The following is a 144,179-nucleotide window of genomic DNA, read 5'->3' on the forward strand; positions in this document are numbered from 1 at the left end:
TGGGATCAAGAAAAATGGGCCTTGGTGGTTCGTGTTCCTGGAGCTGCGTCCATGCCAGTGGACCATGGCAGTTAGACACAGATGATGCTAACACGCTCCAGAAGAGACTGACATCACTGTTGCCGTTGTTGCTGTTATAGCGGTGGTGGCCACTGCTGCTACTATTTCTGGGATGGCTATTTCATAATTGGGTTCTACAGCTAGCACAATGGAGATCCTGGCAGCAAAAGTAGCTACCACAGTTAGTTAATCTTTTATTGGGCATGATAAATTTAATTCAACAGTTATATACATTTAAATTGGCTTTGAAAGTTGTAAAAATTATTTAAACTCAAGTTCCATTTGCGTATGGGATACCACCTTACAAGGACTCCAATTGGCAGTAAGGCTCGTTTAAGAAGGGAATGGCTCAATCGCCTTTAGCCTCCTGGCTATGGGTGGGTTAGGACTACTGTTGGTCTTTTCTGGGTCGCACAGATTGCAAGCCCAGCGCCACTTTGAGATCTTTGGCAACAGTTTACTCTACAGCTCACATGGTTGAGCCTGTATGATAATGAGTATTCAGAGACGGGTAATGCTTGGGGGGCGCTCACCAACCTAAGACAGAGCACTTGCAGGGCCTGGGCAGGTGTCTCCATGACGGGTAAGGTGACCTGCTGACGTCCCACGCAACCTAAGTCAGAAGCTCATTTTTTAGTAAAAAGGGGGGACCTGTAGGGCCCTGGTCTCCTCCCATATTGAGTAAAGCCGTTGCCTGCTTGCCGACCTTGACCAGATGTCCTCCCTATTCTAATTCCCTGCCGGTATCCACCCTCCTGAATGCTTTAGGGAAGTTCCTTGTTTGTGTATCCTGCATATTGGGCGTTAACAGCTTAGATGCAAGAATGTAGAACATTCAGTAGCAAACTTCTGCCCTCCGGGGATCTCCCATTGTGCTGTAAGCCTGTATTTAAGGTTTCCTCCCTCTTTCAATAAACGGCATTCGGCTGGCACCCGGCTTACAGCCGTGGCGAATGACTCGCTGTTTCTTGTCTCTATTTTTTATCCGCAGCCCCTCGCTCGGACATGGTGAACGGGTGACAGTAACGCGGGCGTTACCGTTACATCTGGTGCCCTTTATTTATCTTGTCTAATGACTCTAGCTGAAACTTTCAGTCCATGTAACATGAATGTGGCAACTTCATTATGTTCTATATCACAGAGGAAAGCCTCAGTTTTTCCTGTTCAATATGATTGTAAGTATGAGTCTGGCATACATGGCCTTATATTATGTTGAAGTGTGGTGATATTTTAATTGTGCTGAAATGTGATTTTATTTATATGTTAATAAACAAAGTATGCCTGGAGATCAGAGGTCATAGCAAGCCAGGGACAGCAGTCAGGCTGTGGTAGTCCATGCCCTTAATCCGATCACATGGCAGGCAGAGTCTCTGTGTGGTCAAGGACATAGCCAAGCATGGTGACATAAACCTTTAATCCCAGTACCAACCATAGAGACCAGGAGGTCTGTATAGACAGGCAGTGATGAGGAAGTCATGTGGCTGGGCTTAGAGCCAATGAGAAAGCAGAATAGGAAAGCAATAAAAACACTAGTCAGACATAGAAGGTCTCTCTTGGGGGAAGCTACTGCTGGTGGTTAGCTAAAGCTAGGTGGCTCTTGCTCTGATCTCTTTGGCTTTAACTCTGTATTTGGCTCTGTGTTTCTTATTTAATAAGACTGTTAAGAAATTTGTCTACATTGAAGTATATTTCTTCTATACCTAACAAGTTGAACTTTTAACGGGAAGGGATATTACATTTTATCGAATGCTTTTCCTTAATATATTTGATAATCATTTGATCATGCTAATATTATGTATCACATGTTGAAAATCCTTGCATCTTGCATCAATCTCAGATCGCATGGCGAATGGTTTTTCAATGTGCTACCAAGCTCAGTTCCCTCACACTTTTTCAATTGTTTTATTACATTTATTTTAGGAGGGAGGCTTGTATGTGTTGTGGAGTGCATGTGGAGGTCAGAGGGCAGCTTGAAGGAATTGTTTCTCTCCTTCCACTACATGGCTTCTGGAGATCAAACTCGGGTCATCAGGCACCACAGTGATGCCTTACCTGCTGAGCCTTCTCAGTTTTAACAGACAGGAATAATGCTGGCCTTGTGAAATGATTTTGGAAGAATTTTCTCCTTTTCAAATTTTGGGTCTAGTTTGAAAAGATGTAGTTCTTTAAACATATTTAAAAGAATTTAGCAGTGAATCTACCAGACCCCAAGCTTGTCTTTATTAGGAGACTTTTTATTGCTTATTTAATCACTTTCTGCTTACTGGTCAGCAGATATTTTCTCATTTTTCTCCTCAACTTTGACATGTTGTATACATCCACTCTTTCTAGGTTTACCAATATGTTAGCATACATGATAAATCTTAATAATCATTTGTAATTCCTATGGTTTCTGTTACATTTATTTTTCAGTCCTGATTTTGAGTCAGTTTTAGTTTGCTTTGCTAGAGATTTGGCTTTGCTTGTTTTTTGTTTTGTTGGTTGTGTTTTTGATCCAGGGTCTTATATAACCCAGGGTGGCCGTGAACATAGCCTAGGATGACCTTGAGCTCCTGATTCCTATGTCTCTACTTCCAGGGGTGCTGGGAGAGCATGAACATGCCGCTACACCTTATTTATGTGGTGTTGGGGATCGAACCTAAGGCCTTGTGCATACTAAGTGAACTACATCCCCAACCCAACTTGTTTTTAATCTTAAAACAAAACAAAAAAACAAACAACTGTCAGTGTGATGTGGTCATGCTATGCCAAAAGGATTACAAATTCCGGGCAAGTCTGTTATGACACTGTCTCAAAAAAACAAAACAAAACAAAACAAAACAAAAAAAACAGTAACAGTAATTTTTCATTTCATATGTAATTTTTTTTTCCAGAGCTGAGGACCGAACCCAGGGCCTTGCGCTTGCTAGGCAAGCACTCTACCACTGAGCTAAATCCCCAACCCTGTAATTTTGTTTTAAATATCTATTTTATTTTACTCTGATTGTGTGTGTGTGTGTGTGTGTGTGTGTGTGTGTGTGTGTGTGTGTATGTGTATGTATACCATTGGGGAACAAGTAAAGTCCTAAGTGAATGTGTATTGTTGACATGGGTGTGGCCGTATCACAAACCTAATATCTTAGACCCACGGGAATGGCAAAGTATTCTGCAGGTCAGTCTGGCAAATCCTTCCCCAGGTCAGGTTCAGGAGAATGGCAATGCCTTCCCCTGGTGGTGTGGGGATGTTGACAGTGTGTGCAGAAAGTATCAACTGCAGCTACTCCCTCCCTAGTGTTTACAGCCTCAGCCTGCTTCCTTTAGGGACCTCCTACAACATTAGCTAAACTCACCTCCTTGCTCGACTGGATCCAACAAACTCACCCCCTCGATTCCGATGTATAATATAATGTGCTGAAGTTCCAGCCACTGCCTTCTCTATCAGAGCACGTGGCCCACTTGATCCCAGCTTTTCTGTACGTGTGCCATTCCCTCATTTCCTGTCACCCAGCTAGATCTATTCCTAAGCTGTTCAAGTCACAGCACACCTGAGCGTGTGTTCGAGTACGTATGGGTACACTTGTGAATGTAGATATGTGTGTATGTATGTACATGCATGTGGGGGTCAGAGGTCAAGTTCAGGTCTCCTTTCTCAGATGTCATCCACACAGTTTGTTAAGATTGGCTAGGAGCTCACCAAGTAAGTTAAGCTGTCTGTGAGAAACGGCTAATAGAATGTTTATATCCCTGACTTCCAAATTTGAAACTGAGGCATAGAAATAAGGGAATTTCATTAAGGTCTGCAACCCAAATGAGGCCCCCAATGACTGTACGCACAAATACACATATGCATGCATAAACATTAGCCTCATAAAAGTTTACTTCATGGTCCATCTAAAAGGAGTCTGCAAAGCACATATGTGTTCTGCTGTGGAATAATCCTTCTGTACACTGTGAAGATGTGTTGCTCTCATTGTTAATAAAAAGCTGATTGGCAGGATAAGGTTAGGTGGGGGAACCAGACTAAGAGAATGCTGGGAAGAAGGAGGAGGGCAGAGTTGGAGAAGTCTTGAGCCAGACTTGGAAGAAGCAACATGGAAAGTTTATAAATGAGATAAACAAGCCTCCTCGGGGCAGCACATAGATTAATAGAAATAGGTTAGTTTAAATTGTAAGAGCTGGTTGGAGACAAGCCTAAGCTACCGGCCTAGCATTTATAATTAATATTAAGTCTCTGGGTAGTTATTTGGGAGTGACTGCTGTGACACAGAAAAACTCTACCTACAGCATTCAGCTAGCAATACAAGTGATGGTGTGCTGCCTTGGAACCAGCAAGCCTAAAAGCATCCAGAAAATAGGTACGACTGATCAGGCTCACTCACCTAATGGAAAGAATAAATTGAGGCACACATCTGAATCCCAGCACTTGGAAAATGAAAGCAGAAGGATCAAGAGCTCAAAGTCATCATTAGCTGCATATGAGTTCTATGCCAGTGTGGGCTACCTAAGTTAGTGTCACAAAAACAAATAAAGAGAACAAACTGAAAATATGCTATGAATAGCCCCAATGTACTCTGAGTGTTTAAACACATGTAGGGTATTCCTTGCCTGTAGATTAAAGTTTACACTGAATGGGGCATTTCAGGCCCCATCTAACGATCTCAAGTCTCTACCTTAAGCTTCATTTTTTCCCTTCTTCATTGCCACATATACTCTAACTACACCAAATTTGACCAAGTAAAATGCCCCATCATGACTTACCGTTATACCCACAGCATAGTGGATCTCTCAACCCTCATTAGAAACGCTTCCTTTAGCAGTGTGTGATAATCAACACAGAGACCAACAACTGGACAAGGTGCAGAGAACAGGAGACTTTGGAATGCTGAGCCCGAATCGAAATTCTGTTATCATATCTCCTGCTTCCAAGACTCAGGGATCATCACAGAAGGGAGGTGGAAAGATTGTAAGAGCCTGAGGTGGTGGCTGACTCCAAGGAGACAGTGTCTTCTGGACAGTTGCATCTATAGCAGGGCAGTTGCACCTATGGACTCACAGCAGTTGTGACAACATGCACAAGTCAAGCCAGTCAAAATTCCAGTGTGAAGGGGACAGCGAGCACCCTACCTGCCCCGGCCATTGGGGTCCTCAACGGGGACCTAAAAGGAGGGCCGGCGAATGAGAGGGACAAGAGACACAAAGAATGAGAGCAAGACAGGACATCTGATCAAGCTCCAAAATTTTATTTTTCTCTCAAGGCATATATAGGTAGGCAAAGGGGGTTGCGAGCAAGAAGGGACTTAATTATGGGGGTTGCAAACAGGAAGGGACTTAGTAATGGGCTGTTCGGCCAGCAGGGAATGTTGCTCTGGGGGTTATCTATCTACTCTTGTCTAACTGCCTAATTGCTTAACTGTAGCTCATTCACCTGATATCTGAGAAGAGGTTCTGGTGCTATGGAGACTTAAGCAAGGCCTAGATCTAAGAAAAGAGGAGAGAAGCCCAATTATGGCAGCATGTGTGTCAAGGGTCGCTTAGGCTTATGGCTCCCGTCACTACCTAGCTAAGGAGTCATTGGCAATTGGCAGCTGCTAGGAGAGGGAAAGCCAGCTTTCTTTGAGGGTGTGGACTCAGGGTAGGTGGACTATGCTCCAGCAAAAGGGCACACATCCAAGAATGTAAAAGCAGCACCAACTACTTGATGGGTTTTTAAAAAGAAAAGTACGACACAAAATTGGGTGGGTAGAGAATGGGGGGGCAGTGTGGATCTACGAGGAGTCAGGGGAGGAGTAAATATGATCAAAATACACTGCATGGAATTCTCAACAGACTAATAAAAGAATGAAGGGAAAAGCTATCCTGCCATGCCATGCCATTCCATCTTATATTCCTTCTGCCTGGAAAACACTCTCTCCTCCTTTTTTTTTTTTTTTTTCTTAACAGTCACTTCCTCTTTGAAGGCATTTCCCTTGGTAGTATTAATCCCACCATCTGTGAGCACACAACATTTTCATACAACTCATTCCTTCAGGGATGGATTGCTTCCAGAGCAAACCACCTGCCTGTCACAATGCTGCAGGGAGGAGCCCTGCACAGTCCCCATCCCGGGAAGCACACTATGTAGCGGAGGAGAGAGAAAAGAGACAGGATTACAAATGCTACCACAGGGGAAATGAGGTGCTATCCAGTCCATGGCACTTTGACAATTGCCCAAGAATATAATCTGGAGTGAAACTTAAGCCTGTGACAATTAAAAAAAAAAATCAACTTGAAAAACTGTGTGGAACAGAGATTCTGGGTAGATAAAAACACGAATGAAGGACCAAGGTGAAAGAACTTGTGACGAGTTCAAGAGTAAGACGACACACTTGAACACGGGGATGTATGCAGCACACAAATTGATGACTGGACCACTGGAAAGTGAGAGTCCTACATTCTTTTCTCTTTTTTTAAACATAATGTTTTACTGATTCTTTGGGAATTTCACATCATGCACCCCCAATCCCGTTCATTCCCAGTCCTTCCATATCTGCCCTCCACCCTTGTAAAGCACCCCTGCTCCTGAAAAGAAAAAAAATCAAAACAAAAAAACTGTCTTAGTTTGGGGTCTCGATTGCTGTGAAGAGACACCCTGACCACAGCAACGCTTATAAAGGAAAACATTTAATTGGGGCTGGCTTACAGTTCAGAGGTTTAGTCCATTATCATCATGGCAGGAAACATGGTGGTAGGCAGGCAGACATGGTGCTGGAGAAGGAGCTGAGAGTTCTACGTCTTGATCCACAGGCAACAGAAGCAACTATGTATCTCACTGAGCATAGCTTGAGCAAAGGAGACCTCAAAGCCTGCCCCCACAGTGACACAGTTCATCCAAGAAGGCCACACCTAGTCCAACAAAGCCACACCTCCTAATAGCGCAACTCCCTATAGGCGCCATTTTCTTTCACACCACCACACTTACTGACCCCTCTGGCCTTCTCTCGTACCAGTCACAACTGCCACGGCTCCAGTTCCGCTGTACTTGTACCACTCCACTCCTCTGTCTTTCCCACCTCCCATATTCGTTCATCATAGTGGCATTGGGAGCTGCCCTGGGCCATGGGGCAGGGGAGAGTGCTATTTCCTATATTCAAGATCCATCACAGTAACTAGCTCCTTCATCTGACGCCATCGATGGAGGAATTTCTGCCAAGGGCGTTTGTATCTAATGCATTCTCCTATTGTCAGGTTGTGCTTCGTTTTCTCTAAGAATTCTATTAAGATCTGTGTTATTAATACTGTTATATCAACTTTTATAGTTAATCTAGTGTATATGCTATTTTTAATTATTCTGTATAAGTTTATGTACAGAAGCAACACAAACTATATTTTACTTCTCAATGCCATTAGAGGTTTCTGTAACCAGTAGTTACAAAAATTAGTAACTAGTAGTTTAACCCTTATTCATTTTCGTAATTATTGCTATCTTCCCTCTTAGTATTTTATTCTCTGCTTTTGTTTCTCTTTGCCAACAAGCATTAGACAGATCCATTTCTTAACCTTCTTTCTTTTCCCCATGTAGAAATTATGCAACTGATTTTATTTTTAGCATATATAGTCTTCAATTTCTAATAAACTGGCATATTCAAGTAATCAGCATTCCTTTCTTCACTAAAAAGGGCAGGGCCTTTAGCATCTGTAAATTCTTTCCAGCTTCTACTTCATGACTCCCCTTTATCGCAGAGTATTTTGTTTCTAGTTTCTTATGAAATGTAAATAGTTCTGAAGGGACTCTAGCTAGCCTGGGCATGGAAAATGTGGCTCTGGTAGGCCTTGCCCTTCTCTCCCATTCCCTCTGCTAAAAACAGTTAGATTACTTTCTGAAGCTAGCCTAGCTAGGTCTATTCCTTTACTTAGCCACTTCTTCCTCCTGAGACTGACTACCAAGGTCCAGTTATTAAAGTATTGAAGTCTAGAAATCAAAAGCCCCCTTTGGCTTACCTAATTAACATGCTCAATTAAAATTAAACACCTCATCTAACATGGAGTTTCCCACTTTACCTTTATAAACCTCCATTTTCCTATGTGTCACATCTGTCTCTTCTGTATTAGAAGCAGTCCTTTCCCTCCAGGACAAATACCCCTGCCCCCTTCCCCCTGCTCCTTTCCCCTTCTCCCATGCCCTCTGTCTCCTGCCTGTGTCTCTTATTCACTGCTCTCTCCCTCTGTCCCTCCTCTGAGGTGGGAACTTGGTCTGGGGGTCCTGAGCCGATACCTTCCCTTCCAAGTTCTGTCATTTTGTTATGATGATTTGTTAGATTTGTGCTCTCTGTTTTACTCCTCCCATTCATTGTTCATCATTGTTTCACTTCATTACTTTGCTCGGCAATCATTTTCATTTCTATTCAAGGGTAGTCCTCATGGTGACGCAGCATGCCATTCTCGGGCCTCGGCTAACACCCAGCACTTAAATGATAATCTTAGACAGCCATCCATCATCTGTCTGGGATATGAACAACCAGCCCTAGACCTTTGCACATGCTAGGCATGTGCTTTGAGTAGTATTTCTCAGCATCTTATAGGATCTAAGCATAGCGCCTGCTCCCAGGAATCAAGAAATCTGGGATTCCTAGAAGACACCCCAGCTACACATGGACCTTTTTCTTACTACATTCCCAAGACCTAGGACTCTGGGAGCTTCCTGGCCAGATGGCAAATGCTATGGAAAGGCTTTTGGTAAAGTTTTCTGGTTTCCATGGAGCTTTATCTCCTCATTATTACTTGGTAGTGGTTCTGTCCTACTTTCTAGTATGTACAAATTTTCCTTTGCTCATTCTGAAGTCAGCTCTGTGGAAATGTGGGTATATGTGTTAATGTGAAAAATATCATAGCTAATAAATCTAAATCCTAGACTGAACAACAGAAGGGTTGTTGAGAAGGGAAAGTGATCTTTGAATTCACTGTACTCACTGTCTTAATTTGACATGTCAATTAAATGTAAAAGTAAATGAAATAAAGTATTTGAGTCACACTGATTTTCAAATTATGTTAAGATTAAAATTATCTAATTATGGATTAAGTAACTCTTCTATGGTCCAAACCATACCTTGGACTGTGATTAACCTGGAACAAATCACTATTGTTTTATAAAGGAGATTGGTATGGGTTGCAGGCAGTGATTTCCTTCTGAAGACTTTAGCCTGGGAGAGAAAGGAAGGTTTGTAGCTGAAGTTTTCTTGGTTTTGCCCAGCATACAGAGTGATATCCACAGCAAGGGTTGTCCAAACAGTGGTGTTGCCAGTGAGACCTGACAGGGTGTCCCCCACTAGCTGGTCAAAGGTGACAGCAACAGCATGTCATGTTAACAATATGTACACTTTGCCATGTGGCACTTTACATTTACATATTTCCTCCTCAAATTCATTGCAAATACAAGAAAACTATCAATCAGATGCCAATGAGGAGCATTCTACAGAATAACAAAATAAACTCTCAAAGTCATAAAGAAGCAAAATGAATAAAAAATAACCCAGAGGAAAGGCAGGCAGATTATTACAATTGAGAGGCTCCTAAAAGGCAAGAGTAAGAAGTCAGATGTGGTATCCTAGATGGGATCTAAGGCCTAGAAGTGAAAATCCATTAAACACACACAATAGACCGGCAGGTGTGTCTCAGTAGGTAGAGCACTCGTGCAACATGTGTGAGGCTTTGGGTTCCATTCTCAGAACTACACAAATCAATGTGTTGTCACCACCAGCCTCTAATCCAAGCATTACACACTTACTGTAGATATTCAATCTGTTCTGTAATAATAAGGCTACAAAAATTTTATGTGGCAAAAATACTTCCACTAAAAAGAAAGCCAGCCAATAGAAAAGATCTGAGGGGCTGTGAGGAGCAGGCACGTTGTTGAGGCTCAGTAGATCTTACTTGTTTTGTAGTTTTCTGTCAATTAATTTCAACAGAGCACATAGCAAAGGAGGCATCTCCTTCATTACCTTCCCTTATTTAAGATTCTGTTGTTTATAAAACTGGATCAATTATCACAAGCTAGTATTTGCATAATTAACCAGAAGCCTCTCACAAAGCATTTCATTAGTGATATCAACAAGTTCAGAAGAATAGAAATGACTAAGAAATGAGTTTTGTTAAGCTTCCCAGCTCCTTACATATTACAGGCTGTGATGCCACTTCAACTTCTAATTAGAAGATTAATGACATACATAAAAAGACTGACCAATGTAAGCATGCAAAACTCAGTTATTTTCTAGGTGCTCTGATAGTTCATTTGGTAAGAAAAGAACAACTGAGCAAGGTTTATACACGTTCCAACAACGCTTCTGCACTGTCGTGTTCCACTTGAGGATGCGTAGTTCTTCAGCAATGTTCCCGTTGTCATCCAAAAGCTTTAGGACAAGGTCTGAACCGCGAACGTACTTGGACTTGAGGGGACCTCCCCAATTTTTATCCACAGACTTCAAGGATAGCTCCTGCATACAGCTTTTTGGTTTCAAATTGAGATTCTTCCTGATAGCACCCTCCGCAAGCAGGATCCAGCTGAAGCAGGTTAAACTGTCCAAGAAGGCCACAAGAGCTGCAGAGCAAGTTGCTGGAAACCCAACTCTCTGCGTGCCTCTGATGAAAACTCAGCCCCAAGAGCAGAGACCGCTTGAAGTGCAGTCGCTAGCAGCAAGCGCAGCCCTACAGGGGCTGCAGCCACCCAGCCTGCGCGGCCGCCATCCCTGTGGTCCCCTGTCAGTCTTGAGGTACTTGAAAACCGATCTTTGAGTTTTAACCCAAGATGCTAATACACTTCATCTAGAATATCTTCAGTTCCAGCTATAAATCTATGGGTTCAGGTGGAAATGTCCCATAAACCTTACTTTGAGAAACATAATCCTGGGTCTGTGAGATTGCTCAGCAGGAAAAGCACTTTCCATGCAAATGTGAAGACCAGAATTCAGATCCCCAGTACTCATGTAAATGCCAGACAGGCAGAGCTAGCTGCCTTGATCCCAGCACTCAGGAAGCAGAGATGAGACCCCTGGAGCAAACCAAGGCGAGAGAGACAAACTCAGTCAGAGAGTTCTGGGTTCAAGCGAGAAACCCTGTCCCAGTGCCTAAGGTGAAGAATGATATATCAACCTCTGGCTTCCATACACATGAGCACATGCATTTTCAAACGCACATACACATGTGCATACCACATACATGAAAGAAACATGGTCCCAGGCATTGGTAAACATGCTGTGTTAATAGTCCAGAGGAAAATATTCTAGAATACAGGGGTTCCTCCTTTTCACAGCCCATTCTCTACCATGTGGCACCTGGCAATTTAACACCCACCAGTCAGCAGCTCATTTCAAGACAATTTGACTCACAGAAATCTAATCAGAGAAGCTAAACCATCCTTCATGATAAACTTAGAAAGTTTACACTAAGCAGGTGGGTATATCTGAACAGCTAACTTCAGCATAGTAATTAGCAGGAGACTTGACTCTGCCCTGGAACAGGACTTTCTCCCACACACAACTGTGTAACATTACCTCTGTACTCCTCAACAAGTTAATGACATTGGCACAAGAAATAATCAGACATACGAGCAAGACATGCGCGCGCTCATGTGTATACACACACACACACACACACACACACACACACACACACACACACACACGAGGGGGTGATTACAACAGGCAGAATTTGCTTTTGAAAGTCTCCTATCACACTCAGAGCAAACTCAGAAATTAAGCAATTAGTCCATGGGCTCCCACTTGCTAATTTAAAAGTAAAAATAACAACTACTTAGAAACTGCTTTTGCTAAAGCGCACTGACTCATTTGGGCCCACGGGTGACTAAAAGCTGGGTACAGTCTGGGCATCCCTATCTTCATTTTGCATCTCTCATCTTTGTCGTAAAACTGGGTCAGATTCTTGCTCAACTCTGCACATAGACACATCAATCACTCCAGGAGTCTCTGTCCAAGCTGCCGATATCTTACCTATCTCATACCTCTTCCAGGCTAAAGGCACCAAGATAAAAGTGACTGAGGTATGTTACCTTTTACAGGATCCTGTCCCAGATATCCAAAAGGTACCCAAAGGTCTCTAGTCATTATCCTAAATCTGTAGTCACCTTGGATTTCAGGAAGAGCAAATCCTTGCAGACTGGTCACCCCTGTGCTGGAGCAAAGGTCTCTTGCAAACCTGCTTAAACCCACAAAACAATGATTTCTTCCAACTACCTTTCCAAACCAGAACTGAGATGATGCTCAACCATGCCACACCTTGACCAAGCTGGCTTAATTATGCCCCCACCCCCAGCCCAACGCTTTCTTCCTCTGTCTGAAACCTAAAGCTCGGGACAGTGTCAGGAAAACTGGCTGAGACCCTGAGCCTTGTACTCCCAACACAGCTCTTTGATTTAAATCCTTTCCTACAGTTTCTCATCACTTTCAGTTGCTTTTAAGAATTATTTTTAATATGTGTGTGCCTGTGTATAGGGCTGTGCACCTGAGTGCAGGTGTTCAGAAGGGCTGTTGGAATGTCTGCAGCTGGAGTTACAGGCAGCTGTGAGTCCTCCTCTACCCACCCTCATGGGACATATGGGTTCTGGGAACTGAATTGGGTCCTCTGCGAGAGCAGCAAGGGACCTTAACCATTAAGCCTTGTCTCCAGCCCCTCTGTTTGCTTTCTTTGGAGGCACGCAGGACCCACCACCGTTGGAATAACCTCCCTCTCTCCCAGCAGAAGTCAGAGTCATCCACTGTTCTTTCACGTCATTCTTTACTCCAACTTTCTTGTTGGACAGGAGAGACGGCTCTGTAGGGAAAGCATTTACTGTTCAAGCATGAAGACCAGAGTTTTGATCCCTGGAGCCCGTGGTAAGCTGGGTGGACTGAAGCTACAATGTCAGTGTTTCTAGAATGAGATGAGATGAGGTGGGGGTGCGGGGGCGGGTGGGGGGGTGGGAGGTTGCGGGCAAAGATGGGATAATCTCTGGAATCTTGCAGGCCAACTAGCCTGGAGTACACTCTACAATTTCAAACAACAAAGAGACCCTTTCTCAAACAAGGTGAGAGAAGACCAATATGGAAGCTGTCTTCTGATCTCCACCCCAGCGCTCTCTCTCGCTCTCTCTCGCTCTCTCTCTCTCTCTCTCTCTCTCTCTCTCTCTCTCTCTCTCTCACACACACACACACACACACACACACACACACACACACACAACGGGGGGGGGGGGGGGCGCAGACAGACAGAAAGAACGAAAGTTCCAATGTTATTATCCATTAAATCTTCAGTTGGCTAACTTTGCATTTCCCAGTAACCATGTGTCTCATATAAAGAGATAAGGGACCAATATAAAAGTAAATAATCCTGTGTCATTTCTAAACAGGTCACGACATATGTATTGAAGGAATGGCTTAGAAGATGACTACCTGATATGTCCAATAGTTATCCAGAGACTTTGGTTTCAACTATTTTAGATACTACATTTTTAATTGAGATAAAATCAACTCGTTCCAAGGAGTTTACAAGAGCTAGAAATTACAGAGCAGTAAAACAACCCCTCCTCTGAAATCATTCATGTTTGTAACTGATCCCCTCTTCATGGATAAACTGCACAGAAGAAACTCCTTGATCCTTCCCGGTCTCATCTTGCTTGTGTGGCATCTCCCCACTGGAATCCTTACCCAGCCCTGCTGCCATGTGTTTCTAATATGGAGCTGCAACGGGGAAAAGTTGTAATTACCAAATCTCTTCCTTTTAGCTATTGAAATAAGGTGACTTAGAGAAATGCAAGACACTACAAACAAAGAGAACTTCCAGAAATACGTCGGGGTAAGTATGCTTTCTTGTGGCGAAATCCCTGGGCTCAAATTCAAAACGACTGGATGATTCAGAGCCTGTCAGTGGTTTTTGTCTGTGTTCTTGGACCATTACCTAAAACAGGAGGAAAATCGGCTATCACCTACAACATGCCTGGTCAACAGAATGGACCCGTTTCAAACCCAAGCGCTCACATGCTGTTGCTGGTATTGACTGAATTCCTCAGTGACTCATTCTCCAAGCTGTATCTCTTCCAGGTTGATAATTCTCCCCACACTTAGATGGCTGCACTTCTGCATTTAGGTCAATATGTGGGAGGGCAAATTGCCTTACAAATCAACCAGATTAGATAATTAAAACTTTCAGGTACACGTTACTTTTAGCACTGTAGGTATTGTGGGCAGATATTTAAATGGAATTATGGCCCAAATGAGAAAGCATTTGGGATATGGAACCCATTTCTGAATTAGTTTAGCCAGGACTAAAAATCCTGAGTATTGAACAGGGAATTCATAAACAGGATGAAGTTACAAAAGAGGTCTGGGAATTCAATCTTGCCAATAACACATGCGCGTGCACACACCACCACCACCACCACCACCATCACCCCACACATACCTCTTGGAACCTTGAACAGAGGGCAAAAGGTGTTGATATGATGTGACCAAGAAGAAATGGAAGGCAGGTTTGTTGCCAACAGCATTCCTTCCCAAGTCTGCAATTTAGTTTCAGCTTATTACATAAAGCTTAGCTCAAAACCAGTATGCTGAATGCTAGTGATTTCTCCTCTTGGGTAGGAAGTAAAACATAGGTGACTGAAAAGCTGAGATGATCAATCATGAATTTTCATTCCGTTCCTTTATGGTAAAGGGGGTTGAAAGAGATCACCTATTAGCTAGACTCGTTGCCCCTCACCAGAATGGCAAGAGCAGAACGTTACACAGCCCAGCGGTAGAATGGGTGCAGCCATGTGTTTTCATTGCAGAAGAGTCATTTCCACATTTCCTAGCTCTGCTCTGTAACATCTGGGTTCCTGAGTTGTGGTGCCCTCAAAACCACCAGCATAAATGCAATCCTCCTGTGGGTATTTAAACCAGTCCCCTAAACAAGCACTGCCTGCCTCCAGGTGCTGCTGCCCAGATACAAGTAGGACAAGGGCAGAGGCTGAGCACAGGGCAGCCATCTTGCAAACTTGCTTTAAAATTGAGTTCCTAATTCTTAACTGCTATAAAATACTAAAGAATTTACCAGTATCGGGAACTCTGATGTAAATTTTTAAATGACCCACCAGGTGTTTCAGATTGCCAGCTGTTTGCGAGCCAAAGCCATTCTCATTTAGTGCCTCTTGTGATTACACAAAGTGTTTATAGTCCCACTTGCTAGTTGCGAAGGCAGAGAGGGTCAGAAGTAGGACACTGCTCCCAGTAACACCACTAAATGCCTCCACTGGCATCAGACCTAAGTAGCTTACTACAACATCTACCATAGCATTAGCAAATAGCTACCAAGTTTCACTGCCTCCAGCCCGTATCTACTAAGAGCTGGCTTCCTTAAGCTGTCTTCAGAAGTAAGTGTGTGTGTGTGTGTGTGTGTGTGTGTGTGTGTGTGTACACATATATTTTTTTAAGGTACCAACAAAGTTTCTCTTCTAATGGGTCTTCTTTACCGTCAGAACTTACTTCTCTCTCCAAGGTTGGGAGTTACTCATGTTCCTTACCTTCTGAGACATGTTCTCCTCCTTCAGAAGCCTTCTTGGCCCAGGTGCCTCCCCCAGGAAGTAGGTGCTGATGAGCTGATGGAGAAGAGAAACTGGATGTGCCCACCCAAGGTCTCACCCTTTCCCCAGACAAGGATCAATTTCCTTATCCCCAAGTCCATCCAACCACTTCTTGCCAAGTTCCATAAAGTTCTTGTATTAAAAGGCATTTGCTTACAACACATTTGTATTAACAGATTTGATACATACAAGATAATTCTCTCTATAGCCAAAGCCCAGACACCTGTGCCTGTTATTCTGCATTCTAATCATAGCTAACTGAATATTTTTCTTTCAACTCCTTCCAAATACTAAAAAGAATTGTAAAATCAAAAAAAATGCCTGTGATTTCTAAGCGGGAATAACCATAGCCAAAGGAATAATTTAAACAGCGAGAATCTCAGACATCATTAAGGGGAAACCTGATCATGGGCTTCATATAAAAGCTTGCCTCGGTAACTGCCATGTATTTTGGTGTGCATCAAATCTGGCTGGCAGTAATCAAAGCAAATTCTGGGAGAGACGTAGAAAGATGAAACCAGCGAGCTAAGACTGTGCAACACTGCATGTGTTTCCACTGTGGGAAGTGTGGGAAGAAATGAGGGGCTTCCGGGGTCCTGTGGGGTTTCCAAATGGCAGCCTTCTTAATCAGCTCCTGGAGAGCCTGTGATGCAATTTCATGGCCAGCTCCACCTGCTGGGGAGGCCGGTGGGGTGGGGGAAGGGCAGAGCCTGTGCTTTCAAGTGCCTCATGTGACTCTGTTGCAGGTTTTTTTTTTTTTCTCACTACTTTTTAAGTTCTCTAAATGTTGACAAGTACCAAGAACAAAACAAGGTGCCTGACCAGTGGTCCCTTCTCCAAGATCAAGGCTCAGTAAACTCTTCCAGGAAAGAGTTTAATAGTAGGAATCTGGGGGCCTTGTGGGCAAAAGCCTCCTTCAACATTACCAAGTCATCATAAAATTAGCAGTAGTCAATATAATTTGCATATAATTTTCACATAATAAAAGGCCTTCCTTTTCATAACATCCCTAATACCAAAAACCATTCTTAGCTCAGAACACCAGAACTCACTCCTCCATCAACAATAATGCATTAAATATTTAAAGTGATGAGGAGTTTGAATGTATTCGCCATAATGAATGATGAACCATCAAGTGATAGATATGGTCATTACTCAAAGCAGATCATTAGCTAATGTATACATATCAAAACTTTATAATGTACCTTGCACGTGCAATTATGACATTTAAACCACAAGAAAATAAAAAAGCAAAAATTCACCATTTTTAAATGTAGAGGGAGGACCTACTGGGTTAGTTTGGCAACTCAAATTATGGAATCATGATCATAACTCCTGACCTTTTCAGGGGGAGGCCTTTAAATGTGTCACTTTTCTTATATAAGACAATCATTTTGTCTATTTAAGGAAATTTAAAAAATAATCTATGAATATACTTCCCAACTTTCATAGTATTTTCAACTAAAGCATTTCCATCTTGAGGCTGAGTATTTTTAAATCAGCTAGTGTCTTCACACTGATGCTAAATAAAAGTGAAAAACCTTCTTTTCCCAATGGCTTGACTCATCCACCCAACAAACTGTGTGTAACATCTTGTCTCTTGTAAACAAGGAACCGGATGGGCTCTCAAGGACATTTTTCATGGTTGAAAAGGCTTGGGGTCTAGATTGGCAGTTAGAGCATTTGACTAGCATGTGTAAGGCCTCATATTCAACCCCAGTACTAGAGGGGGGAAATGGATAAGATATGCTAAGAGGGAAACAAAAGGGAGAGGGAGAGAAGGAGGGAAGGGGGAAGGGGGGGAGAAAGGAGCCAGAGAGAGTGAGAGAAGGGATTGGTGGAGAGAGAACACAGACTAGCTCCAGTCCAGAGTGTCTACTTCCATGTGTAGCAGCCTGAGGTAGGTCATCAGCAAGTCAGAGCAACAGTAAAGATCCAATCTGTGACCCTATTGAAGATCTTCACTCTGGAGTTCCTCAGGTTATTAAACGTGGCTAAATAAGGACCCGAACCTCAACAAGAATTCCAGAGTCCTGACTTGTACAAAGTGTAAGGATTTTGTCCTTAATTACGTCATCAGCCTTGGACGGCGTCCTAGCCTAAAAAGCGGGTGGGCCCTCTGTGCGTTCCTTCCCTCTCTTTCCTTCTGCTCCTTCCTTCTGTCTGGACCTCCTTCTTCTCTTTCCTCTCTCTCTCCCTCCCTCTCTCCCTCTCCCCCCCCCAATAAAGCTCTAAAAAGGTAACTATGGCTCGTGACTCTCCTCCAGCACTCTCCTCCGCCAGCATGGCTGCTGTGGGCAGCAGCCAGCCACAAGGAGCAGCGCTGTTTAACCAACATTGGTGCCAAGACCCGGGATAGACCACCAAGGACCTGCTGACTGCTGCCGCTTGCCACCTCCTCCCCCATCCAGCGAGACCACGGCGTCCCTTTCCTTCGCTGGACCCCCACACAGCTACCACTACTGATATCCCCATGATTCTTCACAGTGAGTCTGCTGTTCTTGCAGCTGTAGTCTGAGCTATATTCTTTGCAAAGGACACCCCGGGGGTTGTCCTCAGGCGCTACTGGCAACGGCAGGCACATTTTCGTTCCTGACGAGGGGGTCAATGCTGTCTCAGGTCTACCGGGTAGACAGACCCACTGCAGTGCAGCCACAGCCCTTCCCATCCCTTGATGAAGAGGATGGCGAACTTGAGCTGATTCTTAGATCTCTCTTCACTCCTCGGGGACGCCTGAGATTGGAGTCTGATCCTGGTTTGTTATTTTAATATTTTATTTTTCTCTCGGCTACAGCCATGAGACACCTACATTGGCGGATAGGGGCAGGCACAGCGTAAACTTGGCCACATAACAGTGTAAACCTGGCTGCATAATAGCATAAACCTGGCCACGTAACAGCATCACTTCTGCCAGCGAACGGGCAAATAAGAGTTACTTTATCTCCAAGCTTTCTGCTAAAGTTCTAAACCCTTCTCCTTCCCCACTTCTGTGTCTGCCACGTGCAACCTTTTCTGTCTGACTTCCCCCGGCAGTGGGTGGGCTCAAATGGGTGGGCTTGGGCAGTTTCTACGACTCGCCCTAACTCACCTTAACTCCACCCACTCATTCTCAAATTGCCTGTGTTTCTCACATGCATACAGACAGGGCCCTGATCTTTGCCTTGCCCCTAATTCCAAAAAAAAATAAATTCTCATGCACCACAAGCTTTTCTCTTCCCAGTCCCCTGTTCTAACTCACTGTTCAGCTAATGGTACAGGACTGCCACAGAACCGGAGTCCAGAGACCATCAAATAAGAAACTGTAACAGCTAAAAGTTTTTTTCTGTGTCACCAGCATCTTGTCAAACAAAATGTTCCCAGCCACAGCCAAGAGGGATACATGTCTCCAGAGCAAACGGATGACAGACAGCATCCCACAACACCTGTCTACCTCAGAAGACTCCCCTTCTCCATTCCCCCAGAGCCAACCGACATCCAAGAGTCAGGTGGAAGCAGTTTTTGAGAGGAACGACGCCCCTATTCCCATCTACCTGCTTTTTTATAGTAAGTGAAAGTCTAGAATGTAAGGATTTTGTCTTTAATTATGTCATCAGCCTTCGATGGTGTCCCAGCCTAAAAAGCAGGTGGGTCCTCTGTGTGCCCTCCCTCCCTCCTCCCTCCCTCCCTCCCTCTCTCTCTCTCTCTCTCTCTCTCTCCCTCTCTCTCCTCTCTCCCAATAAACCTCTAAGAAGGTAACCATGGCTGTGATTCTTTCAATCAGCACACTCCTCCGCCGGCATGGCCACCTCAGGTGTTGACCAGCCACAAGGAGCAGCGCCTCAGCATAACCAGCATAACCAACACAAAGTCCTTGACAAAGCTGAGTGTTGGAACTACCAGTATCTCCAGTACTCAGAAGGCTGAGAAGCAAAGAACTCCTTGAGCAAGAGGCTAGCCTGAGCTACATAGACAGAACCTACCTTCAAACAGTAAATAGAAAGAATTGCAGAGGACAAACTCCAAGTCTGCAGAACAGAGCTAATAAGCATTCTCAGTGGGATCCGAGCACTTGTCTGCCAGAAGAGAATGAGCACTGGGGTTAAGTGCATGCCTTCCTAAGGAATGCTTTTCCACTGGGCTGCTTCAAACATTCCTTCACCCACTAAGGAATGAAAACCCTGTTATCAGGCGCACTCAACCCTTGCCCATCTCCTCCCAGCCCTGCCCTCCTCCACACAAAAGTAACCCGCTTAATGGCATAGATATGCGAAGGGTGTGGTGAAGTTGGAAAACAGAGGAGCCCTGAGCCTGTCTCCACCCCACGCTGTGTAAACATCAGCCTGGAGGCAGCTTGGGAGTTATCGCCCATGAGGCCATGCACCTGCCTTTCATCTTCCCAGACACAGTCTTCACTTTTCAAAATAATCTCTGCAGTGCTGGCTCAGGTGGACCCTCTGTCAAAGACATAAAAACAACCATCAGTTGACATCTGAAAGCTACTGTGTTTCTCCTCAGTCAGCTGATTTGTGGACAGCTTGGTTTCTGGAACCCAGGGAAGCCCCTTGCCTGATAGAAAATGCCCACCAAGTTGTAAACCACCTTAGAATACAATTTCTCTGCACAAAAAGAACACAGTGAAACCTTGGCAGCAGTTTGTATGACTAATAAGCAAAGACTATTGCTGTAGACTGAAAACTATTTTTAAAAAAGCCCTTCAAATCCATGCCCCACCTGATACAGTTCCACTCAGATAGGACTAGCCAGTCAGGATCCTCAAGGCCCTGGCTGTTGGAAAGACACCCATGGGTAGGCTGGTGGGCCTCGTTATGATAAACAAATATGTGGTGGAGAAATGAGAGAGAAAGAGAAGCCAAATGGTTCATAGATACATTTTTGACTTACCAAAATAGGATAGATAATGGAATTATTTTCTCTGAATTTGTCAAATACAAATGGACTAGACATTGTTTAGGTATTTATTACTTGTATATATTGTATATAGTTATTGTACATTTGTATATAGTTTTTCTTATGTTAGTTAAAAGCTTTTTCCCTTTTTCTTTTTATTAAAATAGAAAAGGGGAAATATGGTGATATTTTATTTTGTGCTAAAATGTTATTTGTATGTTAATAAATAAAGTTTCCCGGGGGTCAGAGCTATTAGCAAGCCATAGAAAAGCTGGGCGGTGGTGGTGCATGCCTTTAATCCCAGCACTTGATAGGCAGAGCTAGGTAGATCTCTGTGTGTTCAGGGATACAGCCAGCATTGGAGACACACGCCTTTAATCTCAATACCAACCATAGAAGACCTGGAGGTCTGTACAGACAGTCAGTGATGAGGCGGTCATGTGGTTGAGTTTACAACCAATGAGAAGGCAGAACCAAAAGTCTTTATAAAGACTTTAACATAGGAAGTAGCTCTCTTTCGGAGAGGTAGGACCACCGCAGGAGGAAGGAGAAGGTTTTAGCTTTTAGCTCTGACCTCTTGGCTTTCTTCTTTGCATTGGTTCTGTGTTCCTTATTTAATAAGACAGTTGGTAACATATACAGCTTATACACTGTGAAAAGACTCAGAAAGGAAGAAATGAGGGCAGTGAGTGGTGGACAGATATTGGAGGTCTGCTTGCCACTCGGGGTCATGTTGATGTCTGGGCCAGGCTATTGCCAAGGCCATGTATGGGTCCCTGGTCCTATAGTAGCCAGAGTCTGTGTTGATGTCCATGACTCCTGTCGCCATCGAGTGTCATCCTGATTCCAGTGGTCTGGGCTGCCTCCTGGGGCCATGTTTGGGTCCAGGGACCACACTGCTGCACGCCAATCTGGGCAGCCTTTACTGCCATCTGGGGCCATGGTGACAACCAGACCCAGGCTGCTATGGAAGGCCATGTCTGGGTCCATGGCCCTATAGTAGCCAGGACCCAGTGTTGGATTGACATACATGGCTCCTGCTGCCACTGAGGGCCATGAGGATGCCCAGAGTCAGGTCAGCCACCTGAGTCCAGTTTGGTGTGTCCAAGGGACAGGATGCATGCAGGTTTGAGTGGCCTGTGCTGTTTCTCAATGTCATGATGTCCAGGTCTGTGGCGAGCCACAAGAATATATTATAGACATTCAGCTGTGTGCTAAAGCTATACTTTGACTGGCCAAGGGTCTGTCAAAAGGCAAGCCATTTATTATGAATATTTGGTGCTATCCAGCTTTTAGTATTTCAGCTGTCTTCTGCTATGAAATTCTTGTGTGTCCAAATATTCCCAGACCAATTGGCAAACAGTTCAGCTCCTCAGACCTCAGACCTGCTGAACTTCTAGGTAACTAACTCCCCCGCTGAGCCTGGGAGACAAGCTGGCTGGAGACACATAGCTTTGTTTCCTGTGCTAGTGAAGCTCAGACCATCCCCTTACTTTGAGGCCTAGTGGCTCTCCAGAGCAATTGACTGAGAACAAAAGAAGTTTTTACATATCAAAGTGGTAGGGAGGATGGACCAATATTCCTGAGGTGGCAGAGAATGTGAATGCATGGCTAGGAGAAGAAGGAACAGGTGTTTTCTGTACAGACAGACTGAACAGCATGACCAGGGAGAAGGGAAGAACACAGAGGTTTCACAGATGGTAAGGCAGAACTCTTGTAGAGTTCATCAGAGCCAGGAGTAGAGAGCAAGTAGAGATGGAGGGCGAAGAAACAGAGGAGAAAGATGAGGCTGGAAGCATAAGGGCTTAGTTGTTAGCAAGACTATGAGAGGGCAGTAAAAGAAAGGACAAAAAGGAACTGAGTGTCAGGACGGAACTGAAGCTATGTAGACAGGATTTCATCCTAGAGAAATAAAGTAGACGGACAAAGAGCTTGGTGTATCTAGATTTATTCCTGCCCTGAATGCCTGACAGAGCTGTAGCTATGTAGATAGAATTTTGTCTTAGAGGAATAAAGTTAACAGACATAAGAGCATAGTGTATAGACTTTTTCCCTCAGATATCCCACAATGGATGTAGCAGTTTCCCCAGACTCTGGGTAATCTATCCAGGTCAGAACAGCAGTTGAAGGCCATGTCAGGGTCTGTGGCCCTACTGCAGCCAGGGTCTGTGCTGATGATGTCTGAGGCTCTTGTTACCAGGAATGCTGTGCAGACACCCAAGATCGAGGACCATGTTGGCGTCTGAGGAACATATTGCTGCTGTGGCCTGTGCTGACCTGAGTGGCCTGCACTGCCACCTGGGGCAGTGATGACATCCAGACCCAGCTGCTGCCAAGGTACATGTCTGGGTACTGAGGCTGGGGTCTGTGATGAAGTCTGAGTCCCATATTGCCACCAAAGATCACATAGAAGTCAAGGGTTGGGGCTGCAACCTGAGGACTTGAAGGTATTCCGAAGACATGTAGCCACCAGAACCATCCCTGAGTGGCCATTGCTTCCACCCAAGGCCAGGATGTCGTCTGAGCCCAAGTTGCTACTGAGGGCCATGTCTGGGTCTGTGGTCCAGCTGCATCTAGGGTCTGTGTTGATGTCTGTGGCCCGTGTCACCTCAGGAGGCATTTGAAACCATGTGAGATGAAATCAGAGGGCCATGCTGAACTGTCCCACCCTTCCCTGGCCCAGGGAAAACTGGCCTTGCCTCTAGCTGGGCACTAGAGCAGGGGTGCTAGCCCCTGCACTCAGGAGAGATGGCTCCACCCCTCACCACAGCAAAGGTGAACCGCCTCTGAGGGCATGGAGGTAGGGGAGCTGAATCCACCCCCTTGCCTGAGGTGGGTAGCCCCAGTGACTTAGACTGACCAGCTCAGCTACCACCCAGGCCCACATGGCCCACCCTAGCATCTACCCCATCTAGGACCTGCTGGAACTCGTAAAGGGACTGGTCCTGTGGAACAATATCCAAAGAATCTCCAAGACTCATGGTGATACCAGGATATCCCAGAGGAGTTCCGGTGAGGATCCAGTGATGATGGTGTACCAGAAACCAGAGGCCCTGAACCAGACTCATTGCAATGAACATTTGCTAGTAAAGCTGATAGGATAAAAGGGTATACTGTGTGACACACCACAGCCCCTAATGCCACCACGACAAATGAAGTGTTAGAAAAGCAGGAAAGAAGGGGAAGCAAAGAGAGTTTTGTGGTTATTGTTCTGGTTTAGGTTTTTGTGTGTGTGTGTTTTGTTTGTTTGCTTTGTTTTGTTTTCTTTTGGGGTGAGGGGAGGATATGGGGGGACAAGGAGGTGAGTGGAATTGGGATATATGATGTGAAAGTCCCAAAGAATCAATTAAAAAACAAACTTTCAAACTGGGTAGCGGTGGCACATGCCTTTTAACCCAGCACCTGGGAGGCAGAGGCAGTTAGATCTCTGTGAGTTCGAGGCCAGCCTGGGCTACAGGGCAAGTTCCAGAGAACAAAGAGAAAGCCTGTCTTGAGGGGGAAAAAGCCTTTCAAAAAGTAACAACAGTAAAATACTGTTTTACTGAGAATCCTGTGACATAGGGATCTCAAAATAACATACAGATACATGCAAGTGTTTTAAATAATTTACTTAGCTTTATTTTATGTGCATATGGTGTGAAGGTGTCAGGTCCCCTGGAACTGGAGTTACAGACAGTTATGAGCTGCCATGTGGGTGCTGGGAATTGAACCCAGGCCCTCTGGAAGAGCAGCCAATGCTCTTAACTGCTGAACCATCTCTCCAGCCCCATGCAATTGTTTCTTAATTACAACAATTTTGCAGATGGAAGCTGAACAGTGAGGTTGTAAGTAGTGTTTCCAACATGGCTGCATGTTAGAATGACCAGGGAGCTTAAAAAAAAAAATCAAAATAAAAACACCTTACATGCCCCAGCTACACCTAAAATCAATTAACTCATTAACTCTCATCTGGGAGTAAGCCAGTGGGGTCCAGGCCTGTGTATTTTCTAAGGCTCTCCAGGTGATTTCAACACACAGCCAAGTCTGGGCTCCTCTTCATGGTAAAACTTGTTCCCTTACCTTTTAACTCAGTCTTGCAAATCTGTATAGATGGTCATCCTTTATTTCTCCCAATAACTTCTTTAAAAATCTGAGATCTGAACAGCTGCAGAGATTCACAAACACACATACACAAAATACATGCACACATTTTTATTTACTTAACTTAGGCCCTAATTATTAGTACATAAATCAGAAAAACTGAGTGCCTTGAAACTTGCATACCCTCTCCAAATATTTTTTTAAAAACCTGAATTCTAAAAAAGCACACATCAAATATATTTAAGTCATAATATACACACACACACATCCCCACACACAATTCAATCACCTTCAGGAACCATTACCCAGTAATATATTTAATAGGTAAGATCTTACTGTACAAAAAAAAGAAGAAAAAAAAACCCCACATCTGAAAAACCCCAAACAAACAAATAACCAGACTTTGATTAAGACACGTGCCCTTCCTGTGAGCACTTACAGTCGGCATGGTTTGTTACAGCACTTTGAGGTAGCATGTTCTGTAAAGAAACACAAGTCACAGAGACACAGAGTACGGCATCAGCCTCGGCCTTCACACAGGAAGATGGGCTTGTCTGTATTCATTGCTAACGTCACCCGGACATGCCTGGCTAGTCATCCGCCCACCTGCATGCTGCCCAGCAGCATTCTGATGCATCTTCCTCCTGTCTGCAAGGCCAGCCTCCTTTGCCATTTGTCCCTACAGGCTGGAGAAAAGCCCAGTAGCAGGGGCACTGGGCATCATGGCATCCTTCTTGTGTTTGACAACTACATTCACTAAGACAGACTCTTCTTTTTAAGGCTACAAAGAGGTTCATATTGTCTCCATGATTCTGACCTAAAAAGGTGCCTCCTCCCTCTTCCCCTTGGATACAATATTTATGGAGAAGCAGTAAGCTCTCTGGGATTTTCTGGAAGGATGATGAGCAGAGACAATTTAAAAAATATCCACACACCAAAACAATAAAACACCAGCACAAGATCAAAACCAAGGACAGGTTTCTTTTTGCAAGCTCATTTTTTTTGGGGGGGAGGAAAGGTTGTTTTTTTTTTTTGTTTGTTTTAGACAGGGTTTCTCTGCATAGCCCTGGCTGTCCTGGAACTATGTAGACGAGGCTGTGCTAGAAGTCAAGAGATCCACCTGCCTCTGGGAATTGGAGTAAAGGCATGCGTCACCACGCCCAGCTCCCTTTTGCAAGTTAAAATGACAGAAGTTTACAGTTTGGGAAGTGGCTTGCTTCTTTCAAAGAAAAGTCAGTTCAGCTCTGCATTTTAAATACAAATACACAGTCAAGACAGGATAAGGATTAAAGCTGCAGAAGGTCCACCAACTTCAGATCTGGGTGCAAGTCACAGGGTTTGTTTTTTGTTTTTTGTTTTTTGCTCAATGGTTACAGATCAAAAAGATTTCAAAAGCCCTTTTGTCCCAACATGGTTCCCTCTTTGAAAGGTGAACCCTCAAAAGAAATCAATATACAAGTCAATAAAAAGAGTACATGTCCAGGCAAGAAGGGCATGTGCCGGGCCTGAGTTGCCACTTAAAACGTATCTGGCGTCAGATAAAACCCTCACAGGCTGTCCAGAAAGGAGCCCCCAGGCATCACTCAACAGGCCAGCCACTGGTGTCGACTGCACAATAAGCATTAGACTTCAAGTATCAAGGCGCTACAGCAGCCGCGTGGAAGCTCTCCCCGCACCCCGCTCCACAAAGAGGAAAGCCCTGCTGATTGGCTTATCGATGCGAAGGACGAGAGAGCTGCTCTCCAAACTCAGCCGCCTCAGGAAGACAAAGGGTTCTTAATGTGGGCGGCGGCGCAATGCCAGGGTGCACGAGCTGGCACGCGGGCGATTGCTTTGAGTTCTTCTCTCTCCCTTTTGTATCAAACAGGAAAACGGTTCCGTTGGGTTAACAGTGTCATCTTAAAATGCCATAAATTAAATAAGTTAGTTCACATTTTTTTTTTCTTTCCCAGCACTTAAAGTACAGTCAGTCTCTAGCGCGCTTTCGAAGCCTGCTGTAACAGCTCGAGGTCTCTTCTGTGGACACTGGTCCTGGAGCACCCATAGTCTTCCATCTGCAAAGGGAGGTACTGCTCGAGCACCCCGAGGCCCTGCTCAGCAGGACTGGTGAACAGCTTAGTCCATGATGGTTTAAACTTTCCGCTGAATCCCAAAAATACAACACTGCCTATAAAAAGAAAGAGAGAAAAGTTGAAGTGTAGAGCTACCGGTTCCAGCAAGATAATGAGGGAGTTGAGTCAGAGCTGAGTAAAACAAAGACACACACACACACAGACACACAGACACACACACACACACACACACACACACATATGTATTGATAAAACACCTGCACTTCTTTACATCAGCAACAAATTCTTGCCACCCAAATGACAGACCACATCCCAACACACTTCCTCTGACACAGTCCTTTATGAAGAAATTATTTCAATGACGCTCAGTCTGGGGAGAGCTCATGAAAACAGGCTAGCACATAAACAGCACCATAAAAGTATCTTCACTGCCACATGCATCATAAGAACATCATAGGATACTGCAAATACAAACCTTTGCTATAAAGATGTGCTGGTTTGACCAATCCCAGAAGTACTAATGAATCAGAGATATTCATCTGCTTTAGTTCTCCTCTTGTGCTCAACAGAACGATTGACCTGTGGGTCAAAGTCAGAAAATCAGAACCGATGGCAGCCACTCAGCATGGATTTACTGAGACTCCGTCTGGACTGAGAGCAGTAGAGGAGTATTAGATAAAAGCAAATTTAGAAAGGAGAACAGTCCAGCCGCTTTTCATCCCCGATGACACAAGTCCCAACTCCCGCTGCAAAGGGAACTTCTCATGTTCTTAGGAGGGGATAGTAACACAGGGAAACAGAAAGGTGTGTCTTTCCAGGATTGGTCGATTCAGAGAGGGTGATTTGGGTTTCTCTCAGGTGCTCTAATACGCTGTGTGTCATTACCTCTTTATTACGAATGGGTAAACAACCTTAAAACGGAAAGGTAAGAAATGGAAAGGTAAGAGTTGGAGTGCAGATCGCTGGTGCAGTCACTCGCCAGTGCTACAAATAACAGCAAGAAACAAGTACAGACACAAGCTGTTCTCGATGGTTTGAAGGAGTGGTTTTGTTTGCTTGTTTTAACCGCCATCTTTAGGGCTGCTGAGGTGGATCAGCAGTCAAGAGCAGTTGCTGTTCCACCAGAGGACTGGGGTATGAGTCCCAGCACCTACGTGAACGCGCACAACCACCCGAAGCTCCGGTTCTAACAGATCTGATGCCCTCTTCTGGTCTCTGCAGGCACCAGGCACACACATACACATAAAATAGTAAAAATTTAAAAAAAAAAAAAAATTGTCATCTTCAACAGTACTCAGAGCTGTTTGTGGATCCCTGTTTTTCCTCCTGGTATAGCTGCTATGGCTTCGTAGTTTATTTTGTATCTGACCAACAAGCTCTTTGAATTTCTTAAAATAAAAAAAAGCTTACTGTAGTGGACTACAATACCAGCTGCCAAGCACAACAGGAAAGTACGCTGTTTGCTCCCATGTACAGAAAGTATGCTACTCATATAATTTAATTTAGTTAGGGGCGTCTTGTAATATTAATTTCCATTCAGAAAAAGAATCCCTCCTTTAAACTCTGGCTGTAACTCCTTTCGCAATGCAGATATTTTCTTAATTTGGGCTTCGACAAGTGCTTAAGACTGAACTATGGTGTAGGCTCTTGGTTGTATTCTTCCTAAAGCAGTGATGACTGGATTCAGCATTACTGCAGAGGACTGGCCACAGAAGTCCTGCACATCTGAACTTCAACAGGATGGAATTATCAGGCCAGTCTGGAGAGATCCTTACCAGACAGACAGACGCACGCACGCACGCACGCACACACGCACGCACTCACGCACGCAGTCCACCAACAAGCTCTCAAAAAGTCACTGTCAGTTGCACAATAACTTCATTCTGAAGCCCTGGCTAGCTGGATCTTGCTAAGTAGACCAGGCTGACATCAACCTTATGGTGATCTTCCCGTCTCTGCTTCTAGAATGCAAGATTACCACTACTCCTGGCCCTTGCCCTATAACTTCTCGACACTGTATTAAAATGTAACATACACACGTAGCAATCCTAGGGTCCAATGCATAAGCTTCTGCAAACTAAATACAGTAATATAACCAACAGCCAGCTGGAGAAATAGCTCAGCCTAAAAGTCTCTCCTTAGGTGGTGGTTTTTAAATCTTCAGTGTGTAGGGTACTTGCAAATCTATGTTTTTTTATTTGGTGAGACTTACGCCTGGGTTGTTTGAGGAAAAGTAAGTACATGGGTTTTTAAACACTGAGAAAAGCCTTGAAATCCTGAAACCTCAGAAAACAATCCTCTAAAATTATCCTGAACAATAAGATAGCTCTATAGCTGATCCTCTTCTCCACAGGTTCTGCATACATTATTTCAATAAGACATTCATCAAAGTTACTTGGGAAAAAGCGCCACCCAGATGGCAGTGGGTACAGGTACTTGTTGTGTAAGCCTGATAACCTGAGTTCGATTCCCAGAACCCACACAGTGGAAAGACGAAGAACTGCAAGACATTCGCTGATCTCTGTATGTACACCTTAGCATGTGTGGGCACCTTGGCATGCGTGGGCCTACATTCCTGTCACATAAAAAGGAAACATAATGAAGGGTTGTGGGGCAAACCTACATGTGTACTGGATACAAACACACTTCTTCCCGTCACTGTTCCCTAACCAATACAACAGAACAAGTATTTACATGGCGTTTACATGGGTCCACCATTATTCAGAGGTTAAAGTGTACAGAAGGACTATGAAGGTCATATGCAAATACTACACCATCTTAAATAAGAGAACAGGCATAAGAAGATTTTTATATTTGCAGCGGGAACTAAAACCAAACTTCTCTGGCTACTGAGGGAAGACTACCTCCTCCACACACATCACCCCCCACCCGCAAACAGCATGAACATATGCACACAAATGTTATGCCAAAATATCCTAAAGACTTTATGGGACTTATTGGGAGCCAGTTCTGCAGGCTACCACAACATATATCATCAGATCAATGGAAATGACTGGAAAGTCAGGTTAGCCTCACTCCACAGGAAACTTATGTTCTTTCTATAAATGGCTGCACTTAAAGTCTACCACAGAGCAGTGAGAATATTCGATTCATCTCCTTGTCCTCACACACAGTCTGGTCAATCCAGAAAAAAAAAAATTTCTCCAGTGCCTCTTTTTTTCAGAGATAAACAACAACAACAAAAGCCAGACCCTGCTCTTAAAAGAGAGCTGGGACCCACAACCTCTTAAAAATTAAGTTACTCTTTTCCAGATACCACGTGACCTGAGCAACGACTTCCTGAATCCCAGTCACTGTACAAAGCCATGTGAGAGTCCATCAATGGGACCAATGGCCACTGAAGAAAAAAATATCCCACAGAGCCTGAAATGCTCATGGAGTGAACAGAGCTCAGAAGTAGGCATCGTAACGAGAAGTCATATCTTAAGACAGCTTTTCTCTGGTGCAGGAATAGCTTGACCTACCTTGGAGGGATGCTAGCCTTTAAATACTCTTCCATGTGGCTGACATCTGCAGGAAGGAACATCTTCTTTTCCGTCAACCGGAAGGGAACACTGCAGGCATCCACAACAAGGAGGAGAACACCCGCACTCCGGAAGGTAAAGTCTGTGCCATTGACCTGAGAATGCAAAAATATCTCATGCTGTCATCTCATTTCAGAAAATCCCTAGGATGCTTGAATTTTCTCTAGCTCCTTCTAAGCCCAGGATTCAAAATACATTATGTTTGGTCTACTGTTTCCCTGAAATGTCTAAAATTCTACCCATATTCCTCCAGATTTTAGCTTCTTCTACTGTAGGTCATAATCTCCATGTAGAGTCCCATGATTGGAAGGTTTCTGGATGCACAAAAACCAAAAATCCATTAAAATATAAAACACAAAATGCATCTGGGGTATTTCTATCTGTGTTCAGTCATGTAGCATCCTGTGTTCTGAACACACAACATGTATACTTTATTTTACACTGTGTGTGCTCTCACTTACATAGTCCCAGCAAATGCTGTTTCAAACACCTTAGTTGAGTCAAGGACACTGCATCCTATCACCTGCAGTATGTAAAATGCACAAAGTTTTCTGCTCAGGTAGAAAAAATAAACAAAAGTCTTCAATATTTCCTGCCATCATTCCTGTGTATAAGCATCAACTTGCTATATCTTTGGATTGGACTGTGTTAGAATGTTTGATTTTAAAACTTTGTTTGAGGTGCTGACTTGTGTCTCATTAAGAAAACTTTTCAAATCATCAAATAAAATTTGGCCTGGGATTAGGACAGAATTCCCAACAGTTTCTAAAATGTCCCTAAAGATCCTTTTGCCATTTTGTACTATGTATGCATGTGAGATGGCATTCTCAGCATTGATGACTATAACATCAAAATATGGATAAACTCCAAAAAACACTGAAGATGTTCTATATCTAAAAGTATCAGAAATGCAGCCAAAATTTCATTCTTTTTGTGAAAATGAACAAATCCACCCATCTCACTATTCAAATTCACTTTAATCTTTGACAATAGTTAGTAAGATTATGTGCAGATCAAAGAATTGTTTTGAAATACATTTCTTTTAGTGTTTGATTTGTTTTGTTATATGCCCAAGTTTTTACAAAAAATTCCTTTGCAAAAAGAAGGCTATGAATGGGAAAAGGTTAGGATGTCCTGCTAGAATCTGCCCTGGGGAATCATTGCTGCCCTGGGGAATCATCGCTGGCCACATAACATACTCTAAGCAAGATGGGGCAGGCCCCATTCAGCCTCACAGGTGACGGGTCTGGAAGTCAGAGCTCAGGTGTCCAGGACACAACCCTTCAGCATCTAGGTCTGGAATACCAAAGCTGCCGAGTGCCTCCTTTCTCCTCCAAATACAGCTCTCCTCCTCTGACATCAAAATAGCAAAGTGGGACTTTTACGAACACTTAAGCTGTGAGGTATTGAAGCAAAATAGAATGAGGGGACAGAGGAAACATGGGAAGAGAAAGGAGCCCTCATCCTGGAATCTGGCTGAGTCAAGACACTGTAAGACAACTGATGAATCAAAACTGCCCACTAAGGTAGAACATGTCTTCCTAAAGATACCTTTAAGAAGTGAAGCCACGTAGGGTCAGAATGTGAGTGACTGTGAGCTGTACCATGTTAGCATCCTACCAACCCTAAACCCCAAAAACACATCTCACAAAACTCCCTTACAGGTTCATTTACAGAAAGAATAAGAATGCCAACTTGTATGTTTCCTTCCATTTTTATGTTTAATCTTTGAACACTGCTGCAGATGAAGTTTCATGAGCAATATAAGTTAGAAAGCCTCAAAGCTGAAAAACAATAAAGCCCAGCTCTCCTCAGAAGCCTACAAGTCTTGGAGTGTGTGCCTTCTTTTCAGTTTGTTCCTCCGCCCTCCACTGCGCACACACCCTCGCTCTCCTGCCTGTGCTCAGCTTACATTTAAGGCACAGAATCTCCCCTGCCTCTGAGGTAGTTTAAATGAGAATGGCCTGGATGCTTGCCCCCCATTTGGCAGAATTCTTTGGTGAGGATTAGGAGACAGGATCTTGTTGAAGGAGGTGTGTCACTGGGGGTTGGGCTTGAGCCCATGCCATTACCAGTTAGCTCGCTCTCATGCTCTCTCTCTCTCTCTCTCTCTTTCTCCCTCTCTCCCTCCCTCTCTCTGCCTTTTGGCTACTGTTTTACAATGTCAGCTCTCAGCTACCTCTCCAGTGCCATGCCTGCCTACCTGCTGCCATGTTCTGGGCCATGATAGTCACATGGTCATGGACTCACCCTCTGAAACTGTTAAGTCTCAATAAACTCTTCTATAAGTTGCTTTGGTCATGGTCTCTTCACAGCCACAAAAACTAACTCAAACATTCTACTTAATAAATTCATTAATTTTGGCTTCTTGTCCTATAATTATTTTGTATGGCAGTCAAAGATCCAGATTTGCTGAGAGACGGTCCCTAAGGCCTCCGGTGGCAATACTGACCTTCCTCTCCCTACTGTTGACAATGTCACGACACTTTCACAAAAACCTTCCCTACATCACGCTCTGTGATCTTGTCAAGAAAGAGAAATGCCAAGCAGGACATGAAGGCACATGCCTGTAATCTCAACACTCAGGATGTTGAGGGAGAGAATCATAAGTGACAGGCCAGCCTGGGCTACTTATAAAAATCTTAGCTCAAAAGAGAGAAAGAGAGAGAGATATATAATGAAATAAAATCTAAAATAACAAGAGGAAAGCCAGGGTTCTGGAATTATTAAATATTAATCTCTCAATGAAAAAATAGAAAACGAAACAAAAAACTCCACACTAAGCAGCCATTGCCTCTGTCTGTTAAGAGTAAATCATGCCACACTGACAGTTCACAAGAGCTCGACAGGTTCTCTGTGCTATGCCTGTCCTTCCTGAAAAATTATTTCTAACCCATGACTTAGCTCCTGAGAACTCAAAACTATTTGTTTAGCTATGTTTAAGTCTCTCTAATTCAGGAAATAGTTCTGCATATTCCTGACATAATCTTTTCTCTTTTAATTACATTTTATTTATGTGTGGGGGGGTGTGTACTATGGGGTGAGTGTTAAAGGTCAGAGAACAATTTACATGAGTCAATTTATTTCTTCTACTATGTGGGGTCCCAGGGACTGAACTCAGGTAGTTAGGCTTCATGGCAATTGTATTAAGCCACTGAGCCATCTTGTCTACCCACTGTAAATCTTACATGCAAAAAAAAGGGACACGATCCACTCTTCACTAATACCAGAATATTTAAATTTTATGTAACATAAGAAATTCCATAATGATTCTCAGAAACTCAAATTGTGCTTGCAAAAGGCACCACCCCCTGTAAAAACAACCCCACAGAGGGGGAATGCAGCTTTCAGAAGCGGCTACCATCATGCTGAGGCCTCGGAAGTGGGTCATGATGTGAAAGTTCTGGGGATAAATGTGCCAACTGTTGGTGAGAAACACTGGGAATCAGAGCTCAGTGGGGGTGACAGCAGCCCAAGATGAATATACATCATATAACCGGCATAAGAGCAGGTAAGATGGCAAATTTCATGTTATGTGTGTGTCTCTTATTGCCTTAGAAAAACAGGGCAGGTGTAAACCTAATTTTGTCCCCACACACTTGGCTTTGTGATGATCTTAACTCATCACTTTAGCAAAATGAATTCCTGCAGAGACCACAGGAGACTGTGAGAGGGATGCTGGACACCTACTAGCAAAAAACTCCTTACAGAGAGCCCCAGACCACCCTGACTTCAGACAGACTGCACTTGAGTCCTAGTTCCTAACTGGGCCATCAGCCCAAATTCTAGTGCTGACCCTGTGACTCGCATCTGCTCCACTGATGCCCTCAGAAGAGATGACACCCTGTCTCTTTGTTTTCTTCACTACTGTCCTTAAAAGAGACGTGGCCTTCAAAGAAAAGGCCAAAGGAATTTAGAAGCCATCATTTCCCATATCTTAAACAACCTGGGAGTTTATTTTAATTCACAAAACAAGATTAAACATGGGTTTCTCCATATTTAATGAGCATGAGAATTAATCTAACTAAAGATGCCTTTCCTGTGTAATGGTGAATGAAGAGTAATCTAAACAAATTTTTAACATTGGCCTAAGACAGTGGTTCTCAGTCTTCCTAACGCTGCGACCCTTTAATACAGTTCCTCATGTTGTGGTGACCTCCAACCATAAAATTATTTTGTTGCTTCTTCATAACTGTAATTTTGCTGCTGTTATGAATTATAATATAAATATCTGATATGTGACCCCAAAAGGGTCACTACCCACAGTTTGACAACCACTGGCCTAAGAGTAATCAATAAATAATCCGCTTGAAAAAATAACTTTAAAACACAACCGTTTCAGAGGCATTTACACCTCAGCTGCATTCCTGCCAGCAGTAAATCAAATGGGATGACAAACCCATGACTGGTCCTAGAAATAATGGGTATCACACTGGGACTAAAGATCAAAGCAAGAAGCCACAGCAGTTCAGACATGTGGTGGTCTGCAGTTGGCCAAGAAGTGATGCTGTGGGTCGTTATCTGTGCTCCTAAAATTCATAGTCTGAGATTCTGATCCCCAAAGTGATGGTATTAGGAGGCAGAGTCTTTGAGGGATGAGGGGGAAGCCCTTGTGAATGAGGCTTAGGAGCCAAGCTGGAGAGACAGGCACAGAGAGGAGGTGCTACCTATGAGCCAGGAAACTGGCCCTCCCCACAGTACTTTACTACTGCCTCCATCTTGGACTTCCCAGCTGTAAAACTGTGAGCAGTAAGTTCTGTTGCTTCTAAGCTACTCAGTCTATGGCATTTTGTTACAGCAGCCCCTAGAGACTGAGGCAACACCAGACTGTACTTACAGAAATAACAGACGGCTCTCCACGCTGAGTTTCTGCTTTACCGGGTGACTGGAATCGTACAGGGAGGTAGCTCTTGTGAGGGTCACTGCTGAACACCATCTAGACAAGAACACATTGCATCTTTGAAGGCAACTGTATCCACATCCCACAGGTCCCTCAAAACACAATTATCATCCCAAGTAGCTATTTCTTTATCTGAACTTTTATACCCACTTCATGACCTGTAATTCTATCTCATACATGTAGTACAGGAAGTGTATGCTTCTGGGTTTCTGGAATAATCAGTTTCAAAGAAGTGTAATCTTGTTAATGAAATCAACAGGGGCTGGGGGTCTAGCTCAGTGGTACATCACATGCTTAGCATGCATTCCCACACACAATCGAGTCAATAAAATTAACTCAGTAATATGTGCTAAATGTAAATCTTTGTAAACATTTCATGAAAAAACAGGCACACATCTTTTTCAAAATGATTTCTTTTTTATTTTTATGTATTTAAGTTAGTGTGTGTGTGTTTGTGTGAGTATGCATGTGTGTACAGGTGTCCAAGCAGGCTCAGAGTGGGCATCAGATCCCCTGGAGCTGGAGTTACAGATCGACGTGAACTGAGCCACCCTGTATCAGTACTAGGAACCAAACTCCTGTCTTCTGCAAGAGCAGCAAGTGCTCTTAACAGCTGAGCCATCTCTCTGGCCCTGGGACACATCTTTTTCAAAGATCTTTTTCAGATTATCCTGAACTGGGGTTCATCAATCTAGGACCAATGAAAGTCTCTAACATAAGGACGGCTATACTTTTTACCAACTTCTAGTGTCCTGAACAGGGCCAGGTCTCAGCCCCTCTCCACTGTCTGCAAAGTGCTAGTGTCCATAAACAGAGCTTACATTACATTCAGGGCCCCATTTCCCTCTGTCCTGTCGCCCCAGGGAGTCAGGGCAGCTCTCCACTTCCCACAGGCACCTACTTCCCATTCTTCCCTGACTCTGCTTTCTCTGATGCTGTCCACTCCACCTTCTCCTTTCCCTTTCACTGCTCCACTTTACTCTCGGTCCCTAAAGTCCACCTCCCCTGACGAATGTGCCTCATTTCCAATCCCCAGGCATGAACAGCATACAGTCCTCATAAATCACCATCAACAATTTCACACAAGAATCATCATCGTTATACCAAGCAACATTTGGAAGCTGAGTATTGCTTTTGAGCCTTAGTTTAGGGCAGAGCTGAGTGAATCTAATTATTTCTAATACACATGTGTTTGGCTCTACAACACAATACAAACACTCCTCAAATTTCCAAGGAACCACGATGCTCCCAAACACTTGAAACGCTTTGCAGCTGCACAACCAAACAGCAGTGCTGTTTCTTCCTTCCTTTTTAATTTGTGAGATGGATTTTCTCTACTGTAGACCAGGCTGGCCTCAAACTTGAAATCGTCTTGACTCAAGTACTCAAGATTTGAGGCATATATCACCACACCTGGCATCAATATTTTTAAATGAATTCTTCCAGATGTATATGGCATAGCAACTAAGAATGCTAAAGGTAGGAGAGGAAGACTGGGACACCAGTGATGATCAAGGCATTTTGAAAAGTTATCAGGTTTATTTAGTAATGAAGGACATTCTGAACACTGAGCTAGAGCACTCAATGTCTTCCCCCATATTCATTAAAAGTGAAAATATTGCATGGGACTTGGAATCTCAGTGGTAGAGTATTTATTCTGGTTGAGTATATGTATTTAGAATATTCTAGGCCCTACATTTCGGAAAAATATGGAAAAGAAAAAATTTACATGAGCCAGGCAAGAACCCCTATCTAAAAACATATACCCACATGCAAGTACTCTTCATGCACATGGAGTCTGGGGTTTGTGGCTGGCTTTCTGTTTTACTTGAATGGGAAAGCAGAGATCGTTAACGAATGTGAGTGAGGTGGTGATAGTGAATTGCCACTAAAAAACTGCTAACTGGGTGTGGTGGCTTAGGCAGAAGGACCTACATTTCACAGTCAGCTTGGGCTACAGAGACTCAGGCTCAAAAAACAAAACAAAGTAACAAGGTTAGAGGGTACAGAGTGGATGATGATGGAAGACAAGGGAAGGGGTACAGAGTGGATGATGGGGGGTACAAGGGAAGGGGTAGAGAGTGGATGATGTGTCCCTTGTCCCCCATCATCATCCACTCTGTAACCCTTCCCTTGTCCCCCACATCATCATTTTATACTACTAATAAAACAAAGAATTATGGGGCATGGTGGCATGCATCTCTAATTCTAGGACTCAAAAGGTAGTCAGCATGATCAGGAGTTCAAGGTCATTCTAAGCTATATAGTAAACTCAAGGCTATCCTTCAATTGATGAGACTATGTCTCAAAAAACATTAAACACGTACATACATAAATAAAACAACTTTATAACACTTTTAGACATATAAACCCAACAGTAATATTGGAACAAAATCCTAAACCTAGTAAACAATTTTACAATTCTTAATCAACATTAATTAACCTATCAAGAAAAAAGACACATTTGCTATAAATGGGGACTATTTTGCTTCTTATGAACAACACATTCTAGACTAGACCAAAATTCATGTATCAGCATGAATTAATAAAGTTGCACGCTCTATGTTTCAAAGCCAAGTGATCCTACTGCCAAGACAAGAAAATTCCCCTCCAGAGGCCCCCTCCTCTTCCCTGCTTACCTGGTGGGTGCCGCAGCCCTGACAGAGTCCCGTGAGCATGGCTGGCATGCGCTTGACCGCCGAAGGCTTTTTGTAATACTGTGGGTACGCTTTGGCCATGCAGTTACTGATGTCTTTGGAGTCTGTTGCTGCCTGAATTTTGACTCTTTCGCATCCCTGAGATGAACAGTAACTGTGACCATCTCTGTGGCTATGGGCTCTGAGATACAGAAACAATAACCTGTAAAATAAAAACCAAGCCAACTGATGTTAGTTCCGCTCAGAAGCACAAAATTTCTCAACTTGATTCATGGCCAAGGGAATATTTCTCCAATAAAGAAACTTTTCCTTAAAAGAAAAATAAATTGCAAAGCTGATAAAATGTCTCACTTCCTTCCTTATCCCCTAGTGTTGCCGGTTACTGCCTTAGGGAGCATTGTGATTATTTTGATTGAGTTGTCCTGAAAGACATGAAAGTTGATTGCTGGTTTAAATTAGTTCAAGGGGTTGTCTGAGAGGAAGGAATTTAGCTTGCTTCGAAAACTCCTTGAAAACTATATTTATATTGAGTTTAGAAATGGAACATTAATATCAACTATTCCTTTTGTTGTTGCTGCTCATAAACTGTTGTGAAAACAGGGATAATAGAGTAGTGACTGCGGCTTGTATAACTAAGGTCAAGATAATCAAAGCCTTGCGACGCCTTCCAAGAGCACATGGGTCTGGGGTCCATCCTTCTCAACTGGGCCAACACCAGGCTGAAGGACAGTTACGCCAGTTACAAATTATAGTCTCCCTACCAAGATGAAGGGGAAATCTGATGTCTAAGAAATGCTGCAGCATTATCTGAAAACTTAGTGTTTCCAAAACAATTGAAAGGTAAGCATACAATCAAAATAGATTGTACAAAATTCTCAAAGAATAAATAAAAACATTATAATAATTGTTTTTAAAAGGTAAGAGCCAACCATGGTGGTACATGCCTTTAACTCTAGCACTCGGGAGGCAGGACAGGTAGATGGATCTCTGTGAGTTCAAAGCCAGCCAGGTCTATACAGAGAGTTCCAGGCCAGCCAGAGTTTATAATGAGACCCTCTTACCCTCCAAAAAAGGTAAGAAAATTGGTGACTGTCCCAACATCTAATAATTTTAGTACAAATACTTAAAAAAATAACAGGGGCCTAAATGGGCAAGAGCCTTTTAGTATATAATTTAAATTGTCAAAATGAATAAAATTAAAAAGAAATAAATCTTCAAAAGCTGGACTTTTTTTTTTTTAAATAACCAAACCAGAAAATAATGTCCCATCTTTGACATGCATAATCACTAATTTGTGGCTACTGGAATGTACTTACAAATATGGTCATTCCTTTTATTTTCAACTTAGTTGAATTTTCAACAAAGAATGTGGAAATTCTGTCATCAATAAAATCCAGTTGGACTATTTGTATTTAATTAGAGATTGAAATTTGGAGACTCTCAAGCTTACCACACTGGCTGCTGGGAGTACTAGAGGGCAAATGAATTGCTTCGTAAACAGAGGTTAACCGGATAATTAACAAATGAGCTCCAACTTCCTTCCCCCAAGCAACTCTGCTCCCACTTCTTCCCACTGAACTTTTTGTCTTTCCCAAACATGCCATGCCAATGTTAGTCCATGCCTCCATGCATCTGTGTGCTGTTTCTTCTACCGGAGACTCCTCACCCAGCTGTTTGTATCTCCCCCAACTGCTCAAGAACTAGTTAGCTGGAACCTTGCAGGATGTCACTGTACTCTCGGCTAACCTGTTAGTTCCCCCCTAAGGCACATTAACTATACTGCTGTCAGACTTACGGCATTTAAGCTTTTCGCTCTCTAATAACTTGCTTCAGTGACTGAATTTCCTGCAGAGATGAAGCCTATCTCCACGAGTATCTGTATACCTAGCCAGTAGACGGTCAGCTTAAGGATGGAGTTGGAAGGAGCATGCTACTTGCTGGAGAGAAGAGGAGATCAAGCCTACCATAACCCCCAGGCTGAGAGCCTGTAACAGGACAAAAGCAGACAAAGCCACCAGGACCCCAGGAGAGCAGGATAGGAATTAAAAAGTGGAAAGACGCAGCCTAGAGAAAGTCGGAAGCAAATATGCCATGGTTACACAGTGAGGTTTAAAAACTCATGGTCAGCTTGAGAAATAACCTTAAGTTAGAAGGGGAAAATGGGTTTTCAGTGAAATATAAACAGTATCTTATACAAATAACTATTACAGAATTGTTGCGGAAGAACAAATTACTTTTGTTTTCAATTGGACCTACTGATGGCTCTTGACAATGATAATCTCTTCCCCTAAATTGCCTTAATAAATAAACAGCAAATATCTTGAGTCCTACTGCCAACTATAATTATGAGTCATCTGAGCTGTGCTCCTAACCCCTAATAGTGATGTGCACAAGTGCCCATGCCAGGTGCTCAGCTAAAGGGCCGTTACATCCCATCCCTTCTTAGTTATGCTAAGAGAAGCAGCAATTTCATCCTTAAAGAAAAAAAGCATTAGTTTTCAGTCACTGCTTCATGAATTACCCCGTGCCAGAGTCGAAATAGAATTTCCTCTCCGATGGCTTCCTCTGTAGCTCTTCCATCGACTGCGCAGGCTCATAGTCTTCAATTCTGGATAAAGAGCCATTCTGCCGCTGCAGAAAGCCGAAGGTGACCTGAAAGCTCGTGTTGGATGGGTAACAGAGGCCAACTCGGATCCAGTCATCCCTTAAAGGAAACACAGAAAAACAAAAAATTCACACTTAGGCTAATATCTTTCTGAATGCTGCAGCATATGGAACTTTAAAGCGTGATTTCTCTCTTTCTTTTGAGTCCTGAGCCTGATACACTCAATTAGTTCCCAAATATCTTGGATCAATACATATACAACAGAAATAAGATCTACCAAAAAAATATAAAAAACCAAAACTTGGTTTCAAGAGAAGTTGGAATTTATTTGTGAATTTAAGTTAGATAACATTCTTCAAACAGATGTTCAAGTTGGGTATGGGCACACAACGTGAAACCACCAATCTCCTGACAATGGATTTATCAGCTAATAAAATCATTTGAGAGAATATCTGGCCACAAATATATCTATCTTTTTTTTTGTTGTTTTGTTTTTCAAGACAGGGTTTCTCTGTGTAGCTTTGCGCCTTTCCTGGAACTCACTTGGTAGCCCAGGCTGGCCTTGAACTCACAGAGATCCGCCTGGCTCTGCCTCCCGAGTGCTGGGATTAAAGGCGTGCGCCACCACCGCCCGGCCTCTATCTATCTTTTAAAACGTAGTTAAGTGACTTTTCTAGTGGCACAGTTGAGAAAAATGAAGGCACATGTCCGTTGTCCATACCACCAAACTACTATGATGGTCTTCCTGAACATTCTTAGATATAAAATTATTTCTTTAAAAAAATTAAAATATTTTCTTTTTGGTATTTTATTTTGTGACATTTTTATTGTGACAAGATAAATACGCCCTAAAATTTACCATTTTAAACATTTTCAACTGTACAGTTCAGTTCATTAATTACATTCACAAGGTTCCACCGCCACTGTCCTCGCTATAACCTTTCTATATCATTCTAATAGATAGCGAGAATTTAACACTGTTCCAATGAGGTATAGTTAATAACAGCAGAGGGGGGTAGAAATCCTCAATGTTCATAATTATTTAAAGAGCTACAACCCATCCATAGTTCCAAAAAACCTGAGGCTGAAGGGCAAGGGGGCCATAATGTTGATCTCCCTTGCTTTAGTTAGGATTAAGGATTACCTCAATTTTCTTTTCAGTTTGTCTGTATTTTCCTTATTATGTTTAATAAGTGTAGTATTTAAAGTTTTAAAGTGTTATTTTCAGAAATAGTGCTATGACTTCTCTGTAATTACACTAAATTCAGAAAAAATTTTCATCTCTTCCTCTTGCCTCTGCCCATCATGTAATTTTTATGAACTTTAAGCTAATTAGGCAAGGAAAAAAATGACTTTATTTCAAGCTCATGTTGATTTTTGAAATTTCTAGGCTCACTCTTTTTTCCCTCTAAGAGTCTTACTTGTCCAGAATCGAATGAAAAGTTTACTTTGTCCTTTACAGAACCTGTCCATCATTTCACTGGAATATCTCACCTTGAACCCATGATCCAACTCCATATAACTTTCCAGAACACCGATTCTCTTTGGCACCCCTCCCCATCCTCTCTACTACTCTTTCCTCATTGGCTTCTTTGCAACTCCCTGGCAATCGGAGGCTGGGCCTGAAGAACTCTTTTACCAGGAACACAATGTGAACTCAGGACTGAAGGTGAGACTGAGCAGGGGGCTGCTGCAAGGATCTGGACAAAGATGTTGGGGGCCTAAATTCAACCATAAACCATGGAGGCTGGACTGGAAATATGTGAATGGCATTAAGGAGCCAGAAATGAGAGTTTGCTGGCCATGGGATGGAAAGGGAAGAAGGATCAGCGTAGGGAATGAATTGGGCACTGGGGCTTGGCAGTATCAGAAGGACACAGGTAAAGAGCAATGTTAGAGAAGAAAATGATGGTTCATTTGTAGCACCCACCAATCTCACACCAAGGGCATCCATCATCATGACCACTCAGCCTTGGAAGTGAGCTACTTATACCCAAACTCCCTGTCCTCTGTTTATCTCAACTGCTTATTAAGCAAAGCCAACAATTCAAGGCTTCATGACTAATAGGATAAACAAGCTAATCAATTTTCAGCTACAGGTTTGAGCAACTGCATGGAATCCCAAGAGTTTGGCCACAACACAATGTGGCTTCCACATAATCAGATTCAACTAACCAACTGCAAATTGAAAATATGTAGAAAAACAAACCAAATCAAACCACTATAATTGTTCTGAAAATATAAACTTTTCTCTTGCCATTGTTCCTTAAACAACATAGTGCAACAACTTCTTATAATGCTTTAACATTGAAAGCAATCTACAGATGATCAAAAAATACAGGAGATGTACACGTGTGGATTATGTGCAAATATCATGTCATTTTATACAAGATTGTGAACATCTATGGTGTTTAATATTTGCAAGATTTTCTAAAAAAAAAAAAAAAAAAAAAAAAAAAAAAAAAAAAAAAAAACAGCTCCCCAAAGACTACTGCTCGCCTTCCTTTCTAGTTTAAACTTCTATCCTTTCTCTGACATCCCCTATATTCCTATTCACCAAATCTACCATTCTGAGCAGAGCAGGCCCTTTCTCAACTCTGGGCTTCCGAGCAAGACTGACAAGTTATAGAATCTCACTACTTCTCTGTGTCCTGGCTCTGCTCCCCTAGGCAGAGTGCAGAATTAGTATCCCCATCCTGCGTCCACTAAAGAAGGCTTGAAAGATGCTGAGGAAGAGGAGGAAACAGACATCTGCTTACTTGATATTTTTCCCACCTCTCTAATGTGAGCTCATTCATCTTTATACCAACTGACATACATAATCAATAAATTAGTGAGAGATCGCGGCCTTGGATTAAATGTGACACTGTGAGGACAGACAACTGGTTAGTTGAGACACTGTGGTGAGACATTGTTAGGAAAATCTCTCTTACATTCTAAGAGTCGAAGAGATTGGATTTTTTTTTCCCCTCTAAAAGTAGTATTTATTTAAAGAGAGAAAAACAAAATAGGATGTTCATCCCTTGGGTCCCTTCCTTCCCCATTCCAGCTGTTATTCACTCCTCCAGGACTGAACCCTGGTTAGGGCCAGGTAGCAGGACAGCCCTTCAAATGAAGTCCACAACGCTGGTGGCAGCGGCAGCGGGGGGCATCTTTTCAATGGAAGTACTGTAGAAAGTCTCAATGTTTTAAAGAGTCTTCTTGTCTTCTGCTGTCACCATGTTAAAAGCCACACCCTTATGGTCAAACTGACCACCACCACCAATTCTGTGGATGTAGTTTGCCCTATTGGTGGGACAGTCATAATTGATAGCTTCTGGACAGCAGATCAGTGGTAATTAATACTCTTCTAGAACCAGACTGGAACTCCCTCATGGTCATATCTCATATCTCTACACATGGCAGAAAGAGTGAAATCATGGGCACGCATCTTCTCAGTGAGCCAATCCACACCTTCCTTCTGGTATTGGTAAAGATTACTGCCTGGGTATCGTACAAGTCAGTGTGTCAAGCTTCCACTCCTCTTGTTCCACACTGAGGTATATTGGCTGATACCCTCCAGGGTCAATTTTTGCTTCTTCACAAGAATCTGAATGTGAACTTCTTGGTGACCTCAAGGACATCAGAAGGCATTGCAGCCGACAACAAAACTACCTGGTACTGTTGAACTTTTGGAATATATCATAGATACGGTCCTTGAACCCATGGCTTAACATTTCATCTGCCTTATACAGTGTACACATCTTGATGTATTTGGGGGATAGGAATCTCTGGTTAAGCATATCAAACACCAGGCCAGGAGCACTCACAATGATATTAGGAAGCTTCCATCTACAGCTTCTGCATCTAAGCATATACATTGGTGCTCCCCAACCAGGCAAGACAAGAGGCACCCATGCAGTCTCCTAGTGCCATAACTATGCTTTGTAGCTGCTGAGCCAATTCATGAGTGGCCTTTAGATGTAATTCAATGTGCTGAAGGATTGATATGGCGAACATAGCTGTTTTTCCAGTCCCAGAGTGGGATTGAGCAATCACATCATAACCCCCTTGACACAAGAAGAATGGTTCCCTGCTAGCTAGCAGAGGCATAGATACTGCAGAGGAGGTATTGTGACAGATTCATGTCATTAAACCTCATTCCAGTTACTCTTGATGATGCCTGTGGACTCCATCCTACCAGAGCCATTATCTCTGGATGGAGAATCCTGACTCACAGACATGATCCTTAGTGTGACTGGAACTTTTGCTGGACCTCACAGCCAAGTTAAGAATACTCCTTGAGGCCACTTATAACTTAAGACTCAGCCTGTCTGATTAGCCTGCCTTTAAGAGAACAATGTACCAATCAACCTTACTGGCCTTGATTTCCTATGTAATCAACTTTTTACAAACTAAGTTGTAATTTTAAGTTAAGTACTCTGCCATGTTCCTGACCCAGGGTATGTTATGGTAATAAATGCTGAAAATAGTAAATAGGTTGAAAGCAACCTTAGAAAACAAATATCCACCCCCTAGACGCTGGAAGCCACATTAATACAGGCTGGTAAGACTGTCTACACTGATGCTTACAGTACTATTTGTTATCTGGGACAGTGGGACTCAGTGAGTCAGTAAAGCCTCATTCCTTGTGAAACTCTGTCTAAGGTTTCTCTAAAGTGCCCCCCATTCCTTCCCCATGTGAGGCTTTCTGTGCTGTTCAATAAATAGAGTGAAGCCCTTTGTTAAGGACAGACATGCACACTCAGGGACAGGGACAGACAAAGGGCTTCAGGCAGGCAGGCAGATTCAGACTCATACCATGGGCAGATTACAGAGAGGAGGCATGAAGAAAGAGAAGTGGGGTATCCCAATCTGGGCTTGGTAAACCTCCTGGAAGGAAAAGTGCTTTGATTTCTTTTCTTACTGCACCATCAATGCATTGCGGTGACTCAGAGGTTATTATTATTGCACTTAAAGTGACATGAGACAGGACAGAATGACACGTTAAGGCAGGAGTGGGAAATGCCTGTTATTCATTCCCCGACATTCCCTCCTCTTGTCCTGGAAGCCATCACCAACTAATCATGTCACTTTCTTTTGTCCAGTCTATGCTCGGGCTCAAAATTCTTTCCATTTTGTCAGCTCCTGTGATTCATCCCATAATCTAGCACTTTGAGAGCTGAGGCAGGAGGATTGTCACAATTTCAAGGCCAGTGTGGACACAGCAAGGTTGTGTCATTCCTCTTCCCCACTGGGGTGGGGGACGGGGGCGCGGTGCAGGAGAGTGAAAGAAAGAAAGAAGAAAGCAAGCCAGCCTCTTAATTTAATTTTCCACATGCTTACTCAGAAAACCACATAAAACTGGGGCCAGCTTTAGGAAACTGCAATACTCAGCAGATGGTATTATAACCAATCCTTTGAGTAGATGATACGGTTTTGAGTAGAGCTCTTGCTAACGTACTTGAGGTCCTGGATTTAATCCCAACTACCTCAGATAACAAAAACAAAGCAAAACAGATCCCACTGTAGGGTAGCTTTTCTGTACACAACACCTGATAACAGAGAAAAAGAAATAATTTAAAAAACCAAACCGATCTGTATAATCAGTTTACACAATCATACTTCAGCCACACAGCCTAGACTGCTTCTCCACAAGAGTAAAGTGCATGCGACGCCTTTATGTTATGTCATTCTTTTCTCTGCTGTGACTACCTGCTCAACTGTTTGCAAAGACAGAAATAGAAACATTACTTGTTGAAGTTCACGAGGTACAAGAAAGTGGTACGTGGCGCCGGACCGTTCCAGTGGATGGTGTAGCCCTTCTCCAGCATGACGACAGGCTGGTACTGTGGGGAAATGGCCCTCTGGTTGATACCCCGAAGCACCATTGGGTGGGATGGGTATTCATCTCGTGTGATGATCATGCTAAGATTCGGAGTGTTCCATGTCTGAACATACACCTTTAAGAGAAAGTTAAGAATTGAGGGGAAGTGAATAAAAGATGAAACAGCTCCAAGAACTTACCCAGTCCACGTCAAGGGTCTGTACTTTGAAAAGAGATTCTGTGGTAAGTGCCAGACCAAATAAGCAGTGGCCAAGTGGCCTAAACCATGCTTACAATGCAGCCTGCTTAAGGTAGACATGGTTAAAACCAGACCCCCATGCTGCCAGCCAAGACCATCATCAATTCCACCACCACAGGCCAGCTGATTCATCAGAATGGAGAACGTCTGTGGCTTACACAGCTTGCCACAGAAACCACTCCATCTGAAGAACACCAATCCAAAACAAATCAGCAAACACGGGAAAACTGATATGCCTCTAGGCAAATCCAAGACTCCCCCGCCTGATCCATGGGGTGGAAAATTCATATCGGAGAGCTCTGGCTAAAGACCTCCACTTGCCCAAGAAGTCATTTTTCACCCATTCAAAAATAAAAGCTAAAAAGCTCTCTACAGCATCTGGAAAAACATGTTAAGCTTAGATAAACTGGAAGGTCCTGATTTTTTTCCAGTAGCATTTGAGCCACGTTCCAGGCCAAACTGAAGCCTTCTGCCAAGGAATCCTCCGAAGGACACGCCTCAGAGCAATTTCCTAAAATAAATCAATATCCAGCAACACATTCTCCAGGAGAACAAAATCATACACAGACTCCTGACATTTTATACACAATGCAGTAGACTTCTATGACTTTGTTCATACCAGCTCCTCCACTTTATGAGCTTGGAGTATCTTCTCAACACTCATTCCTGCTGAGAACCTTAATCCTTTGCTGATACCACTCAAAGATTCAAAATAGAAGCAGAAAACATACGACTAGACTAGCGATTATCTTCCTTTAAACACATTTTTGGGGTGTGTGTGTGTTCAAGTGCACACAGTTGTGTACTCTTGCATGTGTGCAAGTGTGTGGGCACATGTATGCATGAGATTGTGAAAGCCAAAGGATGCCCTCAGGGGTCATTCCTGCTCAGCCACTGTCCACCTGTTCTCTAGGACAGGACCTCTTACTGGCATGGGCCTTATCAGTTAGGGTTAGGCTGCTGGTCACAAGTCCCTGGGATCCACCTGCTTCTGTCTTCACAGCATGGGGATCACAAGCATATACTACTTTACTGTGTTATTCCCCAGCCTTTAAATATATATTTAGTACAGATATGGCATACATGATTTATTAGCATAAGTGTATTCGTATTTAGCATATACTTGAGAGAGAGACAGACGGACAGATACACCTCTGCCTTCTGCCAAAGGACAGTCTGAGGTAGTGTGCATAACCGTGGGCTCCCAACATTAGCACTGTTCTTTCTGAGTGCTTCATCCTTCAGGCCAATCAGGAGCAGATGGAAATTCCACCTCAAAATATTTACAAGCAACTGAAGAATAGCAATTCTGAAAAGCCAGGCATGGGGGCACATGTCCTTAATCCTGGCACTCAGGAGGCAGAGGCAGGAAGAGCTCTGAGTTCGAGGCCAGTATACAGAACGAGTTTCAGGATAGCCAGGACTACACAGAGAAACTCTGTCTCTAAAAAACAACAAGAAAAACAATGAAACAAACAAAAACAAGCAACAATTCTGTCTTGACATCCCATGTCAAAAAATGCACACTGTATTACTTCTAAGTGAAAGCAAACAGCCACAGATTTGGGCTTCTGCCTAAATTTCAAATCTTCAGGAAAGGATTTCTGACCTGTGGTTCTCCCATTCTTAGAATCTCCTGGGAAGCATTATGACTCAAGCCTTCCTTCAGCTACAAATAGAAATAAAATGACTACTCTGCTTCCTAAGGTGGAATGATTAGGTTCGTATCTGAAATAGCATTACAAATCCAAAGGGCTAAATGGTTGAAGAATAAGAATATATAGTATTTAGTTAAAAACTGGAACTTAGAAAAATTATGAGCTATATAACTATATACTACATACTTTACAGACACAACATCTTCATTAGTGAGCGTTCACCATTTTCAGTCAGTCTGACATGTACATGCATACATGCGCGCGCGCACGCGCGCACGCACACACACACACACACAAAGTACACATGGTTAGCAAAAAATTAAATAAGAACTGCAGCTACAAAAAGAGTAAAAGCTCCTTATTTTTCTTTTGGTTTTAATTTTTGAGTATCCATAGAGTCTAAACATTGATGGGGACATTTAATGTGGATCCGGGCAAGTCTGAATAAGAACAAAATGAAAGATGGGGATCACATCTTTTCTTTTTTATTATGCTGTAACTAACTCTCCATCCATTCCTCATCCCCTCTGAAGGACTTGGTGCTCTATCACCTTTTTGTCCCCCATCTGTTGAAAGGAATGAAAAATTCCCACAACAAAGGAGTTACAGGAAATGCTGTCCAGTCTTCATCCCTCTGACGCCCTTTACTGCTCTACAGAGAACAATCTAGATTTTTTTTTTTTAATTTAAGAGTAACATTCTTTTACAGCCATTTCAAAGTCAGAAGAGTAATGAAGAATTCTGCTCTAAGGCATTCTAGGCCAACTACAGAAGGCTAAGAGGATGAAAACCACATCAAACTTGGGGAAGTACCGTGTAAGAACCCACAAATGCATGCACTTGTGTTTAGCAGGCTGCTAAGCCAAGGTCAGTAACAGGGGAAAACAAAAAACAAAAAAAAACCCACACACAACAAAGGCAGGCATCTGGTATTGGCCTTCAGTCTAGTGTGACTTAGAGCGTCCTTTATCCCTTGTTCTTCTCCAGTTTCCTTCTTTTTGCTCAAACCAGCCCCTTTCTAATTCTTTTATCTCCTGTTTTTTGTTTTTTGGTTGTTTTTTTTTTTTTTTTGAGACACATTCATACTATGTAGCCTAAGCTAACCATGAAGTAGAGATCTATCTTCATTAGCCCCCTGAATGCTGGAATCACAGCCATGAACCACCACGCCTAGCCTAGCAATCTATTTTAAATCCCACACTTTTACCGCCCTAAACATGGGGCTAAGGATTCGGTCCTCTTTCTCTAAATTTCTGGGTAACTGATGCCTCAGCTCTGTAAGATCTTCCATCATCCCAAATCTCACAGTTAAAACCAGCCTTGTGACTTCCAACCCTGCTCTTCAAATGGCAGCTGGCTCTTCAACCAGCCAGACCACATGCTAAATGTGTTCCCGTCCTGTCATTCTCCTCATTAAAAGGTATTCTTATTAAAAGGTTCAAAGGAATTCTGCATGGCCACGGAATACCTTTTAACACAGCCTCCTCTCATTTCAGCAAATAACAAAATCCAGGGTTCAATTCCAGTCGGCCTGACTTCAGAGTCTGTGCTCTTAACTATGCATACTTTGCAAATAAGCCTCTCATCTGTTAAAATACACCCCAGCTTAATGGTTTCAAAGAAGTATTTTCCTTTTGTCTGTGCTATCCTCTCATGTCCCCACAGACTATCATAATACCATTAAGATTTTCCTGGATTCCTTCCTATCTTTTTATTGCCAAACCTCATTTCTTTCCTTGGAACTTTATACTTTCTCAGTGACTCACTGACGTTCTGTCTCAAAGTTGGATTTCACAGAGAGAAGGACCCTGAAAGCAAAGGACATATCCGGAATGTAGTAAGAAAAACCTAAGGGTCAAGAAACATCAGACCTAACTACCTATTATGGTACTTGCCTACAGTCTCAGCCCACAGGAAGTGGAGACACAGCCAGGAAGATTGGAGAACATGGCTTCTCTTGTCCAAGCTATCCCAACTATATCTGACTAAGTGCACTGACCTCCCCTGCCCTCCTGACTCACTTCTCTGATTTAACTGCTTTGGGGGAGCTTTTAGTAAAATGTTCTTCCCTTCCCTTCCATTATCACTCACTTTCCTCCCCTCCCCCATAAAAACTGTGCTTGGGAAACCTCCAATCACCCTAAGGAGTTGCCACCTCCTCCCAGAGGGTAGCACTGCCAGGAGCTGCAGACCTGGACCTCCTGCGGGCCTACCTGGGCATAGGTCCCACTGCAGACCACTGCATTCCACTTGGTAACGTTGACACAGGTCGGATGGCGGATCAGGTAGTTGTCCATCCTTCCCACGTAGGTATCCCTGTAGCCTGTCACGGAGCCATCAACGTCATGGAAAATGGAGTTCTTATCACCATCCAGCTCACAATCCTCAAACCAGGGGCCAGGCTTTCCAAAGAAGACGTTCAGAGAGACCTGACAGCAGAGAAAACCAGAGACATCACAGAAGCAGATTCCTGCCACAGAGCAGTAGGGGTCACAGGTCACTGAGGTCGTCGACCATGGTAGCTAATTGATCTGAGTTCTATAAAATGACATGCTTGAGCGAAAACATTTCTAAAGCCTCCTGAAGCTCAACTGGGAAACGTTAAACTGCAACTTCAATTTTATTCTATTTCCCCCGCCACTTAAATGATAAAGCTGGGGGAAGAGAAAGTGGAACCAGCTGTATTTACTTGTAAACTATTATAAACTCCACATGTAGCTGAGCATGGTGGCGCACGCCTTTAATCTCAGCACTTGGGAGGCAGAGGCAGGCAAATCTTTGTGAGTTCGAGGCCAGCCTGGTCTACAAATCAAGTTCCAGAAAGGGCTGTTACTTAGTAAAACCCTGTCTCAAAAAACCAAAAATAAATAAATAAACTCCACATATGAGATTCTGTGCATTCCTGCAAGGAAATTAAACCTGAATTAAATAAATATACCAATAATCATTTTGCTTTGCTCCAAATGATGTAGTTACTTATCCATACGTACCACTCTCACCCAGTAAAAAAAATCAGTATAACCCAAAACCACCGCAAGGTGTTGGTGCTGGCTTAGGACGGCAAGATTCTGCTGAACTCACTAGAATACGCTAGAAAACAGGTGCTGCTGTATCTCTTCTGAACACAAAACATGCCTGGCTCTGGAGTTACTTTAAAGCCTTTCCTACGAGGCTGGGGATGTAGCTCAGTTGGTGGAACTCTTGTCAGAGTGTGAAAGGCCCTGGTTCGAATCTCTAGCACAGCAGATAAAAAATAATAAATAATTAAAAAAAAATTAGCCGTTAGCTATTTCCCATTAGGAGCAAACATTTTTCAGGGCACACAAAAACACTTCTGTGCACCCCTCAATCATAGGTGCATGTGTGTCAACAGCACATCTAAATAATAAACACCTCAATGGAAAACAGCATCGCTTGGAGTCGGCATACTGTTCCCACAGCATCCCTACCACAGGGAGGATGGATGAGCCCCTGATGCAGTCACTATGGATTCTCTTACACTATGGCTTCGAAAAAGCTATCTCAAGGCCTATTTTAAACTCGGCAAGTGTTTAAAATATGTGGACATGATGAAAGAACCATAAGCTATGTTCTAGTTTCGGCTGTCTGTGGGTCAGAGAGCTGGAGGCTGTCTCTCTCATACCACTGCTATCATGGAATCAGCAGGATGAAGCAGGCCTGAGGTTCCAAGAAGACTGTCCTGTACATTGTGGGTAATGGAGAAACTGCTAAGAAAAACATTCTGGGGGCAACTGCACCATAAATACAAATTCTAAGTCTTCTTTATAGTATTCTGTCCAAACCCAAATTTCTATCACATTACTTCAATATGCCTCTTAATTTTTTTATCCCCAAGTTTCCTACAAGCCACAGAAAAGTAACCACCAGTCAGGACCCAAATCTCTCAGTGGAGATGGGTCCTCTGTCCAGCTTATTATTCAATGTCCCAAAATCATATGCCATCTTATTCCTATGAAGCTGGACAATCTCCCAATACCATCTCTCTGTCATTATCCTGTTGAAGATATCATCTACTGTCAAAAATAGCCCTCAGTGGGATCAATGTATGAGTTAGGAGTTGCAACTATATACACATTTCTTCCTGTCATTCAGACTCAGTGCAAGTCCTTTGGCTGGATGTTGTCTTTGGTTACGTGTTGTTCCCCTCCCCCACCACAGTCCCTGTGAAGGAGCCATGAGAACATACTTACCTGTGGACCAAATTTCACAAGGGAAACGTTATTCCTGGGTGTCGTCTGCCAGGAATTCTTCATGAGGAAGCCAATTGCACTGCTGTACCTGTCTGGAGTTGGCACATATTTTTTGAAAGTGCTCTTTGTGAGATGAATAGGCCCATCATAAATCTGAAAGCCTCGAATTGGGAATGTCCTATTAAAATACAAGGTATGTTTAATAAATGTGGGCCAATCTCTTTCACAGTATTTCTGCTTTATGAATACTCTAAGTATCCCATAAGCACCAAATAAAATTCCAAGACATAGTGGTAAGCAAGACACAAGTTCTAATAGAGTGAAAAATACAATATCCTAGAAGAGATTACAAAAATAAAATAAAAATAAAAATAACTGCAGATAATTGGTGCTATGGAGACAATTAAGATTCGGGAATACAATAGACTGGGTGTGGAGAGACATGATGTTTGGGGTACAATAGGTCTTTCTAAAGAACTTCCCTGAATCAACTCAGTGGTGATGTTTTGTTTAGGGCTGGGGATGTAGCTTAGAGGGATGCAATTGTAGAGTGACTGCCTAACATGTCCAAGGTCCAGGGTACCATGCCAAAAATGAGGAGGAGGAGGAAAAGAAGGAGAAAAAGGAAGAGAAGGAGGAGGATGTTTCATTTGGTAATTCTGTGTTTTTGTTCTAAAATAAGAAATCTGTGTGAGCAGAGAAAGCCTCCTGTTTAAATTAGAAGGAACCCCAACTGTCTGATTAAAGCTATACTTCATGTATAGACTCTGGTTAACGCAGAACCTGGGTCAGAGGCTCATTTTGGAGGTATCTTCATTATATTTGTGGGAAATCTCAGTGATATTCTCAAGACCCCAGTTCCAAGCTGATGCCATGGTCCACCGAGAATCAGCCCATTGTGGGAATGCTCTCTCTGGGTGTGAGTCATGATGAGGCAGGGGAGTGGGACAGACAGACTGTCAGTTTTCCTGGTGTCCTGTGCTGGACCCTGTCTGGGCTCCTGTCCTTGTGAAACAGTGAGCATGTATGACTCTGTATCAATCCTGCTGGATCATGAATATTACTAGAAAAAGAACTCTGTGTTTTGTATGTTGTGGTGCTGAAGGCTGAACCCAAGGATTCATACATTTGAGGAAAGTGCTCTCTACCTGACTGTATCCCCAGTCACACTTCAAGAATCTTCTGTAGCATTTATCAAATGTTTGCCAAGGCCTGTTCTAAATAGCTCACCTTCATTCAACCCTCATGAAACACAAACACTACTTCACATAGACAATCTCTCTGTGCCACTCCTCTGCCGCAGACCCAGGTGCTCGGTTAAGTAGCTTTGCAGGATATGCTAGTGCTAACTGCTGTTTTAAGAACTCTGATTGTCAATTCAGAACTCAGAAAATTGGGCATCGATCTACCTCAAGACCCAGCTATATAACTCTTGGCCACATACCCAAAGGACACTCCATTCTACCACAAGGACACTTGCTCAACTGTGCTCATTGTGGCTTTATTCATAATAGATAGAAACTAGATAGATAGACAACCTGGATGTCCCTCAGCCAAAGAACGGATAAAGAAAATGCAGTACATTTACACAATGGAGTTTGTGTAACTCAGAGGCTTAAAAAAAAAAAATGACATCAGGAAATTTACAGGCAAACAGGTGCAACTAGAAAAAAAAAAATCATCCCAAGTGAGGTAATCTGGACCCAGAAAGACAAATATGATATATACTCACTTATAAGTGGATATTACAACCCATGAGAGGTTAGGTAGAGAGAAAGATTGGGGGCAGAGGAACATGGATCTCCCTGGGAAGGAAAACTAGAATAGATTCTGAGGGTGATTGGGGGCAGGTGAGGACCAGAATGGGAGGGATCAGATATGTGTCGGGAGAGACAGCTGGAACTAGGGAAGCCTTGGGGGGGTGGGGGACTGGAAACCTAGTGCAGTGGGAACTTCCTGGAATCTATGAGGGTCACCCCAGTGAGGACTCCTAGTAATGGAGGATACTGAGTCTGGACTGGCCATCTTTTATAGCCAGGAAAGGCTTCCAGTGGTAGGACTGGATTATATTCCATTAAGTTGTTGGCCAAGGAAGTCCCGTGGAGATCTCTAACAACCCAGGCTGATGCTAGGACAGAAGGTCGCCCTCTGAAAACTGACAGAGGGGCCACATTGCCAAGGATGACTTCCACACAGCTCAGTGAACGTAGAGAGGTCTAGTTAGTGTGAACTTGGAGCCTTCACCCACACATTCTAGTCTCTTTGGCACAAGAAGGGACTCTGTAGGCTACATTAAGAGAAACCTAAACACCAGCTCAGCCACAAAACCCTCCACCTACGATCTGTCCTGACTGCAAGATGTGCTGGGGCAATGGTGGAGCAGAACCTGAGGGAGTGGCCAACCAATGTTGGGTTTAACTGGAGGCTCACTCGACGAGAGAGAGAGAGCTCATGATCTACACGGCCTGGATGGCCAGAAACCAGAGACTGAATAGCCCAGAGACCTAGGGTAGAACCAAACACCACTGGCAAAGAAAAAAAAAATCAATGAAATGATTCCTAATGATATTCTGCTATATTCATCAGTGCCTTGTCTAGCTGTCATCAGACTGTTCCTCCACTGCAGATGGGAGCAGGTACAGAGACCTACAGCCAGACAGAGAAGAGTCTAAACTGGAGGTCTCCATTGGATCCCTCCCCTCAGAGAATGGGAACCCCACGGAAGAGGTGGGGGAAAGACTGTAGGACTCAGAGGGGATGAAGGACACCAGGAGAACATGGCCCACTGAATCAACTAAGAAGGGGTCACATGGGCTCACAGAGACTGAAGGGGCAAGTATGGGGCCTGCATGGCTCTGTACCAGGTCCTTTGCATGCATGTTACGGCTGTTAGCCTGGTGCTCTTGTGAGACTCCTAACAGTGGAGCTGGCATGTCTCTGACTCTTTCGACTGCTCTCGGGATTCTTTTCCTCCTGTTGGTTTCCTTGTTCAGCCTGAACACGAGGGCTGTTGCCCTGTCTTATTGTATCTTGTTTTGTCCTATCTGGCTACTGTCTCTTGCAGACCTGCTCTTTTCTGAAGAGGAAATGGGATAGGGGGTGAGAGTGGGGGTGTGGCAGACACATGGGGTTGAAGGGAAGCTAGGAGGAGGGGTGGGAGGGGAAACTGTGGTTGGGGTGTACTGTACAAGAGAAGAATCCATTTTCGCCGGGCGGTGGTGGCGCACGCCTTTAATCCCAGCACTTGGGAGGCAGAGCCAGGCGGATCTCTGTGAGTTCGAGGCCAGCCTGGGCTACCAAGTGAGTTCCAGGAAAGGCGCAAAGCTACACAGAGAAACCCTGTCTCGAAAAACCAAAAAAAAAAAAAAAAAAAAGAGAGAGAAAGAGAAGAATCCATTTTCAATTTAAAAAAAAAGTTCACACACAAAAAAACAGGACTCATTATGATGACAGAAAACCTGCCCCATTCTGCCCCCACCCCCTCACCATCTTAACCACACGTAATTACATGGCCTCAGCTGGGTTCTGAGTCGGCTTTGGCATCTACCGACTTTTCATTTTCTAGGGCTCTTTTCAGAGGTAATTTCCCTTTTCCAGTGGCTATTTCTGAAAAAACAGCATCATGAATTGCAGGGAAACTGACCTAATGTCATAGTTTATGGTTTGGCAACTTTTCTGTCTCAGGAAAGAAAAACATCAAGAGAAAAAAAAAATCCACTTATATAAGGTCTTATGTAAGGAATAAGAAACAAGAGCAGCTCCTTCATAAAACTGATAATAAAATCTATGACATGGATAATTATTAATGCTCCAAAATCCCATGAGGATAATAGAGAATAATAATAATGGTAATAGTGGGTACTGTTAATAAGACAGGAAAAGAGGCAGAGTAAGGCAATCTATCCAGGCTTATTACAGGCAAAGGCTCTGTCTCCACTGTTTAATTCTCCACTGCCAAAGTCCAACTCACCTGTTCCTAGGTAGCGTCCGAGGCTTCTGATCTATTCCCCCTGTACCCATGTACTTGTTTTGGCCACCTTGAAATCCGTAATTCCTACTCTCGCCGACAAAGAGAGATTCCGACACCTCTTGGCTTGAACCTTCATCACTTGGGAAGCTCCCATCACTGGTGAAATGAGGACAGTGATCACTCTTGGGGAAGTTTGAACTGCCCCCCAAAGAAGGCAAGCTACCACTTAAAAAGCTAAAAGGTAAAAACTTAACCTAATAGTGAAATCCTTAGAAATTGTCTTTATACTATAAAAATTCCTTTTATCAATTCGTGAGTTACTTGAAAATTATATATAAACACATGAAGTTTAATTTACTAGCAACAGCTGATTAGCCTCAAGCAACAAAGAGTTTGCATAGAACACAGCAATTAAGTGACAAGCATGTGTAATGTGGCCAGTAGAAAACTCATTATCTACAGAAAAAACGAGTTACATAGAAGGCTGGAGGTGCAGGGCAGCTGCAGAATGTATCACCAGCACGGATCAATGTGACCCCCAGCACTGTGGAAACACAGAAACACACACACACACACACACACACACACACACACACACACACACACACTATTTAGTTTGCATTTCTAAGTTAAAGCAGGTTCTAAGAGGAAAGTTATTATTTTTAATCTTCACACTGTTTATTTTCCTCTTTCATTTCATCCTCTATTTTTAAAGACTTTTAGCCTAAAGTTCAAGAGTTTTCTTCTAAACACAGTTAACAACTTCCCTACCCTTCTGTGGAATTTCAGAGAAATTTTGTCAGAAATGCAATTAGTCTTTTAAAAAAAAAAAAAGTGGGTTTTTTTGGCCCTCTAGTGGTACCAGAAAGAGAATGATCTTTTTTCTTTGATTTTTTTTTTTTTTTACTAATAAATTATAAAGCAACCTCCCCACCCCCATTCCCAAACACACAAAAACACTACAGGTGATTTTTTTTTTTTTTACCTTACAGCTTTAAAGTGATCAAATGTTTGAGAGCATTACGAACCTGGCAAAGGTCAATCCCTTTCCGTTATCTGCAAACCTATAAGAAGAAAAAGGTGACAGTACATCTAAGTCATCAGGAAACAGGGGAGAGGCAATCCCCTCAGCGTGTCACCAGGAAACTCCAGAGTCCTGACGCTCACTCTTCAACCACACAGAAGTTCAACCTCCCAGTCACCAAAGCATCAATTCCAAGGCCCTTAAGGGTACCAGGTTCAAATCCCGACTTTGCCAACTGTGACCTGTTTCTCAACCCCTTCCCCTCCCTTTTCTCATCTATAGTTTGAAATAATAATACGATCTTTCTCACAGGATTCTCGAGAGAATTAAATATATTAAATCATTTCAAGTATTTGAATAGTGTCTGGAACATAATAAATACCATATAAAGGTATTAGCTAAGCCGTCTGTTTTTAATCATTATTTTTCAGAAAGAATTATATTTCTTCTATTTGCTTTAAATTTTTTTCAGTCTCAGACCTAAGCTATCCCTACAGATTTAATAGTGTCAAGGTTGGGAGTGAAAACAGTCAGAGATGGTGGGGAAAAGCCAAGAAAACAATGGTCAGTGGGAGAAAGAAAATTGAAATTTTTCTTTCTAGACTGTTGAACAGTAAAACTGAATTCACTATGCACCAGGCCTCTCTTAAAATCATGCAAGTGGAGGGAAAAAAAAGGAGGTACCTCCTGCCTCCAGTAAGATACAAATCAGCAGGCGTATTAAGACAGACTTAGGAAACTTTGGTTTTGAGAGGCATGGCAAGAAGATCAGACAAACTTTAAAGAGTTTCCAAGAACAACAACAATAGAAATAAAATAAAATCAAAATTTAAAACCCCAGGTAGTTTCAAATTTTTATTTAGCTCTTCAACATAAATAGTGTTTGGCTATATAAAGCTAAATTCCGGGTTTCTGGTCGGCCCACTGAAGCTTTCTCATGTCACCAGACAAGTTCAGTTCCCACAAAATGTCATTCCTCCAGAATGACAAGATTCAAAACATCTGCAGTCTGTGAACTATATCATCATCCTCAGAGCTCATCCTGTCTGTTAATAAAAATAATATAATGATTTCGGAAACTACAGCTGTACCTTCATGCTACTCAGTTAAAAAAAAAAAAAATCCAACCAGCTGTGGTGGCACTCACTTCTAACAGTACTTGCAAGGAAAGTGGAGACAGAAAGATCAGGACTTCAAGGTCATTGTTACACAGTGAGTTCAAGGCCAGCCTGGGGTACCCAAGGCCCCATCTTCAAAAAATAAAAATAAAAAACTGAAAAATAACCAGCAGCGTCAGCAGACGTTATCTCTGTAGACAATACTCACGCTGAGTTCTGGACAATAATGTCGCCTCCTCTGACCCAGGCACCATTATCATTGTTTTTAAAAGCAATTAGCCTGTCAATGACAGCAGCAACACGTGGCTTTTCAGGGTCGGCATCCTGATGAGGCCGGAACCTGTGGGGTGAAAAAGTGAAGTGAGCAAAGGAAACAGAAACTATCTGTGTATATACATGCTACAGGTCAAGAAGCAGGATTTAAACTGAGCCAAAACAAACAAATCAAAAAAAAAAAAAAAACCAAAAAGTTAAAGTACAACTTAATCATTTATAGTTCAAATACATAAAACAATTACATTTATTTACATGTAAGTTTCCAGAAAAAGTGCTTTCACGTATTCTTCAAAGATTAATGTATAGAAGGCTTCTGTAAACACATGCACACGGAAAGTCATATGCAGACCAGGCACTCCTGTCTATCTTCACAAAATTTAAATTATGTGTTATTAACATGTGCTCACTGCAAAAACTAATCACATATTTCAACATAAACCTATATGAAATTATGTTATTAATTGTATGCTGTTCAGATGTTTTTAACTACACAGACAAATCTAAATTCAGCAGATGGCTTAGAAATGCCTAAACCTAAAAAAAAACAACTGAATTTTTTAATTACAAAGACTGCATTTCTCATTTCTTTCATTCAACAATATTTACAAGGACCTTTATGAAAACGTCAAAAACTGGTCACATTACTCAATTCCATATGCCTACCACTTTATAAAGATAGAAAAAAGAATAAAAAAAAAAAATTTTTTAATTGAGTTTCAAAAATCAATTCATTGCACTGAACAAATGTTTCAGTCACACAGGAAGGAGCCTTTGCATGCTGCTGCTACTATAACTGTGGGCCCATGGTAGGTGCCCGAAAATGGCAACAAGAGAAGCATCTTTGTGGGAAGAGAACCCAGCACAGGTGCCTCAGGCCTGTGAGCTCCACACTCCATACCAACCACTGTACTCTATACCAAACAAGTCACTGGGGAAGAAGAAATGATGTGGGAAAGAGGGAAACAGAAAGGCACACGTGTGTCCCTTCACTCAATAAGCAATGGGAGGTCAGCGAAAGCAGGAAACCAGGAAACCATGTGATCAGATCCCCACCTCACCCCACCCCCAGCTTCCCAATATATCACAGGATGACATTTGGTGAATGGATTGTAAGACCATACCGAGGCCCCTTACGTATTTCTGATAGATGCTGGTAGAGCAGACTGGAATGGAGCTTCAGGGATGAAGAGTATATCCAAATCTGGTGCCCTAACTAGCTCAGACCGAAGAGGTAAAAGGCCTTACATTGGGCCAATACAAACTTTTCTGGCATTGCACTTACTGTTGAAAAGCTTTACCTAAAGTTGTTACAGAAAGTCAAACAACTAAACGAGCTGGAAGGGAACTACGTAATGTTCTAAATGAAGACACACAGGTACCATAAAGCAACATGTGATCCTCTGCTACAGCTTCCTCATCTTTTCTGACTTCTCCACACTGTCCAATCACTGATCATTTGCACCAAGGCAGTGGCCCCGATTTCAGCACCTTCCTTTGGCATTTAGAAAACACTGGGGCTGGAGTGATGGCTTAGCGGTTAAGAGCACTAAGCCATCTCTCGAGTCCCTTGATTGTTAATACTGATGACAACTTGATGGAATTTACAATCATTATAGAAATACATCTCTAGCCATATCTGTGATGAATTTTCTAGATGGGTTAATTAAAATAGGATGATCCACCTTAAATGCCAGTGGTACCATTCCATGGGCTGGGGTCTTGGATAGATGAAAAAGGAACAGCACCTGCCTGCCAGCATTCCCCTCTCTCCCTGCTCAATGACTGTGGAGTCACGGTGACCAGCTGCCTCACACTCCTGCCACTATGCCTTCCTTCCACGCCATGACATCCCTCCTTAAAATGTGAGCAAATATAAACCCTTCTCCCCTTAAGGTGCTTCCTGTAAAATATATGGTTACAATAACAAAAGTAACTAAGACAACACTCCCCCTCCCGATTTAAATGTACTAATTAGTTATAATGCACTAATTGGTTATAATGTCTCACCCCATCCCTTTTAAAAAGTTCTTTATGAAATCCCCCAATTTCAAATGAAGTTCTCTTAAGAGTTCCCATCTTTGAATTCCCATCATTTCACATCTTGCAGACACGGAGAAAGACTCATCTGATAATTAGTGAGTCAGCTTCTTCTCTGGAACAGACTGAATATGTCTGCTGGATCCTACGATCATGGTGTTCAAGTCACAGCCTGATTTATTACTCATTTGTGTTGTCTGAACACATGTGGGCACAGTCTACACATCAGTTTACACAAAACTAAACACACACACACACAGCTGCCAAGTATCTTACCATTCTTCTACAATTAGTTCTTTCCAGTTACAACTTCCTAACGGAGGGGAGTCCTTACCAATGTGTATGCATTTGAAACCTCGTAGAACTCATGGAGTGCAGAGAAACGTGCTGTGGATGATTGATTGATAAATAAAACACTGATTGGCCAGTAGCCAGGCAGGAAGTATAGGCGGGACTAACAGAGAAGAATGGAGAGAACAGGAAGGCAGAGAGAGACACTGCCAGCCGCTGCCATGACAAGGAAGATGTAAGGTACTGGTAAACCATGAGCCACGTGGCAAAGTATAGATTAATAGAAATGGGTTAATTTAAGATAGAAGATGTAGATAACAAGAAGCCTGCCATGGACATACAGTTTGTAAGCAATATAAGTCTCTGTGTGTTTACTTGTTTGGGTCTGAGCCGCTGCAAGACTGGCGGGTTAGAGAGATTTGTCCTGACTGTGGCCAGGCAGGACCAGAAAAACTCTAACTACAGAACGACTACCATTTTCATAGTTAGGCACATGTCCATCTAGCAAAGACCTTCTGAAGCCATAATGGGTAGTGTAGTTACACGTCAACAGCTTCTTAAATATATCTACTCCTCCGTTCATGTACATACGTATAAACAAACATACAAAGTATATAATGTACTTCTGCACACATGCTCACAAGTGAGGGAACAAACACATGTGGAGGCCAGATGTTCCTGTCTGCTGGCTTCCTCATTCACTCTTCACATTATTTTTTGAGACAGGGCCTCTCAGTGGACCTGGTACTTGATGATTCCGCTAGACTGCCTGTTCAGCAATTCTCCGGGCTCCTCTTACCTCTGCCTCCCACCACGCCTGGCTTTTATGTGGGTGCTGGAGATTGAATTGACGTCTCATACTTGTGAAGGAGGCACTGAGCCAGCTGAGCCCTCTGCCTGCAGCCCCGTATCAATTCTTTCAAGGCAGGAAAAGGAGCCAATTGTTTAACACTGTTTCTGGCAGCACCAACTTGACAAAGCATACCTCACTAAAACTATCAATTATAGAAGACTTTCAAAAAGCAGGTGTGGCCAGGTTTGGTGGCTCCTGTCTATAATCTCAACACTTGGGATGCAGAGGCAGGCAGTTCCCTGTGAGTTCCAGACAGAATTCCATAATGAGACTGTCTCATACACACACAGAAAAAAAAAAAAAAAAAAGCAGGGGCAACTTTCCACAGCAACTCTGTTATTATTTTGGCTCTGCCAATATACTGATTGGTTTTTATTGTCAACTTGATATAAAGTACAGTTACCTTGGAAGAAGTACCCCCAATTGAGGAATTTCCTAGATCCGACCCGACTGGCCTGTTGGGCTGTCTGTAGGGTATTTTCCTGATTGCTAAATGAAGGAGGGCCCAGCCCACTGGGGGTGGCACTATTCCTAGGCAGGTGGCCCTGGGCCTGTAAGAGGCTGTATAAAAGAGCAAGTTGAGAGAGGCAGGAAACAGCAGCTTTCCTCCAGGTCTCTGCTTCAAGTACCTGCCTTGAGTTCCTCCCACGGCTTCCCTCAGCGTGGCCTGTAACCCGTAAGCGAAAATAAACCCTCTCCTCCCCAAGTTGCTTTTCGTCATGGTGGTTTTTTATTTTTGTTTTTGGTTTTTCAAGACAGGGTTTCTCTGGCTGTCCTGGAACTTGCTCTGTAGCCCAGGCTGGCCTCGAACTCACAGAGATCCACCTGCCTCTGCCTCCCGAGTGCTGGGATTAAAGGCGTGCGCCACCACCGCCCAGCCACGGTGTTTTTTATCACTGCAACAGAAAGCAAACTGGACAGCCAGTACTTGTGGTTCATAATTTTATTCTCATCTATTTGCTCCCCTTTCTTAAGCTTTTCTCTTTTTTTCCTATTTTGGGTTGATCATCCAACAAGGTACACCTTGTGTTTTATTTATATAGTGATCATCTTGGGCCTCCTTAAATGTTCCCTGGTTACTGCTCTCGAAGGTTTCATGCTTAACTTGACCTTGAGCAATCCCGATAGGTGATTCACCAAGTGGACTTTCCCATTTTCTCCTGACCTCACATCTTAGTCATGTATGGCGAAAACCCTGCCTTGCACATTAAGTCAGATTCACCAGCCTCCAGTGTGGTTCCTGCTTTCTTCTCTTAACAACTGAGCCCGCCATCATTCTTCCAAGTGTCTAGCAAAAAGCCTTTGCAAGCTATCACCCATTCAACCTCATAATCTGGTCAATAAACTTGAAGTATAAAAAAAAAAAAAAAAAAAGTACGTTCATGGTTTCTACTGAATATGGCTTCAAGTTGCCACATTATCCAGAGCACTTTATTTCTACCCGAGACGTTTTGTTTACTTTGGCAGGCACACAGCACACGAGAGAGCCTGCTGCAAAATTGACCCACATCCCAAACACATTATGTGGTTACACGGGAGAGCAACACAGCCTGCCAGGAAGTGAACCTGAGGCTACCAGCAAAACCAGAGGCAGCTCGATCAGCACATCTGGGATCATTCCCTTGAAATAAATCCAATGCAATGTTCCATCTGACCACTAACCATGAATTCAGATACTTAGGTTTGGGGGACTGACTTGTTTTTCAGTGACTCAGACTTATTCCCAAATTGGAAACCTTTGTTACCTCTCTTCTGTTTCCATTTCTTCCTGTAACTCCCTCTAACACAAATTTCCATTTTGAAAAAGAAAAAAGGCATCAACTTCCTTGGCATTTTGTTACGATAAAAAGTACCTGTGCTTAGGACTGAGACAACAGAGAGATTTCCCCAAACTCTTATACAAGCTTTCAAAACTTCATCTACGTAGGCTGCCATCAGAAAGACCACCATGTACTTGAATCTGTAAGTGCTGCCCGGAGAGGATAAGTCTGGCTGTAAGTGAAAAGGCAGCCCTACCTTGCACTGTTATCCAAGCAGAGGTATTCCCTTGGGTCGGAGGCACTGGAGTTGGTTGTTTTGACACCTTTGTCAACAAATAAACCAGCCTGAAACAGACAACAGTGGGCTACAATGAATATCGATCTAAGGTACATCCACACGCACAACGAGGTGTGAAAAGATTTTTCAGCCTATCATTCACCTAAAACTGGGAATGGAGGTGGGGATCCCCAAAGCAAAGGTGTTGTGAAAAGCAACAGTCTTCCTAGATATTTTTAGCTTATTCATTCAACAGACACTTATGTATTGTACACTTAATGGTTTATATGTTAATTCGCAAGTAAAATATATTCCCTGCTGCTACTGATATAAAGACTATGTAGGGGGGGCATGCAATTAAACAAACAGCTGTGGTCCAATTCTATAAGCACGAGGACAGGGAAACAGAGACACTGGTGGCATAAAGGCACTGAGACGAAGCTTCCTGGGGCAGCGAGAGGACTCCAGATGTGTCTCCTACATGATGCTGAAATCCTCAAATGGGGAGGAACTGAATGAGCAGAATGGGCTGGGAGTGAGCATGAAGCAGCTAAAGGTCCCAGAGAAAAGTTCTCCCGTGAAGATTCTGTACCAAAAATGCCTAGAGAGATGAGATGGCATGGAATATTAGAAAACATGTCCTAGACAGGACAGACAGCACGAACAAGGGAGGAGACAAAAGAGATTCGCACACGTCAGGGCATGCACACTTAACACCCGCAGACTCGATTCTCTTACAACTAACGAGAGAAGTATGTTTGTTATGGCATATGACACCAAGAATTAGAGATAGTTTTCGTATCACAAACGTAATTTATAAAGGGTATGCTGGAGATGTAAGACCATGGGGATCTGAGCAAAGCATCAAAGCAATTCTACAAACAAGAAAAAAGTGCTCCCTCTGAAGATGGGCCAAAGGGGGCAGAGGGGAAGAGACCACACAGGAGCCGGGAGACACTGTCAGTCATTCAGGAGGAAAATGAAATGACCCTGGTTTGTGGTGAGCTGAGAGTGATGCCATGGCCTAACTGATGAAATATCTGGGGCCAAGAAGAGCAGCTTAGTTGTTTTTTTATTATTAGGTCAAACATGGAATTAACTAGTTGTTTGATTCACTGAAATAGAAATAGAGAAATGGGGCAAGCATAAAAGGAAGGACTTCCAATTTGAATGTGTTTCTAATGTGTCCATAAAGCACTGAAGTGTAACCCCGTGAGCGTCACATAAACATGGCTGACGTGGACCCAAGCAAAGGTTCAGGACACTTCAACAAGCAAAGCCACAGGGGATGGTCAGAGTGTGCACATTCGTGACAAGTGATCCCAACATGGCAGGTATCTTTTTAGGACTCCGAAGATTCAATTTCCTTTAGTTATAAAATATTCTGCATAATCATTCCCAAGTTCAACAAATTAAAACCTAATTAAATGCTCAGATTTAATACTCTTATAATTAATAAGTGCATCTCATCATGTCATATGACACTAAGAATTAGAGAGTTTTCATATCACAAATGTAACTTTAAAAATTAAAGATTTTTGGTTGTGAGCCTAGCCTTTAACGGCTGAGCTATCCCTTTGCCGGGCAGTGTTGGTGCATGCCCTTAATCCCAGCACTCGGGAGGCAGAGCCAGGCGGATCTCTGTGAGTTCGAGGCCAGCCTGGGCTACCAAGTGAGTCCCAAGAAAGACGCAAAGCTACACAGAGAAACCCTGTCTTGAAAAACAAACAAAAAAAAAAACAAAAAAACAAAAAAAAACAAAAAAAAAAAATTAAAGATTTTTTTTCCTTCAAATATTAGCCTTAGTCAGTTGCCCATGTCACAGCAATCACGGCTTCTTCTCACTTCTTCTCACAGCAATCTCACTTCTTCAAGTGACCCAAAGCTTCTCCTAACACTTAGATTTGGGTGTTGGACCGTTGTATGTGCACATGTGTGTGTGTGGGGGGGTGAACCTGTGTGCACATGTATGTGTAGTGGGTGGTTGTTTGCGCCATACCCTGAAGCACTGCCCCTAGTCAGGCAGCAGGTAGCTGCCTCTGGGGCGTGGCCACCAGGGGGACCCTTAAGACCTGGGATGCACATATGTGCTCTCTCTACCTTATAGATTTTGGATGCTGAGACAGACCAGGGCAGAGCTTGCCAGAGAACAGCTTGGACCTTGCCTCACCCTTCCAGGATCCTGCTACAATCCCTTATTTCTGTCTTGTGAGTTAACCCCCAAATAAATTCCTTTGATCATTAAGCTGATTCGGTGGATTGATAGCAATTTAATCGAATTATGTATGGAGGTCAGCTGTCCTGTCTATCACTCCTCACCTTATTCTTTTGAGACAGGATCTACTGCTGAACCAGGCTAGTAGCCGGCAAGCCCCAGGCGGCCTCTTGTCTCTGCTTGCGACAGCTCTGGGGTTACAGAGTCACACAGCCACAACCGGCCCTTTGCACAGGTGCTTGGATCCTAACTCAGGTCCGCATGCTTGCACAACAAGCATCTTACCTACTAAACCATCTCTAACCCCATCACTGAGATATGTTTTCAAGGATCCTCTGATGGTCATACATGGAAAGGTTCATTGAACTCTGATACGACTCATATCACAGCAAAAGATCTGATGATTACATACACAATAAAAAAGATTAAAGTGACTTGTGAGCAGGAAATGAATCACGGATATTCATGACGATGGAAGGGAGGGGTGAACGACAAATACCACAGAAACCGGACTTTCTGAATGACCTTTAGGTGACTTCAATTAAGCGTAGTGTTCTTACATGGTATTTCACCATTTCAATACTTGGTAGCAGTAAATGGCCAAAAGGCACTCAACGAGCACTATGGAGAGAAGCAGGGAAGCAAAGCAGGGGTCCCAAGCTCCAGACATGTATCCTCTAACATGTACGATCCCAGAAACCCGACACTGAAGACAGGAAGGTGAGAAAGAGGGCAGGCAGGCGGGCGGGCAGGTGGGCAGCAAAGGACAAGACAGAGGAGGACTGATCAGTGAATCTATGACAGATTTACACAGATCGTATGTGCAAATGTGTGCTGTCTTGGGAGGATGTGACTAGACTAGCCCTTCCCAGATGTTGGCCCTAGGTTAGGAATCCCAGGCCCCAGAACCCTGAGCCAAGTGAGCATCTGCTCATCATAAATTCCTCCATCTGTACTACTCTGTCACAGGAAGCAGGAAGAGGAAGTCCCGATTGCAGCAGTGGATCTACCCTGTGCATCCCACGACTTCAAAAGCCAGAGGCCTACCTTAAAATTTGAATGAACCCTGTTGTTATAAAATATTCCTAGTGGAGTGAGTTCCGGTTTCTCCAGGAGCTGCATCCCACTGGATTCCCCAGTGGGTTCCTTGTGGAATAGATACCATATTCCAGCATCCTACAAACGAAAGGGCAAGGTCATTAAAAACACTATCTCTAAATTTTTTCAAATGTATAAAATAACAGGTTTTGTTATGACATTTTCATACGCACGGATCACTATGCCTCACTCATGTTCATCCCATCCACCTCTGGCCCACCCCCAAGTTCCCCCTCCTCTCTGCTTAGATATTATATACACAGACACACATGTACATATGTACAATCCAGATTCTTTCTATGAAGAAAATGATGTGGTATTTCTCTTTCCTCCTTGCTTCCCTTCCTTGTCCCCATCCCCCCATCCCATAATAGACTTCCTCCTGACCCTTGCAGTCCTGGTTTCATGTCATCTACACACATATTTGTATTATATCTGGATTCTGAATATACAACATTGTCCTTTCATGCATGTAAAGCCTCAGTTTTTATGAAGCCACCACGTGAAACAGCCTCATAAAATACTCCGTAACAAATGCTTTCCATTGTTTTAAGAATTGAGTGCAAAAAGTTGCCCACATTATATAGCATCCCCCAAGCAGTTATATCTGCTTATTTTTCAAAGCAAATACAGTTTTGCTTGCAGGATTGGACAAAAGACGTGGTTGGCAAGGACCCAAATCCAGCTTTCCCATCATTCCATGTCTACAGTGTTATGCAGATGGAGAACTCTGCTTGCCTTCTGGATGCCCGGGACAGCAGAGCCTTTGAGCAATGTGGTTTTTCATGTTTACCTCCAAACCTGATCAATAGATGAGTCATGCCTATTAAATAACTGTCTGCTGGCAGACAGAGCTCACTGGCTTCTTTCAAACAACTCCAATGCCCTTCCTGTTCTCGGGCAAGTTTGTGCCAACATGGGGGAGAAAACGCCACATGTATGAATCAGGGTGCTGTCTCTCAGTGTGGACCCTGTCTGTTTTACTGAAGGACTACTGGCCCTAACAGCAGAACAGTTTAAAAGTTTCTGACATAGAGTGAGACATGAAAACAGAAATAAAAGTTCTTATTAACTCCATTCCCATTTTTTAATTTTGTAAATGAATTAATAATTAGCTCAAAGTGAAGGATAAATTCACGCTCTGGAACATTGATAAAACAGCTTTTTTCTTAAACATACAGCATAAAAAGATACTGGTTCAAATTCAGCAGTGTTTATTTAGTGCCCACTAAGTGCTTATGTATAGTAAGACTACTGTCAAGTAATTAACAATCTAATGAGGGGAGAGGGGTAGGGGGAGAGAATTAAAATATGACATATGTAGTATCCTGTTGTTACTAAAATCCTTTAGGGACACAGAGGATACACAAAGTGTAGAAAGTATACATACCTACACACCCAATGACTATAATGTCAACATTTTTCCATGATGGAAGTTTACAAATGGGTCTTAGTAAAACAAACTATTATGAAAAAACCATTGGTCACCTCAACATTTTGGATGCAATTCAGACAGTAGAAGAAAATATAACAGGGCTGGAGAAAAGGCTTGAGACTACACCACTGCAAGTGGAGGGCAAAGCCAGCCCTCCCAAGACGCCATGGGTTTGGGGGATGAGGGGTACAGGCACACAGCAGCTGTTCACTGTTAGGCACTGTCATGTCTAAACAGGTAATGACAGCTTTGGGAAAGGCAGTGGTAAGATGTAATGAAATGGTTTCGTCTACTCTGGGAGCAGAAGGCCCTGACAAATGCTATCTTTACTGAAGCAATTTTTCTAGAGAAGATAAAAAATTCAAGAGTGACCAGAAGAACATGCATGCTTGCTCAAGATCGGGAGGGTGTCTCACAGCTTTGCCCCAGGCTCTTTATCAGCTATTCACAACTGCTCTCCTCTGTGGTCCTAGCTGCTGGCAAAGCTAAGAGGAAGCAGCACTCTGGCTGCTGACTTAAAGCAGGCCAGGCTTGTCTCTCTGTCCTAACTCCAATAAGAAATGCTAAGCACAAACCCACACAAGTTCCTCAGATACTTGATGGAGAATGAATGAATTGAAATATGAAATCATCAGATGTCCAGTGTCTGCCCAGTCAAAAGACAATCTTCAAATGTCAGAGCCTTTCAAGTTCTATTTCATGTTTTAAGGACATCACAGGTGCAGATTCAGCGGTTACACAGTGATACCTGCATCCTGGTTTGCTCAAGGAAACACTCTCTTCAGTTCCCCTCTTACATGTGTCTCAGAAATGATGTTCCACATTTCTGTCCTTGCCAACATGTTGAACAACTGTGATGTGTACATATGGATATTTACATATTACTGAATGTTCACAGACCTACACGGTAATTTTCAGCCCAGTTACAGTTTTGATAGTTTCGTTAAAAATTCATTCATATAAATCAGTAGTTTTGAACTACACTCAACTATAAGGATAACTTACTTCATGTTTATCCATGGGACAATTTCTACCATTTAAAAATAATGTTTTTTTTCTCTCCTAGAAATTGTTCTCCTGTGTGTATATGTGCTTATATGTCTGTCTTAAACAAATCATAGCTGCTTTATCAAGATATCCCTAAATGTAACTAACCCCTGCACTTCCAAAAAGATGTGTATGTTGGCCAGAATGACACAGTATTCTACACACTGACCCATTCCCATAAAGACATGGAAAGGCTTTTCCTTTTCATGAGCACTAGCGTTGGAAGTGATATGTTGCTTGTTCACCAAAGATGTATGTATACACAAGAAGCCAGAAAGATGACATATGACACACTACCAATCCATCCTGGAGATGGCATTTCCCTAGAGGCCAGCTTACTTCTGTCCTTTCATTTGTCGTCTGTCTATAGACAGAAGTTCCCAACTGCCAAGGATTTAGAGAAATAGCAGAACCACCCCAGTTAGCTCGCTCTCACTCAGACAAGCAGCACCAGGAAACAGTATCGGGCTTTCACCACAAACATCACACCCATCTAAGAGCCAGAACAGCCACAAGCATGAAGATACCCAAAAGAGTGTGATTTACCTGGGAGCCTGCAGCTGCGTTATTGATCAGATGGTTGTTGGGGTGAGCAATCCAGAAAGTTGAAACAGCCCTGCAAGGCATTGTTGAAGGTGACTGAAGAACTCTTCACAAAAAAACCCTGTCCACTAAAATCTCTCCAACAACAGCTTCCCCAAAAGTCAAAGGCCTTGACCACCACACAACTCCCTGTCCACTAATTACTCACATACAGTCTGTGGTAGGTACAGGAATGTAGTTTCCAAACACTCCATCACGCATGATGGTGCACATGGAGCTGTTCCTGTCCGTGGGGAGGAGAGTTCCCGGCTTGGTAAGAAGCCCCAGGTTATGGAACAAAATATTTCTCTGTTCAACACCATCCTCCAAAAAGAAGCAATGACCTAATGTGTCAAATCCAATGGTGTCTTTGATCTGCAGAGAAGTAGGTGCATAATGTCATTGGACACAGACTGCTTGGGAATTCTGTGAAAAGTGATCATATAAGACAATTTAGGCGACTAACAAAAAGACAAGGCTTCTACAGACAGAAAGACAGAATCTCCAGTAAGAGCAGGTTGAAGCACGGCATGTGGTCAAACTATTTACTTGTGTAAAATGGAGGAATCCTGAGAATCAAGGAGAGCTAACATGTCAATAACAACGATTGCGTGTCAGCACAATGGGAGGCTACTTACCAGCAAGCCGTTGGTCCCGTGCACAGTGATGCACCTTGAAAAACTATGATGAATCGACAGGCCATCCACAGACGCTGGCTGTCTGTACCCTCCTTTCGAATCTACGTCTCCGCACAGGTGAAAATGTACAGGGTAACGTCCCAGGTGCTGCTGGCCCATGTGTTTTAATTCCACATAAGAAAGGTGGACTGAAGTAAAATTCTTCTCTATCTACAAGGCAAAGTATTTCAAATCAAGTGGAATCTTTTTCAGGAAGGAAAGAAGCAATAAGTAGGCATATATATTACTGAAACGGAAGATGTCTACAGAGGAAACATCTTACATTTTGGGGGTTGGGAGGATGGATCTGTTGGCAGAAGGTCTGCTATGCAAACGCAAGGGCTTGAATCCAATCTCCAGCCCCATGTAAAGAGCTAAGAACCGGAGGTAACTGTGATCCCAGTACTGGGGAGGCAGACACGGGCAGATTCCTGGGGCTTGCTGGTCAGCCACTCTAGCCTAATTGCTGAGTCCTGGGTCCCAATGAGACCTTGTCTCAAAATCAAGGTGGACAACTGAGGGACAACCCTTAAGGATGACTTCTGACCTCTACATACATGTAACACACACACACACACACACACACACACACACACACACACACACCCCTGCACCCCCACACAAACACACATACACCAATACAATAAAATAAGTATATTTCTTTTCCTTTTGTGTTTTACCAGAGCCTCCCTTAATAACTCAGCACTTTAGTAGCTAGGGGTATAGCTCAGTAGTAGTAATTAATTGCCTTGTGTGAGGCCCCCCAGTTTAATACCCAGTACTGTGAAAGGGAAAACAATAGTCAATGCTTTTTTATGCAGGTACATGTTTCAAAGAGCCATGGGACTAACTTCTAATCAGAAAGAAGGAAAAATGAAACAAGGAAAATCACAAACTGCTTTCTGGGGCTAGGGGTGGGACAAGGTAGGATAGAGTTTTTGGGTGGAGCTGGGTTTCATTCCTCAGACAAGGCCTAGCTATGTAGTCCTGGCTGGCCTGGCCCTCAATATGTAGCTCAGGCTGGCCTTATCATCATCCTTACAGAAATTCTTCTACCTCAGCCTAGCAAGCCCCGGGATGACAGGTGCACACCACCACACCTACCTGTGTATTCTGTTCAAGTACACGGAAGACTCAACAGTGTCAGCAAGGCTGCAACATTAGAAAGCCACTGCTGAACTAAACAGATCAGAATCTAAAGACAACCGCAGACCATCCTCCACAGTGAAAAAGATCCAAGTTCTAACTTCAGTATACGGTGACTGCTAAATGCACTCATAATGAAGCCAAGATAATCATTAAATTAGACCAGAGGCTGTCTATATTTTGGCCATTCTTTCATCTCTATATTCTCCACCACAGCTGGATAGCTACTAAATTTCTAAATCTGTACCCGTGTTCAGTTTGTGAAAACTCTCTTTAAAAATTCCCCTATGGGAAAAACTCCCCCATGATACAAAGTTGGAGCACTCTCAATGTCTTCAAGCACTTCAAGCACTTTATTTTCACATAACTGAAAATAAAGCAGTAATACTGCACCAGCATTTCTGAAGCCACAGATTCAGAAGCAAAGCTAATAACCAAAGGCCACCCAGCACAGAAAGAGAGCTCAGACACACACAGCCAAATGTGGATCAGACCCAATGACTGGGCACACAGAATACCGTCTACCACATGGTAACTGCTTGTTTTTCTTCAGAATCAAAATCTGCACTCAATAACTTTTACAGAACCAGATTTTGATTGCGCATATTAGTACTGTCGACCCTTTAGTAGTATCTGGTTCTTAAGAGGCCAAGAGATTCTAAGAAATTGCAGGCATGGGATCAAGATCATCATGGTATTCTCTGTGTGACTGTTCTTCCTGATGCACAGAGTTGATAATTCACTGAATAATTCTTAATGGATGAACTACAGTCCAGGCTATCTAAAGGCACAACTTTCTTATTTATTCGTGTGTGTGTGTGTGTGTGTGTGTGTGTGTGTGTGTGTGTGTGTCAGAGAGAGAGAGACAGACAGAGACAGACAGACAGACAGAGAGAAACAGGGTCTCACACAGCCCAGTCCAATATAGTAGCCAAAGCTAGCTTTGAACTCCTTGATGCTCCTGGTTCAGCCTCCCAAGTTTTGAGATTACAGGTATATACAATCACACCTTGCTTCCTTTTATGTTTATTTGGTTTTGTTTTTAAACATTTTCTAATATTTAAAAAAGAATTACAATGTCTTTTTAATATCTATATATATGAAAAACACACACACCCACAAAACACACACACACACACAACCTCTACCTAACTTTACCACTCAAAATTCCTTAGCAATTTGAAAATTTCTTAGTACTTAGCTACTAGGTTTCAAAGAAGTCATCAAATCCTTTTGCCCACCATCACATGTCCTCCAAAGGTGTCATATTCAAAGAACTGGCATTGATTTTCAGCATAGCACGAGTCCTCCATTTCTCCTTGGATCACAATGTTCCGGGTGAGAATTCCAACCTCAGCTCTCATGTCTATCCCATCTATGATCTCACCAACATGCAGGTACTGGGGGGTCTCTGGTGACATGCATGAAGGAAGGACAATGTCAGAACAAAGAAAATGTGAAACCACCCAGAAAAGCATTTTCCATCATTTGACAATCCCAAGACATCTAACACCTCAGGATGACAGACTCCCAGAAGCAGGGATCTTTAAGACTGTCAATCCAACTGCCCACCCAAAGCCAGAGCTCCTGCTGCGGCTCCACCCTCTGTAGCTCAGCCCTTCCGTAGTGAGCACTAAAGCTGGGGGACTGGTCTAACACTTTCTCCCTAGTTCCTGCCCTTATTCTGCAGCCACTGGACGGACATATGAAGAACCAAATGCCAGGATATCTTAGAAATAAACGCTCCTGCAGCTCTTGCTATGGCAAGTCACATTGTGCTTCTACTTCAAAGTATGTGATCAGCATCTGCATACTAGCCAGTGGAGATGGCCATCTTTTTTTCCCTGGCTTACTATCTTTTAAATATCTTCCTTTCCTGGAAGTTTACAAGCAATTTCAAAGAAGTTTGTTTTCTCCCTCTGATGTTTTTCAGGAAGGAGTGTGGGACTTTCCACAGATAGTGATGATGGATAGTATCATTGTAACTTGGGAATTTCCTTTTTTCTTTCTATGTGTCTAGTATTATGAAAAGAAGAAAAGTAGCATATTGAACAAACATAGGGAAAAAAATGCCAACTCTAAACTGAGAATTTTACTTAACATTCTACTTATTCTTTTTTTAAAGCACAAAAATTTCAAACTTCAACATTCTTTACTCAAATACAAGCAAGTACTTCTTGAAGGGCATCTGTAGCTTCTGCTTTGTGGCCTCACAGTGTAATCGTGAGTACAGAAACAGGAAAGCAACATTAAGAACACAGTGTGCTAAAACCCCCAAAGGAAACACAAGGGGCTGTGGGCAGGACCAGTGAGCAGAGGACGAGTAGGAGTGAGCACCTGGCGGACAGTAGCATTCTTTCCACTCGCAGCTCACAAGAAGAATCACGTTGCAAACTGCTCTCTTCCAAAAACTGTACTACTCACAATTACAGTAGGAGATAAAAATCCAATCAAAATAGCTTATTTGGTCCATTTTAAATATGACTAAGGATCTCTTTTCTTTTTTAGTCAAGCAAGTAGGAATTCAAGAAATACTTTCTTCACTTAAGAAAGGCTAATATTCAACGCCGGGCAATGGTGGTACACGCCTGTAATCCCGGCATCCCAGCACTCAGGAGGCAGGCGGATCTCTATGAGTTGGAGGCCAGCCTAGTCTACAGAATGACAGTCCTAGTCTTCCAGGACAGCCAGGACTACACAAGAAACCCTGTCTTGAAAAATCAAAAAAAAAAAAGGTCTAGTATTAAAAATTAATTAGTTGTTAGGCGAGTTTAGAAAACCCATTTGCCTAGTCCTCATCTTTTCCTTTAACAAGGAAATGGAGACAGAGGAGCACTGATCACCTGCTCTGTCTCACCAGTGGCGGGAACACTGCCCATAAGGGCAGCATTCTATGCACCACCCTCTGTGCACTCACACTGAGATCAATGTCCATGCTGATATGGGGTGGTCAGGAGAAAAGACTGCAGGAATCAAAGGCCGAGAAAAGAGTGTGTTTCCAGAGTCGAGGGAGGAGTCCGGTACCTTTAACTTTGACCTGAAAACGGCTGCACTCCGGGCATGGGAGCAGAGTGAACTCCTCGGCTTGGTACATGGAATAGTCGGTGCTGGCAACCACAATTCGGTCTCCAGCTTCCCAGCCGCTAACGTCGTCCAACAGGTGAAGCTTCGCTCCATCTGCAATCTCCACCCGGAAACCAGAAAGAGATATTCCTAAACAAACAAACAAACAAACAGGCATCAAGAGAAGTGTTTTCTTAAATAAATAAATGTGTCTCTGAGTTACAAATCAAAGACCAAAATAAATACAATTCAATAATTTTTCCCCTAATGCTAATCATTTGTCTCTGAATAATAAAAATAAGAAGATATAGATTCTGGCCCCTGGAAGGAAGAGAGCCCATACACTACCGGCCATGATACAAATGTTACATCAGTAAACCTTCTTTAAAAGTCTGAAGATTCTCAGTGCTGGCGTCCTTTGCTTACTTCATCTCAGCACAAAAACTGCTGCCACCCCCAAAATACTCACCTACACCAGGAAGACGTCTCACTTGAACAGAAGTGGCCAGACACAGAATAGGTCTGAAATAAATGGCTAGTGACTTTATTTGGTCCAAGTCATCAGAAGAGACAGGACATTGGTACACAGACTCTCTTTGTGCTAGGAATGAAAGTAAACTGCAAAACATGCCTCATTTCTGTGCTTTGTGCATGCTTCAATCATTTCTTTTTAAAAATTTATAAACAATGAAATCTATTTTTCCAAGTTCTAGAGACTGTAAGGTCCAAGGTCCAGGCACCAACAAAGTCAGCCAAGGCTGGCCTCCTCGTGAATGTCACCTTTTCTCTTGGTTCTACATAGTGGAAGGGCAAACATATTCTGCATTCTTTGCCTAGGAGGAGTTTCCACTCTTGTTCACCAAACTATCTACCCTGTTGTTGGAGGTTTTTGCTCTTTTGGGGGGCCCATCACCCAGCTCCCAAATAAATCACACACGGAGGCTTATTATTACTTATGAATGCCCGGCCTTATCTTGGCTTAGTTTCTAGCCAGCTTTTCTTATTTTATCTTTCCTGTCTACCTTTTGCCTCTGGGCTTTTCCTGTTCTCTTACTTCTGTAAATCTTACTCTGATTCGTGTCTTGCTGTGTAGCTGGGTGGCTGGCCCCTGGAGTCCTCCTCCTTCTCTGGCTCCTAAATCTTAGCTCCCTCCTCCTTCTATATATTCTCTCTGCATGCCAGCCCTGCCTATTCTTTCTCCTGCCTTGCTATTGGCCAGTTTTTTATTAGACCAACAGGTGTTTTACACAGGCACAGTAACACAGCTTCACAGAGTTCAACAAATACAACATTAAAAAAAAAAGTAGCATACCTTAAAATAATATTCTACTACACTACCCCATTTATAAAATGTTGGGAAATTGCTGGGGAGGAAGCTCAGTGAGTAGAACGCCAGTCTAGCACACAAACTGTGCCTGGATTTGGTCCCCCAGCACCTCAAACTGAGCTCACAAGAAGTCTTTAAAGACTTCCAAACCATCCTTGCTGGAAGTAACCTCTGCTCTGGGCCTGAGAAAACAGTGGCCGTTTTTATAACTTTCTCATCTTTGCAAGGGGTATCAGTGAAGGCAGCAGGGCAAAACCCTTCATGTATTCACCACACTTTCTTCTTCACAGTATAGGTTACTGATGTTTGCCAAATGGATGATAGCCTGTTTGATACACTGTGACCTAGGAGTACACGGCTGTGACCTTTCTATCTTAGCTCCTTTGGAGGATGACATATTGTAAATGATGGAACCTTCTGACTACTAATAGGTGGTATGAAAATTTGAATGAGGATGGCTCATATATCTGAATATTTGGCTTCCAGTTGAGAAACTGTCAGGGAAGAATTAGGAGGTGTGTCATGGGTTTTGAGATTGCAAAAGCCCATGCCATTACCAGTTGGCGCTCTCTGCTTCATGGTTGTCTCAAGATGTGAACTCTCAGCTACTGCTCCCACCTGCTGTTGCGCTCCCACCAGGACGGTCATGGACTCTAACCCTCGGAAACTGTAAGCCCCAGAGTAATGCTTTACTTTTATAAAGTTGCCTTGGCCATGGTGGTTTATCAAAACAATAAAAAGGTGATTAAGACAGGTGGTCTTTCCAAACATTGCCTTTGAAAGTCAAAGCTGATTCCTAATCAGGCAGAGACAAACTCAAGTGCTAATCCAGTGTCTCTCTAGCTTACACTTCGGTTTGCTGCATTCAGTGCAGTGTTGAAGCATTTACTGTTCCTACAATATCTGTGATTCTAAAAAAATGTCATGAGCAGAAAGCTGATCTCGGGGAAATGTGAACAGAATCAAAGACAGCTACTTTACAAAAATCAATAGACGAGAATGATTCATGTTGAATAAATGCTTCTCCAGCATCATCTTAACTAGCAAGATGTTGCTGACTCTAATGAACTGAAGAGTAGGTCTACTTGAGTTGGGAGAATAAAAAGACAGGAAATGTTGGCAAAGAACAAGAACAATCTGGATAGTCTCACAGTCTTAGTCAACTGCCCAGATAAAACCTAACCTGGCCAAGTCACGAAGTCTGTCACTGGAGACTAATCTGCCCTGACTGCCTATTTTCTGCAAAGTACACATGTGTACACATATATGCAAACATAAACATACACATAAGTATCTAGTAAACTGGGAGTGCATTCTCAGTATGTTTCTTGGACTCACATTAACTAAGATAAATAACTCCAGCAATTATAATAAATTTTATTTATAACATTTTGTTTACAAATGAAAATGTTATAAACAAGAAATGTTTATAACATTTTCATTTAATATATCCTTCCAAAAATAGAAATAGGCAACTTAAGAACAAAGATCATCAGAAATCCTACCACAAATCACTACTCCAAATTTAAGGTTTTATTAAAATAAAATACTTCATTAAATGGAACAATGAGGAAATTTTCAATTTTTTTCACATTAAATTTCAATTCTTTTTTTTCCAAGATAACGATACTAAATAAATTTTGATTTGAAAAGTCATTAGAATTTATTTCTCTTAAAACAATAAAAGTCAGAAAGATCTTGGGAACACTTTAGTGTTTGTTAAATTCTCACTTTTTTCTAGGCTGAGGAGATAATCCTGCCTATGATAATCTCCTCCTGGCACTCCTCATTGAAGTCTAAAAGGAAGTGAGTTCAGTCTCCTGCTTCCTAGGGAGAATTTCCACCCCTTCCGGAAAGCAGGAGTCACTGAGGACATCAGCCCATGGTAGATGTCAGGGGTTCCCACTTTCAGAAGTGAGCAGCCAATATGATGTGGAAATTAAGGTCCCTACGCAGGAGAAACTGACTCAACCCCTGGTGCAGTCTCCTCCGGCCTGGAACTTTCCTGGAGACGGGACTATTGAACACATACAAGACCAAGCTGCTAGGGCTGGTGCTTAACACCTCTGCCTGAGACTGCTATTGGGGCCAGAAGCCGGGCTTGGTCCAGCTTCTCCACCCATCATAGCGACCACATCCTCTCTGAAACCCACACTGCTTAGAAGCAATATGGGAGAAGTTCTTGTCACATCTCAGACATTCCATTTATTTGGCTTCTTAATATTTTATTTATTTCTATTTTATGTGTATAGGTGTTTTGACTGCACGTATGTCTATGCACCACATGCTCTATGCACCACAGGCATGCAGTGTCCACATAGGCCAGAAGAGAGCACGTCAGATTCTGTGGAAATGGCATTGCAAACAGTTCTAAATTGCAGGTGGTGCCAGGAACTGAACCCAGGTCCCCTGGAAGAGCACCAGTTCTTTTAACCGCTGAGCCATCTCTCTAGCCCCTATTTACTTGCTTTAAAACAGAACATTGTGTTCAACCACAATCATACAAAAGATTTTATTATAACCCGAATCATGTTTGTGGCAGCATCAATACACATTCAGGGCCTGCATGTACGATGTTAAAACTTCAAATGTGATATGTATGGCAGCCCTAGCTAGTGTTTCTCTTCTTATCCTCATTCTTCAAATGAGAAGACTGAGGTTAGGAAGTGAATCCCATGTCTATGATCAAAAGGAAGTAAAAGAACCAGGATAGGATCCCAGGCACTCTATCAACAACAGTCCAAATTAATGGAAAATTAATTGGGTTGCTACACAGATGAGAAAACCTGGGTAACTGCAGATACAGTAAGTACCTCTTAATTTTGCTCAGCTCACATTCATTTCATACCTCATGTGCTTGGAAGAGGCAGGTATTGAAAAAAACAAAGACAGGAAGGAGCCAATCCACAACTAATGCAAGAAAAGCCCTGGCAGCAAACAGGGAAATTAAGAAATCCCACAAAGTCAGACACTCCCTAAATACCCAATGCAAAGCATTAGTCAAACAAATCATAGCAGCTTGGGCTGCACAATGAGTGATAGGCAAGCCTGGGCTACAGAGTGAGAGGCTGTTTAAAGAAAAAGGTTTTAAGGATTACAGTAAAAACTTATATTGAAGAAAATTTAGCTAGAAAGACGGCTCAGCAGGAAAAAGCACTCGCCATCAAACCTGACGACCTGAGTTTGATCCCTGGGTCCCACATGGTAGAAGAGAACCAACCCTCAGCCGTCTTCTGACCTCCACACGCATGCTCTACATGCACTGTGCACACACATGTGCATAATAAATAAATAAATAAGCCGGGCGGTGGTGGCGCAGGCCTTTAATCCCAGCACTCGGGAGGCAGAGCCAGGCGGATCTCTGTGAGTTCGAGGCCAGCCTGGTCTAGAGAGTGAGTTCCAGGAAAGGCGCAAAGCTACACAGAGAAACCCTGTCTCGAAAAACCAAAAAAAAAAAATAAATAAATTAAATAAATAAATAAATAAATAAATAAATAAATGCAATAAAAAAATAAAGAATTCAGATAACTCTTTAGGAGCCTAAGAGATGGGGCTCAGCAGTTAAAAGCACTTGTTGATCTTGTAGAAAACCTGGGTTCAGTTCCCGGCACCCACATAGCAGCTCACAACTACCCGTAACTCCAGTTCAGGAGATCTGATGCCCTCTCTGGCCTCCTCAATCATCAGGTACACACACATGTGGTACACATATGCTGTGGGATGTATGGCAAATGTGTTGCTAATTAATCAATAAAACACTGATTGGCCGTTGGCTAGGCAGGAAGTATAGGCGGGGCAAGGAGGAGAATAAAGCTGGGAAGTGGAAGGCTGAGTCAGAGAGACACTGCCAGCTGCCACCATGACAAGCCGCATGTGAAGATCCTGGTAAGCCACGAGCCATGTGGCAAGGTATAGATTAATGGAAATGGATTAATTTAAGCTGTAAGAACAGTTAGCAAGAAGCCTGCCACGGCCATACAGTTTGTAACCAATATAAGTCTCTGTGTTTACTTGGTTGGGTCTGAGTGGCTGTGGGACTGGCAGGTGAGAGAGATTTGCCCTGACTGTGGGCCAGGCAGGAAAACTCAAGCTACACACATACACACAGGTATTCACACATTCACACATAAAATAGGAACAAATAAAATCTTTGCTTTTAAAAATAACTGATTAAGAAAACAGGTTAAAAAATGGGAAGGAGGAGTGCATATAAAATTTAAACATACAAGAATAGCTTCTTCTTCGGGAAAACCAGAAGACAGGTGTCTGTAGAACTCATCAAGCTGACAACCATGATCAACTATCACACTACTTAATTAGACACTATGACTCAGGATCAAGAACACAGTCCAAGGAGGGCTGCCAAACCTAAAATAGATCAGTAGCTAGTCCAGACTTCCTGAGTCTACAAGATTTAAGTTTAGTAGGGAAATCAGCTCCAACTCTGACTAGCTGACAAATCTGCCAAGACAGACTGATGTCTGAACAGTAGTACCCTACAGCCATGTGTCACAGTTCTTACCCATGTCTCACCGAGTTCAAACCCTCTTTGCCTACCTTCAATCCATTCACTATAGGCCGTCACGGAGAACTTCTGACCATCCAAGGTGTAAAATTCTCCTTGAGCCAGGGCCTTCCCGCCAGTACTATGGTTTTCATAGTTTCTCACAGATTCATTGCAGGAAGAACTTCCACCATCGATGACACCAACTAAAGCCCAAGCTTGCCTATAAGGAAAACAGCAAGCACATCTGGTCATTTGTCACAGAAATGACCCAAGCCCCAGACATGGATATGGTGGGAGGCTGGTTTTCAACATCTGTATTTCATTTCTCACTTTTCCCATGAGGCTGCAGTTTCTAGGCTTTTGCTGAAGTAACTGATGTCACAGAAGCAAATGCACTTGATGTTCAAAAACTTGTTTTTCCGGCTCACTCACAGGTAAAACAGAGATGACTATGGCATCAGTTAATCATGGACTTCCTTCCTGGACACACACACATGAGCATGTGTCATTCTAGACATAAAACCCTTGCTATCTCCTAAAAAGACTGCCATCTGCTTTCTTGTAGTGTTTGCTGGTTGTTTTTGTTTTTGAGACAGGGTCTTGGGTAACCGAGGCTGGCGCTGAATTATTTAGGTGGGAGAATGATCTTAAATTCCTGACCCTCTTGCCTCTGTGACCAAAGTGCTGGGACCGCCATCACACCTGACTTCTCAACTTGTTTTTTTTGTTTGTTTGTTTGTTTGATTGCTTTCATGATATTTCTAGGGATGGAACTCAAGGCCTGGAAGCTTTAAAAGTTAATGCTGGGGGGTCTGGGTACCTGGATGTTCAAGTAGATCAACACTGAGTTAACAGTAGCTCTCAAGCCTTAGCGTCAGAATGGCTTGAGGGAAGAACTCTTAAATCAGATCACTGCCCCACTCCCCCACCACCCCGACCTGAGAATCAGAGGATCAAAGAATCTGCACATCTAGCAAATTTCCCAGTGATGCTAAATGATGCTCCTAACCATACGTTGAGAACACTTAGGGTCTAGGGAGAGGGCTCAGTCAGTAGAGAACCTACTGGAAAGCATAAAGACCTAAGTTCAAATTCTTTTTTTTTTTTTTTTTTTGGTTTTTCGAGACAGGGTTTCTCTGTGTAGCTTTGTGCCTTTCCTGGATCTCGCTCTGTAGACCAGGCTAGCCTCAAACTCACAAAGTTCTGGCTGGCTCTGCCTCCCGAGTGCTGGGATTAAAGGTGTACGCCACCACCGCCCAGCCCTAAGTTCAGATTCTTACCACCTCATAAAAGGCAGGGTCCATGCCGGGCGGTGGTGGTGGTGCACGCCTTTAATCTCAGCACTCAGGAGGCAGAGCCAGGCGGATCTCTGTGAGTTCGAGGCCAGCCTGGGCTACCAAGTGAGTTCCAGGAAAGGGGCAAAGCTACACAGAGAAACCCTGTCTCGAAAAACCAAAAAAAAAAAAAGGCAGGGTCCAGTGGCACACGTCTGTGATCCTACTGTTACAGAGGCAGACACAGGCAGATCTCTACAGCTTACTGGCTAGTTACCCTAGGCAAATCTATGAAGTCCAGGTTCAGTGGAAGGTCCTGTCTCAAAATATGAGGTGGAAAGTGATTGAGGGAGACACTAAAGGTTGTTCAAGGGCACACACACACACCCCTAATTTAGAGGTCACAGTTTACAATGGTAATTATCACTCTTTTGACTGTTGTCCTACCCTTTGAAAACCTGATCTAAGACACCTTGGGCATTAGCAGTTTTTAATGTCTGTGTATTTAGGCACAGTGGAGAATCACTGAGTTTGAAGTTTCTAAATATCCTTAAAGCCACAGAATTGCTATCTAACAAATTTTCAATTTTACAAACGATTACCTGGAGAAAGCAATGTGTTTTTAAAATGCCATCTGACTTCCACAATAACAAATATTTAATGGACTCGCCCCAGCTTGTATCCAAAGTTAGTCAAAGAAAAAATGTATAGCAACAAAAGCCAGGAAACTTGCCTTAAGCCCCCTGGTTCAAACATGAAAAGAAAAATGTGAACTTCATACTTTGAGAAAAAAAAAAAATACTAAATGTAATCTATGCCAGACAGATGGCTAGATACTCAGAGAAAAAGTGCACTAAAGCCAGCCTCCAGCCTTCCAAGTCCAGCAGCTGCCCCGGTGAGGATTAGGGGCTGAGAACCAGTCAGAGCTGTTTACATCCCTTGATACAGCAGAAAGGATCAAACAAAGACTGTCTCAACTATTATCTCCCAGCAGAGAGGAGAGGAAGAATGTCAGAGGCTCCCTTTCCTGCCCAGAACTGCTTCAGCAACTATGAAACAATGTTCTGTTCTATTAACATTATCTCAAGAACACTCCCACTTCCTCCTCCACTTGTGGGAAATTTCAATGCCCTAGAACACAGTCTTCAAGGGGTGCCTGCTTCTGTACACTGGAGATAATGTCAATACCATGGAAGGCTGGTGAACGCCACTCTAACTTCTCCGTGAACTGAGCAGGGATATTTTAAAGGGAATTTAGAGAGCAGTTCCGTACAGGGAAGAAGCAAAGTCAGGGCAGTTATGGTGACACAAGATCAGAAGCAGTGATGACACAGAGGAACACAAGCTGCCACACCAGGAAACAAAGGAGGTGCTCTGGTTTGGATCTTCAGTGTTCCCCAAAAGGCCCAACGTGTTGAAGGCTTGTTTTCCAGCCAATGAGGCTACTCAAGAGTAGTTGAACCTCTAAGAGATGGTGGGGAGAGTGGGGTTGAGGTGGCCAGGTAAGGGCTGCAGAGAAGTTAAGAGCACTGGAGGAACAGTCTTAAGTACCCTGCACCTATAGGTAGCAGCTCACAACCTAGCTCCATGGGATCTGACACCCTCTTCGGGCCTCTGGGGACATGGACATGGAAACAAACACAGACACATACATGGGGATAGACACACACACACACACACACACACACACACACACACACACACACACACGCACACGCATGTATACAAGTGCACGTGTCACTGGGGACATGCCCTGGCATGGCTTCATGCACTCCAGGGCCCCTCTTCTCACTCTGCATCCTAGGCGTCATGGGGTAAGCATCTTTACCTACTATCATTACTGTGATGTTCTCTGCCTTGCAACAGGCCTAAAGCCACAGGGCCAAGTGACCAGGGCCTGAAATCTGTCAAACTGTGAGCCAAAAGTAAGCTCTCCTTTTAAGTTAGTGAATGTCTTAGATATTGCTTTTGTCACAGTTACTGAAAGTTGACTAATACAATAGGCATCTAACTTTGCCAAGAATATGTTTCTACTCTTCGGTCTATGCATTATAGGAACGGGTGCACACACACATCAGTAGATGGGTAAACACATCTGATAGTAGCTTCAAGTTGGAAAGCCATTCTGATATCCACAGTAAACAAACTACAGTATACTCATTCATAGAAAATAAACAATGGGGGAAGCTGGGCATGGTGGCGCACGCCTTTAATCCCAGCCCTTGGGAAGCAGAGGCAGGCAGGCAGGCATGAGTTCAAGGCCAGCCTGGTCTACAAAGTGAGTTCCAGGAGAGTCAGAGCTACACAGAGAGACCCTGTATTGGAAAACAACAAATAAATAAATAAATAGGTAGATAGATAAATAGATAAATAAATAAACAATGATGTAAATAAAAAAGGCCAGCCCTATGTGCAGCAGTATGAACAGAACTCATGATGTGAGCAAAAATAGCCAGACACAAACTATTTAGTCTCTTATCATTTATATGAAGCTCAGAAAAGGACTAACCTAACCCTTAATGTGCTCCCTACTTCAGGAGAATGCTTATCTTTGGAGAGGAAGGGATTATTAGAGCCTAGCAGTGGTGGTCGGAGGGAATGCTGACAAGGTTTTATTCCTTGGCCTGGGTGGTGACTACATGAAATCGCCTTGTAAACTACCATTAAGCTATATTTTCTTATTTTAGCACTTCTCCATTTGTGTGTTATCGGAGTAAACCCTGAGGCTTTGCTCCTAATAGCCTGTGTCTAGACAGCCATTCTCTGCTACCTAGACAGCACACGCCTCAAGTCCTGAAGGCCTCTGGCCTCTGCAGCATGCCTAGTTTTTCCCTAGGCCGGCTTATGGCTGTTGGTTTTCCTTCTCGTGTTTTGATAGCTTATAAGAAAAAGTGGCTGGGCGGTGGTGGCGCACACCTTTAATCCCAGCACTCGGGAGGCAGAGCCAGGTGGATCTCTGTGAGTTCAAGGCCAGCCTGGGCTACCAAGTGAGTCCCAGGAAAGGCGCAAAGCTACACAGAGAAACCCTGTCTCAAAAAACCAAAAAAAAAAACAAAAAAAAAAAAAAAAAAAAAAAAAAGAAAAAAGAAAAAGTGAGTAAGAAGCAAGTCAAGATGATAACAGACCTCTTTCCTTCACTAACATCATCTTCAAGAGTTTCTGTAGACAACACTGTGCCTAGGAGAATCTAAGTGGGTCATTTTAGTGTGCAGTTTTGAGGCCTCTATTTCTGTCACTGCAGACATTTCCTAAAGTTCCTAAGAACATTCAGCAGAATTACAAATTTGGGCTTTTTGCTTTTCTTTCTCCTTTCTTTCTTTCTTTCTTTCTTTCTTTCTCTCTCTCTCTCTCTCTCTCTCTCTCTCTCTCTGTCTTTCTTTCTCTCTCCCCTTCCTTCCTCCCTCCCTCCCTCCCTCCCTCCCTGCCTTCTTTCTTTCTTTCTTTCTTTCTTTCTTTCTTTCTTTCTTTCTTTCTTCCTTTCTTTCTTTCTTTTTGATTAAATGGTGAGCCAGTCACTTCCCTCAGCCTCCAGACAGTATCAGGAAATCAAGGGTGATTAGTAGAGAATCAGTAGCGGTAACTTCTGTATGAATGATTAGCTTAGCTCTCCAACTTTTGGCTGCCTCTCCTATGCCAGAATTCATCAGAACTGAGCCAATGAAGCAAGTGGAATCAAAATAGCATGTAAAGGATTCCAGTCATATTAGCATGCAAAAGATTCCAAAAGAGAAAGAAAAAGAGACCTAAGCCTGCCTACCCTTAGGGCTTTTATGACAGGCTTTCCATGGAACTGTGCCCTAACCTCTCAACTGCTCAGATGTCTCAATTAGCCTAGGCCTCAGCATCTTCAGTTTTGTTATGCTCAGAAGGTAATGGTGAGAGGAAGTCTCTTCAGAAGCAAGTTATCTTCACTCTACCCAGTGTTTTTCAGAACCTCATCTCTACGTTTTCCACTGGCCTTAGAGACAATTCACAAAGAGCTTCATAAATCAAAGCCAAGACTGTTCTGTGTACCACATCTAGTGGTTTAAAACATGGTGCAAATAAGAGGCAATCTGCTGCACCCATAGGAGAGGCCTTCCGGGGCGGCCACGCAGCCAGCTAAATCAGCAGCAGCCATCTGTGGTTCTCTGCCCACCTTCTCTGATTTCACAGGAAACTCCACCAGAGCTGGGAAGGGAGGAACAAGGTCTACCTACCTGTAGCCCAGCCCTTGGATCAGCTTACTTCCCAACCGGTCCTGGATCATCTGGATCGTTCCCTGTAACAGGCTCTTGACTGCTGAATCTCCAACAGCAATAGCTACAATCCGACCGGGATCCTGAGCTCTCAAAAATTCCTGAAGTCGCCGGCTCTCATTGTGGTACTCGTGGGTATCAAACTTCTCATATTCCAAAACTCTGGCTGTGTCTTGGTCAATGACCCTCACATTGAGGCCCCGGGAAAAGTCCTTTTCAAAGGCATAGGAGCCAAAGGGCAAGCCTGAGGAATGCAGAGTCCTTGCCAGCATCGTCCATGATGTCCTCCGCGCCCCATGCAACTCCAGTATCCCACCAGCCTCCACGCCAATAAACTTTTTGCCAAATGTTGGCATACTTTCACCTTCATCTGACTTGCCATACAAGGTAATTGTCGCTTTGGATCTATAGCGGCATTTTTCTGCTCCAATATGAAGCGCCCCACCATCCTGGATCAGGATGTAACGAGTCCTCAAGGTAATGTTTCTGGATCCATCTTTATCATCCCCAAACACAAGCAGTCCTGCAAGGAACAACACTACTTGAACCTTTGGAACTGTGTTCTAACTAGCAGATGCGGGTCACTGGGGGTCGGCCATGGCCCCCTGGTTCCAATCCCAGCTGTTCCCTGGCTGCCATCATGATGTGACCAGCTGCGAGCTCCTCAGAGGAAGACGCACCGGTCTCCATGCCTCCCCTGCCATTGTGAATGGCACCCTCTGGAGCTCTGAGCCCAAATATACTCTCTTAAGGTACTCCTGTAAGCACTTAATTGCAGCAATGAGAAAAAATTGCGCATCCCTTTGTCTTTTGTCTTTCTTTTTTTGAACAAAATCTACTACAGCTATTCTACATGAAGAACAGGAAATAACGCCCACATCACAGAGCATCCATGGGGCTCCCACAGACAGGGACTGTTACCTACCTCCGTCCTGAATGACTATAGAATTCACTGTAGCATCTGAGGTCAGGCGGAACATATCCCCCTCCTTGATAACAACGTGTTTTGCAGAATCTTGTCCTGGATCCCAGTTCCTGAGACGAGGGTTTTGATCTGGACAATTCTCTACAAAACAACACAACCCTGATGTAGAATCCAATCCAACAAAGTGCAAGAAAACCACATGACCAGCCAAGGCCAAGAGTTGCTGTCATTGAGCACAGATCTGCATGGAAAGTATAGAGACACTGATCTCCTGTCCCTGAAATGCAAATCCCACCTGTTCCCAAACAGAAGAGGTATGACTTCTTTACTTTAATATATTAAATAAAAAATGTTAGCACAAAATCAAGTCATTACCTGGTTTAGGCCAAACTTCACAAGATAAAAATGAAGTTCCCCTGACTACCTACTTTGGAAATAACAGTAAGAACAAATTTCTTTTGGACCCACACTATAAAGATGTTTTAGAAAAGAAAATAATAGCCTGGCAACGTAGCTCACTGGCTAGCTTATCATGCCTGAGGTCCTGGATTTGATTCCCATAATTTTAGCCAAACTGACACATATTCTCTCTCTCTCTCTCTCTCCCCTCCCCCCAACTGGACTAATGGAAACAGAAACTGCAGAAATTTCTAACATGTATGTTAGATATTCAAAAGTTTCTTCCTAAACACAGAGAATTAGAAAGTAGGCTATAAGAGCACCTCTTTCCCCACATGGACACTTCCTCAACAAAACTACAGAACGCAAGGGGCTAAAACCATGACCTCTCGTTTTCAGAGATGAGGAAACTGCAGAGTAGAGAAGCCCAAACAAAGATTAGTTAGTGAGTGCAGTGATGTGGAAGCTCTGCCTGAGGAAATGAGGTCCATTAACTTGCAGTCTTCCTAACCAGAAGTGTGACCTATCTCCTGAACAGTAGATAATAAAATGGCAGCTGTTTATGTGTGAAATACTTCTAGGGGAAAGAAAAATCATAGCTTCACTTTTGATCAGCTAACAACTCAAGATTTGCCAGAGATCATTTTGTCCACTCTACAGCAGATACTGTGAATTTTGTAAACTATAGATGGGGGCGGGCATATTTCTACAGGTCTATAAAGCAGCCTGGGAGAAAAGCCATCATGTTTGAAATAAATAAATGATAAATAATGTGGTCCTCAATTTAGGTGCAATTGTCCTCAGACAAAGGAAGAAAAAGCTAGGGGTCCAGAGGCAGCTCCACAGACTCAGACCCCAAAGGGTGGAACTTAGTACTTAAGTAGGAGGAGCATGAAGGGGAGACAAGAACACAAGAAATGTTGGGGCTGGGAGGTGGAACAATGAACAATGCTTCAGAGAGTGGACCACTCTCACAGAGTCTGGTTCCCAGCACCCACGTTAGCTCACAATCGCCTGTAACTACAGTTCCAAGGGATCCAATCCGCTCTTCCGGCCTCTGTGATTAACCCACCCATGTGGCATTCCCTCACACAAATACACACACACATAAGCATAAATTAAAAACAATAAAAATAAACCTATTTCAAAAAGACTAGAAGGAATATATATATACATACATATATACATATATATATATATATATATATATATATATATATATATATCCCACCATCCTTGTCCATTACTCAAGTCAGCTGTATTTAAATTAAGCACCTGTGTTTAACTAAACAAAGGTAGGAATGAGAGGCATATGCTTGAGGACAACAGGAGAAATACTGTGCCAAGGCTGAAGGCTCATGTGTGATAGTGGAGACTCAGATAAAGAAGAAAGCATTCTAAATTTGCCTTTGAACCTGCACACCCAACGCCATAATCGTCCCATTTCTCAGTGCTTAAGTGGCTTATGCTGCCACTCTGAAGCGACAGCAACTAGAATTCAATTAGTCTCATAAGGCCTTGGCAATTATTTGATGAGATTATTTTTCTCATACCGGATCCATAATTACTATTTAACTCTTCACACAATTCATTATAAACCATTATACTAAAGGTAATCCTTTGAAATGGTGGGGTAGCTCAGTGGTAGAATGCTTGTTTAGAACAGAAAAAGCCCAGAGTTCAACCCCCAGCACTACAAAAAAATAGAATGACTTTTCTTCAACCTCCCTATTTTCTCATAAAACATAGAGCTGAAATTCTCCAGAGTGTTAGATAAGAAGCAAATGTCACATGTCACAAGCTACTGAGAAGGAATTCCAATCTGTGGAGACCTGAAGTCCATTGTAAGAGTTATGCAATTCCTCTTCATTGCTTGTAATCAATTCCTAGAGAGCACACTCCATTAGAACGATCACCCAAAAAATTCCCAGAGTTCTTCCTTCCAGTAAAACATTCTTAAATGAGAAAATGTAGGATGTGCAGAAATCATTAACTATCAACTCGACAGCCCCATCTCCTAGGCACATTCGTAAGAGCAAAAGCCACAGTGAGGCTGACCATAAAACACTCCAGCACACTAGATCTTTCCAGCGATCATCTCCACTTGTACTGCCAACATGTGGGACTAACGAGCACTGACTCCAGGACCCACATCTGCAGCCTCGTGTTTTAGATGGACTAAGAAAATCCCAAGGAAAGCACAGATTGCAGCTCTGATTTCCCACTAGTCTGGCATCCCACTCCTAACGATTATTTGGAAAATGTGAATCAGAACTTGGTTATTGTGTTTGGAACCTGGAATAGAAAGTCAGTACTGCATGCAAGGGAAATCAATGTTATAAATTCCCAGTGTGGCCAACTGGCTTGGCCAGCGAAGATGTGGAAAGGCTCCTCTCTCTTACCCCCTGTTTATTCTTTTAGAAATGTTGGTAACTACTTCCTCCAGGACTTTAAATTGACAAAATCCCTAAAGTACCCTGAAAACCAAAATAAAATAATATTTGTAAGTTTTACAAAGGGCAAAGGGGGCCTCAACTGTTACATTATTATATCCGGTTAAGGAGGCTTCTCCTCAGACAAAAACCTGTAGTAGACTTTGTTAAAAAAAAAAAAAAAAAAAAGAGTACTCAACTCAGGTAGTAATGGTCTGGTCCTCTATGTCACAGCCCTGGGGCCTCTGAGTTTTACACCATTCCATGGGCATTTCTATGAAGCTGCTGCTACTGTTTATTGAAAACATACTGAAGTTGATGGGCAACGTGTTTCTCCAAAACCAATCAAAATAAATTTATTACCATTAAATAAATTCATTCTCTCATTTTCTCTCTCTCTCTCTCTCCCTCTCCCTCTCCCTCTCCCTCCCTCCCTCCCTCCCTCCCTCCCTCCCTCCCTCCCTCCCTCCCTCCCTCCCTCTCTCTCTCTCTCTCTCTCTCTCTCTCTCTCTCTCTCGTGTTTGTGTGCGCACACACACATGCCTAAAGATCAGGGAGCGGGTCACGCATGGAGACAAGAGAGTAACCCAGAGAGTCACCCCTCAGTCAGGCTAGACTGGCTCCATTCAGAGTCAGGAATCTTTCTGGTCCCACCTTCCCAGTGCTGGATTACAAACACACGCGAACATACCGAGTTTCGTTTTTTTTAAGATCTTTTTTTTTTTTTTTTTTAATTTTTATTTATGTGTGTTTGTTTGTGAATGTATGTCATGTGTACGCAGGAGTCCAGTGAAACCAGAAGAAGGTATGGGAGCCCCTAGAGCTCAACATGGTTGTGGGCCACTGTCCTACCCCTTGTAGGTTTTGGGAACTAAACTCAGATCCTCACCAACTGAATTACCTCCTCAGCACTGATCATTAAATTTCTGACCTGACTTCTTGACAAACAAATGTCATTTAAGAAATGAAAATTCCCTAGATGATATTTAGCTATGAACAGAATGGGTAGGACTGGACAAATGTATCAACTCACACAGATAGACGTTTCTTTTAAGGATACACTCCATAACTCAAAAGTATTTTACACTGTTTATCAAGCCTGTTTCATATCACAAAACAGTTTCGTTTTTAGTCACTTGTTGGTTTTTTTAAATAAAGTCCACTTTATCACTATACAAATGACCAAATAAACATATTTCAATCCAGAACTCACAGCTCCCACAAAGTACAATCCTGAACTCCCACAAATTAGTAAAGAGCATTTTAAGAGATGCTCCAAGAACAACTTGAACCCTGAGACACAATGGGGAGCCAAAAATGCTAAGAAAGCCAAGCCTTCCCATTTAGTTTCCCACAGATTCCTCAAACAACTGCTCCCATTCACAAGACACTACACCTCATCCTACCTGTGGATTAGGTAGTTAGAGCCAGCCTAAGCAACACAAGGGTTTTTTCTTAAAAAAAGTATTCTACTTCCTCTCCTTAGCTCTTCTTTTAGACTATGCTCTATGTGCTCGCACACACATGTGCATGGGCACGCAGTACATACCATCTGGAGCATATTTTGAGGATATTCCCAAAATGACTGCAAGCGCCACAAAAAACGAGAAGCTGGTTATCGCGAAGCAGATGAAGGTGTTCTTGTGTCTCTTCTGCTTCCGGTTCTCCCTGGACGATTGCTGCTCCTCCGAGGAGAAAGCAAAGGTTGCTGGGGCTTCTTGGCTGGTGGAGGTCAATTTGGCTGAAGCGTGGTTCTTTGGAGGAGGAGGAGGACGTAAGGGAACCACCTTGCCAGGAACGTAACCAGGTGAACGATGGCCGTTTCCGTTTTGAGGTTGCAAGAAAGCAGGGGAGTGTCCCCTGGAACCAGCGGCATACATGATACCTTGTCACTGTGAAAAGGAAGAGAAGGTTTTACACTGTAATGGCTTTAAAACTTTGTTTTGAGACAGGGTCCTGTAGACCAGGGTGGGCTAGAACTTAATATGTAACCCTCAAACAAATCTACAAATAGGCACCATTATCCCCATTTTGTTCATGAAAAAGCTGAGCCCTAGAAAGAGATTCACACTAGCCTAGGCACCTGCTCTAAAGATTGGCCTCTTAACAGTTTGTGGGGGCATAATCAGAACCTAACAGCCCTCAAATAGCATGTTAATCTCTGGAATCTTTCATGAATAAGTTCAGCCGACTAACCATGCGCAATTCTTTTTTTAGCTGAGAAAAACGGTCACACACAAAGGCCCTCCTCTTTATGTTCATTATAGTCAGCACTAAGAACAAGTTGGGGATGAAACTGTTAATTTGGTGGGGGGGGGCAGGAGGGAAAGAATACAGAAGGGAAGGGGGAGGAAGGGAAGAGCCAGCTAGCTCTACCATATAATGTCTTGCTACGATAACTGTTGATAACTATGATGTGCATAACAGCTTCAGAAATATGACACCCAACCTCGTCCATTATATTCTTTCCTTAACAACCAGAGCATCCCAAGTCACCTGACTGCATCCAATACCCTCACAATAAATTTCCCATGTCTACACCAAATAAAGAAGAACTTGGTTGTGCAGGGAGCCTCCAAATGGCTCCCAACAATCAGCAAACCCATTAAACATAAAAGGGCCCACTAGTAAGTATTTCCAGGACCCAAATGACATGGAAATGAATGGGGAGTACAAAGGAAGTCTAATCAGGAATTGGTCATGAGTTTACATGAGGCAAAGACCATTATCCAAGTCAGTGTGTCTGTCAAAATGACTCGGTCTCTGGGGCTCGATGTGTGAATAAAAGCCATTGTTTAGATGAAGCTTAAAGTCATTATTTAGTGGAAGCTCACTTAAGACAAAGAAAAAAACACCGCCATCCAAGGTGCTATTGAAGAAACTGCTGGATGTACCACGCAGCAGACTCAAACAACGAACACAGTCAAGCAGAGTGTGACAAGACGGAAAAAAAAGCCATCCATTAACAAAGAAAGGGATAGAGACAATGTTCCTGAGTGCCAGGTTCACTGGGAGGGGACACAACTGTCATGATCTGCTGTGAAAGGGGTGAGGTCGATGCCCCTGGAGCTTCCATCCTTCCGCCTCATTGTCTCGGGGTGAGAAGGCTGGCATTATTTATCAAGCTGAAAAGCCCTTTTGGGGGATAATGTTTCACACCAGATGTAGCCACAAAAAAATAAAAAATAAAATAAAAAGCAGTGAGAGGCTCCAGGGAATCACCAATCCACTGGAAATAAAAGAATAACATGTCCTCAATGTCACAAAATGGCAACTTCACATGAAAACTCAGAAGGCATCTGCCATAAATGAATCCTTCTGAATCCATTAGCCCACTGGCTGAAAACTAAAAACGAGCCACCATTCTTGTCCTCAAAAGTGAAATAGCACTTCCATGATATTTTAGAATAAACAACGCAAAAAAAAAATCTTATTTTCAATTCATAAAAATCATTAAAATTGTAAAACAAACATGTTTCCTTCAGGTTTCATTTCAAATTGATGGATTTACTCTAGACATGGTAGTATGAATACATTACTTTAAAAAATATTGATTGCCACTTAGGGATCTAAATTATTCATGAAAACGATGTCTCCCTAACTCAGGAGGCAGCGGTGCTGAGACTGTCTTCAGAGAAACGCCGGGGCTCAGACAAAAGCTTTGCAGCATCCTCAAGAAATCTAGCTCCCAAACGCAATTTTAAATCACTTGCTTGGAAGATAAGGCAAAAATTCAGCCAGGAAATACTGCCAAAATGTGTTCAGCCTCCCAAACCCTCAACAATAGCTATTTAATCCCGCAAATCCCGTATCGAAAAGGCACTGAAGTTTCCTCTGGTATTCCAGCTTCAGTGTGAGCATCGGGCGCAGTCTGGGTTTTACTGGAGCCTCAAGTTTTGCTTTAACCATGTGGGCTGGCATTGCCAGTCTTGTTTGACTTATTACCAAGTCTTTTGAGCAAATATTTTTAAGTCATCATATAAGTAAATACTTATAAGATAATTATTTCAAGGACTTGTGAAATATCATCAAACACCAAAAATTAAGGATTAAAAACTGTGGAATAAACATCTGATCTCTACATGAAAGACTTGGATATTCCCATTGTGGATGGCTTGCTTATTTCAGGGGCTGTGCTATGCTGTAGTAGCCTTTAAAAATGTACAGGTGTGTGTATGTGTGTGTGTTCCAAGTATAACAGGGCACATATTTACTCTGTGTATATATACACATGCACACACACACATACTGGAAGGAAACGGGATGGGTAAAAATCTGTCTGATTTTGTGTTAAGTTTAGTCCCAGAAAATCTGTTAAACTACAGATTTTTCTATTTTTCTCTCTTCACATCTCTCCTCTCTCTCCCCATCTTTTCTCCCTGTGCCCCCCACTCCCCACAGGAATTTTCTATTACTTCAGTATTCTTGAGGATCTGAGAAACTTCACTAATCTGTGTCACTGATGCAACTGGGAGAAATTAAGAATATTATTTCAAGGGGAAAAAAGTCAGTTCTTGTCTAACTACTACAAAATACAGTTCTGACCTGAAGCTTGCTGACTGATAGGTTGCTTCACATCTGCAAGCAGGAACTCTGAAAACTAGGTGGCTAAATGTTACCCTTTCACAATGTGCTATAATGGTTTCAATCACACAGCATGAAATAAGGTAGACACCAAGAAAAAAAAATGGAAAACCTTCCCTTCGACTTTTTGTTGACAGGAAGAAATGATGAGATGGATCAAAGGGAAAGCCCTCCATGCGGAGACACCAGACGCACACCACAAGTGCTTATCACAGAGTAATGGAGGACACTTTGCTCCCATTCTGTATCATTAGTCTCCTAAATCACCCAGCCCTTCTACCCACTGTAGCAGCTCCCACTGTCCTTCATCAGACATGCACACACCCAATCATACTGAACACTCCATTAGAATCCAAAAGCCAGGGGTAGTGGTGCACACCTTTAATCCTAGCACTGGGGGGGGGGGGGGGGCAGAAGCAGGATGATCTGTGTGAGTCTAAAGCCAGCTTTGTCTACTGCTGTGGATATCGGTCTGTATAAATAAAACACTGATTGGCCAGTGGCCACGCAGGAAGTATAGGCGGGACAAGCAGAGAAAAGAATTCTGGGAAGCGGAAGGCTGAGGAGGGGAGACACTGCCAGCCGCCTCCATGACAAGCAGCATGTGAAGATGCCGGTAAGCCACGAGCCACGAGGCAAGGTATAGATTTATAGAAATGGATTAATATAAGATATGAGAACAGTTAGCAAGAAGCCTGCCACGGCCATACAGTCTGTAAGCAGTATAAGTCTCTGTGTGTTTACTTGGTTGGGTCTGAGCTGCTGCGGGACTGGCGGGTTAGAGAGATTTGTCCTGACTGTGGGCTAGACAGGACCAGAAAAACTCTAGCTACAGTCTACTGCGTGAGATCCAGGACAGTCAAGACTACACAGAGAAACCCTGTCTCAAGGAGGAAAAAATAAAATAAAATGCAATCCTTTTGCCTTGTTTATACTCTTTCAAGTTCCTCCTATAACTTTTTTTTTTTTTTTTTTTTGGTGCTGGGATTAAAGACATGTGCCACCACTGCCTGGCTCCTCCTATGATTTTAAAGAGAATCTACTTTTTTTTGGTTTTGGTTTGTTTTTTGGTATGAGTGCTCTGTCTGCACATATGCCTGCATGCCAGAAGAGGGCATCAGATCCCACTATAGACAGTTGTGAGCTTCCATGTTGGGTGCTGGGAACTGAACTCAGGACCTCTGGAAGAGAAGCCAGTGTGCTCTTAACCGCTAAGCCATCTCTCTAGCCCCAAGAGAATCTATTTTTAAATGGAAATTTTAGGCTTCTAGAAACAGCCAAGATATCAGCATAGTCTAATCAAAGATTTCCCAAGCAAGGTAGTAATTTTTGAAAAACAATCAACTGAATGGTCAACAATCTTTGCTTCTAAGAATGTCTGTGCAACTCATTAAATCTGGTGAGGCAATCTTTCTCTTTTATTAAGATCTTAGAAAATCTTTACAATGTAATCACTGTTATGTCTAAAATGTAAAAACATACAACAGAAAGTAAAATGTTCGGGAAAGGAGGTGTACACAAATTATAAAAGCAAACAACATATTCTACTATAGTCATCTGAACTTCTGACCTAATCAAGCTGTTGGCTCCCAGCTGCTTTGAATTTTCAATTAAGATTCTATATTCCCAACTTCCTGTCTTAGAAAGAGACACAACAGGGCATAACATCCAAGTGACCTTCAAGTTTGTCCTTTGGTTTATTTTAAAGGGATGATGTTAGGTGTCTCATTCAATTTTTCTTTACACAGAGATTGTGCCTGCTGCTAAACAATGCGCCCAGGCTTGAACACACAAAAGTGTTCAGTAAGAAATGAACTTAGAGCCAGTGGTGGCGCACGCCTCTAATCCCGGCCCTAGGAGGCAGAGGCAGATGGGGCTCTGTGAGTTCGAGGCCAGCCTGGCTTACAGCCTGAGTCCCAGGGCAACCAGGGCTACACAGAGAAACCCTGTCTCAAAAAGAAGGAGAGAGAGAGAGAGGAGAGGGAAGAGAGAGGAGAGGGGAGAGGGGGAGAGAGGAGAGAGGGGAGAGAGGATAAAGAGAGGATAAAGAGAGGAGAGAAGGAAAGAGGAGAGAGAGGAGAGAAGAAAGAGGGGAGAGAGGAGAGAGGGAAAGAGGAGAGAGGGAGAGAAAGAAAAGAAAAGAAAAGAAATAAACAGCACCCAGGGACTTTTTAGGCCCTTTCATTTCTCAAACTTCCAAGTATATTTAAATATCATCAATGTCATAAAAATTTTGTATTTGAAAACATAGAGATTTCTGTGGAACGGAGAGTTTGGAAAGGGGGATGTGTAGTTTAGGGAAATATATATTATACATTGTATTCCCAAAGCATACAGTATAAAATATGTTTTTCTAAAGTAACACTGTGAGGGAGGAATTCAACATGAATCCCACGTCTATGCATACAATGGCTACTTGGAAGAAAACAGCAGGCTGAATTATGTGCACTTTCCTCTGAGATCTCCGATTTGAACGCACACACCCCAGAGAATGCAGGCCCTCCAGGCCATGTGCACGGCTACCACAGGACCACACTACGTACGCCAGGCCCCGCCACCTCCTCATCCGTGCCATTTCCGCCCGGTCTCAACATCGGGGTACGTCACGATCCCTGCAACTGCCTGGCTTTAAAACCTTAGCTGACTTTCATTGCACCTAGTTTACTTAGAGTGACCCTGTCTCACTGTCATGAAGCACTGTGTACCAGGTCAAGGTCCCCGGTTGCAAGAGGAACAGATGGGCTCTGACTACAAATACCCCCCATGAAATAAAGGACAGGGATTCAGAAACTAATTCTTTTATATTCCCATCTGCTTTCTCCACTTGATCAATGTAGACACATAGGACAAATGTCACCAAAATTAAGTACTAAGTAGTATTCATATTATCTTCCTCACAAACAAAAACTCCTCTAAAAGATACTAAGGTTATTAACATACAATACATGGAAACTATAAGGGATCTTTCAAATATCCAACCCTAAAAAGACCAACTGCACTTAAAAAAAAAGGAAAGAAAGAAAAAATCACTACCACTAATCATTTACATTGGAATAAGTATTTTTACTTAGAATTACTTTTCCTACTCCAAAAATCACTTTTCAATTAAGTTATACTGTCCTAGAAAGCTATAGTCAGGATATAGTAAGCACTTAAAAAACAAAAATTAGAAATAATGAGAGGCTGCCCTAAAAAATAACAAAACAACTAAGTACTTATATTTAAAACAGTAAGTGTTCCTAGCAACCTAGGTACAATTTCACTGAGTATCCTTAGCAAGTTATACTGTAACAGTCTGGTCAGACACAGACCCCTCATAGAAAGGATATTTAGGGGCTGGAGAGGTGGCTCAGTGGTTAAGAGAATATGTTGTTTCTGCAGAGGACCTGAGTTCAATTCTAAGCATCCACGTGGTGGCTGCTCACAACCATCTATAACTCCAGTTCCAGGGATATGATTCCTAATTACGACCTGCCTGGGCACGAGGCATGCATGTGGGGCACAGACAATACATGTGGACAAAATATTCATAACATAAAATAAGTAAATCTTTAAAAATTAAAAAAAATAACATTTACAAATGTCTGAGACCAAAAGTCAGCCAAGTGAATACTTTCTAACCATAAAAGTGACCCTTAAGCATTTTAATTAATTCTTATGTCCCTGTTCGTCACGTCATATGAGGAAGCCGTCTAACAATAAATATACTAAACAGCCCTGCTCGTTCAACTCTGCTAATCAAGTCCCTAAGAAGCAGTGAGTGACAACCCTAAGTCCTCAACAGCTGAGACATGCCAAAGGCTGAGGTACACCATCACCCCAGTGTTAGAAAACTACTGCCTATCTAGAGTGAGGGGTTGAGGTGGTAACAAATCTAGCTAATACCACTTGCCCGAGCAGAAGGAAAAGCAGAAGGGGGCAGAGCACACAGGCATCCAGGTGGACTGTGGAGGGGACAATTAAGAATGGTGTTCTTCTAGAATAAGCTCCTATAACAGGGCGAAGAGACCAGACCAGACCAAACTGGATTCAGTCACTCATGTTCAATGCCACATAATCAACCTGTAATTAAAAGAAGGAAAAAAAAAAAAAAACAGGTCTCAAAACAAAAATGTCCCCTGAATCCAGAGACCTTGCAGTCCATCTGAGCCCTTGCAGTGAGAAGGATCCTCCTGTGGCTGTGCACAGAAAACAGGACCCTGCCTTAGGCAGAGGCTAGCCAGTCAGCTTTGACTGACTTCAGTTTCCTTCTTCCTACCCTACAGAGCCCGCTGCTCTGCCTTTCTGCAGAGTGAGAGCTGCCCCCATTCACAAATCCCTAATAAAAGCCAAGCAGATCCATGACTGTGTATTGTGTGGTTCCTACTTCTGACAGAGCTCAAAGGTTCCTCAATCCGAAGAATTAGACAAAGGGGAAGAGTCACTTGCATCTCGGCCCTCAGCTGTTTCTTTTTATCCCCTTACTCTTCTTCAGAGTCCTTCCCTCCCCTGCACCCCCTCACCGTTCATTCTCTTAAAAAGCTCCGCCCACTTCCAAGGCTCCTTAGGCCAGTTCCCACCCTCCCCTCACCCTTGTTTCCCATTGGCTAGAAAGGCACAGAGAGGCTTCCAACCTGCTGACAGTGACAGATGGCTGTGCAGAGGCCCACAATGGAGGCTCCCATTCGTCATCCCCTTGCAGCTGACCTTCCAAAGAAAAACCCAAAGCTGGGGTCTGACCTGGACGAGGCTAATTTAATTAATACAGCAAAGGGCAGGGCTGCCAGCGGCCTGCCTTGGCTGGCTGCATTCTCTGCAGACCATGAGGGACAACCCTTTAAAATGTTGCCTAAGAAGACAGCGCAGGGTGGGAAGTTATGTCAGTAGAGCTGAAAGGTAGGGAAAAGGCTAAAAGAAGAGGTGTGCTTGACTAAGTACAGACGCACCAAAAGGTCATGATCCAGTGACACACTAACACCGAAATGCTATGACTCACAGAATAAAGACTATGCTCTGGCCTGGTTTTCAAACCAAGGACGAGTATCAAAGATGCCTGAAATGATCCAGGCTACTCAATCATGGGACCGGGACCCATGTATACTACCGCCCTTCGCCCCCAAAAGAAGCTTTCTAATCAGAGAACACAAGAACAAATTGCTTTGTTTGTGTTTGTTTTTTGAGACATGGTTTTTCTATGTAGCTTGGCTGTCCTGGAATTCATTATATAAACAAGGTGGCCTCAAACTCAGAGGTCCATCTGCCTGGGATTAAAGGTGTGCACCAACATCTCTTGACACAACGGTGCTGCCTCACAATAGAGACGTGGTGGTTACAACATACACATTTTGACACACATGCACACACACACACACACACACACACACACACACACACTCATGCGCGAAGCATGCAGACATGCCTGCACGTGCACAGATGGCCCTCCAATCAAGAAGCTCCAAGTCTAGCGCCAAGCTAAGGGTAGTGGGGAGATAATGCGAGTCAACACGTAACAGTTCGTGGTGGGACAAAGAAACTAATTTGGTAGATCTGAATTTATACAGTCTCATTCAGTTTCCATGAATACAACACACTTTGTGTTTCCTAAAAGCCCCATCAAACTGGCTCACCCAAATGTAGACCACTCCTGCCAATTCCCTTACCTTGTGAGTGTGCACTAACAGCCACCACTCCTGCCAATTCCCTTACCTTGTGAGTGTGCACTAACAGCCACCTCTCCTGCCAACTCCCTTACCTTGTGAGTGTGCACTAGCAGCCACCTCTCCTGCCAACTCCCTTACCTTGTGAGTGTGCGCTAACAGCCACCACTCCTGCCAACTCTCTTACCTTGTGGGTGTGCACTAGCAGCCACCACTCCTGCCAACTCCCTTACCTTGTGGGTGTGCACTAGCAGCCACCTCTCCTGCCAATTCCCTTACCTTGTGAGTGTGCACTAACAGCCACCTCTGAGCTCTGACACTGGCAACAGCGCACCGCTCAACAGCGACCAAGGTGGTTGGGGACACGGCAGACCCAAGACGTCTCTCGTAGTCTTTGGATCCTGAAAGCATGATGTCACCTGTAGGTGAGTTCTAAGTCAAACTACAAGGCATACTCCATCTTCTCCCAGACCATGCGAAACAGCCAAGCAAAGCAGCCATGTCACATCTTGTCAGCAATTGCCCTGATGGTCACCAAGACTGCAGGCCTGGTACCCTGGAGTTGCTCCTCTCATGAACAAGATGGTGGCTGAACTTCCAACAGCTAAACAAGGGAGGGCTGAAAACCTGAGAAGCATGACCAGCCCAGGTGTCCCAGACTCAGTAACAACAGCAACAAAAACAAAAACGACTAGAAGGTTCCAGGTCAAGTTAAGACAGCGTGGTAACTGGGCAGCTAGGAAAAGTTAGCTACTGGCTGACCCTGGTGAAATGGCTGTAGGTCAGGCCATGTCTACATTTGGCCTTGTGAGCTAGACCTTCATATATATCCCATTTCCTTTCACGGTTCACAGTGCTAGCTCCTCACCATGAACAGCCTTTATTTAGATTTGATTATGCCATACGGTGGTTGGGGAGTGGTTATCAAATGCATTCCCATTCAGCAATTAAAGTCACATCTTTTACTTCTTGAGTACAATCTTTTAAGCTTCATATAGAACTTCACAGTCAAGTCAACAAAGTTGGCTTTACAGCAGTGGCATTTCCAAAGAAAAGACACCCACGATGAATTTTTCTCATTTCTTCTGAAATGGGATGGAGGCATTTTTTTCTGCTACTAATTCAAACTTGCCAAATATTCATTCTTTGGCAAGAATAACAAATAGCCAAAACCAATATAATGCCGAAGGCTTCCAGTCTCCAAAATGAAAGCCAATAACTAAGAACTAAGTAAAAGCTTCCAAATCAATAACTGGTTCACTCAAGAGACTCAGTATCCAGATCTGACCAAGAAGACACCTAGTTTGTGGTACAGTACGTTGTGTGTTTTAAGATATTTCATCAAGGGGCTGCAGAGATGGCTCAGCAGTTAAGAGCACTGCCTGCTCTTCCAGAGGACCAGGGTTCAATTCCCAGAACCTACACGGCAGCTCACACCTGTCTGTAACTCCAGTTTCATGCGACTCAACACCCATGGCAAAACACCAATTCACGTTTTAAAAACAGATATTTCATCAAACTCAGAGTCGATAAGGACAATTCCTTTCTCAGCGGCTCAGTATGAATTGTCTTAAATTGCAATTCTTTCCAGCAACCATACCCCAACAGCATTTCTACATAGTGCTAAAACTATTTTGGTACACTAAAGTTAAGACCACAATCACTCCTCAGCAACCTGTGTAGCATAAAATTCTCATCCACGTGACAGGGGGAAGGAGGCAGACATGGAGTTCAAGATCATCCTTTGCTGTATACAAGTTCAAGGCCAGCCTGAGCTACTTGAGACACTACCTCAAACAAGCAAGCAACAACAAAAGCTCTTGTTAAATACAACTTTACTTCTGCCTGCTGTCCAAACTAAGAAGCAGTCTTGGCATGTAAAAAGGTCACCAATTTCCACCTTGTAAAGACAATGTCTTATTACAAATCTGTCTACAGAGGGAATTTCAAAACAGATTTGTCTCAGAGATCAAAGGACTAATTTGTAAGGAGACAGTAATTACAGTTTCCGGGTCTGTTTCACTTTTTAAAGAGACATTTTACTTGAGAGCCTATGCCTCCCTTATCTATATGATGCCGTGTGCCTTGCCTAGTCTAAAACTGCAATAAAATATTTGCTGAACATAGCTCTTGACAACCAGCATTAAAAGTTTCTCAAAATGAGCAAAGAGAAAAAAAAAAGAACACCCATACTATCCCTAGCATGCTTTTATTCTGTGATTCACAAAAATGTGTTTCCAGGAACTTGCTTCTTACAAAAAAGCGTACTTCTACAATATTGCAAATTTGCATCCTGTTTAGAGAAAATGCAAGTAAAGCTAACATTGTTACATGAAGTTCCTTATTTGACAGGAATGTATCACAAATATCATCTACTACATGCACCATATCATGGATAAATAAACATGGGAGATGAAAAGACAAGGGTCTACCTTTTGAACTTAGGTACAATGAGTTTCTAAGCCCAAGTGAAACTATTTAAACACTTAAATAACTAACTGCCAACAAAAGCAAAGTGGAATAGAAGAATAAATAGGGAAGGTGGGGAAGTTACCGTCTGGAAAGAAGAACAAAGGGGTTCCTGTCCCTGCTCAGCCATTGCTTTACTACATGACCTTACCTAATTAGTGAGCCTCTCAGGTCCCCACTTCCTTGCTTTATCATTATTTTTAGGCTCCCCTGGAACCACAGGCCGGGATTCGGCATGGACAGCAGTATCCAACACCCTGAATCACATTCACATCACCCAAAAAAAGCCACTTTTAACTTTATAGCTTTAAATATCTGAGTCTGGATTTCCATCAAAAGCAATTCACAGAACGTCAGCTGGCCTCGTGTCCATTTCCAGTGGAGAACGTAAGCAAGCACTGCTTACCGTTTCACGTTTCCCCCGACAACAGCTGCTGTTAGGAGAGCATTTAACAGTCTCGATGAAAAGTATACCTCTTCACAAATGGAGAAAATAAAAGTGATGTTCACAGTCTCAGAGAGGCAGCTGCCCCTCCCCCACCCGATTCCTACGTTGACCTTGTTGGGACAGTGAAGTCGAAGGGAGCTAGTTTGGGATACAAACTCAGACAAGGCCTTCTTGAGTGATCCCCCAACCAGACAGCCCATCCCTCTAATCCATGCTTACAAGCCAAAGCCAGCAAAAAGATTTCCTGTGAGTGGGAAGGGCAGATACTTTGACAAGGGAGGTACCTCACAGAATAGCAGCCAGGCGGCAGTCCCAGACACCTGCTTCCATTCTGAAAAGAGCCAGCCTAGGCTATACAGTGAGACCCTGTCTCAAAAAACTAAAGAAGAAAAAAAGTGGCCCTTCCTATGCCAATTTTCAGTCTCTACTATTTTATCTGATTTAACAAATAGTTGCAGAAACTGTTCTACTGCCCAACCTCCAGTAAGCACTTCCTCCTAAAGCACAGGCACAGTGAGTCTCCATTCACACGCTGATAAGATCTTAGGGTTTTGCTTGGGTCCCCAGCTGCAGTCTTACTCATCTCTGCCCATGGAAAACACACAGGGATCTCCTGCCCTCTGGCTTCCCCATCTGTAGCCACTCCTTCACTTCCCTCTCCCACTAACAGAAAGTGCCACAGAGCGTGCTGAGAGTCCTCCAGAAGGTCTGGCACATGATGAGTGATTTATAAGTATTCAGTTAATGGATCTGTGGCAGATGGACAGACGGGTGCATTACTAATAAGTATTTCAGCGCACTTTATAATGTATGGACATTTATAAATGTGGGTCTCAAACTATAAATCCAATAGTGATTTTGGTTTTCTCTTTCTGAAATGTGGCTCATCTCTCTCAGTTTCAGAAGCTTGCTCAGAGGCACACAACTAGTAAGTGGTATCCTTTCACATAATGGCCCAGAAGCCCACTTCACTTTGCCCATTTTCTTGGTAGCTGTGAGGGCAGGCGTGGGGTGTTAGAGCATAACTGGGGTGTTGCCACATTCAGCTTTCATGCGATTCTAGCGCTTCAGGAAATCCACTAGTTGTAGGCTAGATGGAGAAAGCAGACCTTCCTCAGACAATTACCCATGGAAGGCTATTGCACAGAACTTCACAGGAGCCCAAGGAAGAATGTATATCCTAATGTCTTGTATACACACACACACACACACACACACACACACACACACAGAGATACACTCACCACACTTCTCAGCTTACTCTCATCCACAGGCAGAGAGAGACAGGTGATGGATCAGAATTCACTTCTAACCTTAATTTTCTGTCCTGTAAGGACAAAAATCAGTTAAGTCAGAAGACAAATTTCCAGCTCCAACGCACAACCTCCTTTGATTCTAGAGCACATACACATAACTAAGGCGAGTCATTTCAAAGACAGGAGAAACCACCATTGCAAGTGGTCCTCTATTTGCTAAATGAACAGCATGCTGGGTGCACATTCTGCTTCCCCCAGAAATGCAAACTCAAAAGAACTCTTCGATAGATAATGAGCAACACACCAGGGTAGGACACCTAGACCAGTGCTGAAGGTTCAAGCTTCCTTAATCTCTAGGGATATATATATACATAATTGTATGTATTTGGGTTTAGCAACCATTTCCAACAGATATGCCTGGTTGCAGTGGGAATTCAGGCCTCCCTCAGCTCGGATGGAACTTTTTTCCAGCCTCGTCTCCTTCTAAATTCTCTTTCCACTGAAAAGAGCTCTCAAGACATACGCACACCTTCAACATGTGCGACTGTGCGGCATCACACTACATCACTGGCACAAGGGCGTCCAAGACTGTGATTGGAGCCGAATAGTTCCTAAAATACTAGGCACTCTATCTTTAACCCCAACTGCTGATGAAAGGAGACATATATCAAAGCCTGTTTTCCTAACTTTAAGTGGAGGATTTAAGTGAGATGTTTCCGCTCCAGAGAGAGATCTGGTGACAAGCATCAACCCCCAGCAGAGGGTATGCAGGCAAGGCAGGACCTTGGTTTTATTGCTGGAGAGTAGTAAGTAGTATTAAGTGCAGCACCTAAGGGCACTCACAGCGAGAACCCCATTCGTTGCCAGGACCTGAGGGGAAATGTTGGGAGTGGAGTCCTATGCTAAAACTGGTCCCCAATTTTAACGATGCCCAGATCCTGAAGCCTCGCCTTACTACAAGGAGCAGGGTCACACTAACTCAGAGGAGTAGGAGACAAAGATTCCCCCCACAAACTTTACACAAGCGCGCGCTTGCGGACGCCAAGGCTCCACAATACACATTCCACCAATCTTTCACTTCAGTCCGCATCCTCCACGGAGCCTTTCCAGAAAGTTTAGGGCTGTTCACACCGACTTTAAAAGGTCCATTGTTACCCTCTCCAGGACAACAAAGTGGTCAAAAAAGGGATCAAGCCTGGATTCCCAAGGAGCCCCTTTTCCTGGAAGAACACTGAGTCTGGGGGGCGCGTATGGAGAGCCCCGGCGGGGAGGCGCAGGCGAAGACGGACGCTGGGACCCACGAGACGGGGGGCTTCTCCGCAAAAAACGCCAGCGCGGGGACAGCCAGGCCTCCGGGACGCCAAGGTGCGCGAGCCGGGTCCGCGCCCTCCGGGCCCCGGGGACCGCCAAGGAGGCGGGGCTGGGGACCCGCGACCAGCGGAGCCTTACCTTCCCCTCCCCCTCCTGGCGTCGGTCTACTCAGGTGTCTACGCGGTGGCCCGAGGAGCGGGAGAGGAGCTCCCGGAGTCCCCGCGTGCGGATCTCCTCTCCATGGCCAGGAACCCGGGACCCGCCGCCTCTTTGAAGGCAGCGGCAGCGGCAGCCGCAGCCTCCGCCGGAGGAGAAGCAGTCGCGACCGGGGAGTAACGCTCCTCCCTCCGCCTCCGCGGCCACCTCCTCCAGCCAGCCCGGCTTGGCGCTCTTGGATCCTTCCCTCCCGGAGGAAGAGGAGGGGAATCGCCGTCCAGGCGGCGCGAGCCCGTGCGGCCCGGAGACAATAGCGACAGGGCGCGTTCCCGAGCCGCGCAGGTCCCCGGTCGGCGGGCGCCGCGGCTCGCTAGGGTCCCCCTCGGCCGCCACCGGCCACACAAGCGCCAGCTCCGCTGGGCCGAGAGTGCTGCGGATTGGGCAGAGGGCGGGGAGCTAGGGAGGCGGGCGCAGAGGCGGGGCCTACGGTTGGTGGGCGGGGCTTGTTGTCGGAGGGACGAGGCCTGCGGAGGCCCCTCCCACCTCGAGCAGCAGACGAAGGCTCAGCGCCTCCCGTTGCCTCTAGCTGGGAAGAGCTCACGGTGGCACTGCCGGCGGCCAGGGCTCCAAGGCGGCGCCCTGGGCTCGGCTGCAGATGACTACCTGGGCGTTCGCGGGAACCGGCTGAGCTGAAACTGAGTCTGCGCTCCTCAGTAACCTTAGCTGAGCCTGAGTCGGTCGGTTTCCCGTCGTCTCCTACTGACCTGAGCCTGCAGCCCCATCACCTGCAGAAATCTGACCACATTACTGGGTATCCATCACCTCCAGGATTAAGCCGGATCCTCTGCCCTCATCACCCCTAGCTGAGTCTAGTACTGCTTCCCTGTCACCTCTTGACAAGGCCGATGTGAGCCTGCAGTCCTCATCACTCGAAACTGAGCCTGCATTTTCTCCGGTCTGGGCACGCTGCGGAACCCACATTACCACCACGCCCCATCTCCCAGGGTTGATCTTTATTCTCTTCCCTCATTAACCAATAGCTGAGTTAGACATGATCTTTGATCGCTCCCGAATGAAGGTGACACCGCATTATCCCCCAATAATATCTCACAAGCCCTCCCACACCCCAAACTTTCTGTGCCTCAGGTCACGGCGCCTCGATTGCCCCCACCTGGCCAGCATGAGATCTGGGTTCGTAACCCTCTCCGCTGAGGCAGCGTGCTCTTGACTTCAAATTGTTCCGTTGGGAGATTGGAGAAGCCTCAGCATCTCGCTCAGGGGCCAGAATAAATACACCTAGGCCCGGGCCACGCCTTCTACCCACGCTATTCTACAGTGGCTGAAGCTTGCAGGGGGGGCGGGGTTGAAACACTGAAAGTCACTCCTCAGCCCACACTACACCAAAATACTCTGGCAGGGTGGCTTAAGTAGCCCTGCCACCAACTGGTCCCCTCGCGGAAGTTGCTCTTGCAGCGGAAAAGCCTTGCCTGCAGCAAAGGGCGCGACCTGACTTGATCCATTAGACCCACAAGGTCCGGAGCTAATGACAGCTGCAAGATTGCTAAATCCAGACAGTCATCATCCTCTATTTAACTCAGAGTTGGACGTGTCCCCCTGGGGAGCTGTTTCAGTGAATACTGTACAGACAGGATTGTTCATTTTTCAGGCTTGCTTTTTTGTTTGCTTGCTTTCTTTCTCCATCCTTCCAGTAAAAATTCCCTCATGTAACCATGACACACCAGCAGGCTCGAAGGGGAAAACCCGATTTCCAAGGTTTGGTTCAGGACTTTGTAGAACTGAATCAGTGTTTCCAGCCTGGGGCGGATAAGAATCTCCTGAGATCCTGAAAAACTTGGATTCCGCCAACAAAGCACTATGGATTGAGTCAGAGGAGCCTGCAAAACGCAAATTTTGGAACTGCTTCTAGAACGTATCCACAATTAACATAAAACCTTGGAAAGATGCGCCCGAGGAGCAGCTCCACCGTCACAGACTTCTTAACCATCTGCCAGTTCCAGCTCCAGTCCCTTTGGGGAGAGAAAAAGGACGACTTAAAAATAATAGCACAGATGGTTTTCTACGACAAACTGTAAAGGAAGAAGGATACTTCAGTGGCCTCAAAGTGAGATGTTTAGAACTTGAGAGCCCCCTGTGGGGCCCCCTCTTCTTGCTTCTCTTCCAGAGGACCCAGGTTCTATGCCCAACGACTATGTGCCAGTTCACAACTTTCTCTAACTCCAGGGAATCCAAAGCCCTCTTCGGACCTCAATGGTAGGTACACAGACATACATGACACACATACAGGCAAAATACACATAAAATAAAAATTATTCTTAAAAAAGAAGACAGGCAGGCCACACACATACACACACACACACACACACACACACACACACACACACACACGCACGCACATACCGCAAGCGCGCAAATGCACATTCTCTCTCTCTCTCTCTCTCTCTCTCTCTCTCTCTCTCTCTCTCTCTCTCTCTCTCACACACACACACACACACACACACACACACACACACACACACATCCTTATATATCAAGATTCTACTGTTACCTGCTGGATGTGGAAATGGCATCTTTGCAGATGTGATTAAGTTAAGAGTCTTGATTGAGAGGTTTTCTGAGTTACCAAGGTGAGCCCTAACTGCAACCACACTTACGAGAGGAAGGCAGAGAGAAATTTAAACCACAATGGTGTCAAAAGTGTGTAACCAGGGAGGCAATGATGGGGTGACACAGCCCAGGAGTCAGGAAGGGAAGCAGCCACCCAGAAGCTGGAAGGGTCCATGAAGAATTCTCCCTAGAAGCTGACTATACTAGTGAAGCCGAGTTCAAATGCCAGACCTCTAGAAATGCAGGAATCAATTTATCGTTTTGATCTATTGATTTGTCGTCATGTGGTCCTGACTTGTGCCAAATTTGTTCAAAATGCCTTTCTTCTGAATCTTTATTAAGCATCAGGCACTTTTCTTGGAGTTCAGATATGTTATATAAATCCTCCCAAAAGTTATGAAGCCAATTTTGGAGAAGTAACACTGAACCTGGAATGTTTAAATAGCTTGTGCAAGAGTGTATTAGAATTAAGTTGGCCAATTACTCCGTAGCTAAAAATAGTCATCACAAATTCATATAAACCATTTTACTAGAGGTTTTGTTTGTAAAGAGCTCTTCCATTACCTGTATTCATTGCCAAACCAAGGAACATGAGAGTCAGGGAGACTAAGGAGGCAGAGGAATCCTGTGTCTTCTGCTCAGTTTTCTTGTGAAACTGAAGTCTGTTAAGGGAGTGGTTGGATATTTTTTTTTTCATAGACTACTTTTGAGAATTTTATAAACTTTGTTTTAGATGTTCATCTGGAACATGAAAAATCAAAAACTGCTAAGAAAGAAGAAGGAACAAAGGGACAGACTGAGAGCACATAGACTCCACATCAGGAGTACCAGGGAACCAGGTTCTGAGGCAGAGTGTCAGGATGTTCTTTAGGCCTGTCCACCAGGTGGCACCTGAAGTGGAAGGGCCCAGAAGCAGGCGAGAGAGGAGAAGCTGTGTGGCAGTGTGTTCTCAATGCCCACCACCAATCCCACTGGAGGCTTTGGACTAACATGGTTCAGCAGAATGACTGGGTCTAGATGGTGACGTGTTTGGATACTCTTCTGGAGCAGCCATTGAACATGGTCCACCCTGGGAATATCACCCACTTACATGGTATTTGTTGTCCTCACCACTATGTTCAAAAACATCAAGGGGCAAGGGGTGCTCAGAGCACGTCCCCCACCTCCACTCTGGTCATGCCTATGTCTTCCCATTTTCAAGCAGGATAACTCATTGTTTGAGAGTTAAGATCCTTTAGTCAGATTGCCTGGGTTAGAACCCAGGTCCACAGCTCACTACTATAACTCTGGACAAGATGCCCAACCTCTCTGGGTTGCATATTTGCATTTTAAAAGAGGAATAGTAATGGTAACTAGCTGACAGAGCCATTGTGAGAATTAAATACAGAAATGGTATAAGCGGCTTAGCTGGGCAGCTCATAAGTTCCCATCCATTTGTGCTACACAGTGATTTTTTTTTTTAGGGAGGCACAGGAAACCGGTCGCTGTTGGAACCCAGGCCATACCTGAAGGTCACAGATAAATAAAAACCACTACCCACTGCTGCCAACCAGGTGGATGAAAATGGAAGTGCTTTGGGAGAGAAAGGGGAGGCCCCTCATGTTGAGACAGGGAGCAAATTAGGGCCTCTGTGTTCAGCAGTCCGTCGCCATCTCCTGCTTTGCAGTTTCCAGCTTTAAAACTTTTCATGACAGATCATCCCTTGACTTTCATCCCCTCCTCCTTCGGCAGCTCTCCTCCAGTCTGTTAGAACTCAGTTCCTTCAGTCTTTCACCCTGTGAAGGTCAGAGTGATCCTTTTAGAGTTGTGTAGACCTGGTCATACTTGTTCCTGTTAGCCCCAGTGAGTGCATGGGTGTGGAAATGATTCATGAGAAAGGTGTTGATAGGCCATTTCCCATCCACACCTTAATTATGTTTTTTTTAGAAGCAGCCCTGCCCCCACCCTCTGGGTGCAATCACATTACAGAATGTTAGTGTGACCTTTCTCCACCATGGCACAACTGTGTGTCTACAGACCTTCTTTTCTTTATTTATTTCCCTGTGTCCAGCCAACCACATTCTCACACTTCATTGATCCTAATGAAGGCTGTGTGTGTGCTTCCTGTTGAGCTTGCTGGCCATTTGCCTTAACTTATGATGTAAGTAATCCTGGTGTAATTAAAACTCTGACACGGTCTTTTCACAAAAAGGAAAAACAGCCGGGCGGTGGTGGTGCACGCCTTTAATCCCAGCACTTGGGCGGCAGAGCCAGGCGGATCTCTGTGAGTTCGAGGCCAGCCTGGACTACCAAGTGAGTCCCAGGAAAGGCGCAAAGCTACACAGAGAAACCCTGTCTCGAAAAACCAAAAAAAAAAAAAAAAAAAAAAAAAAAAGGAAAAACATGTATGTACTCTATTTCAAACCTCTAAATTCTATTTGATTGATAAGAATTAAATCTCATGCCGGGTGGTGGTGGCGCACGCCTTTAGTCCCAGCACTTGGGAGGCAGAGGCAGGTGGATCTCTGTGAGTTCGAGGCCAGCCTGGTCTCCAAAGCGAGTTCCCGGAAAGGCGCAAAGCTACACAGAGAAACCCTGTCTCGAAAAACCAAAAAAAAAAAAAGAATTAAATCTCTCTTTTTTATATCGAACAATAAACACCTTTATTACATGAGCTATGAATGATGCTTTATTTGCCTTTCCAGGCTTTGATCTTCCTCAGATAGAACTCCAGCTCCTTGCCTTCTAGCACATAGCCATCTGCTCTGCCACACTGGCCTGGTCTTGAGGCAACACAGGCAAGAAGCTTGCCCGGCTGGAACTGCTCCTCCAGAAGACTGCTGATTTTGACGTTCTTTTTCCTTTCATCATATTTCTTTTGGATCTTCTGTGATCGTTTTTTGTTTAATATTTCTTCCTCTTCAGGAGTCAGCTTGGCCCCCTTCTTGCATCCCAGGGGCAGCACCTAGTGAGACTCATACCACTGTCGATAAGCACAGTGCAGTTCTTCACCAGGGTCGTGGTGCAGACCAGCTCGTTATTGGATGCATTGTAGACAACATCAATGATCCTTGTTTTCTGAGTACAACACTCTGAGCCCCAGGAAAAGTTTCCCACGTCCAATCTTAGGGCACAGTACTTCTTATTGCCTCCTCGGACTCGGACTGTGTGTATATGACGAGGGCCAATCTTCGTGTTGGCAGCAGGCCGTCCCAGCTCACACTTCCGCTTCTTGTGGTCGGGCTTTCTCTTAGGTCTTGTGGCGCTTGTGCCAGTTGTCTCGAGAGATGCCCATCGCTCGGCGCTGGCTGCAAGAATTAAATCTCTTATCATTCAAAAAAAAACCCCAAGATTTTCTACTCTGAGGAAAAGGTAGCCTCATGTAACATCTTTAAAAAAACACACAAACTATTTTGTTGTGGTGATGGTAGTGTGTGTATGTGAATGCTGTATCAAAGGTATCTGGGTGTGTGCACACATGCACATGTGGAGTCCAGAAGTAGATACTGAGAGTGCTGTGGGATGGTTTGTACGGTCTGTATGTCAAGTGCATTGCTGATTGGTCAATAAATATTGACTGATTGTCCATTGGCTAGGCAGGAAGTATAGGCGGGACAAGGAGGAGAATAAAGCTGGCAAGTGTAAGGCTGAGGAGAGAGACGCTGCCAGCCGCCATGATGACAAACAGCATGTGAAGATGCCGGTAGATTTATAGAAATGGATTAATTTAAGCTGTAAGAACAGTTAGCAAGAAGCCTGCCTCGGCCATACAGTTTGTAAGCAATATAAGTCTCTGTGTTTACTTGGTTGGGTCTGAGCGGCTGTGGGACTGGCAGGTGAGAGAGATTTGTCCTGACTGAGGGCCAGGCAGGAAAACTCTAGCTATACTGAGTACCTTCCTCTATCCCTCTTCACTTTTTTTTTTTTTAAACACTGGATCTTCTACTGAACTTAGAGCTCACTGATTGGCTAGACTAGCTGCCTAGAAACCGCCCCCCCCCCCCAGATCCTCATGTCTCTGCCTCCTAGCAAGCTGTTACAGCCACACAACTACACCTGGCCATTTACATGAGTGCTTGGGCTCTGAAGTCAGGTCCCTACGCTGGGCAGCAAGCACTCTATCATGCAATGAATCGTCTCCCCAACCCCTTTTCAGTGATATTTTCCTAATTTTCTTTTCCTTTTTCTAGCATTTCTCTTTCACGACTTACACAGCCACTTTTACATATGTGGTATTCTTTGCCGCTGACACCCAGACCAAAGAATTTGAGAAGGGCATCTCTTGCTGATTCCCATTTCACGGTTGAGGACTGCCCTTGAAAGTGGTTATGAGTTGTTTCAGGTCTCTGAACCTGAATGAAGTTGCTTCTGTAGCTTAATTTGGATTAAGATTTTCTAGCATATATGCCTAAGATACATGCAGCCTCACTATTCCTGTATTGTATTGCGTGACATCTGTAAAGAGAACAAAGACTTAAGAGCCATGGCATCTCTTCAATATGCTCATATATACAGTATACCGAGAGATTTCTAATAATGAATTTGTGTAAGAATAGAGAGAACTTGTTTTATGCACACACACATATAAATATGTGGTACAAGTGTGGCCCTCAAAGGCTCACGTTCTAGGTGCCCAAGGTGGTGATTAGAAAAGTGATGGACCTTCTAAGAGCAGAAGCTGAGTAGAGGATCTAGAATAGGTTGAGGAATTTATGTAGTTCTCTCCTATCCAGACTCTGAAGTTAGCTCCTCAAGGGAGTGGGTTATTATAAATTTTAGAAAGTGAGACTAGGGCCTCTGAGTCTGGAGCCTCCTGACTTGCCATGTGGTCTCCAGCAAGAGCTCCTGCCTCTGGGATGCCTCCTCCCCCAAGCCTTTCATCAGCTTCCAGAACTGTGACCTCCCTTCTTTACCAGCTGCCCAGCTGTTTTGTCATAGTAACAAAAAATGGAGTAACCCAGCACACAAACTTCACCTTGGAATAATACCAATATCCTGAATCATGTGTTATCGCGGGACCTCTATTCCTTCCTTCCAGGCACCCAGCGAGGTATAGATACACTCTTCCTCGAAAAGTTAGGAATCCTGTGTTCTCTTCAAACAGGAGAACTAGAAGGGAAACGTGTAATTTCCAGTAACGTGTCACTATTAAAATTCCCCCAAAGTGTGTTATACAAAAGCTCTCCATGTTTCCCAAAGTTATTACTAAAAACCAATTTAAATGCAAAAGTCACAATAGATTCTCTCAGCATTCCCAGACCCTTTGGGTGGGAAGAGTGTTCTCCAGGAATTGTAAGCTGACCTTGACTTGGGAAATTCTAGTTAACAAATTTTTAGTTACCATTCCAGTTAAATTTCACAAGTTTTAAATTACTTTTCTACATTTCACTCTGAAAAAAAATGAGCATGAAACTACTTTGAAAGACAGTCAAGATCACTGGCCTACCATGTGTGGTGAGCCCTCACCCAAGGTCCACGTGTCTCAAACTATCACATGTATGCTTTCAAAATACACTTTTTTTTTCTTTTTTTTTTGTTGTTTTGTTGTTTGTTTGTTTGTTTTTGTTTTTCGAGATAGGGTTTCTCTGTGTAGTTTTGGTGCCTGTTCTGGATCTCATTCTGTAGACCAGGCTAGCCTCGAACTCACAGAGATCTGCCTGGCTCTGCTTGCTGAGCGCTGGGATTAAAGGTGTGCGCCACCACCGCCCAGCCAATACACACTATTATGCCTCAATAAATCTAGATACAAATTACTTAATATTAATGAACTAACAAAGTGTCAAATGTTCCCTATTTCTAAAAAAAAAAGGAAGGAGAAAGAAAGGGGGAGAAAAAGAAAGAAAGAAAGAAAGAAAGAAAGACAGAAAGACAGATAGAAAAATGCCATTCATAATAAAAGTGGAAAACCTGATTTTATGTCCCATTTGGATATAAAAATTTGCTACATGCAGCCAGGTGTGGTGGCACATGCCTTTAATCCCAGCACTCAGGGGGCAGAGACAGGAAGACCTCTGAGTTCAAAGCCAGCTGAGTCTACAGAGTGAGTTCCAGGACAACCAGGGTTAGAGAGAGACCCTGTCTTGAAAAAAAAAAAAAAAAAGCGATATACTCAATCTAAGGCACTGTCAGAAAGCCACTGTTAAGATGTGTAAGTGTTTAAACACTGTTTAAAAAAGTAAGCTTTAAAAGTGAGGAAAATCTTCTAAACCTTGTAGTGTTGCATTGCTACCACATCTCTTAAAGATGAGCTACTTTCTGCTCAGAACACCCAGAGAGAGCTCAGTCAGTCATTGCACAATTATTTGCTGTTTCCCCCTGTGCTAAATACTGACAGATTCCAGAAGGTAAATAAAACCACAAAGCCCCCACATTTTGGGGGGTGGTTTCTGATAGTTAGCTTTTTGTCTACTTGACACAAACCAAAGTTACCTGGGAAGAGGGAACATTGCCTCTGCTAGATTAGTCTATTGACCTGTCTATAGGGCATTTTTGTGATTACTGATTGACTTGGGAGAGCCCAGCCCAAGCCTGGCCAGGTGCTCATGAGGTACACAGGAGATCAAGCTGAGCAAACCATAGAGAACAAGCCAGTAAGCAGAACTCCTCCATGGTCTCTGCTTCAGTTCCTGCTTCCAGATTCCTGCCTTGAGCTCCTGCCCTGACTTCCCTATAACCTCTAAGACATAATAAAACCTTTTTCCCCCCAACTTGCTTCATGTCAGTGTTTCATCACAGCACCAGAGAAGCAAAGTGTGGCAGGGTCCCACCTCCTGATGAACAAACTGGGCTGAGTTCACAGCTCATTGAGAGAGCTCTTGTTAAGTATGCGCAAGGCCCTGGATTCAATCCCTAGCACTTGGGGGGAGGGGTTCTTATTAGTTATGTTTCTGTTGCTGTGATAAAACTCCATAACCAAGGAAATATCTAGAAAGGAGAGTTTGTTTTGGCTTACTCTTCCAGAGGGTTAGCGTCCATAATGGCCGTGGAAATGCCAGCAGGCAGGCAGTGTGTCCACCAGAGCAGGAAGTTGAAGGCCTACATCCTTTCCCACAATCATGAATCAGAGAGCAAACTGTTAGTGCCACAAGGTGTTTCATCTCAAAGCCCATCCCCAGTGTCACACTTTTTCCAGCAAGCCTGGGCCACCTAAACATCCACAAAGAGTGCCACCAACTTGGGACCAAGTGTTCAAATATCTGAGACTGGGGGGGATGACCATAATGGCACAGACTGTGACAAACTCTCCAAAGTAAACACAAGTTGTGAGTATTGAGTGACATGGAAGTTATGTTTGTAAGAAATGATCCAGGGTCTCAAGAAAATGACCAGGCAAACCCTAGTTTTCCAGCAAGGCAAAAAGTTATGCTTCTGCAGAAGGGTGCATAGCTGTGGTAAATCTAAGAAGCAATCCCACCCATCTGGGGGTCCCACTAGGTTTTTATTCCTAAACCATGGGGTGCTGTGCCTTACCCTGAGTGGTCAGAGCTTAGCCTCACATTCTCTCACTATTGGCTAATACAGAGCAGCACAGTTTCTAGGGAGAAATGAAACTCAAGCATATATTTTGATTTCAAGAAATGCAGACCTTGGAAGAATTTGAATTTCTGCCAAGTAACTTCTTCACAGTTTTTTTTTCCTTTTTTTTTTTTTTTTTTTTTTTGGAGTTTTGTCTTCTTTAACCCTTGTATAAGAAAGGCAATGCATTTTATTTACATTTTCCAAATATTGGCTTCTGGCATTTACATTTTTGTGAGTTCTCTTTCCCATGGACTCTAGACTGGACATGTATCTTTCTCTGTCACACACATTCTATAAGGAGAGCATTTGCACAGAGAGATGGGGCTTAGTGAGGGAAGGAGAAGGTGTGATAACACAGACAGGGAATGCTTCTCCCAACATGTCATAGTTAAGCTGAGATCTAAAGGAAGTTAACTACCCTGCAGAAGAGAATTTTGACAAGCAAGATCAGCTATGTTGGTGAAAAACGATCGACTGAGGTCTGAGAGTCTGGGAAGGCAAGCTTGAAACACTGTGCACCTGGGAAAGACCAGCTACAAACTCTTCTGCCTAACTTCTGTTTGAGCCGCTTTCTACCCAGATACCACAGTATATCAAAGGAAATCATGAATGTACAGTTATTTTCATGGACAGTGTTTCACTCTGAGTAAATATGTGGAAATACTGCTCAGTTGAAAATCAGCAATAGCTGCGTGCATGCCAGGCAGGATTCTGTGTTACTGGCAGCTCGTAGCTACTGTGTGAACACATTCTGCTACAGAGAGCAGGGGATAGACCACAGCATCCTCACTCACCACTAGACTTAGAGGCCACATGTGGGGAAAGAGGACCACAGATATCAGAGAGAGAAGATCCAGCCATCTCAATATTCCAGCTGAGCCTAGTCCCGCCTGCCCTATTGAATAAATTCAGCTGTTAAAGTAACCACACAGGAACACTGCAGCTGAATCCAAGAAAACAAATGACAAACCGAATCACAGTTTTCATTTCCTTTCTATTTAGAATCGGTCTTACTCTGTAGCCTAGGCTGATCTCAAACTCTCCATCATCCCGCCTCAGCCTCCCACATGTTGAGATTACATTTATGAAGCTCCATTCCCAAATCAATCAGTCCATCTTAAATAGAGGCGATCTCGTCTCCCGGAAGGTATCTGGCAACATCTGGAAGCAGTTTTGATTTTTGCACTCAAAGGTTTGGGGGTAAAGTGCTACTGGCATTTAGTGGGTATAGGCCAGGCAAGATCCTAAATATCCCTCAATTTACAGACTGAGGCAAAGACTCGCCCAAGCTCTCAATAATACCTGTTATGTTAAGAAACTCTGACCTAAACAAAGCAGTTTCCTATAATTTTTGAAAAGGTCATTGTCACACAGTCCCTCACAGAGGTCATGCCAATGTATTTTACCAAGGACATTAAATGAAAATCCTCTGTTCCTGTCCCTTCACCAGACACACAGACATGTGTTAGTAAGTATACAGCATATTCCTATATTTCAATAGGAATAACTGATACCATGATCTTGAGTAATGAGGCTGGATGTATTTCCCACGTGGAAGTCAGTTATAGCCTCATGCTGTCGGTCCATGTCTTTGCTCTCTTTCTCTGTGATTATTCTTTTTTATGCAGTGCTGAGGATGAAACCCAGGCAAGCACTGTTACCTGAAGTTGCCAACCCTTCGTGTCGATTTGCTAAAGCTTTAGATGTGTCCCTTTGTTTATTGTCTTAGTTGAAACTATGCTCTGTTTAGCAAACTGACTTAAAGTGGTAAATAGCTAGAAACCAAACTATACCAAAAAAAAGTAAACATAAGTGAAAAAATATGTTTGTATACTGTAACTTGCACCAGTGAAAGAAACCAACAAATGATGGATGTGTTGGAGAAAAGAAATACTAATATTTGCTGCCAGAAACCATACAGTGAGGTACAAAGAGTCAGCATGTATGAGCAGGGGCAGATGGACTGTGTACCTCAAAGAGGACACAAGAACGTGTCCTATGAGGCCAGGCAGCTGAGGATCTGAAAAACTGGATTTCAAAATGCACAAAACTACTTAAAAGAACAGTGAGACTTGGCAAAAGTCATACTCAAGTTTAGTCTCTTGGCTACCCTCTAATTTTTGACCCCTGTGACCTCCCTTTCTTTCAGCCCCACTTAATATAAAAATAGTCACCATCCATGGCTCAGATTCAGTCTTGGCTCTACTGAGGACTAGCTGTGTGACTCTGAAAGAGCTACTTAACTTCCCCACGTCTCCACTTAATCATGTGGAAAATGAGAATAATGATTCTCAGCCCACAGAGCAGTGAATTGGTAATCAACATGACAAAGAGGAGTGAGCAGCTAAAGTTAGCTAATATACTTGTGCACATTAATATATGTACATGATTACTCTATCTCTAACAAATAGCATAATATTTGAATTTTTTTTTTTTTTTTTTTTTTTGGTTTTTCAAGACAGGGTTTCTCTGTGTAGCTTTGCGCCTTTCCTGGGACTCACTTGGTAGCCCAGGCTGGCCTCGAACTCACAGAGATCCGCCTAGCTCTGCCTCCCGAGTGCTGGGATTAAAGGCGTGCGCCACCACCGCCCGGCAATATTTGAATTTTTAATCTCCTGTTACAGGTACTTCTCCTCATTTCACAGATAGACCAAAACTCAGAGAAAGTGAGTAAAACTTTTTTCCTCATCAACTTTAGGTTGTCTGCAATATTAAAGAAAAAGCTATCTTCACAAGGTGTGGTGGTTTGAATGAAAATGCCCCCCAGAGGCCCATAGGGAGTGGCATTATTAAGAGATATGGCCATGTTGGAGGAAGTATGTCACAGGGGTTGGACTTTGAGGTTTCAGATGCTCAAGCCAGGCCCAATGTCACTCTTCTTCCTGCTTCCTGGTGATCCAGATGTAGAACTCTCAGCTACCTCTCCAGCACCGTGTGTGTTTGCACGCCGCCATGCTTCCCATCATGATGATAACGGACTAAACCTCTGAACTGTAAGCCAGCCCCAGTTAAATGTTTTCCTTTGTAAGAGTTGCTGTGGTCATGGTGTCTCTTTACAGTTAGAAACCCTAACTAAGACACCAGGAAACCCATGAGAACAAGAAGTCTTCATCACACAGGCAGTTGGAAAGGATCTTCAAGTATATGAAGAGTCATTGTGAGGACCAGAAATCAACTTTGATCTCTGCAGCTGATCTGAGAAGTGATGCCAATAAGGAGATCAAGGAATGCAGAACTTGGTTCTGTATCATTTCACTTGCTATGTTTTCTACAAACCTCCTTCAGGTTTCATCTCTGATTGAGTGTCTGTTGAACAAATGAATGAAGCCTAAGAAGTCCTGACTCATCCATTAACTCATTCTTTCACTTCAGACAGATTTATCAATTCCTTCATGCTTCAGTTTTATTACATATAAATCAATAAAATGAAAGCAAATAATTTCCCAAGGGGACAACACATTACTTACAAAATAACAAAATACCTGCCAAGGTACCCAGCATAGTCCTGTACAACACTCTGCTCCCTCCCCTAGCCCACACAATACCAAAAGCCATGTGTGACAGCTGGAGTTGAACAAAGATAAATATCTCACTTTAGGAGCTAGAGAATCTTCAACTCAGCTGGTGATTTTTGCTCACTTTTGTTGCGTTGGGGCCTCACATTCCCACTGAGTGCATAGAACAAAACCTGCAAATCAATAGTGGCACGTATACTGCTGCTATGAGCTAGGCACTGCGTGTGTGTGTGTGTGTGTGTGTGTGTGTGTGTGTGTGTGTGTGTGTGTCACAGAAGTGGATTCTGTTGGTCCATGCCCCATCCTTAGGAAGTAGGTATCAGTCAAAGAACTAAGACAGAACAGCTAGTTTGTCTCTAGAAGAGTGTGCAGTTAGTAAGCACCAGCGATATGGACCCAGGGAGTCTTGCCTGTTAACCACTTCCTGCACCACAAGAGAAAAAACAAAACAAAACAACTGCACAGGATCTGCAGTGTGAAGGATGTTTAACTGTCATGAGGCAGATGTTGGCATCTTTGACTTTGATTTCCCATCCAGGAAGCACAGGGATCCCAGTCAGGGGTGGACAGATGAAGTGATTCAAGCTCGACAGAGTACAAAACAGTAAGCTGGACATGGTCTTATGCCAAGGAGAGGAATCCTGCTAGGTGGAGTGGGACATTTCTCCTAGACCATGCTGCTCAGACAGAGCCATGAATTGGGGACCCTTGGGATCACCATGTGACATGGGGCTCTGACGTACTTTCATTTACACAGGAAATAACACTGTCATTGACACAGTTGTCCACCGTGTGCATTGCAGGGATGCTGACGCACAGAGCTGGGGGTTGGGGTGGAAGCAGAGGTGGGAGAGCTGCTTCCTTGTGCCAATAGGTTGCCTGCTTAGGGCCTGTTCTGTGCCCCAAGCCATGTGGGGCAGCTGCATACACAGCTCAGACTTTGTGCAGTGGAGGAGGATGGACTCCCATTGCATAGCTTGGCATTTTGGTTGTGAGCCTAGTTTTTAGCAGCTGAACCATCTCTCCAATCCCCCATTGCAATATCTATAAATCAGGTTTTTAAAGTTTTAGTGCCAGGTTCAATTTGGGGTTGAATTTTAAGGGGAAAATGGGAAGAAAAGGGTAAAGTGGTCTCAATAGAACTCTTGCTCTCTACTTTTAGAATATTTAGATGTAGTATTATACCAGGCTTTTTCTTTGGAGCCACTAACAAGCTCCCAAATCATGACACAGAGACTTATTAGTTATGAATGCAGGCCTAGCTCAGGCTTTTTCTGGCTAGCTCTTTTAACTTAAATTGACCTGTTGCTCTTCATCTACCTTTTGCCTCGGGGTTTATTACCTTTCTTCCTTCTGCATATCTTGCTTTCACTGCTTCTCTATGTCTGGCTGGCTGACAGCTTCCTGGTTTCTGGCCCCAGGCATCATTATATCCTCTCTTCTTCTCTCATTCTTCTAGATTCTTCCTCCTATTTATTCTCTCTGCCTTCTAGCCCAACCTATCCTTTCTCCTGCCTAGCTATTGGCCATTCAACTTTTTATTAGATCAATCAGGTCCTTAGGCAGGCAAGATGAAACAGATGCAAAACATATTTACATAATTAAACACACATCCTTACATTGTTAAACAAATGCAGCATAAACAAATGCAACACACCTTCACATAGTTAAGTAAAATTTCACAGCCTAAACAAATGTAACACATCTTTACATAGTTAAAATAATATTCCACAATATAGTATCTTGTGCTAACTCTCAAGTTCAGTGGTTAAGTCTTTCTGTTGAAGAAAAACCAATTTGCTGTGTGTGTATCAGTGAAAAGAATGTCCATACACACCATACACTTTCTGGAATGCATGAGTGGGCTGTCAATATCATTCCACAATGACAGCAGTGAGGACCCTAAGGATAGCTAACACTATTCAGAACTCTATTCAACTTGTTCCTAAGGAGAAAAACATCCTTCATTTTTAAATTACATGTATTTTGGTATAATTACCCTATGTGGTAAAGACTTATTCCTTGTTAACTGTCTCAACCCACTCCAGACTATTATCCTCTACTAAGGGCAGGAAGGAGGGAAGAGAGTGGGAGAGAGCAGCAGGAATTTTGGGGAGAGCCAAGTTAATATGTGCTTTGCATCCAGATCCCAACCAGTCAAAGAATGACACGTTTGTGATCAAGTGAGAATACTTGGACATGGACTAAGAATTAGATGTCATTAAGGGATCACTGTTAATCCAGTCAGACTTGATCATGGTAACATAGTTACAAATGTCCTGATGGCCTTATTTTAAAAACATTAGCACGAACAGTAAATGAAACATCTGTAGCAATTTGGTGATAATTGCTAACTCCAGGTTGTGAATATGAGTGTTGATTTTGCTATTCTCTATATGTATTTTTCTGTATGTTAAATTTTCTCATTAAAACTGTTACAAGTTACTTCTTTTTCTCTTGAATGCCCTTGTCTGTTTTATTTTAATTTTTCATCTTTTGCTTCACTTTCTTTTACAGAAAATTTGGTGTATATGAAACATAATTTGAAGAACTAAGCCTGATCTCATTTTTGATTGACATTTTAGAGTTGTATCTTTTATCTTTTATACAATTCCAACACATAACACATGGGAAAAATATTAAGGCCTTTTTCCTTCTCATGTCTTTCTTTGTTCTCTCTCTGTCTCTCATTTTTGCATTATTGAGTACATACAAGACAAGTACTCTATGACTTAGATCACTGAGCTACATCTGAGCTATGCCTCCTGGCCTCTTTATTAGTCATAGTCACTTTAATTGTGAGACAGTCCCACTAAGTTGCCCAGACAGGCCTTGAGCTTGGGACTTGTGCCTCAGTTTCCTGAGAGAAGCAGACATTACAGGCCTGTGCCATAAGGCACAGATTTTCTTTTTCATTTTGGCATCATTTCAAGCTTACAGGAATTCTAAGGGTAGTGTGAAAAATCCTTCACCCATCCATATGCATCAATTGTTGACACTTGGTCACGTTTTCATCTTTCACTCTTTCCTTTTTCTTCACATTTAGATGTGTTGTGTCTGAATCACTGGAAAAGAAATGACAGATGTCATTCCCTTTAATACCTAAACAGTACATCTCCTGAGAACAGGGACCTGAGGACACAGCGTAACACATTATCAAATTCAGCACACAGTACACATTCAGGCTTCATCAATGGGCTCAACGATGTCCCCAGTCCAGAACTCAGGATCCAACCAAGGGTTGTATGTCACACTTGTCATGTCCCTTCAGACCCTTTAGTCTAAACTAGCTTGTCAGGACTTCTCTGTCTTCTATGACATAAGTGTTAAAGAGCACAGGCATTGTTTTGAATAATGTCCCTTAGTGTAGGCAGAAAAGCTAGTGACTGTTTATTATCAAGGCTTCTGTCAATTCAACCTTTCTCTTTTGTAAGAACAGCTCTAATTGTTTTATAAGAAAAGATAAAATGAACTATTAAACCTACGAAGTATCCATGAAGACCATTATCCTCTAGAGGGTTAGGATAGACTTTACTAATGAAAAAAATTAATTGAATAAATTTCCCTGACAGAATCAGCTTTAAGCTAAATTAAAACAGCCAAAATAACTTAGTATTAAAACATGCCATCAAAGAACTCTTCAGGGATTTCTAGAAATTCGAGTCTCATTTCTGTTAATTTCACTTATTTTGAACCTTGTAAGATATGAGTATTTTATCTGATCTGTGCAAGATATATTTATGCAAAAGCAAGAAAATCATGTTATAACTGAGGGATATCTGCCTTAACTAGATTCTTAGACAGAGGGAAACTTAGAGATTATCCCATTCAACTCTCATGGTTTTTTTGTTGGTTGGTTGGTTGGTTGGTTGGTTGGTTGGCTTGTTTCAGAAAACAAGACCCATATCTAGACAATATCAGACAAGTCCTTGTGGACATTTGTACAAGGCAGCTCACTCAGTACTGTTTGTAAGAGTTTAGGAGAGCTCCCAACCTCCATACAGATTCTCTGTCATCATTTACTCACAGTATTTTAAGCACATTTAGTGAGACGCCCAAGAGATGTGAAGCGGAAAGTGAGATTCTAAAATAGTATGCACAGTAGAATCTCATTTTTATAAAAGCAAGTGCAGGTGGTTATGTGTGGGTGTAGAGTTGAGAGATAAATACATCAAAGTGGCAGTAGTGATTGCCTCTAGGTAAGATTAGAAATGATCTGACCTGACTTCTGTGTGTGTATGTGGTACTGGGTTGAAACTAGGGCCTCTGAAATGCCAAACAAGTTAAGTACTTCACACTGAGCTACACATGCAACCAATAACTGTATTTTTAATCTTAGTGCAATGAGAATGAGAAATTTGGAGTAATTGAGATTTGTTTGTTTGGGTTTTGTTTTGTTGGTTTGGAGTTATTGCTTTCTTTCTTTTGGGAGGGTGTTTCGAAACAGGGTTTCTCTCTTTTTTTCTCTCTTCTTCTTTTCCATTTTTTTGGTTGTTGTTTTGTTTTGTTTTTCCTGTTTTACAGTTTTGTTTTGTTTTGTTTTGTTTTGAGACAATATGTAGCTTGGTCTGGCATGACACTTCCTATGTAGCCCAGGCTGGTCTCTTGACCCTCCTGCATCAATCTTTTAAACGCCTGCATTACAGGTGTGTGCCACCATGTGCAGCCTGAGGATGTCTATATCAATATTATTTCACTAAAGAGAAGATTTCAAGAAGCAGAAGTTGTTTCCTTTTCACTTTCCCTGGTGAATATTAATCACCATCAAAAGTATGCTTGGCAGTGTTTGAAATCTTTGCTGGAAGCACTATTCCTAACACCCAGGGCCATATGTAACTGCATATGTAACAGTGAAGAGAAAGTGAGCTCAACAGAGAATTTACAGTGATTCAGCCATCATTAGAGAAGCTTTCTCCTGCAGCATATGGGGACAAATATAAAAACCCACAGCCAGACATTACTCAGAGAGTGAAAGAACTTGGCACACTCAGCCCTAAATGGGATGTCTCTACCAAATCCCTTCACTCAGAGCTCTGGGAACCCTGCGTAAGAGGAGGCAGAAAGTGCATAAGAGCCAGAGGGGATGGAGGAAACCAAGAAAACAAGGCCCTCTAAACCAACATAAGCAAAGCCCATATGAACTCATACAGACTGAAGCAGCATGTACAGGGTCTGCATGGGTTTGCACCAGGTCCTCTGTGTATATATTATGGCTTCCAGGTTAGTGTTTTTATGAGATTCCTGAATGAGTGGGTCTCTGACTCTTGTGACTTCTCTTTTCCTTCTGTTGGTTTGTCTTGTCCAACTTTGATGTGATAGTTTTTATTGTAACCTATTAGATTTTATTTTGTTATATTTTTTAAAATGAATGAATGCATGAAAACCTAGCCACTAGCGTAAATGTTAACTGAACTGTCATCTATACCTACTTGGCGGTGTGCACTAAAACCTAGCCACTAGTGTAAATGTTAACTGAACTGTCATCTATACCTACTTGGCGGTGTGCACTAAAACCTAGACACTAGTGTAAATGTTAACTGAAGTGTCATATATTCCTACTTGGCGATGGAAAACCAGCTTTTTTCTAATAAAGTGACACTAGATATGTCAACCATTCCAGGGCAGTCCTCATGTTCAGGAGTAGTTGACCAATATATAATGGACTCCAGAGTTTTTTTGTTTGTTTGTTTGTTTTTTGTTTTGGTTTGGTTTTGTGTGTGTGTGAGTGTGTGTGTGTGTGTGTGTGTGTGTGTTGTTACAGTTTTGTTTTTTTTTTCTTTTTAGATGATGTTTTATTTTGTTTTCTTGGTTTTGAGAGGTTTGTTGTCGCATTGGGTTTTTGTTTGTTTTTTGACAAAGAATTTAAAGTTGGGTGAGTAGGGAGGAGAAACGATCTGGAGGGTCTTGGGGGAGGGGAAGAATATTATCAAAGTACATTTAAAGCTAAAAATTATTTTAAATAATAAAAACATAACAAAACAAACAAAAAAGTGGTGTTATACAGAGAGGTTGGACACTGAAGAGAAACGGAATGAACCTTCATCATTTGAGAAAGGTTTTCTTTGTATGCATTGTGGTTTGTGAGGAGGGGAGTTGGTGAACAAATGAACAGAAAAATGGATGTAGATGGATAAATGGTTGTATAAATGTGCTTAAATATATATGAACAGGTATGGTGGATTACAGTCCAAATGACTGGAAATGGATGTGGGGTGCTGCAATAAATGGCTAGAAAACCTGGGTTTTTATGTTTTAATATACAAGACAACATTCATAGTAACCACATTTCTTCATGCTGTTGACACCCTCACGGGGAAATCCAGGAAACCTCAGGGCTCTACCCATCCTGAATCTTCGTCCAATTAATTGTCCTGTGTCTTGAAAAGCATCCAGTCACCTTTGGTGCCTGAAAGAGTAGATGGAAAGCTGAAAACTGGTTGCAATCAACCATTAAGGAATTAATTTAAAAAAAAAAAAAAAAAAAAGGGTTTCTCTGTGTAGCCCTGGCTGTCCTGGAACTTGCTCTGAAGACCAGGCTGGCCTTGAACTCAGAGATCTGCCTCCTCCTCCTGAGATTTGGGATTAAAGGTGTATGCTATCACTGCCTGGCTAAGGAATTATATTTTTTTTTGAGACAGTGTCTCATTACTTAGCTCTGGCTGGTTTAGAACTTTATATAGACCAGGTTTGTCTCAAATTCACAGTCCTGTGTGCTGGGATTAGAGACATGTGCCTCCATGTTTGGCCATTTAAGGAATTTATGATCTCTGTAGAAGGTGGTGGGTCTCCTTTAAAAATCTACAGAAATCTGCAATCTATCCCTTCAAAACAAAGTGAATAAAAAGCACATTATTCTGGCATAATTCCAAAATGAATTTCAGACCTATTCATTGACAGCTCTGAGGTTCACCAGCTCCAGATTAAGAAATTCTGAATGACAAAGAATCAACTAAGCAGGGCTCATAAGAACTCACGGAGACTGAATCGACAATCATGGAGCCTGCATGAGTCTGAGCTAGGTCCTCTGAATATATGCTATGGCTATATAGCTTGGTGTTCTTGGGGAATTGTTAATAGTAGGAATGGGGGTGTCTTTGACTCTTTTGCCTGTTCTTGGGACACTTTTCCTTTGCCTCATCCAGCCTTGGTATGAAGGTATGTGCCTAGTCTTATTGTAACTTGTTATGCCATGTTTGGTTAATATCCCTGGGAGGCCTGCTCTTTTTTGAAGGGAAACAGAGGAGAAGTGGATCTGGGGAGAGGGCTGTGGGGGCTGGAATCAGTGGCAGGAGGAGAGCTGTGGTCAGGATGTAATATATAAGAGACGAATAAAAAAATCTGGATTAAACTGTAGACACAGAATTGGCCAGAAAATTTTTGGAGATCATACCTTTATTGTTTATTGGCAGAAAGGGTTCTGGCAAATTTAATTTAGCTTAAGTAACTAGGCACTGAAAACAAGAGAAAAAATTCAGCAGTTTGGTGCACATCTGTAATCTCAACAATTGAGAGGCTAAGGCATGAAGATTTTAAGATCCAGACCAGCCTTAGCTACATACGAGACCCTGTCTCAAAAAGCAAAACAAAAATTAGAAGAAAGAAGTTAGAAGTCTATATCTTTTTCTGGTTGATATTTTGAGTTAAAACAATGCCTTTCATAATAAATAATTCACCATAGTTCCAAGTGATGAATTAAGGACAAGAGTTCATGATTCCTTACGAACAAACAAAGAAAACTATATTCACTTATTAACAAGTCTATTGAATCCCCAGTGTATGCCAAGCCTTGTTCCAGGAGCTGAAGACAGGACAAAGAACCACAGTGACAAAGTGCCTGCCATGGGGAACCTACTTTCTCACTGAAGAGAAGGAGTCAAACAATAAACTAACGTTATGTGACATAATGTCATATTGTAATATGTGCCCAAAAGAAAAATACAATAAAGAAAAGAGAGCAATGGGGAGGCCGTGTGCCAGGAAGCAGACAGGCAAACCTAACCATTCAGTAGGCTAATCACAGCTATGCTGCATCTAGTCTATTTGACGGAGAATAGTAACATGTCCCCAGGCATGTGGTAGGCAACTACTGATTTTACAAATGTGTTCTTCTCTACCACAGTTAGGAAAGAAGGACCAAACTTGTTGAAATTAATATATGTTGTAGATAATGATATACCATTGTAATTTTCCCTCAGGGCTATATGGATTTGTAGCCCTCTACCATAACATAGTCCAATGAGATATAGACCATCTAAGTATCTCACAAAACACATTAGTGGCATCATGTGAGCAAGAAGTAACTAGCATGTGGAAGGCTATAGTAAGAAACATGTATTCCAGAAAGTGGGGAGGAGAGCCTATAAAAATGCAGGACTTCCTTTTGTATCCATAAAATTTCAAGGGTCCTGAGAGTAAGGTGTATGCTGGAGTAAGTTCCCAAAGTAAGAGTTAATTATTGCATCTTGCATCTCTCCCAGTGAAAGGAAGCACAGTGCCTCCAGGACTTCTTTGGGTTCAGAAGGCAACACATTCTATTCCTACACTCATGGTTGGGGCCCATACACTTAGTGTTGCTTTGGATGAGTCTCTGAACAGAAAAAACCTGCAGATCAAGCTGAATCTGCAATGGAAGTAGCCCTGAAACCATGTAGTGTGTCGATTCTGTGATGCAGGAGAGCCATATGGAGTTTGTCCCCAGAATCCTAACCCTTCCAAGTACTGCTTTGAGCAGGTCCTTGAGCTGAGCCTTCAACAGACTGTCCCACCACTTTGTTGCTGTGGCAGTTGGCTGGCCTGCCATATGATAGGAGTCACCCTTACGTCTCTATTGCTGTAACCAAGTCCCTTTTCTAGTACATGGGGCTCCAGGCTAGTGAATTAAGCCTTTCTGAAGTCCTCAGAAAGGAATGGTTCCAGGGGGCCAGAATTCAGGAAAAGGAAAACCCTTACTCAAAATATTTGTCTACTGCCGACAAACAGCTACACTTCAATACAAATGAAGTCCAGGGCAGTGACCCTCTTCCCTACCCTCTGTTGCTTCCTCTCTAAGTGAGTTCAGACTCACAAAGCTTGTTCCCCGCATGGCCTTCATTTCTGCTACCCTGGCCCCTTGATTCACACATTCATCATGCCAGCAGTGGGATGACATTGGCTAGCTGCCAGCCAATTATTGTGGAGGGGCTACCCACCACCCCCACATTTGCCCAGAGTGCTCTCGAGTAGGAGCAGTAGGAAATATTAGAAGGATAGAGAGGGGAGATGGAGATAAAGATAGAAGATACAGGATAGCCACAAGAGGGCCTGGATCTTAATCCAAAGAGCCTCAACTGTCTCTGCCCTAGGGTATTTAAAGGAATGCCGAGGGGTGGAGCAAAAGACCACCCCGCAAGCACAGCCAAGTGCAGACCATCTCAGACACCTGCACTCAGGCCCGTGGTCCAATCATCCTCTCCATGCAGACCTGCTGGGTAAAGCCACTAGGAAACCCAAATGGGCTCCCACAAATTATCCCGGTAATTTTGCCTTGTGGGCTTTCCATGCCTCTTTTGTGATGTTCTCTGGTGGAGGTTAGCATTTCTTCAAGTCTATCCACTCGCCTCCACCCTCAGCCACCAATCCTTTTTCTTTCCAGGCTCCTGGCTAACTCATCAAGCCATTTGCCCATGGAGTTTTACGTATTTTAATCCCAAACTACTTGCATTTCCACACAAAATGGATGCCCAGGTGCACAGCTGCCTGGGAGGCTTTTTCTTGGCCAGCCTCCATATACCACCTCCGAATGCTCCACGGACAAACTATCACTCACTTATTTGCAGTTCACCCTCACTTACAAAGCCAAAGCTTTTTCTGTTGTACCAATTGGTCATGCAGAAGCCCTTTCCAGCCAAGACTGTGCACTGGTTGGGGAGGATTACTGAAGCAATGTGCCCTTGAATGTCTGGACTGCTCCTCATGCAGCTTACTTATCTCCACCGGCCCTCATGCTCAATCCCAGGTGTCTCACCTTCATGTATGGCAATTACTGCTGTGTTCCTCTTACAATTGTTGACTTTCTAGTTGATCAGTCAGGCATGAGCATTCAACCTTGACAAGAGGAAGGTACGCTCTGCTGTCCTCCTGCCCTGATCTCAAATGAGCTCTTACGGATATTAATACATTGCATATCCTTAAACACAGGAAGTAGCTGAAGTCTGTTTTTTTCAAAGGCTAAGATCTGCACGGTGCTTCTCCCCTCTCCACACTCAGAAACTACCTGAGAATATGTCTAGCTAGTTGCATAGAATTTTCATTAACGCAAACGCGGCAGGAGGCTCCGGGCATTCATATACTCTCCTAACCGTTCTAATGGAAATAAAGCCTCATACTTGTGGTTATTTCCAGGTCTTGCTATTGTAGAATAGCTGGGTTCTAGTGATGCCATATTGCCCTGGCTGTTGTTGATTGTATTCTTACACTGGCATTTAGACACCTGGGTTTGGGGTGATTAGGTCAAGGTCCTGATTTCTGACCTTGTCTTTGTTGGATCGGTGTCTTGTTCCTCGGTTTCTGTTTGCTCTTTGGTCTTCTAGTCTTTGTGGCCTGAATTTCTGAAGGCCAGCATGACCTCTGATCTAGTAAAGTATCTCTGGCCAAGTTGGAAGCTGGCCTTCTGGCAGTTAGCTTAGCCTTTGTTGCAGCAGGGGGGTGGGAGTTCTCTGTTCTGAACGGTATGGCTTACGCCCGTTCTTCTGACTGTGGCCTGCATCTGAGCAGGTGAAATCTGCTGGAGTTGCGGGAAAGGGCTGTTCTGACTGGTATAGCCTGCACCTGAGCCACAGGAGTCCACTGAGGTGGGGGCAGGGCCCAGCAGCTGTGGGGGTGATGAGGTCGGGGACAAGGACTGTGGGAAGGGCTTTGGGGAGCAGAATCTGGAGAGTGGGGCAGTTCAGCTCGCAGCCGGGTCACTCACCTGTCCTCAATCACTTGCTGTTTTTTTTTCTTTTTTTTTTTTTTGAGCAAAGACTTTTTAATGAATATATTTTGCAAATATATTGGAGAATCATGCAATGCTGTCTGCATTGTATGCAATCCTGGGCCACAAGTCTGCAAATTCCTTTGCAACTGGACCTGTAATAGCAGAACCTTTCATCTCACCTTTATTGTTTACTACGAGCTTCCCATTATCTTAAAAATAAAGAAACACCCCAACTTTTCTTCGATATGACTTTCGTTGTTGAATTACCACTTCTGGATGGACCTTTTTGTGTAGTTCTGGTTTGCCTTTCTTAACTGTGGCCCTCACCATGTCGCCCACACCAGCACCAGTCTGTTCAGTTGTCCCTTGACTCCATTCACAGAGATGATATACAGATTTTTTGGCTCCTGTATTGTCGGCACAGTTGATCATAGCTCCTACCACAAGACTCAGGGCAATCTGGAATTTTGCTCTGGAGGACCCACCACATCCTTGATTTCATATCGTGAACACCTGGAAAGAGTCAGAAAGCCATGTGCAGTTATTTTAAGGGAATTCACTTTGGAAAATGTTCAGACAAGTTCAGGATTGGGTAATACTACTTTTCTGCCTCCGGTGTTTTAGCATGTGACCTAAACTGATCATAGCATCAGCATCAATGTCATTAACATCATCACAGCATAAGCATAATGTTATTTTTTTCTGTTCAGTCTTTTAGAAAGTAACTCCAAATTACCATGTTATTACAACACAAATGAGACTGCTATTATTTGTTTATTGTTATTTATTACTATAGCATAATTCTAACTATAATTGCATTTAATACTTAGGAAAACCTAATAAAGGAGACTGTGAGAGACTCACAAAGCCATTCATTCCTGGGTGTGATGATTGCTAAGAGCACCTTTAACATAGTGATGATCATAGCGATGATTTATTTCAGTGAATAGATACAAAGAAAACTGAGCAAAGGAAAAAGGTCTATGGCTGAAAGCCAGAGGTAATCAGGCCAGGCCTCTAAGAGTCCAATAGTATGTGTAATGAGTGGTAACAGCTTATTTGACGTCTTCTACCAGGCAAGCTCTCTAAAGTCTCAGTGCCCGAGATTTTTATTGGAGAACCAGCCACACAAACACCAAAGTGAGGACTCTGAAAAGGAATTCAACACAAGCCATGTTGTCTGAACAAACTGTTTAGGTAGTCTGTAGCATCCTTATCAGAGATTGGTGGGAACTTTCCCCAAGTTGAAATATTTTAAAGTCAATATTAATTCAGATACTTCAACAGGGTATTGTGTAACCCAGAATGACTTCTAACTCTTTATGAAGGAGAGGATGACCTTGAATTCCTGATCCTGCCGTCTCCACCTTCTAAGCACTGGGATTACAGGTATTACACGGTGTTGAAGATCTGTAGGTGAGAGGTTTTTCTGTGTCCCACTCTGTCCCACAGAAGGCTTCCAAATAATCACTCAGAAGCCGGTAGCTAGGACTTATTACTAAATAGCTCTTACACTTAAATTTACCCATAATTCTTATCTATGTTTAGCCACGTGGCTTGGTGCCTTTCCTCAATACAGCATTCTCATCTTGCTTTCTCTGTATCTGCCTAGCAACTCCTGACTCCATCCTTCCTCTTCCCAGAATTCTCCTAGTCAGGTCTCCCTGCCTATACTTCCTGCCTGGCTACTGGCCAATTAGCGTTTTATTAAACCAATTCAAGTGACAAATCTTTACAGTGTACAAGAGAATTATTCCACAGCAAAGATCAACCCATGTTGTTGTGCATGGTAAGTGTGTGGTTTGAATGAGAATGGCCCCCATAGGTTCTTGGTCCCCAGTCGGTAGAACTGGTGAGGAAGGATTAAGACATATGGCCTTGTTGGAAGAGGTGTGTAACTGGTGGTGGAGGTGGAGGTTTCAAAAGTCTGTGCTGTTACAAGTTAGTTTGTTCTCACACTTGAGGCCATGTAAGTATATAAGCTCTCAGCCACTGCTCCTGCTGATGGTCATAGACTCGCCCTCTGAACTGTAAGCCCCAATAAACTCTTCTGTATGTTGTCATAGTTATGCTGTCTTAACCCTGCAATGAAACATAACTAAGACAGTAGGCAAAGCACTCTACCAACTAAGCTGTACCCCAAACCCTTTATTTGTTTGTTTGTTTGACACAGGGTCTTGCTATATTTGACTGCCTAGCTTCAACTTCAAAGAAATCCTTCTGCTTGCCCTCCCAAGTACTGGAATTACTATGTGAGTCTCAGGGTGTAGCTCACTTTCAAATATTTGTTCTATGAATGAAATCTTCTTTTTTAAAAAAATGACTTTAATTTTGTTTGATTTTATATGCATGCAATACCAATGGTGGCCAGAAGGGGGTGTCAGATCCCCTAAAGCTGGAGTTACAGCCAGTTATGAGACTTCATGTGGGTGCTGGGAACTGAACTCTGGTCCTCTGCAAGAACAGCCAGTGCTCTAACCACTGAGCTGTCTCTCCAGCCCCTAAATGAATTCTTTCACTGGCAGTTATATCTGTTCATAGTTATCAATACCCATAGAAACCTATGGGTAGAGAGAAAAGGACTAGGGCTTTGTTTGTGCAAAGGACTGTGGTTTTACTTAAGGCAATCAGGTCAAGGACTGTACTGCTAAACTACACCCCCACCCCAAGGAATCTCTCTATTGCTCATTTCCAAAACATTTATGATCAAAACGTAAAACATTTGGGTTGTATACTTTTGTTAGTTCCTTTGCGTAATAGTTTGTTTTCACTTTGACCAGTGATGTAAAAAAATAGTGGTGTAGCTCATCAAAGCTTGTGATTTCTTCCTAGGAAGTTTAAATAGTACAGTGATTGAATCACTCCATACACAGGCATAAGTTAAATGCCTAGTAAATGTTTTCTTTACTACTATCATAAATGGCATTCAGTGATAACAGACAATTCATTTTGAAAACACTCTACTGTCTTTTAAAAACAGAAAGCCAGAGCTCAGAGGTTAAGAGCACTTGTTGCTCTTGCAGAGGACACGAGTTTGGTTTCCAGCCCCCACACAGTGGTTCACTATCATCCTTAACTCCAGTCTGGGGATCCAACAACCTCTTCTGACTCCCATGGGCACCAGGCATACATGGGGTGCACATACATATGTGTAGAAAAGACATATGCATAAAATAAAATAAATCTAAAACAGAACCAGAAATTGGTTCCTTCCCTTCTGAGAAAAAACATTTATTCATTGCTGGCATTGTTCTTATCTATGAGGATTGGGTAATGGGAAAGTCATGGAAAAACCCATGTGACAAATACTGAAAACATAAGGGTCTCTCTGGAATGGAACAAGACACCAGGAAACAGGAAAGCTGAACATCACCAAGGCCTTGAGGACTTGAGAGTGAGGGATGGAGGCTGCATTTTACTGGTACTTTCTTGTAAAGTTTCCTGGTAAAAGTTTGCTTAGTTGGCATGTGAGTTGCTGTGGTGACAGAGGGACGGGAAGAAATTATGTATGGATGGCCCTCACTCATTTTAACTTGGCTAAAGTTGATTTCTTTGAGGCTAAACTGTGATGGTATATGCCTATCTCTGAAGAAACTGGTGAGTATCAAGAGTTGGACCAGCCTATGTCTTTACTATATTTGCTTATGACCCAGGAAGGAATTCATTACTTTATGATCTAGGACAGTGGTTGTCAACCTGTGGGTTGTGACCTTTGGGGGTCAAGTGACTCTTCTACAGAGGTTGCATATCAGATATCCTAGTAACAGATATTTACAATTCATAACAGTAGCAAAATTACAGTTGTGAAGTAGTAATGAAAATAATGTTATGGTTGGGGGTCACCATACATGACGAACTGTATTAAAGGGTCGCAGCATTAGGAAGGCTGAGAAGCACTGCTCTAGGAAGTAGTTTAGTCTCTTTTCTATCTTTTCTGTATTTCCTGATGTAATATATTTACATGGGTCTCTGTCTTTCCAATATTTCCGAATGACTCAGGAAGGCTACTGTGTAGATAAAGTACAAATGTTTGGTGAGAGTTGGGGACTTAAGATAGCAATCAGAGTTTGCTTGAAGGATTTAGAATATTTCACTGCAAATTGTAAAAAGCACTTGAACTTTAGAGCTACAAAATTTGGAGTTCAAAGCTTTCTCCACCACTGATGAGCTCTGTGCTCTGAGGTATGTCAAGTTCTAAAACTTTGTGAAAAAAGACAATATTGCCTGTTCTCCCACTCTGGAGTTTTTGTGAGAACCAAATAAATTTTAAATATTGAACTGTTTCATGAACATTTCAATATATGGTAACATTTCATACATGGTAAGGATACTTCATACAAAGTGAACGCCTTGGAATGGAGGGTCACACAACCTTTGTGGGGCAAGAAGTGTTGCTTCCTCTGTCTAAGAATGGATTAATTAAGAACTGGATTAAAGACAGAAAGAGTGTAAAGGCCAGAAGATGGGGAGAAGTGTTATGAAATGCTGTCTTCTGGATGTGATGTGACTGAAGCCATCGCGAACTCATAGTATCTGTGGTTACCTGCACAAGACCTGTACAAGATCAAACCAGGCAAAAGTACTGCACAGGTAGGGTAGGTACATCCAGGCCCACCCCTTACTTGGGGTCTGTTAGCAGTGGATGGTTGCTAAGGGAAAGAAGACTCATTCTTTTTGAGGACAACACCACTGGTAGGTTTCTCACGATGCATGGTCCCATAGCCACGCACATGTGGGCAGCACTAACTGAATTTTGTGAATTTTTTTTAACACATGACATTGGGAGGGGAATGCTAAGGAGTATATAGGCAGAGTGGGAGATAGGAAGTGGAGGCTAGATATGATCATATTTCATTGTACATATACATATGACATTCTAAAAACTAAAGAGAAAAGTTTTAAAGAATTAAACTAGAAGATATGGAACAAAACAACAATCCACCAGTTTAATGATCACTGCAATGCTGGAAAACTGCTAAATTCAGCATAGTTTCTTTTAAACCCAGCTTCTTTCTGTGATATCCTAGGAACACATTTCCCTGGGGTCTACATACAGAACTGACACAGCTGTGGTCCAAAGGGACCAGGTTATAAATCCATCAAGCAGCAGAACTTGGCAGGATCGTCAATGTGGTTTTGAAAACATGAATGATGCACTACATAAGGGGTCATGAAGACCACCTGAGGCCTGGTGCTGTGTGGCAAGGTAGGAGTCCCTGCAAAGATGCCCTGAGAAGTCATTTCATGAAGCTGTGGGGATGAAATTCAAGTTACTGTGGAGACTGCAGGATACTGTAGATGCCAGGACCATGGTTCATACACCAAGGAGAGCTGCAGGCATATAGTGGAGCTTACGAGACAATCCATGTCTGTTGTAGGGGGCAGAATTGAAAGGATGGGGCTACTCAAGCCTTTTGAAGCCTCTTGATTACATTATGAGCTCCAGTGTCAGACATGGCGCTGCAGGATTTGTTTGGCTTGATGGCTTTGGGCATTGTTTTGCTTTGATCATTCCTCAGTGTGCCAAAATTCTTGCATTTGGAGTGGGACTGTGTACTCTGTGCCACTGCATTTTGGAAGTCATTTTTTAAAAATTGTATAGGCACTCACAGTTAAGAGACTTTGGACTGATAAAGTGTTGAAACTGTTATGATGGAATTAGAACTTTAGAATTAGAAGTTCACTTGATATTTTAAATTACTCACTGTTTATTTATTTGTTTATTTGTTTATTTATTTAAAATAAAAAAAGAGGTTGGGATTGGAAGAGCAACAGTTCAGCATTTGTCTAGCATGCACAATGGCCTGGATTTGGTTCCTAGCACCACAAAAACGTACAAGTCCCCTCAGATCTTCTAAACCAGGCTTTAATAAACCCCTGTTGACCATTCAGTAACATGATCCACAGGAACAAACATGTGACTGCAAGGTGCAAATACTTAGCTCTGAAATATATTGCCAGGAAGTATGGGACAAAAGGACCAAATATTTTCCAATGTTTTAAACTGTTAAAATTATTAACAGGTGAGGTCTCAGTTTATTTTCAGTACTTGGAGCTTTTTTTATTCATTTCTTATTTAAAAATCTGTTTGTTTTTATTTTATGTGTATGAGTATTTTGTCTGCATGTATGGAACACTGCATGCATGATTGGCACCTGAGGCCAGAAGAGGGCGCCAGATCCCCTGGAACTAGAGTTATATGGTTGTGAGCCAAGTGCTCTTAACCACTGTGCTATCTTTCCAGTCCTTGATTTGAATTTTTATGCATTTTTTCATGCAGTGTAATTGTTGGTTTCATAAATGAACTAGTCATGTTCCATTTTTGTTTTATATGTATATGTGAGTGTGGCTTGCATGTGTTCGTTTGCATGTTCACATGTATGTGGGCACACATGCATGTGTGTGTGCATGCATATAGAGACCTGAAGTTGACATCAGGAGTCTTCCTTGAATTCTCTCCATCTAATTCACAGAGGTAGGTTGTCTCGATTAAACCTTGAATCGATATACAGCTAGTCTGGATAATACTTTTAGCTTTTCTTGTCTTGGAATATTTATTTTGATAAACATCATACATAATTGGCTTGAATCCCTTGGTAACAGCAGAGCAAGCCATCAGTATATCAGATCATCATAATTACACAGAAGATCTCTTTTTGAGCATATGCTCCTGTTTTCTATCTGTTCTATGATCAACAATGTCATATTCTTTTGTAAAGAGCATGAATAAATTTTGAAGTATGATACAGTTCCATCTCTATGAGATATTTCTCATTCCATGGGAACCTAAAACACAGATTTCTGCATAGAACATTTGTTCTAAAATTATTATTTTTTATACCAAGCTTTAATCATTTTAAAATTATTCTCCTCTATGGAAAGCTAAAATAGTTATGTTTTTTGTACATTACAAGGTTTTCAACATTTTAAAAGAAAAATTTCCCTCAACATGAATAGTTTTTCTTCTTAATTATGCAATAAATAGAACTATGCAGAAGGAGCTATTGGTTTTAAAATACAGGGCAATAGAAAAGGCTTTTGTTTTCTCTTGCTCCAAGGAAATTCAATATAGTGTTTTACAGAAGTTGGCAGGGCACAAAGTGGGGTGAGGAGGGCCCTGTGCCCCAGTTTCAAGTGTTTGAAACTCAACCTGAATTCTAGGCTGATCACTGTGTGAGGTTTAGGCTTTTGGTCTAGAATATTTTACACACACAAAAAGAGCATTTTAAAAATGTTCCATACTATGTTTTAGAAATGAAATTAAGATAGACTCCCCAAAGAAGATAAGCAATCAATAATGTACTGTGATATTAGAAGCATAGAGCAACTTCTTCATGTCCCCACACACAGTGGTCCCCAGCCACCACTGACAGGATTATTTCAGGCCTTATTGACAATGACACTGTGGAAGAAAAATATAAGGTGAAGACCCCATTTTATTACTGTATTCTTTATTTGTAACTGACCACAAATCACCTCTCCAAAAGCAGTTAATTGTCAAATGGCTTTTAAATATCAACTTTGTGCCAATATGTCTACACAAGCACAAAAGATCTAGGAAATCACACTGGTGAAGAAGAACAGAGAGTTTGATTTTTAAACAGAAAGAGGAACCTGTTTCTTTTTTCAGACCCTAAGCATCTAAGCACGTGGCATCACCCAAATTATTCTGCAAATGACTGCAAGTTCAAAAGCTAGTGCCCATGGAGATGGCCCTTCCCAGATCCGTTTCCAAAAGGGAAAAATGGAAAGTTGAGTATTCAAACACCAGCATATAGCAGGTGACTCTTTTCAGGAGTGGGGTTCCCATAGTTCCAGCATCAGAAGAACAGGTTGTCTCTCCAAGACTACACCTGTAAGATGTTATGTGTCTTAGCTTCTTTTCTGCCACTGTGATGAAACACTCTGAGAAAGGCAACTTATGGGAGAAAGGGCTAATTCTGGCTCACAATTCTAGGGGACAGTCTGTCCCTAGTGGGGAAGTCCAAGTGGCAAGAGCTTGAAGCAGCTGATCACATGACATCCACAATCAAAACAAAGAGCAATGAATGCATGTTGCTGCTCAGCCCCCACCCACTACGTAGTCCAGGATCCCAGCCAGGGAATGTCACCCACAGTAGGTGGGTCTTCCCGCCTCAATTAATGCTCTCTAGATAATCCCCCAAAGGCCATCTCCCAGGTGATTAGAGATTCTTTCAAGTTACCAACCAGCACTAACCATCACATTATTACAATTAAAATGCCATCATAAGACTCAAAGCTTTTAAGTATGTGAAGGCGTTTGACATGAATGAATAACATGGCCACACAGAAATCATCCCAAGAGCTACTGTTCTTCAATGGGAAATACCTTTTTCTTTTCTTTCTTTTTTTCTTTTTTTTTTTAAACTGTGAACTCCTGATCCACCTACCTCCACCTCCTGAATGCTGGCATTATAGACATGTGCTACCATAGTCAGTTTTATGAGGTGCTGGGAGTCAACTTCACGGTTTTGTGAGCATGCTACCAACTGAACTCTGTCTCTAGCCCCTGTAATAAATGTTTTGATCATATTGAGCTGAATCTTAATCGTGTGTATATCCATGATAGGGCTGCAAGTTTAAAAGAACCATTGCTTCAAAAAGAAAGTCAGAATACAGGAAAAGATCTTCCTGTTGGAAGTTTGAATCCTTCCAATAGACTCACCCAAGGCATTCGCACTGCACAGAGCAGTGGAGGAGGTGTCTACAGCATTGGCCATTTCCACTTCCCAGCAGTGCCCCTGAATTATTTTGGAAGGTATGAAGATGCTACTTCAGAAACAAGGTTACAATTATGTAATAACTCAAAGGTTTAAAGTACCTATACAAAGAACATACGGGTCCAGTTTAGCAAATGGTAGGAGACTGAAAAAGGTTGATGTAAAATTCTCCTAGAAGGAAAAGGATATATTGTGTAAGTCGTAGATGAAGTCACAGCTACATGTTGTTTAAAACATGAGAATTCTGGGCCTGGAGAGGTGACTCATCAATTAAGAGCACTGCCTGTTCTCCCAGAGGATGCAGGTTTGATTCCCAGAAGTCATATGGTGACTCACAAATGTCCGTAACTTCAGTTTCAGAAGACAGGATGCATTCTTCTGACCTCCCCAGCACTAGGCATGTGCATGCTACACAGACATAAGTACCGGCAAAATACCCACACATATACAACGTTTAATATATTAGAAAATCAATGGGGAATTTTGGAGATGGTCTTTTGTTCATTCAATGACTATCTGCTAAACAGTGAGTATTGAGGATGTGTCTACTTTACACTGAGGCTTAAGATAAGCAGTTGACTCTCACACTGATCAGGTGTTTGTTGCAAAATTAATGTCTTATTTACAAATAAACTTTTTATGTATAGCTAATCTAAAACAACATAAAAATGTAATAACTGGATACTTAAAAATTGCAAGCCCCCCCCATCCCTGTGACCCTATCAAAATGATGCTATTTGGAAAAATTTCCTAGTGATTGTGTGATTTAAGAGTACTTGCCATGCACACATGAAGATCTGATTTGGCCCTCAGCACCACCATGCACTTGTAACCCCAGAGCTCAGGTGGTAGAGACTGTAGGAATGCTGTGGCTTGCTGGCTAGCCGCTCTAGCCTAGTTGAGGAGCTTCTGGCCCATGAGGGACTGTCTCTCAAAAAACAAGGTAGACTGCTGCTGAGAAACAACACCTGAGGTTGTCCTCTGGCCTCCGTACAAATGTGCAAGCTCACCACCCACCTATACACACACACACACACACACACACACACACATACATACACTCTCTCTGTCATTCAAAAGAAGCCCCTGTGGTCATGTGACTCCAGATAGTTCTGGAGACAGCTGAATACATAGTTTAATAAAGTGAATTATGAGTGCATGAAGCACGCTGGACTTAACAGCATGGCATCCAAGTTGCACTGTGGGGCCACAGGGCACTACCATGACCAGGACCGGTGGAGAAAGGACTAAAAGAACCTCTCAATGGATGTCTGGACAAGCACACTCAAGCAACTGATACCACTGATTGTATTATGACATTGGGCTGGATTGTACAGCCTAGACCATACTGGAAAATGAAGGTTGTACAATTTCATTATAGTGATGACAACTTTTTGCAGAGGTTTAGTCCACCTGAAATGTTACAAAAGTACCTATTGGAAATGGAGACAGTGGCTTATGGAAGCACCACACATGAGTATCATTGCTTTGCATCATTTTAGAAACCTGACATCTGCCCTTAAGTGAGCCTTCTGGAAGATGAGAAAGGGGAACTATTGGGGCTGGAGAGATGGCTCAGTGGTTAAGAGCACTGACTGCTCTTTCAGAGGTCCTGAGTTCAATTCCCAGCAACCACACAGTGGCTTCCAACCATCTATAATGAGATCTGGTGCCCTCTTCTGGCAGGCAAGCATACATGATGGCAGAACACTGTATGCACAATAAATAAATAAATCTTAAAAAGAAAGACCTATTTTAAAAAAAGGAAAAGGAAATATTGTCTGAGTCATTGAGATGGCATGGCCTTGTAGATGTAACGGTCTTATTAAATAAGAAACACAGAGCCAAATGCAGAGTTAAAAGCTCAAGAGGTCAGAGCAGTAGCTAAGAGCTGAGGATGCTGCTGCCGTCCTTCCCCTCAGAAGGAGACCTACTTCCTGTGTATCTGTTTTTTTATTGACTTTCTGTTCTGTCTTCTCATTGGTTGTAAACCCAACCACATGACCTCCTTGTCACTGCCTGTCTATACAGACCTCCAGGTCTCTATGGTTGGTATTGAGATTAAAGGTGTGTGTCTCCATGCTGGTGGTGTCATTGAACACACAGAGATCTGTCTGTCATGTGACCGGGATTAAGGGGTGTATGCTACCACTGCCAGACTTCTGCTACGGCTTGCTATTAGCTCTGACCTCCAGGCAAACTTTATTTATTAACATACAAATAAAATCACATTTCAGCACAAATAAAATATCACCATATGACCTTCTCTAAGCTCTGATGACACCCAAAGTAGGATGATATCATTGAGGAAGTGTCTTGTTTCAGCATCAAAGGCCATTTTAAATTCCTGATTCTAAACAGCAACCAGTATTATAAAGTCATCAGCAGAAATGTAAAGGCATCATGATATGTCATTGCAGAAGATTCACTTTCAGACATGACTTACTAAAGTTATTCAATTGGAAGTAAAAAATTGTGTACACTAAGTCATTTTAGGAAGAAGGAAGCCAGTTGTGATGGTGCACACCTGTAATGCCAATATTTGGGAGGTAGAGAGGCAGGGGGATCAGGAGTGCAAAGTCATCCTCATCCACTCAGCAATTGTGAGTATAATCTGGGCTATACAAGGCCTTTTCTCAACAAAAGAAAGGAAGACAAAAAGGAAAGGAAACATCATTTGATATAAATGTATATTATACCTATTTCTTGGTGATAATACTAAAGTTCTTTAAGGTTATTTAACTATGCAACATGGATATTCTTTATCGTGTTATAATAATTTATACGTTGTTTAGCTCTAAAGTTATTTAAGCATGTTACTACAAAGCACAATTATGAAGAATTGGGGGCTCAGGTAGGTTGACTGATGGAACCAATTATGCACAGTAGTCTGGTTGTTGATTGACACCTGCCTTTCACAGTACTTCCAGCATGCCTCATGCTCTTGCATTTCCATGTTCTTGATAGAATACACCATTGAAGTATGCACCCTTTCTCAAAAACATAGCTGCTGGTTAATTGGCCTATTTTTACATCTTATTACGATTGAATAAAAATACTTGCCTAAATTCAAATAGTTTTGCTGATACAATAAAACAGAGGAAACCACAGAGATTTTCAAAGGCTATAATTACTGTTTTCATCAATTAAAAACTTGTTTCAGAGGCTGGAGAACTCATTTGATAGAATCCTTGCCTAGCATACAGGAAGACCTCGCTTAGATCCCCAGCACTGCATAAACCCAGGCATCCTGGTGTAAATCTATAATCCCAGCACTGAGGAGGGAAAGGCAGGGAGATCAGAAGTTCAAGGTCATCCTTAGCTACATAGTGTGTTAAAGGCCAGACAGGGCTGCATGAGTCCTTCCCTCTCTTACAAAACAAACAAAAAACTTCAAACAGTAAAGTTTAATGTGTCAACTAGAAACTAATTTTACTCCCTCAATTACCTTGGATGTTCCCTCTTATGAGGGCAAGGGACACCAAAAAAGTACAAATGAAGAATAAATTTATAGTAGAAAATAGTAATTCAAAATCTCTTGAGGAATCCACACATGGATTTCTTCCCAGCATGCTTCTGTTTCTACTAACCCATGGGCTTAAATCTGAGTAAATTCTCATCTTCATAAACTCTAACTCTGCTTGGGGGGGGGGGGGAGAAGTCTTCACTTACAGTCACTTGAGATAGCTCTGTCACTTGAGGTAGCTGTGGTTCCATTATGGTTATATGCTTGCTTGATTGTAGATTTCTTATGCTTGATTTGAACCTTAAGTTGTCAAATGCAAATTTGACTGGAAGTGATTCTAAAGTAAATACTGTCTATGGTTAAAATAGTTGTAAAAGTGGCTGGGGCTCAATAGAAGAGTATCTGTCTAGCATGTTCAAGGCCTTGAGGTTGATCCTTAGCACCATAAAGATAGATAGATAGATAGATAGATAGATAGATAGATAGATAGATAGATAGATAGATAAGGGGCTGGAGAGATGGCTCAGTGATTAAGAGCACTGGCTGCTCTTCCAGAGGACAATTCCAGCACCCACATGGCAGCTCACAACTGTCTGTAACTCCAGTTCCAGAGGATCCAATACCCTCACACAGACATACAGACAGACAAAACACCAATGCATATGAAATAAAAAATAAATAAATAATTTTAAAAGAGATAGATAGATAGATAGATAAATAGATAGATAGATAGATATCAGGTAGACAGACAGACAGACAAAATATATAAAATGAAACTCTGAACCAGGCATGATGATGTGTAGAAACCCACAGAGGTTTCCTAGTGAGAACTTACTCAGGGTCCAAGAATCTGAGCTTGCTTTACCTAGCAGGGCTGCATAAGGGGATGATTTGACCATGGGCGTGGTTACCAGGTGCTTTGATCTAGCAAGGGGGAGGTCTCTTGTCCCGCATCTTGGCATTGTTATAAAAAGCCCTTTTGAAGAAACAGAAGGGGCCAGTGGGTTTTGATCTAGGTCCTTCCCAAGCTAGCCTGTGTTTCTGCCTTTTTCCTCTCTGCTATCTTTCTATCTAAAAGTTTCTTATCCCTCTCTCCTCCTCATAGTAATCCTTTTAAAAGGTGGGAGCTGGCCTCCCACAGTGGTGAACATCCTTAATCTCATCTCTCGGAAGTCAGAGGCAGGTAGATCTTTGTGAATCAAAACCAGCCTGATTTATAGAGTGAGTTCCAGGACAGCCAGGGCTACA

The 144,179-nt window shown here is 43.0% G+C and overlaps 1 protein-coding gene and 4 pseudogenes across 2 annotated transcripts; all 5 read right to left on the minus strand.

The window, feature by feature from the left end:
• Positions 1-10,755, minus strand: part of LOC131893685 (selenoprotein F-like) — a 49,839-nt pseudogene extending 39,084 nt beyond the window's left edge.
• A 15,183-nt stretch (positions 10,756-25,938) lies between these two features.
• Positions 25,939-106,290, minus strand: Cemip2 (cell migration inducing hyaluronidase 2). 2 transcript variants are annotated; one of them, XM_059259726.1, is made up of 24 exons: positions 106,116-106,290; positions 91,823-92,165; positions 87,443-87,583; positions 86,479-87,040; positions 81,056-81,225; positions 75,133-75,321; positions 73,350-73,519; positions 70,924-71,133; positions 70,455-70,660; positions 70,250-70,319; positions 67,171-67,299; positions 63,888-63,976; positions 58,623-58,754; positions 57,301-57,336; positions 56,273-56,428; positions 52,303-52,480; positions 50,305-50,520; positions 46,102-46,310; positions 40,285-40,467; positions 37,746-37,965; positions 35,044-35,142; positions 30,147-30,301; positions 27,137-27,240; positions 25,939-26,756 (listed from the first exon to the last, which is right to left on the minus strand). In XM_059259726.1, exons 2-24 carry the CDS (start codon positions 92,151-92,153, stop codon positions 26,563-26,565), a joined length of 4,149 nt encoding a protein of 1,382 aa, XP_059115709.1. In that variant the 5' UTR covers positions 92,154-92,165; positions 106,116-106,290; the 3' UTR covers positions 25,939-26,562. The 2 variants fall into 2 exon arrangements, with proteins under 2 accessions (XP_059115709.1, XP_059115717.1); XM_059259734.1 differs by lacking the exon at positions 106,116-106,290 and adding an exon at positions 104,655-104,756.
• On the minus strand, positions 43,476-44,452 carry LOC131895162 (eukaryotic initiation factor 4A-I-like; annotated as a pseudogene).
• A 5,136-nt stretch (positions 106,291-111,426) lies between the features above and the next one.
• Positions 111,427-112,032, minus strand: LOC131896796 (small ribosomal subunit protein eS8-like; annotated as a pseudogene).
• An 18,776-nt stretch (positions 112,033-130,808) lies between these two features.
• On the minus strand, positions 130,809-131,222 carry LOC131896807 (large ribosomal subunit protein uL14-like; annotated as a pseudogene).
• Between the last annotated feature and the right edge of the window lie 12,957 nt (positions 131,223-144,179).

Source organism: Peromyscus eremicus, chromosome 1 (genome assembly GCF_949786415.1).
Source record: "Peromyscus eremicus chromosome 1, PerEre_H2_v1, whole genome shotgun sequence".
Classification (NCBI taxonomy): Eukaryota; Metazoa; Chordata; class Mammalia; order Rodentia; family Cricetidae; genus Peromyscus; species Peromyscus eremicus.

Coding starts and splice junctions, on each gene's coding strand:
- Cemip2 (XM_059259726.1), bottom strand. CDS start 92,153: ATGTATGCCGCTGGTTCCAGGGGACACTCCCCTGCTTTCTTGCAACCT. Junction 52,481..56,272: donor CGGACGCTACCTAGGAACAG/GTGAGTTGGACT, acceptor GTATTTTAATAG/GACATTCCCAATTCGAGGCT. Junction 27,241..30,146: donor AAGGCTAGCATCCCTCCAAG/GTAGGTCAAGCT, acceptor TTTGACCCACAG/GTCAATCGTTCTGTTGAGCA.